Source organism: Pleurodeles waltl, chromosome 2_2, assembly GCF_031143425.1.
Source record: "Pleurodeles waltl isolate 20211129_DDA chromosome 2_2, aPleWal1.hap1.20221129, whole genome shotgun sequence".
NCBI classification, from domain to species: Eukaryota; Metazoa; Chordata; class Amphibia; order Caudata; family Salamandridae; genus Pleurodeles; species Pleurodeles waltl.
The window spans coordinates 848,344,706-848,488,884 of NC_090439.1; the positions used below are offsets into that span (position 1 = coordinate 848,344,706).

At 43.9% G+C, this 144,179-nt stretch overlaps 1 protein-coding gene across 4 annotated transcripts; it reads left to right on the forward strand.

The window, feature by feature from the left end:
- The first annotated feature begins 13,342 nt into the window (after nucleotides 1–13,342).
- PDP1 (pyruvate dehydrogenase phosphatase catalytic subunit 1) lies at nucleotides 13,343–72,466 on the forward strand. 4 transcript variants are annotated; one of them, XM_069220472.1, is made up of 2 exons: nucleotides 13,343–13,471; nucleotides 67,916–72,466. In XM_069220472.1, exon 2 carries the CDS (start codon nucleotides 67,960–67,962, stop codon nucleotides 69,565–69,567), a length of 1,608 nt encoding a protein of 535 aa, XP_069076573.1. In that variant the 5' UTR covers nucleotides 13,343–13,471; nucleotides 67,916–67,959; the 3' UTR covers nucleotides 69,568–72,466. The 4 variants fall into 4 exon arrangements, with proteins under 4 accessions (XP_069076573.1, XP_069076572.1, XP_069076574.1 ...); XM_069220471.1 differs by having other exon boundaries at nucleotides 13,380–14,363; XM_069220473.1 differs by lacking the exon at nucleotides 13,343–13,471 and adding an exon at nucleotides 13,478–13,763.
- The last annotated feature ends 71,713 nt before the right edge of the window (nucleotides 72,467–144,179 follow it).

Genomic DNA, 144,179 nt, shown 5'->3' on the forward strand with positions numbered 1-144,179 from the left:
TTGTTTAAGTCTTATTCAAGTTGCCAAATTATGACAATGTTATTGACTGTTTTGGTGTTGAGATTAACACACATGCTTTTAGAATTGTAACTAATAGGGAAAAAAAACTCATAAAATTCTACTAAACTGGTGTGCTTATTCATGACTGCCAGGTCATGGTGGTGTCTTGAGTTGATTAATGTCTTTGACTAAAGTGAAATGCATTGTGGTAATAAATATTGATAATATTACTGAGGTATTGTTTGACATATTGATTAGCTATCTCGGCCTAAGGTGTCTCTCAACTGGGTCAAAAGATTCATTGGCCTAAAACGAGTCCTGATGTGTAATAAATGATCATACAGGGACGCGTTAACAGTTTCTGGTAGCAGAGCGACGGTTTGGCCCTTTGGGGCCCTAGGACGGAGAATTACTGTTTAGATTGTTTTTCTGAGATAATGCAAATTGGAGATATGATGCGTTTCTAAATTCACCATGACTTTCTTGGGATCTTGGAGCCTGCCTAAGTGAGTTGGGAATGTTCTCGGCGTTTTAGCATGTGTGGTATAGATTTTGCGCTTGCTCAGCTTATGCATTTTGCAGGTGTTTTGTGAAGATTATGTGTGTTTAGCTCAGGTAATGTTTTAGTAGGAGTGGGCCTACTCCACAGTATGAGAGTAGGGAAGTCGGCGTACTTCATATGAGTGTGTCGCTTTGTGCTAAAAAATTATCCACGTGGTTGGTTGTTAATGTACGGACCCGTCCTGGTCTAAGACTCCGGAGTATATTGACAAGTGTAGGAGACACTTGGGTATATGTTGTAATTTGTGCGGTTTAATTAGGTCAATCGGGCGTGGTTGACAAATCGAGTTTGAGTCAATTGTGTGAATGAAACCTTCGATGGAGATTTGGCAAGTTCTAAAGTGCACTAGAATGAACCATTGACAAGTCGAGAGTAGGATTTGCGGGTCGAATTCTGCTTGTGTGTGCAGGAACTGAGAAGGAGAGAGTAGCGGCCGAGGCTTCAAGTGAAATCTCTGTAAAGTTCTGAAGCGATTGTATACCCTTCCTGTAGTAAACCGACAAATTTGAGTTGTTGTTGTTGTTAAAAGGTGCTCGCAATATATTGCCTTAGTTGGTGTGAATCCAGTGTAAGGAGGACAAGCCGCAAGACTTTGTCAGCTGCAGTGTGTGTGAGTGTGACCTCAGTGGTGCCGCGCTGGGATAGGTCAGTTGCCGAGAGGGGTCGCGCACGGATTGGCAGCTGTCCGTGAGAGGCAATAGGTTGAGAAAGGTGGGTGAAGAGTGTCCTGGGAATTAAAGTCACTTCCTGATTAAATACAGACTAAAGAAAAGACGCAAATATGAATTTTGTCAAAGCTTTTAGGAGCGCTCTGAAAGGAGATGCATGCATTATGGCGAGTGAAGGGGAGCCTACACCGCCTGAGGGTACTCCCGCCTATATAGTCATGGAGGAAAAGGGTGCGCGCCTTGCTTATGGATGAAACAGTGGCGCAAACTCACAGAGAAGGAGGGATGTTTAGCATTTCCAGAACACGGAACGTTCAATACGAGAATTTTGGAGAATTTGAGGTGGATGTTAAGTGTACAAAAGCCACCTCCAAGGCTAGCCCAGTACGAGGCATTAGCAGTCTGGGATTTGATGGCTATTAAACAAAGACAGCAGAAATTTGAAAGGAGAATGAAAAGGGCAGAAAAGATCTTAGCTGAGGCTAGTTGGGACAATGAGAGCAAAATGTGGAGACGGGGATAGTTGACGGACTCAAATTGTTTCCAGCAATAACACAGGGAGATGAGACACAGGGAAAGAAAGCCACTTGTAAGACAGATAAAGACTCTGATAAACCAAAAGAGACTAAGAGGTCTTGGATTGAGGAAGACGACTCCGATGACGAAGAGTTTCTTAATCAGTCGTTACATGATCGTCCGCCACCTTATGCAGTAGACGACAATGTCCCGAGCACCAGTGCGGGTCCTGGGAACCAGACGCAGCAGAAGGGAGTTGCCGATATAGTACAGACTAGTGATACGGGTTTGATACAGACTGGTGTCAGTGTACCCACTGCGCCAGACATGCAGATACAGTTGCAACCTCCAACGCAGATACAGAGAATCTATACAGACGTCCCAGTACTAGAGACTACTACGAATCTAACAGTGCCGCCTGATCCGATATATACAAAATCGAGGTTAGTGCAGATTGAGCCAACTCCGCAATTGCTGCCCCAGCTGCAGCAACAGCTGGTTCCAAGTTATAGCCCAGTAGCAGGATCATCATTAGTGCCTGCACCAGTTACAGCGAGTCAAGCTTTGGGAGCTCCTGCTCCGCGGGGGTTTGGGACCAGGTCAGACACCTGCTGCCATATCATTACCAATTACAGTTGGTCCACCAGTACCACTGTATGCGCAAGATAAGTCTGGCACATGCGATCAGGGAGTGAGGACCCCAGAAACAACAAGAGGAGGATTCACAGGAACCCCCCAGCCCATTTTACCAAGAGAACAAGCAGCAGAAGGACTCAGATCTTTGTTAGACCTCAGTCCGATTGGAGCTCCTCTAGAGGCAATGAGACAAGCAGGGTTAAGTGTGTTAGCCCCACAGACAATGAGTGCAGAGACATCACAGTCACCGTTGATGCAGTCAGGAAACATTTCGTTGCAATGTTTCTCTGTGCAACAATTGAATGAGTGGTTAGAAAAAAAGTATGCTTCACAAAAGACTGTAGTAACTGAGGAGAAGCCAGAAAGGTCAGAAAAAGATGGGTACCTGAACTTTGTGAGACTGGGTGTGGAAGCTGCTGAACTAGTGGAAGGGACAATAGGGGTAAACAGATTAGAATCATATACAGAAGCAGAATTGAGATACTTGTGCCCCAAAATCACTAAAGAAGTGGGCAAAGTACACCAGAGGTTGGCGAACCTGGCAGACAAATACAATATTGACATTGAGAATACTAAACATTTGAAAAGGAGTTACAGATTAGACTTCAACTCTAAAGACTTTGTCCACATGAAGTCGGCCGGAATAATAGCACATCTTAAAGAGATATTGCAAAGTGTGCAGATCTGGGGAGCCTTAGAAAAATGGGAGGGCAGATGGGCAAAGAAAAGAGATAAGGAGAAAGGTGACAGTCCGGATCAAGTCCGACTAAAGCTTCACCCGACACTGAGACAGTAAAGATGTTACTGATGAGAGAAACAGCTGGAGGGGTTCTAGTCCATGTACCATGGACTACGAGAGACATTCTGTCTTTCACAAATGATTATCCCAGGTTGAGGGAGAAACCAATAGAGTGGTATCAGCAGACAGACAGGTTTGTGAAACTTGCAAGGTGTCTCTGGGAGGACTTGAATAGCTTATTTGAGATCATTGTTCCACCTGACTTATGGCTCGAGTGCAAGAGAGGTGTGGATTGGCCGAAACAGGACCCGGAAAGGGATAAGGTGACTGGAGCACCATCTGAGGAGGTGATGAAGTACTATCATAAAGTGATTGAGTTTTTGAAGCAGAAAGTGTAGTGGTAAGTGACTGATTGGCAGAAAATCGAACGGACCTCACAGGAGGTTAAAGAGTCAATTCATGCTTACTATGAGGGGTTGTTGAAAGCATTCAAACATTATAGTGGTACTGAGACTATTGAGCCGAAAGACATGAACCATCTTGTGTTCAGATTTGTTGAAGGGCTGAGACCAGAAGTTAGCCAGATGATTAAGAATCATTTGGTTTGTTGGCAAGCGAAGCCGATTGATGAGGTGTTGTAGTATGCCAAGTACTGTAGTGACGAGATTGAGTTGAAACAGAGAAAGCTGAAGGAGAAAGTGATGGTGATGCAGATAAGGGCAGCGCAGGCAGGTATGCAAGGGAATGGAATCCAGCAAATGGTACAGCAACAATCGCAAGGGAATGGCGTGTTTCAGGCACAACCTAGAGGCCGAGGTCGAGGTTTTGTGAATCGCAGTCCAGATTTGAATACTGTTGTGGTTCAAAATGATGCGCAAGGGAAGAAAAAGATGTCACCATGTCACGCGTGCGGGGGCGTGGGGCATTGGAAGCGGGAATGCCCGAATGCGGTGCATGACGGTGTCGTTCAACAAAGCACTGATGTCGGTACATTTAAAAATGTGAGGGGTCCAAAATTGAGAGGTCACAATCAAAACTTCCAGAATAACATGGTTCAGATGCAGGGGCTACAGCCCATGCAGCAAATGCAAATGCAGCGTGTTCAACCATCACAAATGCAGCAGGTACAACAGCAGGTTCCCATGGTACCTAGACAGCAAATGCAATTACCATTAGCTCCAATGGGACAGCAACAGGTGATGCTTCCTCAGCAGGTCACAGGTCAAGTGATGAGCCAAAATAACACAGTACAGCAATTCCCATTGCGTGGTGAAGATGGAATGAATGATGAATGGTCGGATGACAGTTCAGACAGTGAAGAGTGCAGGCTTGCAGCGTCCCTGGAAGTAGATCAGAGGGGACCTTATGTCGAAGGAAAAGTGATGGGTCACAAGGTTTTATTCTTGGTCGACACGGGAGCTACATGCCCTACAGTTAGAAGTGCAGAGGTTCCGAAATTGCCACTTTCAGGGCATACCATAAGAGTGGTAGGAGTAGCAAACCAGTACTTGACAAATCCGATTACCGATCCGGTTCAGGTTGAGAGTGGCAACTTTCAGGGACTGCATAAGTTTGTAGTCTGCGATTCGAGTCCAGTATCCCTACTGGGAAGAGACATACTGTGCAAGACGAAATGTTCAATTACCTGTTCTAATGAAGGGATTGAGGTGCAGACAAACAGTGATGATGAGGGGGATGATGGGCAGTTTTCGGAACTATAGTCAGAGACAGCAAATGAAGATTACCCTTTGATAACCTTATTCCCAATGCTTACAGTGACTGACTTGCCACCTGAGTTACAAGGGACAGTGACAGAGAAGGTGTGGGATCTAACAGGAAAGGAAGTAGGACTGATAAAAGGAGTAGAACCGGTTAAAGTACAGGTGAAGCCGAATGCAGTGTTTCCCCAGGTGCCGCAATATCATATGGCACAAGATGTCCTTATTCAGGTGTCACAAATAATTGCAGATTTTGTAGAACAAGGAGTTCTGAAAGAGGTATTGAGCAGCCCATGTAATTCACCAATAATGGGTTTGAAAAAGCATTGTGGGAAGGTTCGAATTGTGCAAGACTTAAGGAAAATAAATGAGATTGTGGTAAAGTGTTGCCCCATAGTGCCGAACCCTGCAGTGATTATGTTTCAGGTTCCGTGTGATGCAGAATGGTTCACCGTTGTTGACTTGTCACAAGCATTCTTTTCTGTGCCTCTACATGAGGATAGCCAATTTTTATTCAGTTTCAAATTCCTGGACAAGGTGTACAGTTGGTGCAGAATTCCTCAAGGGTTTTCTGAGTCACTGTCCATCTTCAATCAGATATTGAAGAAGGACTTAGAGTCCTTAGTACTACCTTTCAGTTCAACTCTAGTACAGTACATTGACGACTTGCTGATTGCGTCCAGAACAAAAGATGACTGCAGGTATGACAATTGCCTTACGAACCATTTGGGGAAGAACGGACATAAAGTGTCTCCGAATAAGCTGCAGTACTGTCAGAAAGAGGTGAAATACTTAGGACACCTGATTGAGAGAGGGTCCAGGAGAATATCAAAAGAAAGGGTGACAGCCATACTGCAGATGAACCCCTGACAACAAAGAGAGATGTTAGAATGTTTTTGGGAACGGTAGGCTACTGTCGCCAATGGATTCCCAACTTTTCGATTATCTCTAAACCATTGATAAAGTTGACAGGCAAGGAAGCTAAGGATGAACCGTATACTATAACTCTGTCCAAGGAAGTGCTTGAGTCATTCATGGAATTGAGAGAGTGCATGTGCAGGGCGCTAGCTTTAGGTATGCCTGATTACACGAAGCCTTTGTCATGAACGTGATGCTTGTTCTTTGTCTGTCTTAACACAGGTCCATGGAGGTGCAAACCGCCCTGTAGCATATTTTTCAGCTACCTTGGACCCAGTCGCAGTAGCCCTACCTGGTTGTTTGCGCGCAGACGCAGCAGTTGGTCAGAGCCTCACGCAGTGTGAAGGCATAGTGATGGGACATCCCTTAACAGTAATGGTTCCACATTCAGCTGAAATTCTGTTGACTCGAACTAAAACTCAGCACATGACAAATGCCCGACTTACCCGATACGAGACAATTATTTTGGGGTCACCAAATGACTCCCTAAAAAGATGTACTGTATTGAACCCGGCAACTCTACTTCCTGTTGAAAATACTGAGATTACTAACGGAGAGGAAGTGGAGCATGATTGTCTTGAAGTAACAGAACTATGTACCAATCCCGACCTGACATTCAAGATACGCAGTTAAAGGAAAATGACTGCATTGTGTTTGTTGATGGATCCTGTTTGAGAGACTCAGTCAGAATACTGAGAGCTGGTTATGCTGTGTGTACAATCGCTGGTATTATTGAAGCTTCCTGGCTCGAGAGAGTGTATTCTGCCCAAGTGGCAGAATTAATTGCCCTTACTAAAGCATGCCACGCAGCTGAAAACCTGAAAGTCACTATCTATACTGACAGCAGATACGGATTTGGCACTGTACATGATTTTGGCCAATTGTGGTCACAGAGAGGTTTCATGACCTCTTCTGTTCCTCCAGTGAAAAATGGTGAACAGATTAAGGATTTGTTGCATGCAATTCAGTTACCTCTTGAAATTGCCGTGGTGAAATGCAATGCTCACGTTAAGTCACAAGACTTTGTGTCCATGGGAAACGGCTATGCAGATCAAGTCGCAAGATTTTGCGCATTGAACTGTATATTGTTCAAGGATCAGTGGGAATTGTTGCCACGAAATGAAAATGAGACATGCCTGAACTTTGCATTAAGAGTCGTTGATACATTAGATGAATTCAAATCACTGCAAGGTCGTGCTAGAAGGGAGGAAGAACTCTCCTGGCAAAGAATGTAATGTGGACAGAGAGCTGACGACTTGTGTGTCGCAGAGGAGGGGAAGCAGGTTTTGCCAAACAGCCTTTGGTCACAGTTTGCAAGGCTCTAGCATGGACAGGCACATCTTGGGAGAGACGCAATGATCAGATTATTCAAAATTGATTGGTTCAATCCGAAATTCAGACAAGCCACAGATGTTACCTGTCACAGGTGCATCATCTGTCAGCAGATGAATGCAGAGAAAGGAACTGTGGTCACATTGAGCCACATAGGGAGAGCTGGAGGTCCATTTAGCAAGATGCAGATGGATTTCATTGAAATGCCTGTATGTGGAGGCCTGAGGTATGTGTTGGTGATTGTGTGCGTTTTCAGTCACTGGATTGAAGCCTATCCTACACGTAGAAATGACAGTCTCACAGTTGCAAAGCTGTAGCTTAGGGAGCTAATACCCAGGTTCGGGTTTCCAGTCTCTTTAGAATCAGATAGGGGCAGACACTTCGACAATGAGGTGATAAAGCTTGTGTGTGCCGCATTAGACATTGAGCAGAAGCTGCATTGTAGCTATCGCCCCGAAGCATCAGGACTAGTGGAACAGATGAATGGTACCTTGAAGTTGAGAATGGCAAAAATGTGTGCAGCTACCAATATGAAATGGCCAGATGCATTACCCTTAGTGCTGATGTCGATGAGAAATACCCCTGATAAGAAGACAGGACTATCACCCCATGAGATCCTCATGGGCAGAGCTATGAGGTTGCCCGTAGTACCTGCAAATGTTCTTGTGAATATCACAGATGTTATGGTGTTGGATTACTGAAAAGGTTTGGCTGATGTGGTCCGCTCTTTTTCCCACCAGGTGGAGGCCAACACATTGCCACCGATCAGTGATCCAGGTCACAACCTGCAAACCGGTGACTGGGTGGTTGTCAAGAAGCATGTGAGGAAGTCGTGCTTGGAGCCGCGCTGGAAGGGGCCATATCAATGAATACTGACAACAACCACTGCTGTGAAATGTGCAGGCGTTCCAAACTGGATAAATGCCAGTCACACAAAGAAGGTAACATGTCCGACTGATGAGGAACTTGAAGTTTCCGACTCAGCAATCCCAGAGAAGGAAGTCTCAGGGCCGGTAAACAGCCAAGGGGGAACTGAGACTGCAGAAGAGCCCACTGAGGACGGCCTAGTCCATCAAACAGCAAACGAGTTCGAGAGAGGAGACGGTGAGCCTATCTCAGTAGAGGCAGCAGGAGAACTAAGATAAGGAGAGGTTCTCCCCGAAGTAGACGGATACGGGTTAGAGCTTGAACCTGTTACAGACCCAGAAGAAGAAGAAGGGGAAATAATAGAGGGAGGTCAAAGCACACCGGCATCCCCCGAGCCAGTTGCAGGTCTGTCAAGAGAAAACACCATAGCACAAGAGGAGGGTGCTGTTCAGCGTCCTGAAAGGCCAAGCAGGAAGAAGACGCATAAAGGTGATAATTGGCCAAAGAAACAAGCTGCAAGGGAAAAGATCGTCCCAGGTGAGACAATAGAGGAAGAAATTGATACAACCAGAAAGGAGGATCTAAGTGAAGGAGGGCTGCAGAGTGAACGCAGGCTGAAAAGAAAAAGAGTTGCAAATAGAAGGTACGCAGGTCCTGAATGGGCACATGCATCGACATCTGAATGGCAGCAAGAATTCTTAGCGTTTTGCTTTGATCGAGAAGTACCAGGCCAATACTATGATACCTGAAACCACCTTAAGCAAGAGACTGTGTTAAAATTTAAATCCAAATTGAAAGCTGAGAAAAGAGACTGATGAATTACCAGATGTGACACTGATAACCTGAACTGACTCTGAAACCTGAATATGACAAGCTGCTAACCTGATTTGACAAAAGGGTCCTGGGGTGAGCGAAACGCTGTAAATACATGCAGAAAAGAAAAAGAGACTTTGCATCAAGAGAAAAAAAAAAAAAAAAGCTTTTAATCGTCCTCAAGTTGATTGTTCTGAGTTATTCTGCTATCTGATCCTTTACAAACCACGGCTTATAAAAGAAGCAGTAGCAAGAAGGGTAAAGTGTGTGGTTGGTTAAGTGTTATATTAGGTATTGTATGTGCAAAAATAATTGTAGGTGTGATTGTGGGAATGCCCTGGTTGGATAAGAAAGCGACTAATAATGTTCAAAACCTGAAACTGCTACACTTACACTGTGGGAAAAGTTTGAGCAAGATACAAAACACTTGCATGAGGGAACTAATTCAAAAGGGGAACTCTCCACTAATGCCTTCTATCGCTTGCTGAATGAGTATGTTGATACAATGGATGCGAGAAACTGTTATGTGTGTACAAAGATTCCTTCATCAGTACAAGAGGGGGTCACATATCATAGTCTTCCATTAACTTACGGGATAAGCTTTAGTCTGCTACTAACAAGATTCTACGACCAGGAACATGTGCAATACTTTTATTCAAATTTAGATGTGGTGTTTTCTTTTGTGCCTGTGATTGAGTTTTTGAATAAGTTAGCTAAGGAGCATAGTATAAAATTAGTTAGACGTTTCTTTGAACCGACACTAACATTTGGGACAGCTTATACACACACCAAAACAATCTAACCTGCTTATTAACGCCTGTGGAGAAAATCTTCTTAGATCACACAGATGATAGATGCAAAGCATTGAAAGAAAGATTAGAAAAAGGATTAGAGAAGTGCACATATGCAAATGATTATGCTTCCAAAGCAATAAAGACGCAGGGCAAACTAGCAATAGATGCATTACACATAGGGAGGCTTTGTATATACAGGCCAAAATCTGATCATGACACTTTATTTGTGGGAACGAGTGATTGCAGGCATGTGTTTTTGTTTCAGAGTAAATGGACATTCATGTTAAATGGACAGGATCCAGCGATCCCTGGGATCTATTATATACGTGGACTTAATGCCTATTACCGTCTCCCTAAGGGATGGTATGGGACATGTTATTTGGGGATAGTTTTCCCAAAGATTTACCAGATTGATGACTTAAAGCAAATACCTAAAGCGTCTGAATTACAACATGCTAGACAAAAACGAGAGACAGCGGCTGCTGTCATGGGTGATATATTTGGAGCCATAATTCCTTCAGTAGGAGTTATTCTAAACTCCATAAAGATTCGAAAGTTGTCTACTATTGTGGAAAACATGCTGATAAACTTCACAGGGGCTATACTCCTGATGGATACTGAACTTGCTGCGGAAAGAGCTATGACTCTTCAAAATCAGCTTGCTTTAGACATTCTTTTAGCAAAGAGCGGAGGAGTCTGCAAGATGCTCAACGAGCGTCATTGTTGTCCATTTATACTGGATAATAGTAAAAAGATTAGAGGTATGCTTACTAACCTAACTAGAGATAGTACAGATTTGAAGGATTTGAAGGAACCTGGAGTGTAGGAGAAAGTGGGAAAAGGAATTGCCAGAGTAGGGAGCTGGTTTATCAATATTTGGAATGGGGTTCTTGCAAAAATACTAGGGGGTCTATTAATTGTTCTAAAGCCGGGTCTGGTGGCTTAGTGGACTAATGCGTCCACTATAGGGGCCTGTGTTTGACCTCATGGTCACAGGTTCAAATCCCGGCAGGTTCACTCAGCCTTTCATCCAAAATTCTGAGGTCGATAAAATGAGTACCATTGAGTTGGGTAACAATAAACATCTGTTATTCAGCGCCAAGATGCCTGCGGGTGAACGTGCGCTTTACAAATACACGTTATGTTATGTTATCTGTTTATTAGGTTTATGGGGAGAATGAAAAATTAATGACAAATTTAAAAGAAATTGGACAAAGAGAAACATGAGGAAAGTGAAAGGGAGAAAATGTTTAATGAAATATGGGAGAGCTCACACAAGGGACAAGATGTTGAAATGTGCATTATGCGCATGGTGAAAAATTAAAAATGAAAGGTTGAAAAAGGAAAGGTTTGTATGATGACAAACGCCATCAGAGGAGGCACTGAGAAAGCGTAGCTTATATAATCTATATTAACATGAAATGTTTATGAATTAATGTGTGATAATAACGCATAGGAACTGTAGTAATGAATCTTGCTTAATCGTGCACTTGAAATGTGACCACGGGGAGTGGCTGCCAATGAATACATGGACTAACAAAATGACAAATGTTTATGAATTATTATACTGAATAAGTTTTGCACTAATGATTATGTTATTACAGTAAAGCAAAATGAATCCTGTAGGCCTTAAGTTAGCATGAGCCGAAGCTTAGCTGCCTGGCTCTCATATTAAATGTATTTTTCCTATCTTGCAGCGTGCTGACTCGCAAAAGGACATGACCCCATGTTTTTCCTCAAACTAGAAGCTGAATGTAACCCCAGTAGATCCGTTCTCATGAAATCCACATTGCTTGTAGAAAATATTAGGCAAAATGCAACAGTGTAGATTAATGTAATGTACAAGGTCGTTTAAACCGGTGAAGACAATGGAGCTACTGACCAAAATATGTGCAAAGAATTACAGAAGGATGAAATCATACCTGACGTGCTACCTCTGAAGACGTCAATCATATGGACCAATAAAATGTCTGTAAACTAATATTGGGTGAAAGATTAATGACATAATCTGCTTTCTAACTGGGTGAAGATAGTGGGGTATATCCAACGACCAATAAAATTCTAGGGCAATGTACAACGAAAAAGGGATAAAAACCCATGACACAGGGAGCCATTTAGAATTAGGTAGGGAATGCTATTGATTTTATCCAGAAACGTTGTCACTCTGGTGACTTATTTTGGCTTTACTTAAACCACCCTCATCCTTAAGATTGCCCATTTTACACTTTGCCTCCTTATGAGGGAAGTGCCCCTTTTGCCCCGGAGCTGAGTTTTGACTGATGTCCTGAAGACGAAGACTGAACCTGAGTGCTGACCCAAACCTTGGAGGGTAACTATGACAATGCAATTGTGATTTGTCTGTTTGCTTTTCCTTTCTAGGTACCAACTGCTTACTTTTGACAGAGACCGTAGCTGGATGTTTGCCAAATTGGTGTTCTAAATTGTTTTGCATGAAGCCCAACATGCTAATGCTAATCAGAGGTTAGGAAAGGGGTTCACTACACCAACGCAAATAGACAAACGACTGAATCTATGTTTTGTTGAACTGACACATTGATGACACTCTGCTAAAATTGATTTATGTTGACCTTGTGTTATGTTCTAATAATTGCGTTCCTCGGGTTGTTGAAGTCTTATTCGAGTTGCTAAATTATGACAATGTTTTTGAGTGTTTTGGTGTTGAGATTAACACACATGCTTTTAGAATTGTACTAATAGGGAATAAAACTCATAAACTTCTACTAAACTGGTGTGGTTATTCATGATTGCCAGGTCATGGTGGTGTCTTGAGTTGATTAATGTCTTTGACTAAAGTGAAATGCATTGTGGTAATAAATATTGATAATATTATTGAGGTATTGTTTGACATATTGATTAGCTATCTCGTCCTAAGGTGTCTCTCAACTAGGTCAAAAGATTCATTGGCCTAAAACGAGTCCTGATGTATAATAAATAATCATACAGGGACGCGTTAACATATGTATAACTGTTTTTGTATTTTAAATAAAGAAGGGGGTGTTGTGGGCTTGTTGGTATGTTCCTGGGTTCTGTGCTTAAGAATCTTATATATGCGTTACACACTTTCAATTACGACAGCGTACTTACAGCACAGTTAACACTTAACCCCGTATAGCCTGTGACACACAGCTCAAATCTTGAGTTTTCTTTTACAAATACTTCTATTCGAACGTCGATTCACTCCAATCGCGAAACTGGAGCGGAACTACCCTCAGAAAGCATTAGATTATTAAACGAAAACCCGGTATGGTATGGTTGACATGGAGCCACCCTATAACCGTACCTTCTATGGGGAAGAATCTGTCACTGCTCCACGCTAATGGTTTTGGGTTTAGAAGCGAAGCACTATTTAACACGACATGCCCAAGCTTAGCAAAAACGTATGGGTACCAGGTAACAGTAACACCACCTTGTCACAATGCGAACAGTGAGTAAGGTCGGAAAGAGCGGGATTCCTTTGCTTTCCATTTGCTGTCGCTTCGGTCTTCCCTATCTGATAAAGCCGAAACACAAGACACCGCTATCCAGCTTCAGAAAACACCCTTCACAACAAGCAGCACTATCAGCTTCACCCAAACTGAAACATCAGTCCGCCACCAGCTCGTGAACAACTTCCGGGGCACTGGTGCAGTCTCTCCCGGGGCAAAGGGGCGTTTTCTTCCGCCTGGCTGAGCTGTCTTTTCCGGGCAGGGCCTTTCATTGTAACCAATCGCAGGATGCGTGGGGGCGGCACAGTCCCCGCCTTCGGTAGTGTTGCTGCTTTGCCTGCCAATCAGTGCTAACCAGCTTTCCCACTGCCACTCCCTGCCTTCAGTACGTGAAATCGTTTACAGGCGAAGGCCAGACAGAGGCAATCGGATTTTAACAGATTCTCCATCAGGAGGCGGGAGGTAAGCCCCGCGCTCGGGAACCTCCCGCCTAGTTTGGGAGGATTGTGGTGTGTGTTGGGGTCTGCAGCGGGAGCAGCTCTGCCCGGGGACATGACATCTCACGCTCGCCACATCACATTTTGCCATTACATCTCACCCATTCCTGTCTCCACGGGACAGACCTAGGGCAGGGGGGTGGCACCACCCAGCACCACTAATGCAGTCGAGTGTGTCATCTCATGTGTGTTGTCGTGCCCACACCGCTGATGCGAGAGAGATGGTTGGGTCCTGCCCTTAACACGGATCTGACTGAGTACGTATAGTGCATGAGTGTCTACCTTCTTAGTCCACCTTCCACTAAGTATCTTTAATGCACGAGGTGTCGGGCATGCTAAACTTTCCATTATCTGGCACCTGAAATGCAGGGGTCATTCATGTCCGTGCTTGCGGCTACCGGGTACCCTTAAGGCAGGTCATCGGTCCTATCATGCCTGTGGGCTTCTTTCATCTTCTTCCTGTCACTCTCAGGCATCGTTAATGCACTCGGGTGTCATCTCATGCCTTTGCTTATTAGGCCAGTGCTAGTTGTAAAAGTGGGGTGCGTGGGTTTGTCATCTCATGCCTGCCACCACCACTAATGCAAGGGGCGAGGCTCCCGCTCTCAATGGCCCGTGTGCGGTGATGACACCACGGTCAGCTCCCCACAGGTGTCTCCCCCGCACGTTCTGCAGCGCGGACTCTTTCCGAGTTGTGGCCGCCACAGACAGGGAGACATCGCAGAGTGGGAGGAGGGCGCGATCCGGAACCTGGGCCGCGACCCCGACCCTGAAGCTTCCAGCAGCCAGCCCCGGCGGAAGCAGAGCGGAGCCAAGAAGCCCGAGCCACGGAAACGGCCGTCCGCTGCCGCACAAAGGTACAGAAAGGCAAGGGGATGGTATATCAATCTGGGAAGCCCTGCAGGGTGCGGGATGTCACTGGGACTGTCCTCCGACTAGCATCCAAAAAAAAGCTCTTAGTGGGGAATTAACAGCAGGGAATTCAGAGACTGTGAGCATATATCGTTAAGAAAATTCTCGCAGCGAATTAATCGAAACCCTAACAATGCTATTCTCCATCAATATAAGAACGATGAAGACCATGATCCTTAATTTGTTTCTCATCAGGTGTTTTAGCACGTGGAAGCTTGCCTCGTGCCAGCCGTGCCACTAGTACAGTAATGCGCTGCCTGCACGTGCAGTGTGTGAACATAGATGGTGGGTGACAGTGTATTAAGTTGGCCACCTGGTCTGCTGTCAGTATTTGCATCTCTCACTTTTTTTACCCCTTTTGAGTAACATGACTTCTCTGCGCGGCAGAAGTGTTGGCATTTAGCGCTTAGATTGAAAGAAGCTTTAAAGCAGCGGCTCACAGCTCAGTATCTGTTCTCTTCCCTGTCCATCCGGGGTCTTCTCTACAAATTGGCGAGTCCATCCTGAACCTTTGTTCAGACCTTATCCTGCTGCCTTTTGACTCTGGCATACACCTAAGCACAGTCTTTTGATCTTTCACGCCAGTACGGTATGGAAAGCAGTAGGAGCGATTAGTCACGTTAAGAACTTTCTGATGGTTTATTTCCACAACTGCGGATAACCTTTTCAGAAAACAATTCTTCTCCATTCTACATAGCGAACGTTCCATATGTGTTGTGATTGGCTAATTAGAGATTTACCCATACAATGAGCACAATTTTAAAATAACTGTATCGGTTTGGGGTAATAACTAATAGCCTTAGATGCACTGAACTTCTTTTCTGCCTTTGGGCTGGAATGCCAAACTGAAACAAAATAAACACGAGTCATCTTTCTGCTTCTATGTTTTTAGTGCGGAACTGGGAATTCTGCCTAGAGCCCCGGGCGTTTATGATATAAGGTTTCATACTCCCGTGGCTGTAAACATTCCCCTTGCCATGAGATAAATTGCTGACACTCGGAATTAGGGTTTTAATCTCGGCGTTGGCACTTGGACAAAGATTGTGTGATTGTATGCGATTTGCTTGTTCTCCCCTTGTCTATGATTGTAAATAAGTGAAGTTTAATTAAATTGTAATTTGACATGTAATTATATAATCCAGACATTTCAACTGATCTTGTGTTGTCTTCTAACATCCTCTATGTACAGCACTCTGTTGTTCCCAGTGTTTTATCCTGTCCACTTTGTTCTCATCCAGGAACGCCAACTACACAACAAGCAAAACACCAACCAACAATATTGGGACATGCTGTTCTGTACATAAGGTCTAGCCTGCATCCTGCTGTGGGATGAACAACTAGAGTTGGCTATAAGTCATTGCCATGACATGGGCGCAGTTGAAAGCCATGTGCTTTTCATCTGGCCCTCTTTAATAGAAGTCTAAATTTCAGACCAATAGTTGGTAAATTTTCAGGAATTTTACTTCTTTAGTGTTAAAAATCCAAGTGTTGGAATGCCCTTTTTCTATTTTTGGAAAGTTCTAATTGGGGGGGGGGCAGGGACAAGGTTAACCAGACATATGAGCCTTGCTTCCCAGTTCGATAAATTACTGGTGCCATATCCAACAACTTGCGATCGAAAACGCTCGGGGTCATGGTGTTAAAGAGACTACTACATAAGTAACATATTTCAACTCCAGTGACAAAGCTCAGTCTTTCTGCAAACGTGTGTGTGAATACCAATCAATATGACTCAGGTGTTCGCAATTCAAAAAACAAGTTTATCTCTCTGGAATTGGAAAGTATAACACAATGAAAACTTTAACCTAAGAATGAATTTACTGGTAAGAAAATGTTTGTATCTCTTTAATTAAATGCATTGTACCAAACAATGTATATACATAATTTTGTTGTTACATTTTTAGAGAATAGGCTTTTCCAGTGAATAACTTATGATCTACCGGTAGCTCTATAGCTACCTTTGAGTAGTGCTCCTGTGTGTATTAGTCTACTAAATTTAAAACCTTTTGCTTGGCTGAATTAATATATTTATATAAAAATTGAAAAGTATGTATTCAAGCCGAAAAAGTGTTTCAAAACTCATTAGATGATGTTTGGAGAAGAAAGGTTTAGTTGCCCGAATACTAGTAAAGCTAAAGCTAAGTGATAAATCATGTGGCAGGGAGACTTATTACTAATATCTTGACCTTGGTGCTATGAGGACTGCATCTGTTGGTGTTATGTATTACTTGTGTAAAGGTATTCCAAATTGACAAATATGGTGCTGGCAACCCTGTCTGATGCACTGAGGTGATCACTACTGGTACTTTTGCATAGTGTAGCCACTAATATAATCTTGTCTGATGTGTTCACTATTAAAAGCCTTATAATATTAGTTGATAGGAATATTATTCATTAAGCATAAGTAGCTCTTGTTACAGAAAAGTACTAGACCCCTGATATAGTACTTTACACCGCATCGAGGCAGTAAAACACTCCAGTTTGCATTAGTAGTCTGACTTCCCTTTTAGAGCGAATGGTTGCCAGGATGTTAGATGTAGATTGTCTTGTATGAGAAATGTTGGGTGCTCTATCGCAGTACTTTGATTTGTATCTCAAGTAGCACAGTGGAGCAAACGTGCTTGGTAAGAGCTCGGGAATGATGAACTATATGGGTTCTGGGAATTCTACTAAATGGATTGCTGCTGGTCAGGGCCTTTAGTTTCACGTGCACCGCTACCTGCACGGCTTCCTGCACCAGCCCACTCACTCCTCATACACCGCGTCCCCAGCGGTTACTTCTCGTACACTGCGCCCTCTGCTAGTGAGCACCCGCACGTCTCACTCGCTCCCGTTTAAACAGCTGGGTGCAGCTGGAAGACCGAGGAACTCGTTCATGTGGACGCCTTTTCCTCACAGACTGGTTCGCACCGCTGCTCGAGGAGTTGAACGTCTTCCCGTGTGACAGAACAGCGCGCCTCTGCAGCAGAGCTGCCCGCCCCCTTGGAGCCGAGCCCTGGCCGGCTGCCAGGCCCTGTGCTGGCGTTGAGCAGTGAGGCATGTGGAGCGGATACTGTTCCAAGGGTGCAGGGTTGCGGCGCTATTAATTGCTTCTGCCCGCACAGCACTGCGTTACGGAGGGCATTGGAAAAGCCTCACAAGGTGCCCCTTTTAGGATCTGTGCTCAGTACTAGGCCGCCCCGTCTCCTCCCGGCCGAGCCAAGGGTACAATTTCCGCACATCTTTTTCCCTGTTACAATTGACATTTACTTTGAAGCTTCATATTACATAGTTCCCAGAACATTGCAAGACTCAACTGCTTGAGTTTAGTTTTAAATGTATTACTTTTACATTGGGACTGTACGTTTCATCCCCATACTTAGCACGGACGGTTTTCTCGACTCTGTGTGTGTGTGTGTGTGTGTGTGTGTATATGTATACTTATATACATATATACATCTCGTTGGCACTGGTTTCTGTAGCTTGTTTTTCGTTTTTCATTGGAGAACGTCTCAGAAATCGACGCCGTCTGTACTGAATGACCTTGTAGGCTTCTGTGGCGTGCCTTTCCAATGTCTCCGAGACCTGAAGAGACAGCCCCGGTTCGATTGATCACAGGCAGGACCGAGGGACACTAAATTGCAGTGATGTCCCCCAGTAGCTACTGAGTTTTGCATTTTGAAGGGATGGAATAGGAGAGAGTAGAAGTGTTTTATGTTATGGACGTATATCTATCCCTGCCCCTGGTTTTGCAAACCTGCTATTCTGCTACAGGGAGTGCAGAATTATTAGGCAAATGAGTATTTTGACCACATCATCCTCTTTATGCATGTTGTCTTACTCCAAGCTGTATAGGCTCGAAAGCCTACTACCAATTAAGCATATTAGGTGATGTGCATCTCTGTAATGAGAAGGGGTGTGGTCTAATGACATCAACACCCTATATCAGGTGTGCATAATTATTAGGCAACTTAACAAAAAACAAATATATACCCATTTCAATTATTTATTATTACCAGTGAAACCAATATAACATCTCAACATTCACAAATATACATTTCTGACATTCAAAAACAAAACAAAAACAAATCAGTGACCAATATAGCCACCTTTCTTTGCAAGGACACTCAAAAGCCTGCCATCCATGGATTCTGTCAGTGTTTTGATCTGTTCACCATCAACATTGCGTGCAGCAGCAACCACAGCCTCCCAGACACTGTTCAGAGAGGTGTACTGTTTTCCCTCCTTGTAAATCTCACATTTGATGATGGACCACAGGTTCTCAATGGGGTTCAGATCAGGTGAACAAGGAGGCCATGTCATTAGATTTCCTTCTTTTATACCCTTTCTTGCCAGCCACGCTGTGGAGTACTTGGACGCATGTGATGGAGCATTGTCCTGCATGAAAATCATGTTTTTCTTGAAGGATGCAGACTTCTTCCTGTACCACTGCTTGAAGAAGGTGTCTTCCAGGAACTGGCAGTAGGACTGGGAGTTGAGCTTGACTCCATCCTCAACCCAAAAAGGCCCCACAAGCTCATCTTTGATGATACCAGCCCAAACCAGTACTCCACCTCCACCTTGCTGGCGTCTGAGTCGGACTGGAGCTCTCTGCCCTTTACCAATCCAGCCACGGGCCCATCCATCTGGCCCATCAAGACTCACTCTCATTTCATCAGTCCATAAAACCTTAGAAAAATCAGTCTTGAGATATTTCTTGGCCCAGTCTTGACGTTTCAGCTTGTGTGTCTTGTTCAGTGGTGGTCGTCTTTCAGCCTTTCTTACCTTGGCCATGTCTCAGAGTATTGCACACCTTGTGCTTTTGGGCACTCCAGTGATGTTGCAGCTCTGAAATATGGCCAAACTGGTGGCAAGTGGCATCGTGGCAGCTGCACGCTTGACTTTTCTCAGTTCATGGGCAGTTATTTTGCGCCTTGGTTTTTCCACACGCTTCTTGCGACCCTGTTGACTATTTTGAATGAAACGCTTGATTGTTCGATGATCACGCTTCAGAAGCTTTGCAATTTTAAGAATGCTGCATCCCTCTGCAAGATATCTCACTATTTTTGACTTTTCTGAGCCTGTCAAGTCCTTCTTTTGACCCATTTTGCCAAAGGAAAGGAAGTTGCCTAATAATTATGCACACCTGATATAGGGTGTTGATGTCATTAGACCACACCCCTTCTCATTACAGAGATGCTCATCACCTAATATGCTTAATTGGTAGTAGGCTTTCGAGCCTATACAGCTTGGAGTAAGACAACATGCATAAAGAGGATGATGTGGTCAAAATACTCATTTGCCTAATAATTCTGCACTCCCTGTATGTCCCAAGTGGAATAAAATAATGGGGCAGGGAGGGTAGAAGAAACTTTGATTTTCAGTAGGCTTTGCTCCCCAGGTAAATGTCTCTAAAACGGAGTAGGGGATCCTCTGTGTAGAGAAGTTTTCTCCCGCCTAATGATTTAGTTCTGTCACACTAGTCACTGAGGGAGTTAGATGACACCCGCTTACAAACTTAAACTACTCAAGCAATTCCGTGCATAAGACATGAGCTACGACGATAAATCTTGCGTTGCAGCCCTGCCTACGTTTGGAATTGGGTTTCAGAATACAAAAAAGTGACAGTACTACACAAGTTTCCATCTTGACAGTTCGATCTAGACGGAATATCGGGCCTCATGTACTGTTATACCCTTTGCGAAAAGTGGTTGCAAATTCTTCCCTGATTTTTTGTGATTGGAATAGTAGTTCAATAGTACAAATAGCTATCACACTAAACAAATGCCATTTGGGCATGAATTTAATTCTTTAATGAATTAAACAGTCAAGTTTATTTTTTGTTACAAAATGTATTTTTTTTAAAGGAGAGAAATACAGAATCTACAGCTTCTTCTTGTTTAATATATAGAAAAGATGCAACATTGAAACATTATAAACAATATTAAACAAATATGTGTTCCCATAGGGTGAAGCAATAGAACTCCATTACAACTGGCTTCCAAAAACATAAAAACACATCTCGAAAAAATTAAAGAGCACAAGGCAGCGAGCCGTGAGGGCATGGGGGCTAGTCTGGAAAGGAAACAATGCACTCCTGATAATCCAAACTGAGGATCCACTACCTTCTTTTGGAACTTCCAGTGAATTGATGTTTTGGTCCCTCTTCAATAATTTCTAGGGTCCATCCTCAGAACTAGATGAAAGCCCTATGGGCATATGGTGTTTTAGGTTATCTGATATATTATCTTCAAACCTTTTCAAAGTTGCGATAACCTTCCCAAATGATCCAGTCAACTCATACAAAACCTCACTCTGTAGAAGCAGCCTACATCAACGTATTGGTCTTCAGGCTCTTTGATTCATCAGTCGGTAACTGGCGTGAATACTGGATCGCCCATTCTGCAGCATTAGGAACCAACTACATAACAGATTGAATCCTCGCCTGTTTAATGTTAAAACCGTTCTGAGGAAGACAGACTGAAGACCAATATGGTGATTGATGATTCTGCTGGTGACAATGGAAGCTTGGCTGATGGCAAGGATCCCTTTCAGTGTAAGATAGTTAAGGGTCCACATATGATCCTGAAGTGGCACAATTTTTGTAAGCTTTGTGGAGTTATTCATGGTTCGAACAGTGAACCCGAGTTGTCTTAGTTGATGTATCTGTTTAAAGGTTAAGGAGATAAGTGACTTGAGCTTCTTGTCCTCCTTGGTATCCTTCCAGGTCTTAGGCTTTAGAAGTGAAATGGTCTGCCTGGGGCTCACATAGATCTTGTGTACGCCTTATTTTTGTAGCTGGGTATCCAGGGTTTTTGGAATTAAGTGACTATCATGTGAAGTTCTCTCTTTGGGCTTCATAGATACAACAGACGTAGCAACAACATCCTTTTGCCTTTCCTTATTGCATCTTTATTGATTCTGTAGTGATATTGCAGTATCAGTTTGCCATGGGGGATGCTTTTCTCCCCCTGTCCTGTGCCTTTCGAAAGATCTTTTGTTTGATTTATGTTTAGATGATGTTGCTGAGGACTGGTGTTGGTCAGTGATGAAACTGTTATGCTGAGATTGTTGGATACAGAAAAGCTCCAAGTTGAGAGTAGAAGTTGACAGAGCCCATTTCTTTTCAATACTTTGGCAGTTGTGCCTGCAGACCTAGCTAAAGGGGAAGCTATATGGAGGTTGCACTGAATTATAGCAAGAAATTAGATTGCAATATGAATATTGCTAAAAGTGAGGAGGTACTGAGGGTCGCAAAATGCATCCAAGATGTGAGCGGCTGAAATGGGTGAACCCGAGACCATTTGATTCAGTGATTCCATGTTTAATAGCAACTATTTGTAAAAGTATGATTTTATTACATCAGATGGTTAGTTAGGTTGGTAGAGGAGTGGCAGTAGACACATTATTTGAGTCCATCAGGGTGATCGTTGAATTGCAGGATTAGAAGGGGACGGAGAGGAGGAAGGAAGAGATGGTAGTGAAAGTGCCTGAGAGAGACTGGAATTATGAATTGTCCGCAGAGAAAGGATGATTGGCCTCAGTACCAAGGAGGGATGTAGAAAAAGTAAGCGGGTAGAGGGATCTGATTGGAGGTGGAAGTTAGGGAGGGGCGCCGAAGTAGGAGAGAAAAAGTTTGCCATCCAAAGCCACACAGTAAGTGAGAATGCTGCACTTTTGAAGCATATTTTTGCCTGGATGTTCACATGGTTGCAGAGGTAAGGTTTCAAATGAAGAAGGTGAGTTGAATGTGGCGGTTTGGAGAGGATCGGGTCAGTACTGCTTATTTATTTATTTTGGGATGCAGTGATTAAATCAGGTGGGGAAAAAGGTTTGGTTCTCAGTGTTATCAGTGGTGGTTCAAACTTTGAATTGTGAAGTGGTTGTTCGATCAGGAGCATTTGAAGTTCAGCTACTTTAACCCGAGTTGTTTCTTCCCATCCCCATATTTCTCATTCACTTAAAAGTATACTATTTACTTATGCTGGCCGTAATAGTAAAGCCGCTCCCCCATCTAAAACATCAAGCTTTACACTATTGCTAATTTCGATTATTTGAGAGACTCGGGTTTTCTTTCTCTCTTCTCTCACCAGCGCCCCAATAGCAGTAATGGTAGACCACTGCAGCCACTGGGAGAGCTAATGTTTTTAGGTCTCATCTGCCTTTTATGGACTTCCCAAAACGTACAGTGGAGCTAAAGCCCACCCATTTTTCACCGTTGTTTGGGATTGTTGTCACTTCCTTTGCTTGCTTCTTACTGAATGACTTGCCTTGTCTAAAGTGTGTTTGTTCCTCCCCTGGATGATGCCTTCTTTACCATGTTTTTAATTTGTATTCTTCTACTGCTCACTTTAAGTGACTACTTTTTTTCTTTTCCTTTATGCACTCCTGGAGAGTGAATGTGTTTGCTAGCTCTCTCCTTGGTGTGTTGGTTTCTTCCCCTAAAAACCTTACCTCCACCACACAGTGTGTTTTTCTTTCTGGTGTCTTCCCCCAACACCCCACCCCCATGTGCTCTGTCTTGCTCTCCCTCGTGTGCTTTGTCCCTTGAGTGCTTCTCCTCTTGCACTCCGTTTTGCTCTCCCCCTTGTGACTTGCTTTTCTTTTCCTCCAACCCACCAGCTCTTCCATTGCTCCCCTACCCTTGTGGGCATTTGCATTTTTACATTTGTGGAGGACCCGGCAGCCTCCATATACATCCAGGTGCTGTGCTACAAAAAAACGCTTTCACACGCTTAACATTTCTTCTTTTTGTTTTCTTCTATTTACTTTGTCAAGTGATGTCCTTCATCTTAGATCGGTCAATTAAAAGAAAAGAAAATGGCACCTGGGTCATTCTGCAGGCATTCAAATGCATTGGGAATGACACAACAGATAACACTGGCCACGTCATCATGCCTTTGTTTTTCTTTTTAGGTCTTGCTTGAGGCAGTACAAGCGGCTGCAAAAATGTTGACAAGGCCAATACATCTCACATAGGCAAGATCTGTTGGCTTTGCCAATGCTTGCTTCTTTTTGTTGAAGCATGCCCTGGCGAGTGCATGTATTTAGAAGCTGGCGCCCTCAAATTCTTCTTTCTGTCACCTGCTGTCCGTGTTGTTGCTTGTCTCTCCTGTTATCCATGTTGTTGCTAGCCCCTCCTGCTGTCTGTTTTGTTTCTTGCCCCCTCTCACTGTCTGTGTTGTTGCTTGCCCCGGTGGAAGCAGAACCATGTACCCCAATACTTAGGACACCCCAAAATTCAGATCACCCCAAAATTTACCTCAGGCAGTTCTGCTCCAGGTTGATCTTGCGCAAAAAGTCACCCTCACAAACAACAGTTTAGCAGATTAGCAAAACAAATCATTGGGATCACTCAGTAATTGGTTTCTAGATCAGAGGAAAGTTAAAGGTTTTATTACAACAATCTCAAAATAAAGCAGTACAGAATAAATGCCATGATGGCTCAAATATAGAGTATTCAAAATCAGAAATAATAGTCCCAAGAGAGCATCAAAAATATAAAAAGAAACAGGCACCATGGAGGATTTTGGGTTTGCTTGTCCAAACGCTGACCCTCCTTCTGTTGGTGTTATACCCTCGCATGATCGGTTGCTGGCACAGGTTTCTTGTAGTTTGCAAAGTCAGGTCAAGACTATGTTTTGTAACAAATTATTCTATTTTAAATCAGATCTGGAGCGCCCATAACCAATTATTGTATCTACCCATTGGGACCTTGCATTTGCCTCATCCTGTTCTTGCTCCCGAAGAGTAGTAATGTAGCAATTGCAGCTCAAGTTTAAGGATTAAATGGAATATCTACCCAGAGGCCTTTTTAAAAGCGCTGATTAAGTCTTGCCATAGGGATGTTGAGGTTTGCCTCTGTGATTCTGTCAGTGGGACAGTGGTGGCCTCTTTTGGTAACATTTGTGGGTGGACAAACTCAAAGCTAACATGACAATGGGAAAGGTTGTCTTGTAGCTAGCCCAGTTGGTTTGATCAGGTATGTTCGAAGGCTCATCGTGTACTGCTACAGGCTTTTAACTGTAAACGTAGATTGTCCCTTAGAGTGGCCAGATGCAGGTGGATTTACAGAGCTATTAGAACCAGAGAAGATCTCCTGAGCAGCAGATCTGGGCAGAACTCTAAGATGCCTGTTCTTTCAAATATAGTGAGACATTTTGGGAAATAGTACATTTCCCAGTTTTTTTCTAGCAAGGACTCTCTAACCGTACACAACTTCATTGCCCCTTAGGCTCACTATAGAGACATCTATGGTTTTGCGAACCCCGAGGCCATGGTGGGGAGCATTCCTACATGTCTGGCCCTTCTAATCTCGTCTTTCAGCTTGGGGAAGTCAGGGAAGCGAACGACCAGCTGATTAATAATAAAGCTCCAGCACCTGAGATACTCCCTTTTGATTTATTTGAAACTGATTTGTGGGCACCCTTGCTTACCCAGCCTGGCATTCCCTATTTCTGGTCATACTCTGTGCTTACCCCTGCCTTTAAAAAGGGTGTTAAGACTGACCCACACTGTTAGAGCCATTAAGGTTGCTCAGAGGGTGATTTAATCACGTGTTCAATGGTGGGCAGACCAGAATAAGATATTATCTGACCTTCATTATGGGTTTAGGCAGGCAAAAGGCACCATAGACCAGCCCTCAATTTGTATTTAATTGGGAACAAATTCACGTTGCCAGGCACAGAAGTAATCACTTGGCATCCATGGACCTATTGTCGATCTTCAGTATTGTGAACAATAATAAACTATGGACTATGATGACCTCAGTGGTTATTGATGTGGATATTGTGTATTCCCTCTTTGAGCGGCATCGCAGTATGACCACTTCTATGAGGTATAGTGGGAAGGGAGAATGCACTGAGGAGTTTGCCACCAAGCGTGTAGTTAGGCAGGGATGCACCCTGGCTCCTTTTATTTTCCCTGTATGTTAACCATCTAAAGGGTAATTTGTTACGTGATGCTCGCAACATGCCACAAATGGGCAAGAGACCTATTCCAGTTCTGCTTTATGCAGACGATGCAGTTCTTTTGGCAAGGTGTGGATTGGGTCTCCTGCGTCTACTTGACTCGTGTGATTTTTACAGCTTCTCTCAATTCTATCTACTAATTTGGGAAAGTCCCATGTTATGATCATTGGTAATAGATTTACTAAAACCAGAAAACATGTTATCTTGGGGATGGAAATTTCAAGGATTTTTTTTTTCCTTTCCCGTTTCTCCACAAATGTTCCCCCATTGATTAACCCTACACAGCTTCACCTTAGGAAGATGGTGGTATCTCTCTTTGACTTTGCTGCCAGACTTACTTAGATTCAGACCGTACTTGAGGTACGAATGTGTTTCAGCAGTGCTGTTTGGTAGCGGCCTGTGGGGGTATGTTGATTATGTCTATACAGGTTTCAGATAATCTTTGTTTAAGGCTGTTACTTGCACTCCTCTGCTAGGTGTCATCTTTTATTTCCCATGAGCAGATAGGACAGAGATAAGTTTCTGACATAATTGCCCTCCGACCGTTATTGAAATAGCTCTCTGTCTGGATCAATCCGGGCTTGGACCTCACTAGGTCATTTCTGAGGGATTGCCTTTCACTGGAATATACTAATAGAATCCCGTAGTTGAGTGAGCTCAGACTTTGCGGCACTTGGTCGCTGGATTTGTTTACAGCTCCCAAATCAGTTTTTTTGCACTTAGAAAATTCCAATTGGTAGGCTTTCGAAATGCAAAATGGGTCTGTACTGGTGCATGACATTCTCAAAACGACCCTGTATATTAGAACATATCTGATTTTTTGTCAGTAATTTTTTTCGTCAATATCTTTTGATTGGGTTCAGGCCTGGTTTGTTACATCATTAGTTGGCTGTTCCCAGAGGATGGTCTTTGGTTATTGACCTTGCCCCCCCTGTAGTTGTGGTCTGTTCCCAACCTAAGATATCTTGCATTTTACTCTCCTTTCAACCTACACCCCATCTCAAGGATAGGAATTTTTACCCAGACGAGACCTGCCCTTCTTGCAAATACTTTCTTGTTCATTAATTACTGATTTTCTAAAGGGTACATTAAAGAAAAGCCCTGGATAGGATCTTTAACTGTTTTAAATTTGCCCCTTTTATTAGAGGACTGATGATGTTTGTTATCTCTGCTCTTATCTTTTGTATTATTGGTCTTGATAACTTTTTATCGAATATGAATTTCTATTTCTTATTGTGAAAGTGTTTTTTTTAATCTTGTACTATGGAACTTGCATTCCCGAAATAAACATATTACCAAATACATAGGTTTTCTCATTTGGAGCATCATGTGTATGAGACAGCCCTTTGGTTTTTGCAATAGCTGGTCTAACTTTTAAAATTTCTGCACTGTCCTCACTTTTTTTTTCACTGCATACAGTTGAGAAATATTCTCCATTCAATAAAATGTCCACTGCAACATCATCACTGGCTTCTGTTTCCACCTGGGCCTGATTCACTTTGTTCACCACATCCATGCCAGTGTGGTTGAGAGGGACAAAAATTGCCTTGTCGGAATCAACTGTCTGCAATTGGAGGAATGGGGAGGATTTGCATATTGCAATGAATGACATCTACACCATAAGGATTGATTGTAATAACACTATTGGCATTAGGCAGCGAGAACAGAATATTTTACAGCTACTTTTTAATTGTGGTGATTTCATTAGATAGACCCTCATCATTGTCCCAGGCCTGCCATGACAACAGGGTACTGTGTGGCTTTACAGGGATGTAGGTTGCAGGGCCGTCATAAGGAACTCGGGTACCCTGGGCATTATAAGTATTTGTGCATTGATCTAGGGATCAATATCTCCCTCCAAGCATTTAGTTAGTTTGACAGGTAATAGCTAGATTTATTCAATAATGTAATCAGCCTTTTAAATATGTAGCATGAGTCTTCAGCTATTCAGGAAGAATTTCTACTGATTTTTGGGCCCAATTGAATTAAGATATTGAGGTTTTTTTTTAATAGGCGGTCAGTTATTTTGCTCAGGATCCTAAGCTCCGCATCACTCTTTTCTGCCTGGGCAATGATGGACATAGATATGGAATTCTTAGCGTTCACAATGGTAAGCAGTGCTTCAAGCACTGGAAAGGCCAGGGTGCATCATCAAATGCCTCTATTCACATATTAATACTTTCAAGTTTAACCTCCCTTGCCTTATTGGCCTTGGCCCATGTGTGTTGACACTGCTAGTACCGTACTGTGGGGGCAAATCAGTGTCTTTAGCTCCCATGCTTTTCAGTTCTTAGAAGGCCTCTAGCATTCTGTCAGTAATTGCCATTTCTCTGATGATTTGAAGGGAGACGTGGGAGAGACTGTCAGAGAACTAACTGAGTTAATTACAGCCATCAATAGAAGCTGTAACCATCTACAGAAATTGAAGGATCTTTCAAAAACCTTGTAGGTGCTCTACTGGATAAACACCTGAACAGGCATAGATGCCGGAGTTTGGAGTCAAGAAACTGGAATAATTACCAGTGGGTCAGTGCCTGTTTTAATGAAGGAATCAAGAGTTCTCTGAAACACCCACCCTTGCCCTAGCACAAGACTTTGCTTTGGGTTATCGTGAATTGCAATGCTAACAAGTACATCTGATGCCTGGGTGGGAGCAAGGCTAGACGTAAGTACAGGTGATGCAAAAATTAATGAGGACCAGGGATGTGGAATTCCTATAGCCCGACGCCCGGGACATCTGGTTTGGGGTCAAGGGCAACAAGTTTTTATGTTTACTTTGTCCTTGGGACAAGTAGGCCCAACCCCCTGCAGCACAAACCCTTTGGCTGCCTGTTTACAGAGAGTGGAACTCTCTGCAGTTGAGGTAATGTGTTTCCAAAAGATAAAGCTGTTCGAACTTGTATTTATGGTTCATTATTTGAAAGCGTTCATTATTAGGGTGAGTGCTGTAAATAAATGTTTTAAGGTCACACTTCACTACTGACGTTGGTTCCAGTACAAAAAAAAAAAAAAACGTGTACACACATGTTTGAAAAGTTTAGACTAAGAGGCTAAGTATAATGCTCCCAGAATGCTGTCTGGTTATATGCAAATTGTCATTTAGTAAAATGTGCTGATGCATGCTAGTATTTCCCAAAAAATTTCTAATGGAAAATCAGTGTAACCATTTTCAACACGATTATGGGAAGCATGAAAAACAAACACTGACAAAGCCAACTGATCTGACATTTTTATAAGTCTTTTAGTTTCATCAATGTGTGTCTTGTTTTGACATGGCTTTTGTAATACTTTATTGTTGTGGGAGCTACCAGGCCCTCAACATTGTAACAAACACTGGCAAAACCCCCTAAAAGGTTTTTGAACTCTAAAAGCACACGTTGCCACCAGCGGCATAACAAAGGCCCGCAGCCAACCTCCAGGGGGCCCCTTCAGCACAGCACCTGCCCTGAGTGAGTCTGGAGAGGGGGCTCCTCCATGTTCTTTGCAAAGGGGCACCCTCCAGTTTCGTTACGTCACTGATTGCCACTGTAGTTCCCGACACTGAACAAAACTACTTTGTGTGGCAATATGCTCCTTGTGGAAGAGCAGAATGCGATCACTCACAGTAAAGCCAGCCGAAAGAGAGAGAAATAGAAGTTTAATAAAAACAAAATGTCTTCGTTAACACCAGACCTAATTAGGGACCAAGACCCACATGTAGGTAGCTTTTTGCATGTCGCAAACAGCGACTTTCGCTGTTTGCGACGTGCAAAAAGCACATTGCGATGCACAAGCCCAGTTTTGCGATTCAGTTACCTGGTTACCGAATCACAAAACGGGTTTGCGACTCGCAATTAGTAAGGGGTGTTCCCTTCCTAATTGCGACTCGCAGTGCAATGTAGGATTGTTTTGTGACCGCGAACGCGGGCGCAAACCAATCGCAGTTTGCACCCATTTCAAATGGGTGCAAACACTTTCGCAAAAGGGAAGGGATCCCCATGGGACCACTTCCCCATTGTGAATGTCACTGCAAACATTTTCTCGCTCTGAAAAAATGAAACGAAAACGTTTCATTTTTCGTTTTTGTTATGTATCTCGTTTTCCTTTAAAGAAAACGGGCTGCATTACAAAAAAAAAAAAAAACTGCTTTATTGAAAAGCAGTCACAGACATGGTGGTCTGCTGTCTCCAGCAGGCCACCACTCGCGAAGGGGTCGCAAATTGCGACCCACCTCATGATTATTCATGAGGTGGGCATTTGCGAAGCCCTTGCGAATCACAGATGGTGTCAAGAACACCATCCTACATTCGGATTTGCGACTCGCAATTTGCAGGTCACAAATCTGAACCTACCTACATGTGGCCCCAAATTCTTTAAGAAAGTCACAAAAGTGCACCCATGGTATATGTCGTACCCCTGTAAAATATTTGTGAACTGTATTTTAGCATGGGTAAATACGATGTGTAGATTTGCTCATGTGAAAATCTATTGAGCATTTGCAAGTTCATTTTCCCTCTAACCACTTTCTTCCCAACCCTGGAAGAAGTTCTAATTCTGCCATTGTCAGGAGTAAATGTCCAACCTTTCTTATTATGGGAAAATTTTAGAGAGAAGCTGGTAAAAATCTTTAAAACATGCAGGTTAGTAGGTTTGCAGACTCAAAGGCATTCCAGCCCTGGAACTATTGCTTACTGCTTCCTCCAGCCCCAGTATGCAGATCTGCAGAAAGGTGGCAAAATAAGGAAATTGCTACAGTAGGGATTGAAACTGCAAGTATTCAAGCCCTACTATGGTAGTAGCCCTGGCATAATCAGAGAGGCTATTAATTGCGGCCATAATTTGTCGCCACACTACATGGCACCAAAGGGACAAGTAGATCTTTTTACAGGACAAGTAGATTTGAGAAGCAACCTGTCCCCTGGACAAGTAGATATTTTAATAAATTCCACACCCCTGAGGACTCATCCTTGTTATTGTAGTTTTTGCTGTTTGCCAAGCTACTAGAGCTTGAAATAGTGATGCCAACATTAGTGGGAGTCGTGGTATATGCACAGAGGGGTTCTGCAGCATTTTTTATCAGGGATGAGCCTACATGTTAAAAGTGGACAAAAGCTGAGAGTAGATTGACAGACCTGAGCATCAGGGCTACTAGATTCTCTTTGTTCTTAGATTTTGTGTTCCTTCTGTATATTACCAACTGGTTTGGCGCCAGTCCGCACCTTCAATTAGAAATCAAATAGTTGCTGAATCACTATGGCAGAAGTCAGTGTGTCAGTAGAGAAACCTAGTAAAGACTATTGGTCCAGGAAATGGAACACAGTTGCAAATAATAAAAAAGAAACGTCTACTTGCCTCCTTCCCCAGACCTATCTGATACATTGGCATAGACCAGTACAAAGCTGCCGCTTCCACCCACAGTTATATAGAAAATATGATCCAGGTCCTTTACAGTAGTGCTTGATGTATTTACTAGGGCATTGTTAGCCTTACTCAGTGTTGCCATAGTTTACCAAATAGTGCCTCATGACAGCACCAGAAGATGCTGAAAGTGATTTGTCTGCTGCTGTTCAAAAGGGGACAGGCCCAAACAGTCACTGCCCTCATCCTGCCACGTCCGCCACTCCTCCTCCACCCCCATGGAAGGTCGAGCATAGTGGTAGGCGGGATAAAGGGCTGTGAGTGGGAGGGTCCTGTGAGCCTTGATGGATCAGACGCACACTAGCGGCAGCCAACTAATCGATAGTCAGCCAGTCTAGTGAATCATGGCAAGAACATACAAAAGGTAAACCGAGTTCCAAGATCCTAGTCCTCTGATTCCGGGTTCCTCTAAAATACTGGTGGCACCAGTTATCAGGCATTTATCCTGACCTTTGTGCTGTGGGCGGGCACGAGTGCTGCGGAAGCCGGTTGACAGAAAGGTCGGATGGCGTTCTGTGAGTGCCATTTTTGATCGTTAGTCCCTCTTCCATTCTGTTAGCAGTGATCAGAGATATCTTAGAATGTTGTTATGGTCGCCATCTTGGTGTTTGGTTTGCCTGTTTATGTAATAATGAAACTGATGTGATTTTTTTAGTTCGGGAAGCATTAAAAAATCAGACTAATTTGATATCTGGTGACTAGGATATCTGTAGATATTAAAATTATCTGACAGCTAAATAGCGGTCTGGATAAGATTAAAATTAAAAATAGGTGAGTATGAAGTGGAAAGGTATTTCCAAAATATTGGGATTACACTGACTAACACAGGATATTAAAAATATCCTCTCACTTTGAAGTCAGAGAAAGAAAAGTAAACAGGTGTCCTCATAAAACAGCATCTGACATTTTACCTCAGTCTTTGAATGCACAGCAAACGTGATGAGATAAGAACAAGATTTACAGGCTTGTTTTACAGAAACGGAGCTCCCAGTGACTGAAAACACAAGCGCGCGCCTCTGTAGTGCTTACAAAGAAAGAAAAAAGTAGTTCCTAAAACAGTTCCTAAAATAAGAGCAGTGGATGGATAGCAGCAATTGGTCCATGCTCTCTAGGAGGGCTAAACACTGGAAGAGGCAAGATGCATGCATGCCATGGACAAATGGGGATAAAGAATATGAGACCGATGATGAAGCCAGGAAATGGGAAGCCTAAGGGCAGACTGAAACCCACAAAGTATATACAATATGTCTCAAAGAGACAGCGCAAAAGCTGTCTAGCCGAGACCTAAACAGCAGACGCCACTTTCTATGTGTAATAGTCTGACTGCTGTACCAGTGAAATGGCATTTGTAGCTCTTTAATTCAAATTTATAACTTTGAAGTTCTATGCAATTTTTTTTTTACTTATAAAGTTTTGCCTTCTTTTTGTTTTTACTTTTTTATCTTTTGTATTGTTTCCTCTTTGCTTTTCATTTTCCTTCACTCTTTTGTTTTGCCTTTTACTTAACTTCTATTTCTTACATTGGAGAAACCTGTGCCCTCTTTCTTTCCTGCCCTTCCCTTGTTTTTGTATTTTTTTTTTTACCCTTCATTGCCTTTCTTATTTTCCCTTACAGGGGGAACCCCTCGCCCTCTTTTTTTACCTCTTCACCCTCACCTTCCCTTGTCTGTTTTTCTGTGCGGTGCAAAACTCCACTTTTCCTTATTTAGCTTTTTTAAGATTCGTTTTTTCAGACTGTTGAATATTGCAAAATTTTATTGGAACAGTATCACTTTAGGAATTTTGAATTTGAAAGAACTAATTAAATCGGTTTTCTGGTATTACTAGACTGGCAATATGCCTTATTGCAGTGGTGAAACTCCACTTCATTTGTCATATTTGCCAGTTGCAGTCAGTGGGCGATTTGGTATTTTAATGACACACAGTCAGTTGCTTTGGGGGCTGACATTTTGCCCTTCTCTGTATAGTTTTCATTAACTCTGTGAAATTGCTAAAGCCGTCTTCATCCAGTTAGACTTAAAAAAACTTTAAAAATGGAATGCAGAACTGCCAACTAGAAAAGGAGGTGGAGCCTTTAAGCGGCAGGGTCTGGAGTTAGGGACGGGTCTTTGACGAGACCATTACCACCTGGCCAACCATATAGGGGTGGGACTTACAGTCCTGGTCTGTCTTCACGAACATTCCTATAAAAACAAATAATAGTTTTTTAAGGCTCTCCTGAATGTTGTAAAACCTCTGATAGGTGTCTGGTTGCAGTCTGTAAACGCAAGCTAGAAACCCACTCTCTGCACGGGTTTTCATCTTACTTTGTGCGACTGGTTTATCTCAGCTGTTCACCTAGAGACCATATGAAAAGTCTATATTGTGTGAGCTGGCATGTTTGGGAATGATACAAGCCTGTTTTAAATACTATGAATCATGCAGACTCCACACTCCGAAATGTGTGAAGAGAGAAAATGCACCACAGTACACTGCACATCATAATTTTTATAGAGATAAATCTGATGACTTAGAATTATAGTTGTGCCGTCTGAATTTCTCATCACAGAAGCCTTTCATGTAGCAACATCAAATGTTCTGTTGATGATTGATGTTTAGCGCCTTTTGCCATAAAATTGTTCCCAATTAGTAGTCTACCTAAATCAAAGGAAGAGACAACTGATCTCTTGTCAAGTGTACCTCTAAGCTCCGGATTTAGATTTCAAGCCCAGTCCCCATATGGCCCGTACAACCACAAATGCAACCAAAACCAAGAGGATGACATGAACTGATTATCATCAGACACCCCTATCCTGCATCTTGATCAACACCAGATCTTTATGGAGGAATCAAATCCACATGCTAGACTTGGGGCCTGATTTAGATCTCGGCAGACTGGTTTCTCCGTCACAATGGATATTCCGTCCACCCGAATATAAATCCCATAAAATAGAATGGGATTTATATTTCAGCGCCTGAGTAACCAGTCCACCTAGATCTAAGTCAGGCCCTTAATTTTTGTTTACTCCAGATTGGGCCATCTGTTCATCTCAGAAACTTGGCTTGGTGATAACACTCCAGCTATACTATGTGAATCCCTCCCCAGTTGCTGCCTGTCACTCTATTGAGACTGACCAAGCACAAGATGTGAATGCAGAATAGCTTTGGGTCACATTAGTAGTTATCATGTAATTGATCACAAACGCCATAATGTGCATTCTTACTTGTCCACTGGTCACCACGCTTGACTTTCTCTGTCTCAGTCACCGACCACCTCCATACAGTGCACTCTTTGATGACACCCTCGTGGACACTGTGTTTGACCACTGTGCTGCATCTCAGTATCTGTTTGATGAAACTGATCTCAACTAGGATTAATCATCAACTTTGAGGCACTCAGTTACCACCAGCTGGTTGTAGTAGCAACATACGCTGCACGCCATAACCTTAATTCCTATTTGCATGAAGAGATCTATCAAACATAGGCATTCCATTACCTGGAGTGATCATTAACGTCAGTGTAAACTTCCTCACTACACCTCCCTCCTGATTCTAGTGATACCCAGCTCCATGTCCATTAGCAGACCATGGAAGAGCTTTAACAGCCTCCAGACAGAAGTCTAGGCCCCGTGGCCGCTTAACCCATTGATGTCTATCAACCAATTCCACCTCATCAAGACATTTGGCAAAGTGGCTTCCCTTTCTTAGACCCTCATCACATCAGCAACTATGCCAGAATGCCAGTATCTGTAGGTCAGTTTTCCAAATGTGAAATTGTGATTTATAACAGACACAGGAATAGATCGTTCTAACTTACAGACAGAATACAACTCATGCCTCCATTCATTTTCGCGCCATTCTTGAAAAAATTTAGAGGTCCCTCTCCCAGAGGCCCAACCATTGAACCTGTGTTTTTCATTGTATACTTGTCCCTATATCATGAACTTGTCTATGCTTTTAAGCTTACCTAGTAGACCTTTGCTGACGAGACACAGCTGCTTATTCTAAAACAAATAAAGCTGCTTAGTCTGGGCTCTCCAAATGCCTGAAGCAGTAGTCACACAAATGCTACATAATCACCTGAAATAAAATGTGCAAAAACTGTGCTTCTTATTTGTGTACAGTTGGAAACCTGTGGCCCTTACCATGGCTTGTTGCAAGGAGACTGGATTCCTAACAGCACATCGGTAAATAATGTGGATGTGCTTATGGACTGGAAACCTTCTCTCCAGAGTCTGGCCAATAATGTCACAGCCAGTGCTTTCAACACTGTAAAACATTATAATAAACCTTTCCTTACTGGATTACTTCCATGCGACCTAGGCCTCAACAGCACTAGTGCTGACACTTCTAAGAAAGTGGAATATATCTAATGTTTAATCGTCGAACATCAACAAATTCAGAATGCCTTATAGCTTCTCTATTTACCAATCTGGGTGCTGCCAAAATCGTAGCTACTCTGCCTGCTCCCTCAGGGGCCACTTCTGTGTATACAAGTGTCCATGCAAAAAGGTAAGTAAGCTGCATAGCTAGCTGCGCCAATTCTTACACAGCACAAAACACCACATGCTTATTAACTGATCTACTTCACTCCAGGATCTCACTCGCTGCCCCACAACTGCTCCATCCTGGTCTACCTAAAACCAACCATCTTTCAACCATGAACCTGAAGGGCTCCCAGGAAACTGATGCAAGTTCGGTGTGACCTTGTCTGGGCTACGAAGATTTATACAAATGATACGCAGAAAAGAGCTTGGAAAGCTCAATATAAAATGTTACCTGGCCTTTTTCCTGCCCACACGCTTTCTTTACCCACTTAATGCTTTGGACAGTTTCTGGTTCCTTACTCCAAACAGAGACATACTTTCTAGAATGCAAAAACCTCAACACAAGTTCGAAGATAAAGGCAGTCCTGCTGTGTGGGACGAGAGATATTGCAGCGATGGAGTCTCCTGTGATTGCATGACATTTCAGGACATCACTTGGCAGCAGAGGGGCCTGGATTTCACACTTGTGCGTTTACTATTACATTTTTAGTGATAACACTGAATATTAGAGAGATTTAATTGACTCCTGAATGGAACAGCTCTATCCAGATGTCTTACGAAGTAGATTTTGCTGCTTATTAACTGGGAAAGGCAACGCCCACAACAATATTTTATAACCTTTTTGCTTACCAGAGCAGAACGAATACTTTAGTAAACAAAGAAAGGAACACCAACACCGTTTGTTCACGTGGCGGCAGTGTTCATTTTAGAGTTTGAGAACCAATCAACCCTTTACATGGGGAATTTCAAGTGAGACAAATTGCATTTGGCATTTTAAGGCATCTGGAGCAAAATATCATTGCCAGTGGAGGAAGATAAAAAGGAACTCTTTGTTCCCAACAAGCTAGTTTTTTATGCATGTCTGTCTAGCTTGGCAAACTATGTAAGTTCGCTAAAATTGGCAGGATATGCAGTGTTTTTCAGTGCGGTAACAGACTTGCGACGAGAAGAGAATGATGCTTGTTTGTGATTATGCCCATTCACACTTGGCATGTTTAAGGCACTTGCCCTGGCCTGCTATAATTATTGCTAGTAGTTGCAAAAGACCTTCAACTTGATGCTCTTTGATAGTGGATATAAGCAAGTTCTAGGGGGTTTGATCAGTTTGAATGACTCCTTGTGATTATTGTTGCCTATATCTGCCTCAAGGGTAAGAAAACATTATGGCCAGGTACAAGTTGCTGTCCATGACGTTAGTGCCCTTTCGCTCTGATGGTGTTAGGGGCCGTGTGTGTCAACCGCTACGGGGTAGAAGGTGCTTAGGCAAGGTAGCTGTTTTATTTGGGGACTTGTTAGAAATTGGGTCTCTAGTTGGCAGTTGTTTGCAGTTTGTTCAAGTAGGGGCCACAATCCTAGTCAGGGAAGCAAGATATACACTAAAAGTTTACCTGTGCTCACCCTCTTGTAGCTTGACACAGAGCAGTCAGGTTAAACTAAAGAGGCAATGTGTAATGTGTAACACAGTGAAAACACCACAAAAGAACTCCACACCAGTTTAAAAAAAATAGCCAATATTTATCTGAGTCAAACAAGACTGAAATGACAAAAATCAAACACGTCAAGTTATGAATTTTCAAAGATTCAATCAAAATGCAGTGCTTACAAGACAGTAGTTCCAACCAGAACTATCTGGTCCCACTGGACCGGGGCAAATTCAAAAGTGCAGTCTGACCACGATGGAGCGCGGGCCAGGTACAGGAGTCATGCAGACCCACTGACAGTACCTCTATTGCGTCGATGCTCATTGACGATGTATTGATCCAGAGGAGGGGATCCGTCGTGCTTGCAGGCGATGTGTCATTTCCTGATCAGGCAATGTCATTGATGCATCGATGTCCAGAAGCAATGAGTACTGGCTCAGAAGCGTCAGTGCTGCGTTGGCCAAGCTGGTGCTGAGTTGTTAGTTGAGGTTGTTGTTTCGCGCAGTTGCCGAGCGGTGTCTGCGCCTTTGGTGCAGGCAGTGGAATTTCTGCAGTGGGATGTACCTGTTCAAAGTGACGTGCCGGTGTCATTGCCTCTTCCTGGTAGAATTTCCTCAGTCCAGAAGTGTGTTCCAAGTATATGGTGTCAGAGGTTCTGTACTTATACTCATATGTGCCTTTGAAGTGGGGGGAGACTTCGGAGAGTGGTTTTAAAGTGCCCCAGTTCCCTTTCAACCCAGTCCTGTTTGCGAGGAGGTCTGTGTGAGGTTATCCGTCCTTTGTGTTGTGTCAGACCACTACCCTTTGAAGTGTGAGTGAAAACCCCTCCACCCTTCCTGCCCAGGAAGACACATCAGTATGCAGATGGAATGCAGGGCAGTTGAGTGTCCTGTATTTATGGCTCTCTGGATGGAATGCACAAAGGTAGCTGTCACCTAATCTTACACAGACCAAACGCAGATTGGAGTCAGGCTAGGGCACAGGATGGTTAAAGAAAGAAAATGCCAACTTTCTAAAAGTGGCATTTTCAAACCTGCAATTAAAAAACCACCAAATTGTGAGTCCAGAGACTACAAACCCCATTTTTTCTATCTTTTCCCCAATTGTAAGTAACACTTAAAAGGTGTTTTAAAGCAATTTCCATACTGGTCTATGGGAGAGATAGTCTTTGCGGTAGTGAAAGGCGCATTAAAGACTTTTTCACTACCTGGACATGTGAAACTTTAAGGTACATGTCCAATATTTTAAATGCACTGTACCCTGCCCTTGCAGCTAACCAGGGCCTAGCTTAGGGGTGTCTTGCATCTAATAAACCGGAAGGCAAATGGCAGTTTAAACTGCACACAAAAGCTCTGCAATGGCAGGCCTGAGGCATATTTGAAAGGCTACCATAGGGGGTGGCACAACCAGTGAGACAGGCCCACTAGTAGCATTTGACTTACATACTCTGGGCACACACAGTGCACTTTACTAGGGACTTACTAGTAAATTAAATATGCTAATCATGGAGAAGCCAGTGTCACAATGTTTTAGTAACCGAGCACATACACTTTAGCAGTGGATAACAGCGGTAAAGTGTGCAGAACAGAAAAAAGTTCAGCACGCAGTTAAAACAGGAGGTCAGAAAGCAAATCGTGAAGGGAAACTACGCCAAAAGATGGCAGGTGTAACAACACTGTACTCTTCCTCCCCTCTCTTCATCCCCCTGCTCCACCCCCCTCAACCACCACCTCTCTCTGTGCACCCCTTTGCAGAAGAGTTAAGGCTCCAAATACTGTGCGGCTGCTGGTGAGGAATGGAGACAAAGGCATTAGGTTAATTGTACCACTTTCTAGAGGGTTGGCTACCTGGAGAATCCCCCCCACCAACCCTTCTACACCCCTCGCCCACCTTCCAGGCAATCTGAGATCCGAGCCGACATTGCACGACCACACCAGTAGACTGGTTAAAGGATACATTTCTTGGCTGAGTTTTCTGCATAGCTGAACACGTGGTATTAGGTTAAATTGTCAGGCTGGTGGAGACCAATCCAGTAGTTATTGTTGACAGTCATAAGCAAAACCTCTTGTTTAGGTCGAGCAAGGCGGTCTGCTTAGCTCATCTGGATCAACAAGCACGACTACTCATGAAGGCATTTCTCCTCTGTCTATCTCTCCATAGGTATTGTATGTCTCTCCATGTATTTCCACAGGAGCAGAGTCCGGCCTCGCATCACTTTCTAAATGTGTGTAGAAGGAGCTGAGCTGGGGTAGCAGCTTGATTGGGCAGTGCTAGACAAAAAAACTCACTCTTACGTGGTGAAAAATATCATTAACCTTTCGCACATTCATGTTACTGTTTAGTAATTTTATAATGTTGAGAGATGTCTATATTTGTCACCAAGAGAGCCTTTATCTTATTTGATTCTTAAAATTAACTGTTAGTTACTTGATACTAAAAGGAAGTGACGTATTTTACCCACTGGTAGAAACCACCTTACGGTTTGTCTTTGTTGAATTTAGTGCTTATGTTGTGAAACAGATTTGGCACACCGTTGTTCTTTGTCTTTCAACATATCATATCACATGTGTATTAATAAGATTTATTTACAGTATGTGCAAGCAGTGAATGGTTTTATAACACTCGGAGCCGACGTGAAGTAAGACTTGATATCATGTTGAGTAAGGTGTGCACCGACCAGGGCTACAACGAAATGTGTTCTACCTCGGGCAAGAGCACGATTTTCAACCGACTGATTGGCGACATTTATTTAATTCACCTTTTTGAGAGGAACTAGCAGTTTTATACCTTTTTATTCTCTAAATGCTCTTAGGCCATACTTTCTAAGCCCTGCATAACACCTCTCTGGCACCGTAGGGTCAACGTGTCAGTAACCTTAGTGAGACAAAGAATCCCGTTATTTAAAGTACCCACCTCTTAGTCTGAGCTGTTCTCTCAAAAACAATTTCTGGCTTTGTTTTCAACTTTACTTGGACACAGTAGTCAATAGTTTACAATGCTTTTGGTTTGCAGACTACAAGGGGTGAAACGTTATCACCCTGCGGTCACTATCGAACTCAAGCATGCAGCAAGGCCCGTGCCTAACTGGTTGGTACTGCTTCCAACATTCCAGCAGTCAAACCTCCCTCGTGACACAGTCTCCATGGAAACCGCATACCAGGCAAGCCTGATGTTATAGCAATACCGGGGTTTGGTTGCACTTGCAAAGGCATCTGTGGCTGATTCGAAACTATTAAGTGCTATTTTAATCTGTACCTGCTGTCGTTCAGCGAATGTTTCACATTCGGTTGTTAAGAGAGAATACTCTGTGGCAAGGTCTGCTCCAAATGCATATTTGAAACAGTTGATAATTGTGTTGGGAGCTGATGATAAGCAAAATATTCTTGTCTTATCTGAAACAAGGTCACTCGCATGCTCTGCGACGACATCTCTGAATTATTGTTGCGATGTCCTACAGGAGATGTACCCTTGTTTGGTCTTTAGACTATAATAAGGCAAGGATTAATTCACTTTTATGTAAAGTGTTATAGTGCGAGAATATGGAATCACAGAGAGTTTACCACATCAAGACGTTGCACTGGCACAGTTTACAGGAGAGGGATTGTGTTCTGCAGAAATACGTGGGGCCGTCCATTATTTAACAACTAAATGAATCATGGTAAAATCACTGGTAAAATCACCGGTCAGAACCGAGCTAAGGGCCGTATGTACAAACACATTTTCCCATTGACACAGAATGGGGAAAACCCTTTGCTACATCTGGCCCTAGATTCGGAATTCATGATTTGCACACTGTTCTGAAAGCTCTGCTTGACAGACCTTTTCATGTTTCATATTGCAGCCATCTTATTGAATATGTTTTGAGGCGCTTTAAAACTACCTAGTTCAGCTTTATTACAACACTAGCTGAGTACTTACATTTTCAGCCATCTGTCTTTAGGTCCCACCTGCCATACAACGTTTAGCTGTTCGGAGCCCAAAGTCTCTTTTGGGCCATGCCAGAAACTTACATTGGGCCAAGAACCCGCCCACTGATTACTATTGGTAGGCTATACTGTCACTCGTATTTGCCTATTTCTTATTCCAGGGCTTGACTTTTTAGGTTGAAGCTCGCCAGGCAGTGCAGCTGTCTAGTTTGCTAAAGACATCTTGGGGACATTCTGAAAGCTTCCCTGGGAATGCATTCCACCCATTGCTTACCATTGGCTTCATAACTCGCATTTTCTGGCAATCTGTTTGCTGGTTTTATTTGTTTTGGGCTTTTCACACCAACTCCCCTTATATTCTTCCACAGGTGCTACATTCTGTAAACAGGCCTGTAAATCTTGTTCTGATCACATTTAGTATGCTTTCGAAGACAGAGGTCAAATGTCAGGCTCTGTCTTCTGAGGAAACTTGTTGTTTACTTTCCTTTCTCTGACTTCAAAGTGAGAGAATTTATGGGACAATCTTGCTGAATACTGGGGTATAGAATAGCGTTTTTTTCTAGCACACTAGAGCAGTAAATGAACTGTGCAAGAATTTCAGAATTGGAAACACTTTGTTAATTTTGGAGTGTGTTGGAAACAGATGCTTTATTATGATCACTACAAATCATTACACTAGGTCAGTCGTTCCCAACATTTTGACTTCTGTGGAACCCCACATTATCATTATTGGAACCCAGGGACCCCCCACTAAGTCAGTCCTGAAAGCTGGGGACCTAATCTGTTAATCTTATTTAAATTTCTAAGCAGCCTCTGGCCCCCTGAGGAGTCTTCGTGGACCCCCAGGGGGTCCCCGAACCACAGGTTGGGACCACTGCACTAGGTGATGCCATTTCCACACAATATCATTTGTGGGCTGTATGGTTTCTTTAGTAAAACTGTAGGTCTCTGCAAATGTAATGGTAATCTCCATTGAAAATGTGTTTTCTGTAATGGCAATATGCTTCCACATCATTCTCCACTGTTCTCTGCACCCACTTCATATTATCGCACTCTACTCTGCACCACTCTGCTTTACATCACTCCATGCCACTGCACTCTGCCCCACTACCCTCTACTCCACACTGCACCACTCCCCTGTATGCCACTGCATTCTGCGCCTCTTCACTTTATGCCTCTCTACACTGTACCTCTACTCTGTGCCAATGCATTCTATGCCACTGTTCTCTATACCACTGCACACTTCAGCACTGCACCCTACACCACTTCAGTCTAAGCCACTCCAATCTACTCTGCACAACTCCACTTTATGACACTCTATGCCAATTTACACCACTGCATTCTATGCCAATACACTTTACACCACTACACTTTATTTTTTAACACTGAACTCTACACCCCTACACTCTGTGGCAATACACTATACACCACTTTACTCTGCACCACTTTACGCCATTACCCTCTATGCCACTGCACTCTACCGTGCACCACTCCATGCCACTTCACTCTACTCTGAAACAATATACTCCACACTATTGCACTCTATTCCATACTGCGCCACTGCACTCTATTCCACTGTACTCTAAACTACTGCACTTTCCCCCACAGCACTCTGCATCACTCCACTCTACACCAGGCCACTCTGCCAATGCACTCTCTGCCACTCTACTGTATGCCACCGCACTCAACGTCATTGCACTCTGCGCCGTTGCACTCTACTATGCACCACTATGCCACTACATTCTACGATGCTGCACTGTACGCAGCTGGCTCATATATCGCTGCTCTCTACGCCACTGCACTCTACATCACTATACTCTGCAACACTGTGCATCAATGCACTCTACTGTACTCTACTCTACATTACCCTGCTACGTGCCACTGCACTCTGTGCCACTGCATTCTACCCTGCACCACTGTACATAATGCCACTGCAGTCTACAACACTCTACTCTGCAATACTGCATTCTTTGCCACTGCTCTCTACACCACTCTACTGTGCATCGCTCCACTCAATGCCACTGCACTCTACGCCAATACACTCTCTGCCAATACACTTTACTCTGTGCGCCTGCATTTTATGCAAATCCACTGTACACCATTCTAGACCACTGCACTCTACACTTTACTCCATGTCATTACACTCCATGCCACTGCACTCTACCCTACACCACTTCCTTCTACTCTAAAACAATCTACTCTGTGCTACTGGACTCTAAACCACTGCACTCTATGCCAGTGCGCTCTACACAACTCCACTCTGTCACTGCACTCTACTCTGCACCGTTGTACTCTTCTCCACTGCGCCACTCTACGTCACTCTGACACTGTTCTGCAACACTGCACTCTTCACCACTGAACTCTCTTCCACTCTACTCTGCATCACTGCACTCTATGCTACTGCATTCTGCATCCCATCCACTCTGCGCCACACCACTCTACACCACTGCAATCTCTGCCACTCTGTTCTGCACCACTCTGCACTGCCCCATCCTGCACCACTCCATTTTGCACCACTGCATTCTACTGTGCACCACACTAATCTATGCCACTGCATTCTACAGCACTGAATTATGTGCCGCTGCACTCTATGCCACTGCACTGTCACTGTACTCTGCAACACTATACCAATGTACTCTATACCAGTCTACTCTAGTCTGCACCATTCCACATGGCAGCACTCCAGTCTGCAGCACTCTACGCCACTACATCCTACTCCACTGCACTCAGACACTCTACAACACTCTATTCTGAAACACTGCACTCTACGCCACTGAACTCTACGCCGCTCCACACTGCACTCTGTGTCCATGCACGCTTCAACACTGCACTCTGCTCCAATCTACTCTGCGTCACTCCACTCTACACCACTGCACTCTGCAGCACTCCACTCTATGCCACTGCATTATAGAGCACTATATTCTACTCTGCACCACTGACCTCTGTTACGCAACACTAATCGATTCAACCACATTCTACAATGGTTCATTGTACGCCACTCATTCTATGCCACTGCACTCTACGCCACTGCACTCAATGCTAATATACTCTGCAAAACTCTACACCAGTGCACTCTATACAAGTCCCCTCTATGCTGCTCCACTGTATGTGACTCCACTGTATGGTACTCCAGTACACTACACTGTCTGCCAGTCCACTCTGCAACACTTTATTCAACTCTTTTCCATTCCACTCTGCAACACTCCACACCACTCTCTTCTACACCACTAACTTTTATCCGTGCTGAATAGCAGCCATGCTGGTGTACAACATGGCTAAAACATATTAGCATTGCCAATGCATAGGCAAGACCTATTGGTTTTGCCAGTGCTTCTTCCTGTTGTCTTTTTATGTGACATGTAGCCTTCCACTGCTCACATTTAGGGAACTACTTTTTTATGTTTTTCTTTAAGCACTCTAGGGCTTATGTGTTCTGCACGCTGCCTCTAGTTTTCGCTTGTTCAAATCAGTTGCCATTGGCATCTGTTTTTAGTTAATGTATGCCAAGATGATACAGTTTAAAGATGTGAACATCTAGTGTCTTGATTTTGCCATAAAACTGCTGGTATATGACAAGAAGGTAACGACTGTGACTGAAAATTGCAACGCACTGCTTGTGCACATAGAGTACATGGACCTGTCATGGCTTTGGGTTTTTTTGTTTTATTTTTAAAATAACATTTTCGTAAAAAGTACACAAGTTTAGTAATTTTGCAAACATGTGTGTTCCAACATAATATCACATCATTAACTTTTTAATAGAGGAAGCATTTTATATGTGCATAAAAGTCACACTCTGTTTCCATGATTGAAAAAGAACCTACATGAAAAACACGCTGGTGGTTATCAGATGACATATTTCTTTGCAACAAATAGTAAATTGATATACGACACTAGGACAAAAAATTGAGGCAGTGAAGGAGAAGAACTAACAAGACCATTAGGGGTGATTTTAGCAATCTATTTAAGGCCTTACATAATAGTTGATATAAAGTCTGTTTATTGGTCAGTCAAGAAGAGGGCCAAAAAAAATGCGGCAACGTAAAGTCTAGAATAATCTAATTCTTTTTCTTTCTTAGTTCAGTTAATACAAAATTGAACAATGCGATGAGGCAATTGAATTCTACCGAAATCAGGACAGGGGAAAAGGGTCAGTTTCCAAAGTGTTTGTAATTGGAGGAAGAAAATAGCTGCAGCATCTGATTTATGGCATATTATACACACTTTGGAAATGTACATCTCTACCAATGATGGTTCTAGGCCTAAAGCCCTCTGCAGCATAAATAGGCCCAGCCCCTGTTCCTCTTACATAAAATTGCCAGTGTCATAACGTCCAGCAGCAACACATCCACTGACACCACTTCTAGTGATGTTGCAGAGTCCAGAGATTGTTGGCAAGCCATCTGTGGTCCCAGAAAACTATCTCCTCCCTCGAATTCCTGGTTCAACAACCACCGGCGTGCTGGTGAAGCACCATCACTATTCTCACCTACTGAGGTCGACTAATCTTTGGACTTGGCAAAGAGTGTGGTAGTCAGAATCATTCAATCACTAAACAATGACATCATAACCATAAATGATTTAACTCCAAATCAAACTCCAGACTGAATAAAGTTTCAGAGCTTTATTACAATCCCAAAATCAATGTCACATAAACGGTGCGCAGAACTAAGTTATGAACATACATCAAACCCAGAAGCTGACCAAAACGTTTGAAAAGATTCACCCTACTTAAACATCAATACTGTTAGACACTCCAAAAGAATGGTATATGTTATCAACAACACAATATGAACATTATTACCAGATTTGAAAGCAGAAGATGGTGACTTCAGTAAATCATCAAATTAGGGTTTCAACAATCCGTTTCAGAGCTGGGCCATTCCTAACACTAACCAAAATTGGGATTTGCATGTGTGGGAACAGGCTATCACATGCGGACAAAAGCAAAAATAAAAGAAAGACAAAAATAATTTGGAAAACATCTAACTAGAGCAACTATACAAATATGCTGGTGTAAGTGACTAAGCTAAAAAAGGAAACAAAAAAACACATTTTAGGTACACCTCTCCTCATGCGACAGCATACCACATTAGTTCATCAAGACAGAGCGGTCATCATCTACTGGCGTTGGTTGACAGCAGCATCATGATGGTGCAAAACACGGGCTGCTAATAGGACAGATCAGCAGTTCAGAATTAGTTGGCCTTATTAGTACTGAACCACAAAGCAGAATAGGGCAGTTAAGGCTATGATGAGAGAACTCATCAGGAACCATGGAGAAGAGAATGCAATAGCAGACTTAAGCAACTTAAGACAAGAATAGATTGAATATGATGAGATTCTAAGAAGATCTGGTGATGGACTGACTTCAGTTCCAAAGTTCTTTGCTAATTAAAATATGCACGATTGATTCATTGGTTCTTCAGGTGGCACACTGTTCATCAGTTTCAGAATCCAAACTTTGCAGATGGCACCACCAAATTCTAATACTTTTATGAATCTTCTCAGCAAAAGTGCGTTATTTGTTTCATGAAATTATACAGTTCTGCTGAACTATTACATTTTCTAATAATTTGCTACTTACAGTTCCTTTCATGTGATCCACAATAAAGTAAGCTAATATTCTTTCGCATTAACACTGTGAGTTCCTGCTCCATTCAGCAGCTAGAACAAATAGTGTTACATTATTGCATCTGAAACATATCTCTTGACTACAATACAATAGGACATTCCACATTACATTAGCTGCCTTGGGAAAAAATTCAGGTCATAGGGAACAGAATAAACCAGTAAATTTCCATTACTGCAGCAAAGTGAGACTTCAGGCCCAGTCAAGTTAAAGGTATATTTGCATTTTCTACGCTCCTAATTCATTACAAAGTCCATTTATTTCAGTGTAAATGTGTTTGATTCATATTCATTTAATACTCATAATACATTTTATTTCTACTATTTTTACTTGAAAATAATACTTTCAGGTTAATACTTAATAATTCACTCATCTATAAATGCACAATAATTTCATGTTAAATGTGTGTTAAAATACGATTGGTAGGCTCAAATGTCCACCACATTTTAAACTTACACATTTTCATTTCTATGTTATTTTCTCTGTTAAGCTTTATAAAACTGCAGATGTATTAGCTGCCATATGCTACTTCTATGCCATTAACTTATTAATAAAAACTTGATCTCCCTCAAGATCATGACTTTAAGCTCAATAATTTATGGTGTGATTTACATATTGGAACACAGTCCTCAAATATCTATGTGGCTGCTATAACAAAAAGCTTGAACTTTTTTAATGCATCCAAATTCCAAGATTTGATTGATGTTTTTTTGCCACTTGCATCAATGAATGTGTCGCTATATATCCATTATGCCTTTCATATATTGACATTTTTTTCTAAACTGCTGTACAGACTTTCATGTTGCAAACATCGCAGCTGTAGAATACAGAAAAGTAGTCCAGATGCTTATGTAGATGGAACCTAATGGTCCTGTACCAGATGGTTTCATGTCATGGAGGCATGTGCTAACTTCAAGGTGGCAACATGGCTCCAAGAGCCAAAGGCTTATCATTGACATCTCTGTGAACTGTGGGACTTAATCTCAAGCCACCTCTCGCCAGGGCTTCAAGTGGGCCAGGTCCTGCCAGTGCTGAGCATTGCCATTTTTAAAAATGGGGCATCGTAAAGGATCCCTATAGGCCTCTGATGTTATGCCCTGGTCTGACAATACCATTGGTGAACATTTCTAGACACCTTGGCTTATGCTACAGGAGCCACAGGTACCACCTCTGCTAGTCCCACCTCTGTCTGTGAAATGTAACCCAAAGACAAAGGCCTGGGATGTTATTTTGAAGCCATCCTGGCCCACCAAGCCTCCCTTCTCTGTTGGATTACAGCAATGTGGCTAGAGTACTTTCGAAGCTTCCTGCTGCTTCCCAGCTTGATGTCCTGTGGAGGGGATCCGACCTTTCCTGCTACAGATATGACCTTTCCTGCTGGATGTGGGGATTGTTGGCAAAATGTAATCATCCCTGAACAGAAACTACTGATGAATAAGGGGAGTGATGGGTGGCACTTGGAGGGGACTGCTCTAGTTTTGAATAATAATTTCAAGACTGTGCATTTCCCCTTGTCACACCTTTTCCTCCTCCTCGCCCCCTGATATTGTGTAGTCTCTTTTTGAGCTGCAGAGAGCCCTGCTGAGGTGAATATCAAACGAGCGCCAAACTTACATTAAATAAAACAAGTTAGGAAATGCATGACCCGGGATTCGTTAAGTTTCACTTATGTTATGTATTAACTTATGTGGTATGGAGGAGAGACGAGTCTGCGGGCATTCATTTTCAACGTGTCCTATTCATTGGCATTGCCATTGCTCAAAGGAGGGCAGGTGAGCTTGGAAATGGAAGCTTGGGAAGGTTGGGTGAAATTTCTTTTTTTGATTCTCTGGCATATGGTTACTATCACTAATTTTGGGAGGCAGCGGATGGAAGACAGATTGTGACATTCATTTATTATTACTTGGGCTTACTGGGTCAATATTTTGAATTTATACCCAGTCTGATTTTCTCATGGGGAGAGATACCACATCTGTGGCATAATGCACATCTTGGAAAATAAACCATGCTGCAAAGAGGTTTTACGTCGCGTGATACTACTGTCAATACCGACTCTTTCACTTTGCTTTTTCAAACTTCGTTTTCCTTTCCCTATTTGAAGTTCAGATATAAATAAATCTGTCTCGCAACAGTAAAATCGGTGGATGTGCCAGTCCCATCGGTACATATTATAGAGATACCGTGCTCAGCATATTCTCACTGACTTTTAATTTCACACTTCGCCCTTAGAAACAGCAGCCCCTCCCGGTGCTGTCCGCTAATGCTTTGAACATCTGAAGATGTGATCCTTCTGAGCCTCCGTACTGCGCCTGCATCAGAAACCCAGGCTGAGCTATTTATATCGCGTGGGATTGTATGAACTGCACCGCTTTGCAGTCTGCTCACGGCGAGCCTGCCTGTGTGCAAGGCCAGATTGATTTTGATAAGTCTTGGAACTATATTTCTGTCTCCGAAGGTCGAGATAAATAAAGTTTTGCTGACGCTCGCTTAAGCCTCGTGTAGATGCCTGACATACCGAAATGCGCATTATGCGGTGCACCTAGCCTCCCGCTCTGGAGTATGCCTTATGAATGCATAATGAACTAGCTCTGTGCAGTCTACAGAAAACCAGCCTGTCACATCAGCTGCTTTCTAATTGCAAAGTACAACGCGTTCCCTCACTCCATGCGCAGAAGAGCATTTCAGGCTAAATACATGTGGGAATGTGCGCCATTATTAGCATCTAACCTGAATTGCGACACATAGGGCCGATTCACAAACATTTCAAAGAAACTCTGACATTTAGGAATGAAAGATTTCCTTTTACCAGGTCACAGGGCCAGTGTTTTTTTTTTTTTTTTTTTTTTTGGTAAATCACATTTTCATGTGCAATCCACTTTCTCGTCACTTACCCCTGAAGTATGTCTTCCTGGCTGGCAATATGCAGATGTAAATGCTGTGACATTGTCTTTAGAACATAAGTCATTAATGTTTTTTTTATGCACAGGCATATCTTGCTTTTTCCTTTCGTGAAGCACCTTTCCCTGTGCCTTTCGAAAATGGGTTGGTCTTTAGGAAAACTTTTCAGCCTGTTTACACATTTACAATTTTTTGGGAAGTAAGTTTGCTTATGGAAATTGGGTGAAAACTATGGGCAAAGTCTGTGAATAACTGTAAAGTTATGATGTGGGAGTTGCTTACCTTCCTGAAGGTCCATCAACTTAGAAGTGCAGATTTTCCATGGTACCTTGTGTCATCGAGAGATGGAAATCTTGCATATCCTGATTTTATGACCTGGAATCTGGGATTTAAGTCTACCCTGTACTGCACTTACGTTGCATTTAAGTCTAGAATGTATTAAGTTTAAGAATGAGGACAGAGAAGTGCATCTGATAATGAGTTTGAAAAATGTTTTTTTCTATGTTCACTTGTAAATGTCATTGTGTAAACAGTTGGCAATTGATTGAGTATTGTACAAATGTGCCACACAATTCAACATTGCTGGTCATTTTTGAGGCATATATGATAAGCATGTTTTAATGCATCTTTATTATTTGTATTAATTTGAAATTGCTGATTCTACCACTGCTTGATACAAAATACCTTCATCTGTGATGTACTTAGCAAAGAAGAGCACCATTTTTTCATTCGAATGTACTTGTTCTAATCAGACATGCTGGATCCTTTAGAGGCATTTTGTGTCCCATTAACCCCAGGCATCACGGCCAGTATTGGCATTCATACGTTCTGACAATCACGATACGATTTAAATATTAATGTTAAAAAAAATAGAGAAGGCATATCTTTGATAATTAAGCTGCATTTAGACTACCTTTGTGCCCTAATGTCTCAAATTTGACTGCTAGGTGATACTGATAATGGTGCGTCTAATCTGATTGGTTCCACAGAACTTTCTTGTGTGTGTGTGTTTAGACATTTGTATGTTGTTAAATCAGTGAAGAGCGCAGTGGTTGAGCCCACTGCACCCAAGGATTCACAAGCCAAGTACTTTTTGATTTTTGCTATAACTGTGTCTGCTAAGTCCATCTGAAAAGAATTCAGTTGAAGGTAGAGAGTACCACAGAGTTATTGATGCTAAGCACGGACAAGACTAAAGGTCCCTAGTACCCTTCAACCATGTACTAGTTATGTTGCAACGTTACCAGTCTTTGGCAGAAGGACTATTCCCACAGCACATGATTATTACATAGGTAGGAATCAAACTGATCTAAAATGAAGTCGTTCCAGAAATTAAACCAGAGGCAAGTTATATTATCCTTTATTTTTGAAAGAGTCCATCCATTTTTGTGTCTGCATTTTGAAAGCTGACCTGCAAGTAGTCCTATTTCTTACAGTAGACATTGAGTTCACCTTGATTGTGCATCCTCTTTTAGGCATTAGTTTGAGATTCTTAGTCATGTCTCGGCTTAGCTCAGTGGAGTACTCTTATCTCACTGAATGCTATTGTCTGTTTGTGTAGATCCTTTCATCTCCCTTTGCATGCTTGCTTTGAATTCCATGAGGTACTAAATTACATCTAATAGCCCTCTCTGTCTTCTTTGGCTGACTCTGTTCCATGTGTGTTGCTCATTTCCTCTGCTGTTTCTTCTCCCTGTTCCCTCCCACATCTTACTTCTTGCACAGTGCGCCTCTCCTCTCTGTCAGCTTCTTGTATCTCCCTCTTCTGTGTGATCCTACAACACCCCTCCCCCCCCCCCCCCACTCGCTCTTGACTTCATAAAAAATCCACTGGGACTGTTTTTTTTGTTTCGTTTCATAGAAATGAAAGGCAGACTACATTAAAGCTACATAGCCTCAAACACCATTGTCTTGTTTCTGTGTTAGAAGAAGGTCTTGTAGCAAGGTAGTCTTTATTTTAATCCTCTATCTGTATCAGATAAACAAAGACACTGTGGCGGAGCTCCTTTGTGATACAGTATTGACCTGAAGTAGGAACAAAAGCACAACTTTATTGAAGGCAAGGGCGCCTTTCTTTTTTGTATGGTATTAATGCACTTGAGATGCAGATTTTAGCACAATAAACCCAGAGCTGTTGGCTTTATCAATGCTTGTTTGTTTTAATTGTGGTGCTCAGGTGCAACAATGAGAACGTATTTACAACGTTCAATAAACTATAAAACTTGTGCCCAGATCAAGAACTTGGAAAAAGGCGTCATGTGTTATTGCTTTGTAAGGGCTTCTGTTGCTGTGCATGATGACTGCGCATACGGTTGCACTGGTCCTGTCTAATGCAACTCAGTGCGCATAGGGTTGCACTGGTCCTGTCTAATGCAGCTCAGTGCGGCATTGGTACAAGGTTTGCTTGGTCCCAGCGATAGTTCAAGCACGTCTCGTGTTGTGGTTCTTTTTCAACGTCATTAATATTTCTGCGATGTTTCCTGCTACTTCTGCTCTTATACTAGTGTGCACAGTTTATACAGCTTCTATCCACCTTTCATGCGATTCTAAGAAGTATTTCTTTAATTCTTCACAGCTCACCCTCAGGGCAAGATTATACCTGATTGCACATGGCAATAATCTTAGTTAATCTCTTTCAAGAGATCCCAGACACCTGATTTTCAAAAAGTGTTTGTATTCACGGGCTCACTGCTGGAAGTCGAAAGAGGCAGTTCGAGAGAATATTATAATTTTTTTGAATTTAGGTCCACATAACAGAAATATAAGTTGTTTTATACTTTATAGTCATTATTTAAAAATAGCAAAAGACTGCTCTGTGTGATCTCCAACCCTTTTATAGTGATTCTGCATGTGAGTGTTGAGCGCTATTCTTGGGGCCCTTGCGTCCCAGAGCAGCATTTGCGTCGGGCGTTGGCTGTTTTAAACAGGCATTTGCAATGCAACGGGTCTCGCATTTGCTCAAGTTAGCACTATTAGCGTTGTTAACTCCTAGTCAGACTTTTCTGCATAATTTGAAAGGAAAAAAAAACTACTGTGATCGCGCTATGTAAAACTCAGCGTGATCGTGCGGAAACTGAAAACCAAAAATTCAGAGCGCGATCGGAGTATTTAAAACCCAACGTGATCGCGCTGTGTGAAAAATAAAAAGCTAAAGTAGTGCAGAAATCAGGCTGAAAACATGGAGTCTCCTATGTTTTCAGTAGTTGGCCGGTGCGCTCCAGGAGGGTTAAACACCGGAAAAGCCATGATGTATGCATGCCTTTCACTAATGAAATCAAGCAGATTTTTACAAGGTAAGCCCACGAACCAATGAAAGTGACAGGCGTGACATGGGCGTGGTTAAAAGCCTAAAGAGAGATTACAACAGAGACAGAGAGCTTGTACGTGCGACCCTAAAAACACTTTTCAGTTATGTCATACCAGTGTTTTGCAGCTTGTAGTGGAATTTTGGCAGCATAATCATTTTTATATTGTGCTACTGTCACCATAATGGACTACAGGAGTTTCCTTTATTGTTCAACATATTTTTTGTATTCATTAAGGATTCGTCCCTGATTTCGGTGCATAAATTCTTTAGGGTTTGTTTTAATATATATACTTGGTATTTAAAATCCTCACCTGGCCATTCTAGGGGGCGGTCCCCATGCTGCAGGAGGGCACCATCTTGTTTGCGAATAGGCCACAGATTTGTGCCAGTTAATAATATGCCCACATATACAGTACATAAATATCAGGGATTTCCTGCATCCTAGGAAGCAAGCATTTGGGATCTGTCAAATATAGCAACAAGTCGTCTGCATACAGAGAAATGACATCTCAAACTTGAATATTTGACTGAGCCTTCGTTCTCTCTGTTTTTATTGCTGCCACTGGTGTTAATTCATCAGTCATTTTTTTGGCACACCCTGTATCACTAGAGCGGCGGTTGGTAACCTTTTCACTTCTGTGGACCCCCATTCAACCACTATTGAAAACCAGCAACGCCAGCCTAATCAATTTCAATGATTTGAACCTCCAAAAAGTACACAAACCGACAGAAGCAAGCATACATTAAACAACTACAGAAAATATGATTTTTTATTGGAAGGTTGGGGCGTTTCAAAACTTGGTTTTATTTCTAAAAGACTAAGGGGGTTATTCTAACTTTGGAGGAGGTGTTAATCCGTCCCAAAAGTGACGGAAAAGTGACAGATTTACCACCAGCCGTATTACGAGTCCATTATATCCTATGGAACTCGTAATACGGCTGGTGGTATATCCGTCACTTTACCGTCACTTTTGGGACGGATTAACACTCCTCCAAAGTTAGAATAACCCCCTAAGTGGTATGCTAGACTCTAACATAACTTTTCATTTTTTGCTTCTAATGCACCCTATTTTTATCCACACATACTAGTGTTTCAGTTGTGGCCACCAGCTGCCCCTGGTACTTTTTGATGTACTTACGCTGTTACCACAAATCCAGCTAAAGATGTCAACTTTCAAATCTTTTATCAGCAATAGAGCATGTTGAAATTTTCAATTTTACGTTTTATAATGTGTGTATACCTGCTAATCGACCGCAAGTTAAGAACCGCCGCAATAGGGCATTGCACTCTCACGCCACACTTCATTTTAACTCTCTTGTCTCTTTGCTAAAGTTGCCAGTGATTATATATCATTTACTAAATTCACTACTATTCAAGGACCTTATTATCCTAAACCTTTGTGGGTACTTTTGGCGTCTTGTTATGAAATTATTTATACTCCAATCTTGATTCGTTTCTTATCGCCTTCTATGGTTTGGACAATGATTTGCTAGCCAATATTCAATAGTATTATTGTTAACATAAGTTATTAGGAACCCCCTTTTCTTTGATCTTGGGAAAAATAACAAAGCATTTAGCTAGAGGAGCAGCGCAAAAGTTGATGTAATTTGACAATAAAAACAGAAAAACAGTTTTAACACTGACGAGCTACACTGGGTCGTAGTGGTATAGTTGTGTGTGTCTGTGCATGTGTGCTTATGTCAGCGCTTGAAACTGCTGCTGCCTGTATTGCAACTTACCTTAGGAACGTGGACAGCTGCTGTATATGCTGCACTTGTTATTTGTGAGAGAAGCTTGCTATCCAGTAGCAAGACTGATATAGTATTGTAGCCTTCACTCTGCACTGGTAATACCCCTAGAGAGGCTAGAGTTTTCCAGCAGGTCCTGGCATAATTGATGCCAAGAAAGATGATCATGTCTTGGGTAAGATGCCTAGGAATCGTAGAGCGTGATGGAACCTCATGGAGTAGAACTTTTCTCAGTGGCAGTACAGCAAAAAGTTACTGAATTGAGGTAACGTGATAACGCAAAAGGAGGCTTAACCTCTAGGGGAGAGCAGATTAAAAGATTTTCAAATCAACAAAATGATAGGAAGAGTCCAGCACACAACTGAAGAAACCAGCACAAGAGGACTGGCAGGTGCAAATTAAAGAAGGGGAAACCCAGAACCAGTACTGGACTGAAAGAGAGCACTGGAAAGGACTGGCAATGCTGTGCAGGATCCATAACACAAGAAGATGCTGACTAGTCGGGAGATACTGTTGTGAGGCATATTTCCTTAGGAATAACTCCCTTTTAAAGGTCCTTCAACATTGGGCATGTGTGGAATGTAGAGGAAATAGACTATAATCACTTGGGACGTGCTCTGCTCCATAACCTCAAAGTGCCCTCATTCCTAGAAGAAAATACTTCATTAATAGTTCCTTCCCAAGTTGTGTACTGTCACTGTCATTACAAGGGAGATACATTTATTAGCTGTGGGATTGTTCTACTGTGTAGATGGCAACCACAAGCACCACTGACTTCAAGGGACAGGCTCTGTCCATGTCAGTCCTTTTATTGTAAATTCTGTGATGAAAAATTCTTCCATGCAGTTTGTGTGATTTGATGTATAATCCAAGCAACAGTTTAGTATTCTAATAAAAAGTAGGCACATGGAGTATAGGAAATATGCAGCAATGGTAATTTTACGCATGCAAGGCTCAGGTTGTTTAGTTGCAGCTACTTAGGAGTCCAGCTTTTTGGGTGCAGTACTTTGTAACCTGGTGCGAGTATTATGTATGGAATACAAGTTGACTGCACGTTCTCTAAAGCACCGTGTTGGCTGCCTGGAGTATTTGAACATCAAAAGTCTAGACTAAATGTGCTGAGTTAGTTACAACAGTCTTGAGAGATGACCTGCGAAGAGTCCTCATCTGCTGCTGGAGTTATTAACTTTTTAAAATATTTGTGTGGCATTTTCAAATCCATGATACGGTTTGATTAATAAGCACCTTTAGCAGCTACGGTTGATTTTTTTTATATATATTCCATAGTGGCTTTTACAGGCTTGTGTGTCAGATTCTGGTTTTTATTTGTGTAATTTCCTCTCAAAATGACCAACAATCTGTTTTAATTTAGCAATCTATTGGGAAATGATTTGTCTCCTTTTCTGATTCATACGTTATTTACCCGTAGGGACGCCACTGTATGTAAAGTGTCTAAACATTTTGTATTACATTGATCTAGTATTACTGTGGCTGTAGATGTCATATCAGTTTGCTTAGCTGAGGAGAAATTAGGATCCCAGGCATTATCTCTATGACCTGAAATCCAGGATCTGTAAAGCGTGGCCTCCACCCCAACATCTTTTTTTTTTTTTATTAAATATTTTTGGCTACCTTTTTCTAATTTATGTGGTGTTTAACTGGATTTTGTGTGGCAGTACCGTATCAAACTTCTTTATCATGCAGAATCGGTCCAGGACAGTGACTCTATGGACTGGTTCACTGAAGTCAAACTAATATCCTACAGTAAAGCTAAAAGGTGCCCTGATGCATGACTGGCGCAGTTTAGTTCACGGCCTTAAACCAGGAGATCTCATTCAATTTAAAAATTCCATGGTTAAAAAGCTGCTTTCATCTAATCAGACATGGATATCATGAAGGATCAGATCTGTTTACCAACTGATAGTAATAATTTTGAAAATCAATTAGAAAAGATGCACAGTAGTAAGGTGACATATATATCACATCTACTGTATTAGAAAAATCTATACTAGTACTGCATTTATCAGTTGTTCGAATTATAAGGGGGGGGGGCAACTGATTCCATGGTTAAAGGTTTAAAGCGGAAGCATTTTAGCCTTTGTGTGCATTTCTTAATTATACATTAAAAATGTAAAAAGAAATTGCAGTGCTTAGTTATTCTATATTAAAATAAAACTCTCTTAAACCATGGGTTTTGTTCTCGCATTTAGACCTGTCTTGCAGTAATTTCTGCATGTTAAATCCGGCTCATACACTGGTGCAAACGAAACAAATAAATGATAAAGAGTAAATATGTAAACTGACCGATAATCATGCCACTTACAGCTACCAATCAATGACACTTTTCTTCTGCAATCAACAGCTGCCTTACGTCTGCGCTCCAGGCAGTAGTTTACAGCAGATGTTTCTGTATTCAAGGTGTCTTGTGACTCCCGTTTTTTGAGGCTTCACTTTAGCTCTGTGGAGCTAATGACCTGATGCTGACCAGAAAGCAGCCAGTAGCTGCGCGAGAGAAGGCTCGGGAAATAGAATCAATGCCAGGCTTTGGAGATTGAAAACGGAGTCAAGATGAGCGATTCACCCCTGCACACAGTAAAGAAATGGGACCCCTTCACTTCACCAGGGACCTCTGCCCAGGTTATCATTAAACAAGGGTGCAGCATGCATTCCTGTACTTCAGTGCCCATGCAATGAACCCAGCCTGGCAACTTTAGAAACTTTAGATGACTGTGTTAAGAGAAACATCATTTTCAGAAGACATTCTCGAGACTTGAATATTCTTGGAAGAAATTAGCAGATTCTGTTAAAATGAAAACTGCTGTCGTGGATAGTAGAAGTGGAGTACTTAAGAATTAGGCTTAGCGCTGCCGTTTTGCACATTTTTTTATTTCTAATGGAGCAAATCTCAATACTGGGTATTTTTATGCCATGTCTCTACATAATCACATTTGCCGTAACCAGAAAGCTCAGTAATGCCAGTTGCTGTGTGGTCTCTCGTTTGTAAAATAATGCACGCGAGTTACGCCGTGCAGTGCTGCAGACAAATGGGGACTGAGAGCTGCCTGCTGTATTGATGAACTTCTTGGAGGCCTCTTGGTGGCTTCTTTTCTGGGCTTGCAAATTCACCATCCCCGGAATAAATACACACTCATGGGGACATCAAACGAGTATGTGTAAATGCACACAGAACACATATGCACAGGCAGCTCGATGACAGTCGTGCACTCGCACTGCTGTCTCACACAACCATGTGTTTGTGTGTGTAAACACACACAAACATGCACACATCTGCAGCCTCACAAACGTGGCTAAAAAAAATACAAGTTTGCCACGCCATATGTGAGTCTTGTCAGCACAACTTAGTCTCCTACATGTTTCTGTACATGAACAAGATTGTGAGATGGGAAGCCAGTCAAGCTGAGGTAGGAGGGGGAAAAAGGTAGGCATTAAGGAGCAAGCATCTTTGTGCACTCAGACACCTGTTTGCATTGACAACTGCTGTAACTCCTTTTTAGGTCTGGCCTGCAGGCACTGCGCATGCGCTGTCACTTGCCAACAGTCTATTGTGTATATTGAAAAAAAGACTAAATAGGAGCTTTTAGACTGCCCATTACTTACCATTTGTTGGCATCATTATCACTCTTCTTTGCTGCCTTGTAATTCAGCAGCTTGTCCTCAAGCTGTGATTGAGGTACTATTTCTTTTTTTTTATTTTTTTTATTTTTTTTACATTTTATATAGTGAAACTCTGACCTGTAGTGTTCGAATGTGAGTATTTCAAACCAAAACATTGAAAAGCCAAATAGTCGGTATTATACAGCTGCCATCTTTGAGTGTATCATAGCACTTTTTAAATTTTTAGCCATGCTACACAGCAGCTGGGCTGCTGTACAACATGGCTAAGGGAAACCTTGACAAAGCCAATATAGCTATGGTAGACGAGACCTGCTGGCTTTGCCAATGCTTGTTTAATGATGACAGCTGGCAAACTTTATTCTTCTCTGGGTGAGACTGAGGGCGGAAGACCTGACACACAGCAGCATTGGAAGGTACTAAACAGCAAGAGATGTTGGACAGTCAATAGCTTTCACACCACTTTCTGCCATCTTAAATGACTTCCTCCAATGGGAGACTCATGGGGGGAGGAGTGACGTCCTAAAACATAATGGCTCGAACAACGAGTAGTGCCGTGATGCGCTGTGATATCACTGCTTGCTTAAAAGCAAGGAGTACCTTAATTTATTTTTAAAGGCACATTCTCAAGTCAAAACGTGCCTGTAATAAAAGAATGTGCACCGTGTGATAGGGAGATGAGTGTCTCCCAAATTACTATATATTTGTAATACACTTTAGAGCCTGAGAATTATTTGTATTGCGTTTTGACCATTGAAAAGTGTTAGCAAATTTAAATGCACTAATCGTGTGTGCATGCACTTGTTTTCGTGATCTGAACTACCTTTATGTCCTATAAACATGAGATCTAGAACCCTGTGCCCGCCGCAGCATGCCACTTGACAAGTACATGGGCGCATCAATCTGTGTTTTCTGTTAGAGGTTCCAAATGCAACACACAATGAGCAAATACACCTAAAACAAATCAGACCTGTTGGCTTTACCAGTGCTTGTTCGCACTGATTTCAGTCGAGTAGCAGATAAAGTGATGTAATACTTCCCTTTACATCACTTTTCTCTGCAATCTTTCCCTCTGCACTAGTCAGTTACGCCCTTTTCTCAACACATTTTTTTCAAATCTGCAGGTCTCGCACTTTGTTCCTTTCCCTGCTTCACTGTCTTTTCCTCTCTCTGCTTCTGCTTGTACTTTCTCTTGTCTCCTTCTGCTTGTACTTTCTCTTGTCTCCTTCCTCGCGCAGTCACCAATTACGCACACAAATGCATAGGCCGCCCCCGCAGGGGGCATTGAGGGCCGGCGCCTTAACGGTCGCCTTGGCCTGGAAGGGACCGGTTAAACCGGTTTGGGGGGGCGCGTACCAAATAGGTGCCAACGCACACCCCTTCCCCCCAGGAAGGTCTCAGGGGGGTTTGGCCATCCTGTGGCCACCAATTGGGGGGGTTTGCTAGTTACAAACCCCCCAATAGAATCCAAGTAGAGGGGGGGGACAGGGGACAGGTAAAGGGATTTAAGCAGCGCTGCCGGCTTGAAGGTCTAATCAAGACCAGGACAACGCACCCCGGCAGCGCCTGCAGAAGAGAAGCAACGAAGAAGAAGAAGCTACGGACAGAGACCAGCGACTACGGAGACCAGCGTCTACCCACCACTTGCACCAATGCGTGACCAAGAGACCTAACCTCCCCCCCCACCCCCCCCAACGAGGCGGGCCCCACTGCACTGCCCGGGCACATCGAAGCAGGCTAGCCTTACCTCGAGAAACAGCGAAGACCGGGTGGCCTCTCTCTGCCAACGACGCATCTCAACGGGTGCCAGCCAGCACGAGCGTCAGGTCCGTGGGACAGCTGCGGCGGCGAACCGCAAACACTCCGCCCGGCACCAGAAACCGGATCACAGCTGCTGCGGGGGACCACCTGCCAGGCGACGCGACCCCGCAGTACAACAAGGCATACGAGCAGCAGCTACTCTCTGGCACGCTGGTAAGGGTGATCACTGCTCGTTGGGGGACCGCCAGGCAGGCGACGTGACCCCGCAGTGAGCCAGCGGCCCATCGAGTGCCGCACTGCCGCGGCGGGGGACCAACAAGAAAGTAACGTGACCCTGCATCGAAGGAGCCCAGATCCGGGCACTTCAGCCACTTCGGGGGACCGCCGAACAGGCGACGCGACCCCGCGGTGAGCCCAAGCATCGGCGGGAAAATCCAGCGCCGAAGCGCTGCCGCTACGGGGGACCGCCTCTCAGGCGACGCGACCCTGCGTCAAGCACCACGTGGGCAGGACCTTTGCACTTGAGCGAGCGCAAAACAAAGACTTAACAAACAAACACCCGGACTGCGGGGGACCGCTTTTACAAGCGACGCGACCCCGCAGGCACCCCAGGGAGACCGCGCCTCCACTCACGCCTCCGCGCCAACCAACGCGCCGCTCCAAATGTTCTTTCCTCTAAAAGGAAAGTAACATCATCCGAGACGACGGGCGAGCACTACGAGCAGGAGAAACAAAGAGACGGATTACCAGGTACATTTGGAGCAGAGTTGGCCCGCGAACCCTGCCTCAGGCAAAGCATAGCTTGACACTATTAGGGCAGGCGCTGAAGGACCCCACTTCGACCAGGCAAAGCATAGCCGGGACAAGACTAGCAGGATATCAAACACCTGCATTTAAAAGAACCCTCCTCACCCACAACAGGCACCCCCACCAGCAACATCCCAAAGGGGTACTGAAGTCATGGAGGAAGATCAAGTTGTCGAACAGCAGGATGATTTGGAGAGAATGATCGCTCACATGAGGGCAGAGGCGCTAAAACGCGGCAAGGATTGGCTGCGGGCTAAGATAGAGGACAAGGGGGGAGAAGCACAGGAACGCGGGGCTGAACAACCAGCCCCCCAGAACGAGTCAAACACCACAGCGGCAACAGAGGACACTTCTCCCACAAGGCAAAAGGCGGTCAAAAGACAGAGGGCAGAGAAGAAACCAACAGGGAAACCGTCCCGGAGAGCCAAAGCCATGGCGCAGGACACCGACGACGGCGCACCGGCGACGCCAGAGACCAGCAGACCACAAATACTAGCTGAGGGTGAGCATATAAGCACAATAATTAAAGAATGCTTTAAATCGCTTGCGCCGCTACTGCTGAGAGGCCAGGGGGCTGGGCCAGTACCAGTGGGGAGCACTAATTCCAACAAACAACCAGTCCAAGCAGCAGGGCACAGAGACCGCCTTTCCCCAGGGGACCCATTACCTGCGTGGGGCGCGACCCCCAAGCCAACCGACACAGGCATAGGCACAGGGAACCCCCCCGAGTCTTACACTCGACCGTCCCTAGGCTCTCCCTCCATGACCACCAGGGCCGCAGGCCTAGCAACAAACATCCCATTAACAGTAAAAGAACGAATTTGGAGAAAGGAGTTTATAGACATTTTCACACTCTTAGAAATCCAATTGGAGGGCCTGGACCTCACCGTGTGTGATAGAAAAGAGGAAGATAGAAGGGAGAGGAAGAGCGCGAGGAAAGAGAGGAACTTTGAAAATTGGTTAGATGCATTTAGGATCCTGGCCTGCGTTATAGTGGAAAGATTTCCCCACTGCGCCGCCGACCTCTGGCTGTACGAGGCCAAAATACACGAAGCGCACCGCCAGTTCCCAGGGGATGCGTGGTTAGAATACGACAAAAGTTTTAGGCTAAAAATGCAAGGTCATCCAGAGATGGAATGGAACCAGGAGGATGTGTCTAGTTACATTCATAAAATGATGGTAGCAAAAGAATTTGGCGCTTGGGCTTGAAAGGGGGAGCAGTCCTTTCGGACAGCCCATCATAAGGGGAGGCAAGAAAAATACAAAACACCATTCAGACACAAACCCTGGCACAGTAGCAAAGCACAAGGGGACAATGGGTCCCAGGCTATATGCTGGAAGTTTGAGTCGGACGAATGCACCTGGGGACAGAAGTGTAAATTCAGACACTCTTGCTCAGCGTGCGGGGGAGACCACCCAGCATCAACATGTAGAAAGCACAGGCATAAGTCGGAGAGAAAGGACAAAAAGAAAAAACAATAATAGAAAAAACAATAATTCCTCCCCGGCTAGACCCTCCAACACCAACCAATTGAATTTGACGCTGGCCAGGTCCCCCATCAACACAAAAAGGTTGAGAAAATTAGCAAACGAATACCAGAACAAACAAGACGCGTCCACGTTAATAAAGGGTTTTGAGGAGGGATTCATCATCCCTTTAAAAAGGCGGGTAACAGGTGGAACCCACAAGAACTTAAAATCAGCAATGCAACAGCCAGGGGTAGTCCAGCAAAAAATTGAGAAAGAACTGAAGCTGGGCCGTATTGAGGGCCCCCTCTTACCTCCACTGCCAGCAGACCTAATCATCTCCCCATTGGGAGTGGTACCCAAGAAGGAACCAGGGCAATTTAGACTTATACACCACCTATCATACCCTGAGGGTACATCGGTAAATGACAGCATCCCAGAGGAGGCGTGCGCGGTAGGGTACGCCACACTGGATGATGCAATAGACATGATCAAAACAGCAGGTAGAAAGGCGCTGCTAGCAAAGGCAGACATAGAGTCAGCATTCCGCCTACTGCCGGTCCACCCGGACAGTCACCATCTGTTGGGTTTCCAACACAATGGGCAGGTGTTCATAGACAAGGCCATGCCAATGGGTTGCGCCATAGCCTGCGCCTACTTCGAGCAGTTCAGCACATTTCTGGAATGGGCGCTACATAAACAACATCCGGGAGGGGGGAAGATGCATTACCTGGACGATTTTCTATTCATAGGGGGGCCCGACGATGACACCTGCGCCAGCCTACTAGCCGCGTTTAAAACTTTGACAAGCGAGTTGGGAGTTCCCCTTGCGCACGAGAAAACAGTGGGCCCGCCACTTCCCTGATATTCCTAGGCATAGAGCTAGATTCAGTGACCGGTACCTCCAGGTTACCCGCCGATAAAGTAGCAGACCTGAGAACAGACATTGAGTACCTGTTAGGTAAACAAAAGGCAACCCTGGGGGAAATACAGAGCATGGTGGGAAAACTCAATTTTGCCACCAGGGTAATACCAGCAGGCAAAGTATTTGCCAGACGGCTAAGCAGGCTAACAGCAGGATTACGGGAAAAACATCACCACGTAAGACTATGCGGGGGGGTAAAAAGAGACCTCGCCATGTGGCATACTTTTCTAAAAGATTTTAACGGCCGAATCATTTGGAGGGAGGGCTGGCTATCCGCCAGCGAGATCGCACTCTACACAGACGCCGCAGGAAGATGCGGTTTTGGGGCCATCTTAAGCCGGGAATGGTGCGCAGGCAAATGGCCACCAAAGTGGCATGAGTCAGGGATCACCAAAAACATTACATTTCTAGAGCTATTCCCCATCGTGGTGGCTCTGTCGATCTGGACGGCACAGTTGAAGGATCTAAAAATAACATTATGGTCTGACAATCTAGGGGTAGTCATGGCCATCAACAGAGGGTCCGCATCATGCCCCAACACTTTGAGGCTTTTAAGGCGCCTGGTCCTCATACAGCTAAAAAGCAATCTGGACATCAGGGCCAGACATGTACAGGGCACAAAGAACTCACAGGCGGACGCCCTTTCTCGTTTCCAGATGGAGAGATTCAGGAGGCTCGCACCAGAGGCAAGCAGCAAGATGACCCCTTTCCCCCCAGAGCTGTGGGACCTGGCAGACCAGACCTGTCCTTTCTAATACAGAACGCATTTACAACCGAAACACAACGCAGATATGCCAAGCACGCCAAAACACTCATGGACATTGGGGGGCTCGAGTCTCTTAGCGATCCAGCTGCAACCCGAGCAGCAGCAGAACAATTCCTTCTATGGGCATTCAAGCAGGGAAAATGAAAGTCCTGGGCTCATGCACACTTGGCAGCAGTGGCACATTATTCAAAACTCCAAACAGGCGCAGACCCCACGGCCTCCCACTACATCAAGACAGCGATGAAAGGGTGGAGACGCATCGAGGGCCCCAAAAAAGATACCAGACACCCCATAGATTTTAGCAAACTGACACAGGTAATAGACACGCTGAAAAAGATCACGGTTGATCAGTACGAGCTAGTACTGTTCCGCGCAGCATTCATCACAGCTTTCTTTGGGGCGTTCAGAGTGAGTGAAATAGTTGCGGCAGCTAAGAACGCAGGGGCAGGGTTTGCCTTCAAATGGAGGACTGCCGGCTAGAGCCTGACCAAGTGTGCCTCACACTAAGGCGATCCAAAACGGACCAGCAGGGCAAGGGCACAGACATTATTCTAAAATGCATTAAGCAAACGAGGTACTGCCCAGTGTGCAGCATAAGGGAGTTCGTAGAAGTACGCCCTGCGGGGCCCGGTCCCCTTTTCAAACATACCAATGGGGACCATCTGAGCAAATACCAATTCACAGCAGTTATGCGAAAAGCCATAGGCAAGGGGGGTTTGCGCCCAGCAGATTTCAGTGCCCACTCTTTTCGCATCGGGCAGCCACCACAGCCGCCGGTTTGGGGCTAGAAGCAGACTCAGTCAAAGCAGTTGGCAGATGGCGTTCCAAAGCATATAAAGGATACATTCGCCCAAATTTACTATAATGAGATTTTATCATTTCTGCGGCAGGTGCGCCTAACAAGCTCGTATGGATCATAGGCCACTCATTCATAACCAGGCTAGAAACCTGGTGGAAGCAGAACCAGATACCCACCACAAGAGACAGAACAGCAGTTGGCATCAGATGGTGGGGAGTCCCTGGGATGAAATGGGATCAACTCCAGGTGACAATGCAAAGCATAGCCAAAAACGCCCATAGCCAACCAGATGCCATCATCATACACCTGGGCGGGAACGACTTAACAACAGTAGGGCGAAAAACACTCCTGAACTACATCAGGGAAGGGCTCTGGAGTTCCACCAGGCTGTTCGACAAATCCACCATTATATGGTCCGAAATAATCCCCAGAATCACATGGCACGGGGCAACTTCAGACAGAGCAATAGACAATTCCAGGAGGAAGCTGAACATTGCCGTTGCCAAATACTGCAAATTCAATGGGCTGGAAAGCATCCGCCACGGGCTGATTCACCCCAGGCGACCAGAGCTGTACGCGCCAGACGGCGTTCATTTGTCAAATGAGGGGATGGGCATTTTTTGGTCCAACCTAGCAGCAACAATAGATTATTAAAAAAAAAATTAAAAAAAAGCAGCAGGGGAGCAGCCAGGAGACGTAAGCCTCTCTGTCTGCGTGGCGGAAGGTAACAAGGTTTTACCAAAAAGCGATTGGAAGACGCACCCAGTAAGGGGGTGTGCGAACAAAACCACGCACCTGGGGATGCCTTAACGGCAGGGTGTAAAGTGGCCAAGCAAGGGGAGTAAGCAGAACACGGCACTCGCAGCCCAGACCCGCCACGTCGGATGGCAGGGCATAAGGTACGCCAGGTAGCGAGTTGGGCCTAATACAAAGAACTGGAAGCTACCCCCTGAAACGACGCAAACATGGTAAAACTAACTATAATGGAGTGAGCCCCTCCAAAATCAAAGGTGGGACTGCCAATATGCGAAGGCCGAAAGGAGGCAAGAAAAATGGAGGCCAGGACTTGAAGGCCCTCCAATTAATCACTGTAATATTTGGAAAAGATAATGTGATGTATCAAATAAGTAAGATGAATGTATTTTGCCTCAGGCCCGTATATCTCACAGCGCAGGGCAGGCACGATTGCCCACAATAATAAAGCGGCCAGTTATTATCCACTCTAGAAAATGTGTATACGTCTAATTCATGCATGAGGTTGGCTATAATGCAAACGCTTATTGAGAGTGGTAAATTGTCAGTCAGGACCGGCTCTGCAGTGTGACAAGTGCGGGAGTTAACACGGCCACTCCTTTTCACTTTCCTGTGCTCCCGACCGCATTTCGTCAGTCGCTTCCGCCCTTTCCCATAGATTCACGAATACAAACGGCAGATGCGTGACCGTTGCTCGGCGCGCTCCCCAGAAACCCCGGCATCGATGGAGCATGTGGCCTGAGACCCTGATGACCTGGTGACATGAATGCGAGAAGCTCGCGCTGCCCTGGGCCTCGCCCCAAGAGCTAGCACGCATCCACCCTCGCAACTCGCCAGAAACGCAGAGGCCACCCCGTTGCGGGGTGCGCTGTACAAACAGAACTGCGGGAACTCATCTGGGAAAAAATATCCTACGAAATACAGACTAATATACCGTTCAATGTGAAGTAAAGCTTGAGCATTGTAATCGGTACTGCCTCGCTGACTTGAGGTTCCTTTAAGCGTTCTTATATTAATTGATGGAAAGTAGTCGGTGTTTTTTTTGCTTGTAAATTTAAGGCTGTGTATATTGGGTCCGGTAGGGAACCGTTTCAATGTCTGTCTTTTTTTTTTTTTTTTATTACAGCAAGACGCTCTCCCATTGAAAGCCCCGGAATTGATAGCATTAACGTTTGTTATCAGGTGTCCAAGTCACATTTCTTCACCGTACTCACGGCCGCTTAATGTGGCCCGAGAGTGGCCAATTTTACACAAAATTAAATTGAAATGGTACTCAGCTGTTAGTACCTCAGTGCAGAAGCTCACACTGCAGTATGTTCATAATGATTGTTTCGTCGTCATTACATAACGGCGTCCGCTTTACACTTAGTTTTACAGTGGCCGCGTGCCATCGCACCCATTTTTGCTTTTGATTGAGTTTCCAAAATGGCACGGAAGGAAAATGTGGAAGTACCCGATAGTTTTGCCAATGAATGTGGGTCTTTGTTTGGTTAGGCTTTTAGTTGGAAGCATAGGACGTTTAAGTAAGTGCACACTTGGCGGATACCAGGACGAAAGTGACTGCAATGGTCACAGGAACTTTTGCAGCGTGGAGATGTAGAAGTAATGTATACAACAGAACAAACAAAATAACATACACAAAGCGCTTAATGCCTACATTTTAGGAGAGGAAAGTGAGAGTTAAAATAAATAAATAAAAATAAGCGGGACAATGTTTTCCTCCCATTGACGTCTGTTGAGGCCTGAATTAGGTCTGTTGCCACGTCTGGGGCCTGCAAGTGTGTTGCTGCAGGATCAGATATCAGAAATGCAAATATATGTGTTTTTTTCCTTACATGTCAGGGGCGTGGAGAAAGGCAGAGAAATATGTTGTTCACTGGCCTGTAGGTGCACATTAGTTACTGGCAGTGCATACTCCGAGTCACACGAGACTACCGGCAGAAGACTGCTGAGGAATCGCATTTCAGTGATGCTGCACAAAAAACAGAATAGCACAAAAACACACCAGAACATGTCACCGCCGAAAGATGCCAAGCAACAAGTATGTGCAAGCGTTCGTTCCACACATTACAACCTCCCACTTCTGTTTTGATAGTATGGTGCTAAAAGGTATTTACTATCAACTTGCGACAGTGCTTGCTCCAAAGACATGAAATGGCACCAGTCACATTTGTGTGATCCGTCATGAAAGCTGTCCAGACTTGCTTTGCTTGCCATCTGAGCAACCCAGTCCTGCTCGGAGCCATCCTAGGCAATTAGCATGCGAGATGTACTTTTTATAAACCTGTCATGTAAGACTTACTAAAATAGCTTTCCAATTAGAATGTTTCCCTGTGAGAAACTATGATTTTCCTGCTGGCAAACCTAAAGTCTTTCTGCACCTGATTAACATTGCATGAGGTAATATTTACACTTGTGTGTTTAATACATTTGTATTGACATTTTAAACTTATGATAAGAATACAACTTTGCAATGGAACACAGAACAATACACATTTATGGACAATATAACAAATGGAACATAAGAAATATTACAATAATCATAGAACAAAGCACACTAAAATAAGGAAGGGACTAAACGGGAATAAACCTGCATTTAAATCGATTATCAAGATAGGATTGAGAGTACTGTGTTTACATTATTGTTTTATTCATGATTCACAGATGTTCTAAGAAGGTGTGGATGAAGTTTGGGCTCTTCATTGTACAATTGTGTTGTTTTTAATTGTTGCCTGACCTAACGTTTCCTCTTTATTTCCCACCTTTTTTTTTTTTTAACAGAGATTCCTGTGCGAAGTGCCACTCCGACCATACTCACTGATGCCATGTCAGCACCCGCTCATCTGTTGTTCCCCTTAATGCGCAATTGTGAACTTGGCAGGATCTGTAGCGCTGCCTGTTACTGTCACCGCAGGCATCTTTGCTGCTTATCAACCCATTCAACTCCAAACCCACTGAGGTATGTACCGCAAAAAAAGAACCTCACAACAGTCTGCCGGCCAAAAGAGAGCTTGAAGCAGCTGGTCCAGATCAGAAGATATGTTACTACGCCGCAGAGATTTTATCTTACTCCCCCGCAAGTCAACAGCATCCTGAAAGCCAATGAGTACAGTTTTAAGGTTCCAGAGTTTGATGGCAAAAATGTGAGTTCAATCCTTGGCTTTGACAGCAACCAGCTACCAGCTAATGCCCCAATAGAAGACCGGAGGAGTGCAGCAACATGTTTGCAGACTAGAGGGATGCTTCTAGGGGTATTTGATGGCCATGCTGGCTGTGCTTGTGCTCAGGCTGTCAGCGAGAGACTTTTTTACTACATTGCGGTTTCTTTGTTACCTCCTGACACTTTAATTGAGATAGAAAATGCAGTGGAAAGTGGACGGGCTCTCTTGCCCATCCTGCAGTGGCACAAGCACCCCAATGATTATTTTAGTAAGGAAGCTTCCAAATTGTATTTCAACAGTTTAAGAACTTACTGGCAGGAGCTTATTGACCTGAACAGTGGTGAAACAACAGACGTAAAAGAGGCCTTGATTAATGCTTTCAAAAGGCTTGACAGCGATCTCTCTTTGGAAGCTCAAGTAGGTGATCCCAATTCTTTTCTAAACTATTGGGTCTTGCGGGTGGCATTTTCTGGAGCCACTGCCTGTGTTGCTCATGTGGACGGTGTTGATTTGCATGTTGCCAACACCGGTGACAGTAGGGCGTTGCTTGGTGTGCAGGAAGAGGATGGTTCTTGGTCGGCTGTGACACTGTCTAATGACCATAACGCACAGAATGAATCGGAACTTAAGCGACTAAAATCGGAGCACCCGAAGTCTGAGGAAAAAAGCGTTGTAAAGCAAGAACGGTTGCTTGGATTGCTGATGCCTTTCAGAGCTTTTGGAGATGTGAAGTTCAAATGGAGCATTGAGCTTCAGAAGAGAGTGGTAGAGTCTGGTCCAGATCAGTTGAATGACAATGAGTACACTAAATTTGTTCCCCCAAACTATCACAGCCCTCCATACCTCACTGCTGAACCAGAGGTCATCTATCACAAACTACGACCCAAGGATAAGTTCCTAGTTTTGGCTACAGATGGATTGTGGGAGACCATGCACAGGCAGGATGTAGTGAAAATTGTAGGCGAGTACTTAACTGGTGTCCACCATCAACAGCCTATCGCTGTTGGTGGTTACAAAGTAACGCTGGCACAGATGCATGGTCTTTTAATGGAAAGACGAGCCAGGATCTCCTCTGTGTTTGAGGACCAGAATGCTGCTACTCATCTCATACGACATGCCGTGGGTAATAATGAATTTGGAGTAGTTGACCATGAACGTCTGTCCAAAATGCTTAGTCTTCCAGAAGAACTTGCTAGAATGTACAGAGATGACATTTCTATAATTGTGGTTCAGTTTAATTCTCATGTAATTGGAGCTTACAACCAGGATTAGTGTATTCAGCCGGCATATACTAGTTACCAAAGTTACATGCAACACATTGGCAAGGATAGGGCAAACAAGGCAACTCAAGACGTTAATAAACCGAAAGGCCCATAAAGTACTATTGATAGGGTTCTGTGAGGTTTTCAGCCTGAAAATTCAACAAACAGTATACTCCTAATTTCAGAATCAAGTTTGCAGAACAAAGGCATTCCCTTGAATTTTTATTTCTGTGGTTTCGTGGGGGGTGGCGAGCATTAAATTTGACCTCTCCGACAAATACTGCATTCCTAATTTCAAAATCAAGAACCTAGAACAAAGGTAATGGAATACCTACAAAATACTAATATTCCACCCATTATAAATTACTCAAATCAAGGAAGCCCCGCTCACTGTCAATTCGAGACATACAGTAATGGAGGCATTTCCCCCTGAGATGAGTAGAGTGAGAAAACAACTTTGACATTTTGAGCTGCTGGTCTTGAATAGGTTGTGGTTAATTTTTGCGCAGATGGAAATACCATGGTTTAATCTTGACGCCTTTCAGGGGTATATGATCTGTGGTAAGTGACAGCAAGGGAGGTGATATTATCACAATCACTTTCTTTAATAGACTTGTCGGGCCTAAGACTTTTTCTGATACACCTAATGGTCCTCTGAAGAATTGTAAGCCATAAGGAGATCAAAGAATTAAACATGTGTTGAAATGGTGAGTTTATTCTTAACTTGCAGGCAACTTGGCATTTTTCAAGTAAATCTATCATGTATAAAAAGTTTGTTTTGATGTAGTTCACGATATGTTTACAATCATATAGTCACTACTGTTCACGTAAGACTGAACACAAAGTGAACTGTATGAATCCTGTTTTATTTCTGTGGAGAAATCTGTTAAGTACCTGTCATGAAAGGTTCAATTTGTCATTCTTTTATGTGGAAATGTTGACAATCGTGTATGCTCCCCTAACCAAAATATCCCTCTTACTTTGCAATCTAAATACATTTTCTTGAAGTTTACGTTGCCTTGCCAAGTGCACCAAGAGATCAGTTGTTTTGTATCTGCTGTAAGCGCAGAGACGTGTGGCGGACATTTGAGGAGCTACAGCTTCCTGTACATACTCAGAAAACCAATCTGTTGGTTAGCACAGCTGCCCTAAATAAGTGTGTGGTTGCTGTGCATGTCTTGCCTACAAATTCTAACACTTCAGTGTATATACCGGTGCTGTCCAGACTGCAGCTCTCATTAACTGAAGATTCACCAACAACTTCTCTAGTCTAGCCTTGTTCACCTGTTGGCCACCTGATAATGCCTCAACTGCAGTATTAACCCAGTCTCATCTCTACTAAACAGTCAGGTTCAGTTAGCGAGAGCAGATCACAAAGTGTACCTACTTTTCTCTCTACTTTTTATGGAGCATTTTCTTGTACCAAAAGCATATGTCAAGGACACCATTCTGGAAATCTGAACGTAAGAGTAGCCATCGTACTGCAGGTAGCAGACTGGTGGCCGATGGCTGGGGTAGAACAGCACTGATTGATAATTTACACTCTGTATGTTGTCAAGATTGTGTTCCCCTCTTCAGGAAATTGATCATTTGGCATTGAATCATTAACATCAAGTCTACAAACCGTAACTCCGTGCATGTTTTAATGTCGCTCATAATTTTCTTGTCCATGAGATATTTTGTTCTGAAAGTGGTACACTGTCTCTCCTTGTTCTCCTGAAGACTTCCAGCTCCTTTGCGAGATGATCACAGACCAGTGCAAATGGATCGCAAGATTGAGTAATATAGCATGCTAAGTGGTTGCGATAAACTGGCGTAGCAAGTGCAATAAAATGTCATTTTATTATGATATCTCTTAAATAAACGCACACCAGCGTTCACTGTTGATTGCTGGTTTCCTTTGTAAGTCAGTGAATTTTTCTTTTTGAATTGCAGCCCTTGATGGGTTGCAGCTCAGGAAAGACTTTTTTCTTCCTCCGTATGCTGCATGTCATGAAGAAAGGCGTGTATCGCACACTCTTTCACCGGATTGCTGCTTTACCTACCTAGTAATGGACACAGTCTTCCATGGGAATGATCTTCTCCAACAAGTATGTTCAGTAACCCAGAACTTACATCGGTTTCTTTGTGTCTCTCACACTCATCTGCTTGCAAATACTCAACAAGTTCCCAATATATTACTTATATACGTGTTGCCATGAACTGATGATATAGAGCTACATCATAAGTGTACGCAACTGCAATTCTGTTAAATATTGGCTTATGTCTTTTTTTGGAAGCATCATCTGCAACTTGGCCAAAACAAACCACACGTTCTTGCTTTTCGTCCTTTTTTGCCTGAAATATGTTTAATGTGCGGCTTTGCAGCAAGTGAACATGCGCATGTTTACTGAACAGATGCGGTAAACATTTGGCTGAATAGTCCTCATTGCCTTTGTGTGTTCATCGCAGCGCTCAGTGGTTGATGCCTTTAGCATAGCACATTGTATAGGTCAAGAGAATTCCGTTAATCTTTTTTTGTTACATTTTCGCTATCAAAGTATTCAAGAGGTGTTTGCTGTTACAGTGTCTGAAATCATTTGTTTCTACTGTTAAAGGTTAACCATTAATTCAGGTATTTATACTTAGATGTAGGGGTATGATTTGTACACAACCATTGTGGGTGGGGCTAACATTAGGTGAGCTGCACACTAGTACCGTAAACTAGATAGCGCTTGGGAAAAGGGTGGTTTCTTATAAAGGCTGCACAAATTCAAAAAACTATTTATATTGTTTTGAAAATGTTGCGATGCCGTCTAAGGTATGGCCTGAAAACTACAGCAGCATTATCTGTATGTACTTGCTAAAATATATACATATGTTAAAAAGATATCTTTTTATCATACTTTAAATAAAAGATTTTAAGTGCATTGCTGTCAGTCTTTACTTGCTGTATTCATACATTGCATTTGCACATTGTGCAATTGTGTCCTACTCTGATGTCTGGAGTTTCTTCTAGTACCAGATATAACTTAGCACGATGATCCTTGTTTACATCTCAGATTTTCCTTGCATTATGAAAATGTAATTAACTAGCATATCAATCTTAATGCTAGTTGTAATACATTGGTTTAAACCCTTCGAAAGCAACAAGCACAGTCCTTGTCTGGGTGACCCACAAAAGTCACTAAATTACCCTTTGTGTAACCCTTTCGGAGCCTGGCACAAAAGCAGTCGGGCTTAGCCTAGATGCTATGTGTGAAGTTTTTATGCAGCTCACAAACAGCAATAAAGTGAAACCAAAAGTCAGAAGCCAATGTAAAACAATATATTATAATTTAGTAAACAATTTGAGACCAAAACAGTCGAACTGGAGATATTGAAAAGTAAACTGTTAGGTAAAAGTAGTGCCGAAAGCACCAGCTAAAGGGTATCTTGTCTTGCTGGACTGGGACAACGTCATAAGTTCAGGCTGACAACAAGAAACCACTGGCTGGGCACAGGACCAAGATTGGCCCACTGAAGATTGTACCTTGTGTCCTTGGTTTGCATTCTGAGTTGCATTGCTTTGCGAGGCTTTGCATCATCCTATATTGGCTCAGAAGAAGCTGTGCAGTGAGGCTTTTTTGGGGGCATCGTGACGCTCTGTGTCCTGATTAGCTGTGCGGCGAGCTTTTGCATTGCTCTGCGTCTGTTCCGATGAGGCTGTCATCTGTGCGGCCAGGCTCTGCAGGGCTTTGCATCACTTGGCGTCTGTCCCACCAAAGCTTTAAGCTGCTTGACGAGGCTTTGTGGGGATTGTGTCACTTGGCGTATGTTCCAATGAAACTTGCAGCTGTATGGCGAGGCTTTGTGGTGCTTTGCATTGCTTGCGGCTGATTTGATGGAACCTTAAGTTAGTCCAGGAGGAGTTCTCTCTGATGCCAGCCAAGGGCCCAGGACCTGGGGAGGCATAATTTGGGGATCACTCACTCCAGCAGAGGCCATCAGGGATCAGACAGGTCTAGTGCAGCCGGCCAGGTCCTGGGAGGCCTCTGTAGTTCAGAATGGGAGGTCAGTCAGACCCTTGAAGTCGCTAATATCGCCTGGGATGAAGGGAACAGGTCCAGTCTTCCTTCTCAGACAGCAGGGCAGGCCTCAAGCAGCAAGGCAGTCCTCTGGCACCATGGCAGTCCTTCTGTAGCATTCACAGGTCCTGGAGTGTACTGAACAGTTGTTCTTACGGGCCAATATGTATACCTCATCCAGCTTTGAAGTGGGATAAACTTCTAGTCTTCCTCCCACATTTGGTTCTCAAATTTCTTTTATTGTCATGCCCTGGCTTCGAGGGGTCTGCTGTGACAGTAGACTAGTGTGAAGTCCTTTGTGAGTGTGCTGAGGCACCCTCTTTGAAATGCAAGTGTGGTAGGTGACAGCTCCGCCCCGTCCCATCAGATCAGGATGGCCCATCTTTACAATACTCAGTCCCCCTTCGTAACACTGTCTGGGAGTAGTACACAAAGGCCAGCTACACCTAGCCATGTGACCCAGGACATGTGATGCCACAAAATGGTTAGGACCAGCAGTGCCAACTTTCTGAAAGTGGAATTTTCAGAATTTGATTTAACATCCAACTTTATCATTACAGAGGGTGTTAAATTACAATTCATTTCAGACCAAACTTGACATCCCTAACTGCTCCCAATCAAAACTTATCACTTATCAAATGTTATAAGGTAACCTAATGCTATCCTACGGGGAGAGGTAGGCCTGGCAGTAGTGAAAAACGAATTTAAGAGTTTTTCACTATAAGAACATGTAAAGCTTGAAAGTACTTGTCCAATCTTTTAAATATACTTCACCCTGTCCTATGGACTGTTTAGGGCCTACCCTAGGGGTGGCTTATATGTATTAAAAAGAGATTTTTTTTCTGGCAAAATGTATATTTGTGTGGTTGAAATGGCAGTTTAAAACTGCACATGGGCTGCTGTGGCTGGCCTGAGACATGCTTTAAAAGCCTACTTTAGTAGGCAGCACAATTAATGCTGCAGGTCCACTAGTAGCCTTTGACACCCAGGTCCTGAGTACATGTAGCAGTTCTTTACTGGGAACTTACAAGTTAACTGAATGTGCCAATTGGGTGTAAGCCAGTTTTGCCATGTTTAAAGGAGAAAGACCAAAGCTCTTAAGCACTGGTTAGCAGTGGTAAAGTGCACAGAGTCCTAAAGCCGATAAAAATATGTTGAAAAAACAGGTTGGGTGAAGGCAAAAAGTTTGGGGTGACCTTACAGAGAGGGCCAAGTCCAACACTAGTATATTAAGCTCATAATGTCAGCATATTGTTTCATTTTGGCCTCAAAAAGAATATCCATTATTCAAGGTGCTGTAGAAAAATTATTGATTTAATACCAAAGCAAAATTAGACAGTGCAACAAAAGTGTGTGAAGTATGACCCTAAATCAACAAAAATCTGTTGTTTATGTGACTCAAACATACAACTTATATGCATTCAGAAAAAATATCTATAGATGACAAATGTAGGTAATACACATTATCAACACCCTGCTATTGCCCTAGAAGTATATTGTATTGTATTGTATTGTATTGTTTTATTTTCCTAGAAGTTATTTTTAACAATTTTTGTTGGGTCTATTGTCTGTCTGTTTATAACTGTTTGGGAAAAAGATTATAAACAGGTTCTCAGAATCTGCCAAGAAAGTACATTAACTTTTGTTCTATTCACATTTATTTTCCAGAAAGGCACACATACTGTCTTGCTCGTAAGACATTATGCCAAATTAAGGAAGAACTGTCCAGCACAATTTATTCTTACGTGGAGTTCTTGCGAACCGGAATTGTAGAAAAAATGGCATATCACTTCCTATAAAGGGCTGTTTGAAATTCATTTTTTTTTTTTTTTTACCAACGACCGTAATGGAGAAAATAGAGGACGATTCAGCAATGAATGTGGTAGCCCCACCAATAACGTAGTGAAACTCATGTCTCTGGTTGACACCTCAGACTAGAGAATGGTCTGTGGTATAGTCCACAAAAATACAGCTGTCAGACCACCATATGTGACTTCCTTGACCGATTATTTCTACCTGCCAGTACAACACTGGAGTTTTATAAAAACAACAAAGGTCTTGGATGGAGAGTCAGGCCACCACTCTCCGGCCATAGTATTCATTGGGATAACATCATCCAGGGATCTGCGGTGTGAACACAAAGGTGCTAACTAAGGTGGAGTGTGATTGGGGTTGGGATGGGTCGCTAGATGTGCCCCTTCCTATTGTGACAGCTGCAGGTGTGGATCTGGACCTTGTGCTGCTTATGGACAGTACCCCCATGATCTGATGGTGGCTACCAGAGATATAACCAGGGGCATAGAGGGGTACTTGTTGAGCACCACTAGGATAGTTGGAAAAGCAAGAAGAGGTTGGCTGTGAGAAGCCCGAGGTGTGGGCGTACTTAACTGCTGGAGGCCAGTATCCACTATAAAAGGCTGCTCTGCTGAAAGCAAAAGGAGGTGTAACAGAAAACTTGGTAGAATTTTGAAAGCTGCTGCAGTGTTGAGGGGTGAAAAGCTTTATGGAATCTTGAAAGAAAAGGAAGTGCACTAGAGTCTTTACTTTGGCTCTTGCTTTGGTCTGGGTAGTGATCAGGGAGGTGGGATTAAAGTAGATAATGGAGAAGGATAATGTAATCACATTAAGTTAGATGAGATTATGAGGGCACTAGGGATGCAGAACGCGAGTAAGGCATCTAGGTCTAATGGGTCACCTGCTTAAGAGTTCATTGTCTGCATTGTTTTTTTTTATTTTTGTTTTTTTTATGGACATTGTTTTATTGCATTTAAGTGCCAACAAGTACAATACTAATAATTGAACAATAACAAAACAGCCATCCTCCACCACGTGTTATAAGCTATTAATATTTTACCGCATATCAGCATCCGTTACTTCATGGATCTATGACAATTATATCCCTTCCACTTCTTCTCCTATCACTATAATGAGCAATTCATTAGCGTTTGTAGTTTCTCATTCTGTTAATTCTGAGGATACATTCAGTGATCCCTCCTTCTTTCTCCCGGACCTGGTCAGGATGGTCTCCTACATGTGTAAATCTGCGACTCTTATTGTGCGTCGTCTACACTGAAGAAGTTGTATCTCCACTTCCACCGTCCACTCACTTTACATCATGCACCCAGCCTTCCACACTGGGCCCTGTCTGCCCCATCCGTGTGATTGCAACCCTTTGCTGCGCTAATAACAGGGTTAGGTGCACACATTTCCATTCCATCTTCCTGCCAATGTGTTACTTAATATCACCCAACAGGCAAGTTACTGGATTTCGTTCTATAGTCCCCCCCCACCACAATCGCTGAGGTGGGCCGTGGTAGGCTAAGTGCAGGAAAGTAGCATTTTGCTCCTGGCAGCGATGGCATCCTCATGTCCTATTTGGGTCTATCCTATGGAGCAGTGCAGGTGTGACATATGTGCAATGTTTGTAATTAAAATGTATCAATTTGAATCGGGCATTGCAGAATCCAAAGCATACCAGTGTGCTGATCCTGTTCCACTATGCATCCTCCATCTGTACCCCCAGGTATTGCTCCCATGTTGCCTTTGCTGGGAAGGGGTTTCCAGGTTCATCAACAAGCATGGTCTTGTATAATTGCGAAACTTATGTTTCTACAGTCCCCTATTTCCAATAGTGCCTGAAATAGTAAGGAGGAAGGTGGAGCTTCCAGGTATGTGGGCCACACCTTACGCCCTATATTTACCATGCTGGCGTACAGTAGAAACTGTCCTTGTCCTACATCAAAGTCTTCTTGGGCCGCCTCAAATGATATAAATCTCTCATTAGGGTAAAGGTTGCCTAGTGTCTCACAGCCCCATCCCGCCAAGCACTGACATCCACTGAGCCAGCAAGGTTGCGAAATACTGGGAGGTCCCAAAATTAACATCTCATACAAAAGAAGCCCTTCCCAATATTACCTTCAACGCACGTTCCCGTAGTGATGCTGTGTGCCTAATAAGGAAAGGGACCGAGGCTTCATCCCTCTCACCAGTATGTAGTCATTGAGGTAATGTAATGCTGGGTCTCATCTACCATTAACTCCTTTCCCTAGTTGTCCCCTTCTGAGAGCCAGTTCGGATGCTAAATAATACATTTCCATGTTCGGGACCACCAAACCTCCCTCCACTGTGGGCAAGTATAAAAACGCACGGGCCGCTCTACAGCGGCCTCCTGCCCAGATCAGTGCCATCAGTATGGAATTCAAGCATCGAAAAACTACTTTCGGTAGAATTTCAAATGAATGCTGTAGGTTGTATAGGAATCGTGGCAGAAACTAAAGAAATGGACCTGTACTACCCACTGATATTACACGTTAGAATACATTTCATCACTCTAAAGTATGCTCTGGTGTGCTACAGATGGACGTGTTCTGCCCAAAACACGAAACTACAGTGTAAGGAGACAAGACCACAATCGTGATGAGGCACCTCTGCACAGTGTCAAAATATTTAACAATTTAACACAATCAACCAAAGGTCCACAATATATCGATAATTTAATGAAAAGATGTAAACACTCTGTCATTGAAAATTGTTTATAAAATGTAATTGTCATATTGTAAAATGCAAATCAATCTGCTGAACATTCAAGACGATAGTGGTCAAGCTTCTTTCTTTCTATTACAATGTTTAGTGTTAAAAGAAAACCCAGTGCATTTCGGGACCCACCCGTCCCTTTTTCAGGGGTGAAACTGTACTCTTTTTTTTTTTTTTTTTTCATATGAAAAACAAACGAACATAGACAGGAAAACAAGGAGAGAAAACAGACACAAAATGGAAAAACATCAATATTAAGAGCCAAATCAAAATCTCGTCAAAACATCAAAAGTATACAGCCTTTGTGGTCAAAGCTGATGTGAAATACGTGATATTTAATCTGTCCATTTCTCCACTAATACTTTATTGTGCTGGGAATTAAACAACATAGGCTTAATGGCCAAACGCAAACTGGTTTATTGCACAATGATATTGAATTAATGTAGATGCATGTAGCCTTTGATTAATTTCTTTCCGCAGTAGATATTCCAGTTGTTTTAATTGCTAAGAGATCGACCTTGTGCCTCTGCGTTTTTTAGTTTCTCTAATAAGAGAACAGATTTCTGCAGCTTGTTCCAGTGTGTAAGCCTTTGTGTCTGCCCTGGTGGCAGAACGCCATCTTTGCCACTGCCACTTGCCCCATAAGGGAGAGCAGTAGTGTGGTCTAGAATTATACTGAACTAATCAGATTCTCTGTTATTCTGTCTATGTTGCATTTCTTCCTTTTCTCTTTCTTGGGTGCAATCGTAACCGCCCCCCAAATAACGGAAATGCTTGGCTTCCCACTTCAACGGTAAAGGTGGTAAGCCCGAGGACTTCACCCTCACCAGGAGTCCCAAAGGGAATACCAACGATTTGCACTGATTGATACGCAGACTTGTAAGCTCTTCAAAGGCGTCAAGATACAGTAAGAGTAAAGGTAGCGTCTCCCCTCAGTGTTGTGATATAGAAGAATGTGTCGGTGCAAAGAGCGACAGTAGGTGGTTCACCCCTCCCACTTGAATACCTCACATTGCCATGTCTTGTCTAATCTATATCCAGTGGTTCCAGAGCCATTGCAAAAAGAAGAGGTGAAAACAGGCCCCCCGACAGGTGCCTCTACCCACCATAAATGTCCCCGCCATAGACGTCCGAGTCCAACCCTGACAGTGGGGGCCGTGTATAGCAGTTGCACCCAGGAACGGAACCTCGGGCCAAACCCCATCACCTCTAACATAGACATTACATATTGCCAGTCCACTACATCAAAAGCTTTGGCAGTGTCAACAGAGACCATTGCCATCTCTTCTCTTGTGACCTCGACCTTGCGCATTAGGCATCTGAGGTTCATAGTTGTATTCCTTCCAGGTATAAATCCACACTGGTCCGAGTGGATCAGATGGGAGATCACCAGTCCGAGTCGAAGTGCCAATAGCTTACATAGAATCTTCATATCAGTATATATCAATGTAAGCGGACCGGTCCCATGCTTCTGCTCCCGACCATGGTGATGCAACCCTCACGCATACTCCAGCACCTCATGCGTTTTCCCGCACCCCTGCATGCACCTCGAGCTGTCGGTATGCTATCTAATCTGCTTGCAGTGCCATGTGAGGGTAAGTAGCAAGTGAGTTCCCAACGGTGTGGATGGGTTTGCCTCCAGACATCCACAAGCCCCAGTTGTGTGAACCTCCATCAGTTTTACAGTCATTTTTGGGTTAGTACATTGTCAGGGGGGATGGCACTCATGCGTGCTGTCCACAATACTGTTAAAGTCCTCTACCCAGAGCATTTCCGTGCAAGCTGCTGGCGATATCATATCCTGCAGCTCAGTTTAAACGGAATCATCATCCACATTTGGTCCTTATGAATTGACAATTACTACATCCGCTCCATTTAGTCTGGCCTGCACCAGAATATAGTGTCCCTCTACATCTGCCTCCATAATTCTGTGCAAACGGGACCCGGGAAAGACCCAAACCAGTACCCCATTGGAGAAGGATGAGTAGGTGGCGAAGTATGTCTGTTCCCACCATTTTTTTTGCAAATGTTTTTGCTTCCATTTCAGTAAGATGGCTCTCCTGCAAACATGCAATGCTGACCCTGTGACAGTTGAGGAGTGATAGCACTTTATAACGCTTCTTATATGAGCCCAGCCCTCTCGCGTTCCAGGAGAGAAGTTTGTACTTGTAACTGTCATTAAACTAGATCATCAGTTCACAAATATGCTTAGACTCCCAAATGGTAAGATGGCAACAACCCAAAAGTATTAAACAACCAGCAGTTTTAACACATCCCTCTCCCCTCCCCACCCAGCACAAGTGATGTTAACTGAACGCCATGTACCTGCCTAGTAAAATCGATTAAAGTGGTCATACGTCATCACTATTTCACTCTGCATGACCTCCACAACAGTTCCCAAATCACGTCTAATAACAGTCCCTACTTCCCTCCTTCAAAGTCCACCTGTACAAAAAAACACGCCATAGGTCTGTTGCAGACTTCAGATGCACAACTGCTTAACCACACTCCACCCCGTCGTATATTAAGGCAATGCTATTGCTTCGCAGTTTAGGGCACAGGATCGCATCGTGACAACTCAAGCAGGCAAATACATTTGTTCATTCTCCCCTTAACACATCAGATCCTCTCACTGATCTCTCTTTACTGCTGTTTATCAGTGTTCAAGTTCTAGAGCGGTATTGAGTCAAGTTTCTGCCCCCCCTCTGGCGGTGGCCGCAATTTCCATCTGCTTGTGTTGTCGGGCTGTCAGTCCGCTAGTAATGTTTTCAGTGTTTATAGCAGTTGGTCTGCATTCAGGCGCCAGAATCAGGAACACCCTCACCAGTGTTTGGTGTGGCGTCTGAGACCTCCTCCTCTTCAGGGAACAGCGCCTCCCTTGCATCATGCCCTGGTGGTTTGTCAGAGTTTATCTCCGCCAATGTCCCCTTTGAGCAGATTACTACTGGGCCAGAGCCGGCTGTCCCCTCTTAAGACGTTTTTCCAGGTCGATGTCTGTGTCTCTTACTGTTCCCAGAGTAGGGGTCCTGCTCATCGTGTGATCATCCCCTAGGAGTGCTTGCCATATCGAGCCAGGACAATACCTCCTCTGGGCTCTCAAAGAAATGGGACTTTCCTGCTTTAATGACTATTATCTATGCGGGGAGAGAAGCATGTATGAAAGTCCCATAATCTGGAGATGTTTCTTCACTTCTATGAATGTTTAGCAGTCTTCCTGGACTTTAAGGGTATAATCAGGATATATGGCATTATTGTGGCCCTCAAATTGTGGTGTCTGTGCCTCTCGCAGCTCTGAGTATGTTATCTCTATGGATCAGGAGCCAAGCTATGAGCAACCTTAGGGGGAGCGCCTGGCGAAGGCAGTGGCGCCAACGCCCCCTGTGCTCATTTAATTTAAAAAAAAAAAACGTTCTACAGGTTAGAAGGTTTCGGTGTCTTCCAAAGGCCAGCAGATATGTTGTTTCTTCTAGACCTTCCCTCCGCTTCTTCAGCTCGTCTTCAAGGTTAGTGGTGACCTTGGCCATGTGCGACACCCGCTGATTGAGCTGTTGAACCTCTGCCTGAAGAGTAGCAATGTTCATTTCTGCTGTCCCCATCTTATCTTGCCTGTCAAAGGAAGCCTGCATGATGACATCCTGGATTTGGTGAATTTCAGGCACTGGACTTTATCGTTTGTGGAAATCGGGGTGGAACCTTTTAGTTCTTTGACCAATCTGAATGGCTGCTGTTTGATCCAAATATGAGGATCGAGGAAGTGTTGCTGACCTTAGAACTGCAGTATGTGATTCATAGAGTGAATGCCGAGGCAAGTCTACCTGCTGTTTAAACCCACAAGCAAGTGATGAAGTAAAAAACCCCTGCAACAATTGTTACCCCTTATCTGCTATTTTCCATAAGTTTGTGCAAAGCAGATTTACCTCCACTGTCACTCCAGCTATCTGTCTCTCTAACGCCACCCTTGACCCCTGGATAGCCTCCCGGAGGGGCAATATGCATAGGTTCCTCCTGTCGATCTGGCAACTGTTCCATCACCTCCAGGCTCTGTCTAGTGAGACGATGTTTAGCTTGTCGAGGAGTAGTATATTGGTTTATGGCATTACCCTGGGGCTCCTTCTGTTGTCATTCTCGTCCCACAGCAGCGCCCTAAGTTTCAGTGCCTTGCACCGCAATGAAGCAGCAGTGCCATGAAGCAAATGGGATGCCCAGTGTGCACTGCTCAGCTGCGGCGTCGGATCCGGGCAGCTAGTACTTAATGGCTTCTGAGATCTTATTTCTCAGCCAAAGTGATCAGGCATTGCCACAGCCCCAGTGTAGCTACCTAGAGATTATCCCAGCACTGAAATGATAGCATGCAACATGGAGAGCAAATTATGGGGCCAAGAAGGGAGAAGCCTCCTGTGCAACCTCTTTTCGCCCCACGAGTAGGCAAAGAAAAATATTACAAAGCCTATTTTAGGCAGGTGCCTGATGGATTCCATGTTGATTATATGTTCATTCTCCTGCAGGACCACCTAGGTGGTAAACTTTAATACTGGCCAGAGGACCATAGTCTAGTCTGTATCTAACAGTTTCGTTTCCTGCTGCTGGGTTGCTGGTCTTTCAGCAAATGTCCATGGACTGGACAGTCGTGTTCAACTAGGGCAAGGTGTCAGCCAGGCTTTTTTACCAATAAAGGACAATTCTCTTCCACTCAATCCAAATCCACACCAGTATAATGCTTCTGCATAAGGTCCAGATGTATCTTAAGGCTAGTCTTGTCACAAGACATGGCCTGAATGGAAGGTTGGAAATATCCTAAAGCTGGTAGGCATTACATAGGGGTAGTTGATGGAATGCCTGTCAATGTGAGTGTTCCTAGTGGGGGTAGGCACGGTGCATCTATGGAGGAGACAAGGAGTATACCACATCAATTCTAAACTGCCTATGTTGGTCTTGTTGCAGTCAACCTGTGCTAAAAAAAACCAAAAAAACCTGAAGAACTGATGCAGGGCAGAAAAGAGGTGCTCCTCAAACAATGAAAGTGGCACTGGAGTCAGGCAGGAGGCAGACATCTTCTGCTACGCAGGGAAACTGTAACAGCTGCAATACTTGAGCCCTTATCTGTACAATCGTTCACGGGTGGTAAGAGTAAAGAGGCCCTCTGGCCATAAACAATTTTGATGCATACAGACTGTTCCCCCCAACACATTCATCTTTTTTCAGTAATCCATCCCTTTAAGCCTCATCAATGCCATCATGACCTCCACCCTGCTCGGCATGAGTTTAGCTGACACTATCTAGGAAACATTGGAGTACCACCAGAGGTCACTGTGGTGACTACCACCTACTGGGGCTGAGTTAGGAGTTAGCTCTGTATGGTCAGTACAGGCCCTGGCCTGTCTCCATGTCCACTGCTCTTTCAGTGACTGCTGTGGTGTCACTTGCAAAAATCGTCCAGCCAATACAAACACAGCCAGGGTGACACAGGCCATGTTGAAAGTCTTTCAAGGATTCTGAGGAAATGGGCAGACTTGAATAAGGACAGAAAGTTGGTCAGCAAGAATAGATCGTCCACTAAGCTGATGGGTCTAGTTTCAAAAGTAAATTTCGAGAACACTATCCAGCTCTGCAGGTTGAGATGGTAGGACAGGCTCACATGGTATTCCATGATACCATCATGGACTTGCAGCTCATTAGCAACTGCATCGTCAGTATCAGTTCACTCAAAGTGACAAACATTATTCTTGGTGATGGCCGTCAGCTTCCACTTATGCCATTATGCATCAAATTGTCAGTGGATGCCGAGGTTTTTGCCTTTCCAATGGATTTCTCACCTATGTAAGTTAGTGGTAGTGAAACTACTATTACATAACATATTTCAGTGGGGCAGCGGTGCAGCCTTTTTGAATCAGTCCCGAAAATTTCAACTTCAGTGGTTGAAGTGGGTAAAAAGTATGAGAATTGTGATCCTGAAAGCAATGGGGAGGTGGTGGCAGTCAGTGTAGGGGCAGGGTCAAACAAGTGGCTAAAAAGAACAAAATATTCTAATTACTTTGTTGACTTTTCACCTTCAGATAACTGCAGTATAAAATAAACACACTTTAAAGGAAGAAAAAAAAACTAGTTAAACTAGTGGGAAATGTTCTCTTTCACATTTTGAAGCCACAATTGGATAATGCAATTACTGTAAATGTCTACCGTGGTCATCATGACATTGGCAGTCAGCTGATCGCCACGCCGGTAATGGCGGTAGTACCGCTGCCAGGCTGGCGGTAATGACCACCAAATAATGACCATGGCAGTGATCCCTGTACACCCCAACCGCCAGTGTGGTATGACCACTAAACAGGGCGGTAGACTCCTTCAGGCAGGATGAAGATAAGGATCCGCTCACCATATTATGACATAGTAGACCGCCAGGATTACCAGGGCAGTAGCCACGCCATCAAAGCCTGGCGGAAACACATCATATAAAAGGAGTCACTCCCCTCCAGGGAAAGAGAGGACTCAGCGGCCGCCATGGAACCGGAACTGGAAGTCTTCCCTATGCTGTACCACGCGATGGCTGTCCAGGAGCACCAACGCCGACAAAGATGACGACAGTGAGTACAGCCGCCTAGCACACAAGGGAGGGAGGGGAGAGTGACATACACATGCACAGCACACACACACCGCACACTCAGAACAATTTGCATAGTAAATCGACAGCAACAGAACTCAGGAGCAAAGAAAGCTAGGACACATACCTCTAGTCCAACCACTGTAATCATGTTGGATGACGAGCTCAAATTCATATAATAAATATATACATATTTACTGGCAGGGCCATTGGCCAGTCCAGAGTCTGCAAATGGCCACAGGGCAACGTCCAAGGCCCAACTTGACTCCTAACAACATTGGCACTCCACTGGGCAGGGGCACCATGTAGGAAATAGGCAGGCACCTTGGGGGAGTGGTTGGGAGGGGTTCTTTTTGGGAGGGGGTCCTTGGGCTTGGGTTTGGAAGGGGGCGGGTCTTTACCCTTCCGTTTAGGCGGGGGAGGAGTGGGCTTGGGGTGGGGGGGGCGGAGTGCCACTCTTAGGCCCCTTAGTGGCAGCTGAAGTCTTAGGGGGAGGAACAGGGTTCGTTTTGGAGCTGGAGTTGGCTGTGTGTGTGTGCTTGTGGAGTGAAATGTGTTGCGTGTGTTTGTGCGAGTCCTGTCTGTTTTGGGTGCATGCTTGTCAGAATGTGTGCATGGAATGGGTTGGGTGGAGAAGAGACAGGGACTGGGAAGAGGTAGCTGGGGGACGGAAAAAACAGGGACACCTGCTGCCGCAGAGAATAGGCCAGAGCCTGAAACGATCTCTGTAGGGCCGCCAAGCCAGCGTGAATGCCCTCCAGGAAGGCATTGCATTGCTGCATCTGGGATGCCATCCCCTGGATGGCATTCACTATGGTTGACTGCCCTACAGAGATGGATCTCGGGCGGTCAAGAGCCTCCTCACTGAGGGCAGCAGGGCTGACTGGCGCAGGGCCTGAGGTGCCTGGGGCAAAGGAGACGCCCACCCTCCTGGGTGAGCGGGCACGGGCAACTGGGTGTGGGGCTACTGGGAGGATGGTGGCGGAAGATGATGTAGCTGGGGTCGTCCCAGAGAGGTCCGCCCCCACCAGGGAGCTTCCATCGGAGGAGGAATCAGACTTAGTTGTCTCAGCTCCAGTCTCCCCCGTGGTGCTCCCCTCGTCCTCCAATCCACTGGTCCCCTCTTCATCGGTGGACTCTTCCTCCTCTGTCCCGTGGGCTGCAGCTCCCTCACTCGCCAATGCCCCTCCTCCTTCACCAGATGACGCTAATGCACACATGGACAGGATGACAGAAGGAGAGGGGGGAGGAGAAAGGGAGCACAGGGTCAATCACAGCACCAACTGCACAGATGGCATACACATCACAATCACTCCCTGGGACTAAGATTGGACAGTATGGACCACAGTGACAAACCATTGCCCAGGCACTACAGCAGGTAGGAGCCCAAACATTCCCATCTGCGCACCTACTGGGAACAACTAAACCCTGTTAGCCATGGCAAGGTAGCTACCTAGCAATACCAGAAATGCATACCACCCTACATAGCTAAGCAGGACTATGCAGGAATGTCCAAACCGGCATATTGGGGCATCCACTGACTAGAACCGTGCACCCATACCCCCTTGTGGCTGCTGTGCTGCCCTCAAGCGCCCGTCCAACTCTGGATTGGCCACCCCAAATATGCGGGCCATTGGGGGGGGGGTCAAGCTCCGATGGGCACCCCTCCCTTGTTGGGAGGCTGTCCCCAGCTGGGCCTCTGCAGTCTTCCTGGTCCCGCGTCTTAAGTCCTCCCACCATTTCCTACTGTGGGTGCTCCGCCGGCTATGGACCCACAGGCTCCACACATCCTTGGCGATGGCACGCCACAACCCCTTCTTCTGATGGGCGCTGGCCTGCCGAGGAAAGACGGACAGAAGGTCACCATGAACCATACAATCCATGCCTGTCACACAAATGGCTTATATACTGCATTTGCCCCTCATTAAGAACACACATGACCCGTACCTCTGCATTCACATTGCCTGAAGCATACCCCCCAAATGACACACTGCCAGCACACACATACATCTACATGCAGCCATGTAGTGTCCAAAGTACCCATGATGTACTCACCTATTGGTCTGTAGTCCCATACAACTGCCCATACAGGGGTAGGACGCCATCCACGAGCCTCTCCAACTCCTCCGACGTGAAGGCTGGGGCCCTTTCCCCTGTTGCACGGGCCATGGCAGGTTCCAGACACAGGTCACAGCAGCACTCGCAGTGGAGATGCATCACCAAGGAAAGCCAGGAATCAAGGGAAGTGGTAGAAAGAAAATGGTGGTCACGGCCGCAGCGGTGAACACAGTCACCGCCCCGTTGATTCTCATTGGTTCCCGCACTCCATAGAGCCCCATGTTAGCCACTGAGGAATTGCACAACGGTGCAAACCACCTGGCGCCATGATGCCTAACGCCTGCGGAGTGAGGTCACTTCCACCTGTCCCTGCATACAGGACAGGCAGTTGCCATTTCCTACTGCTAGTACTCCTGTATTGCATTAACATGTGCGTCATTTGTCTCGCCTGTACACACCTAGACAATTCTAGTGTCCTACATACATACATGCTCTGATTACTCTGATGTTGTCTGTCCATAGGTCCTGTCATCACACCCATTTTACTTTTGGCTCACTTAGGTATCAACTACTGTGGAGGACTAGGAGAAGGCGGCATGCACCCATGTACAGATCCTCTGTGGACTTGGCTTCACTGGAGTACCGGAACATCATACTCACCTATTGTCTGGACAGGGCCACAATCCCAGAGCTGTGTGCACAATTGGAGCTTGATCTGCTACCTGCTATCCATTGCACCACAGTAATCCCCCCTCTTGTGCAGGTACTGTCAGTGCTCCATTTCCTGGCAACTGGTTCTTTCCAGGTGACTGTGGGCTTGGCTGCAGGAATGTCACAGCCAATGTTCTTGATTGTGCTTGCAAGGGTTTTGGCTGCCTAGCTCAAACACATGTGCAGCTACAGCACATTCTCCCAGGTTGATGATTTGCCCACTGTGAAGGCTGTATTCTATGCAATGGGATGCATACCACATGTGATCAGGGCCATTGACGGGACCCATATTGCCTTAGTCCCTCCCAGGGCGAATGAACAGGTGTACAGGAATAGGAAGAGTTTCCACTATCTCAGTGTCCAGATGATGTTCCTTGGGGACCAGTACGTCTCCCACATCACTGCCAAGTATCCTGGATCTGTGCACGTTGCCTTTGTCTTGAGGAATAGAGCGTCCCACAGGTGATGGCACGACTGCAGAGTATGGCTCATAGGTGAGCTTGAGTCCCCACCCAATGTATGTCAGCGTATGCCTACTGGAGTCATACCCCATGCCATTGTGCATGGCTAATGTGTGTCCCTTACTTCTTCCAGGTGACTCCAGCTACCCAAACTTGTCCTGGTTGTTGACCCCTGTCAGGAATCCGAGAACAGGGGCTGAGAATCGGTACAGTGATGCTCCTGGGTGTACCAGGAGGGTTGTGGAATGCACCTTCGGTCTCCTGAAAGCCAGGTTCAGGTGCCTCCATTTGACAGGTGGATCCCTATGCTACTCCCCTGAGAAGGTCTGCCAGATTGTGGTCGTATGCTGCACAATTTGGCCCTCAGACGCCATGTGTCTTGTCTGCAGGAGGGTGGGGGTCACAATGCACCCGTGGCAGCAGTGGACACTGAGGACAGTAAGGAGGAGGACGAGGAGAAGGATGTGGACAACAGGACACATATCATTAAGCAGTACTTCCAATGAAACACAGGTAAGACTGTTGATCTATATATGTCTCCATATCAGTAGTGTGCTGTGTGGCTGTAGTATTATGCCAGTCACTACCTTTGCATCCCAATTGACTGTCACCTATGCCTTCCCTTATCGCAGATGATGGTGTGGTTACAACAGTGTACTGATGTGATGACTACAGACTGATGAGACACATTTGTTGGATAGATAAACACATTACAAGACATTTGCACAGGATCATGCAGTTCAGTACAGTCCACTACATTGCAAATTTCTTTCAGGCAAAGCACTAATACTCAAGGTGTGTTCAAGGGTGTTTATTTGATTAACAAAAATAACAATGAATAGGGCAATAGAGTGGGGTGATGGTTGGAATAGTCAAGTGTAGTGGCCCAGTCTATTTGTAGCACAGGTCCAGTGGTCAAGGGGCCATAGGAAGAGGAGCAATGGTAGTCCAAAGTGAACAAGGTGACTCAGTGGAACACAAGGATGACATTCTGGAGGGACTCATTTCCTGGCGATGGTCTTGGTCTTGGCAACTGTCTCTGTTGTTTTTCTGGGTCGCAGGGAACGTTTGCGAGGTGGTTCACCTTCTACAGGGGGAGGGGTGCTGGTGGCCTGTGGGCCCTGTGGCAGGGCCTCCTGTCCACTAGCTGCAGCAGATGTAGAGGGCTGGTCAGTACACAGGCTAGTGGTCAGGCCGGCAGGTGTGCTGTGTACTCCTGCATGATGTTTACCATATCACTCAGCACCCCTGCAATGGAGGCCATGGTGGTATTCAAGGCCTGCAATTGTTGCATGACCTCTGGTGGTGTTCCCCATGCAGCCACTGGTTCTCCTGCATGATGTTTAACACCTGACCAATCCTGTCCTGGAATTGTTGGTATGCCCCAGGACATTAGTGAGTGCCTCCTGGGCAGTCGGTTCCCTGGGCCTGTCCTCCCCCTGGATCACAGCTGTCCTCTGACTGTCGCTGGTCCCCTGTGCTTGTGTTCCTTGAACGGTATGCTCACTCCCACTTACACCAGGAACCTCATTGTCTTGCCTGTGTGGTGTTTGGGGGTGCCGCTGTGGTGTTTGAGTCTGGTGGGGGGGACCTGTGGTGGACTGGTTGTGGGATGTGGTAGCCGACTGACCAGTGGTCCAAGATGGGCCAGCGAGTTCTTCCAGATCGAGACTTCCAGAGTTGCTGTCATCACTGAGGGCATCTTCTGGTGGGGGACCGGGTTACTGTGGCACCTCCTCGCCGCTGACATTGGCTGTGGCAACTGTGGGGATGTAAGTGATTTGTTAGGGTAATTGTCTGTGACATATTCCGCATTCCCACCTTTCCCAATGTTATTGTTATTGTCCTCCCACCTTTGTTAGTGTATGGTGATAAATTTGTTGGGTTGGTAGTTCTCCATGCTGTCCATGCATTGTGGTGGGTGTGCATGCAGAGCTGGGTGGGATGGGCTTGCAGTGGGAATTACATGCAGGGGTAGGTATTTAGGTGTAGTAATTGGGGTAGTGCACTGTGTGGGATGGAATGGGGTGAAGGGAGTCAGGGTGAGGGAGGGTTGACATGCAGGTATAGGGTGGTGGTAGGTTGTTAATGGTGACTCACCAGTGTCCAGTCCTCCAGCTACTCCAGTGAGTCCCTCAGGATGCAGTATTGCCAAGGTTTGCACCTCCAATGCTGTCAGCTGTTGGCCATAGGTCCATCTATATCGCAATTGAGATCCGCTGTACCTGTGCTCCAAACAGCTGTGGCTCTACCATGACTATTTCCTCCACCATGACCCTCAACTCCTCATCAGGGGTCCCTTTGTGGAGACATGGGTGTTGTGTGGTGTGTGTGTTGTGTAGAGGGTGTTGTGTGATATGGTGGTGTGTGTGGTGTGTGACGGATGAATATGTAGTTGTGGTATTTCTGTGCAGTTGTCTCTTGAATTGGCCTGGCTAGGTGTGGCGGGCTTCTCGTGTTTACAAAGGTTTGTGGGTGATGTGGGTGTGTGTTTTATAGTGCTGTTGGGGGGTTTGCGGGGTGTGTGTATTTGTGTCAGGTGTGGGTTTTTTGTTCTGGCCAATGTTGTCTTATTTTGGATGGCCATTTCTGCTTTGGCGGTGTGCACCACCAATGGTTTACTGCTGTTGAATGTCCGCTGTGGTGATTCGTAGGTCATTATTTGGAGGGCGTTGTTTTGGTGGTGTAACGGTATGGGTGCTAGTTCCGACAGTTTTTTGCCTTCGTTGGGTCTGGCAGATTTTTGGTTGTGGCTGGTTTCTGTCGGTTTTGTGTTTGTGTCATAATCTGGCAGATGGATGTTCGCCTACGCGGTGGTATGTAAGTGGTAGTCACCGTGGCGGTATTCGGAATTTACAGCCAGTGTCATAATGAGGGCCTATGTGTCTAACCAGTCACAGAATAGAATCCAGGATGATACAGTGGGAAATAGTGACTGGTGAATTTCTAGTGCTACAAGGTCTCAGCCTGCAGTGCTCAAGTTTTGAAAAAAAATAAGAGCCGGGGCTGAAAGTTTTGTTCGCAGGCAGATGGTTGCCACTATAGAAAGTCATGATGCAGAGTAACAAGGCTGCACAGTCTTGATTCCACCCCATGGCTCTCCAATCCACCATCAGACCCCTCCTGCCTCCTTACGTAACTTTGCAGGTTCTTTTTCTACCCTTGCTCTCTCCTGTTGTCACGGTTTTCCATCTCTATCGCTCTTTCTTTCCACCTTTTGCTTTACTCTCTTTCTCTGGATCAGTCTTTTGAGAAAAATGAGTGCTGGTCCCCAAACAATAATGCTAGGGCCCAACCTGCAAACACCAGCTCAAATGATGCACTGCTAACCTATGTCAGAAAGCACTGTGAATATGTATGTCCTCACGTTTAAATGTTTATATATATATTATGTATACTGTAAGACAGGCTGAAATAAAATGGGCAAAAGAGTTTTTTGTCAAAAGTTCATGCAAGGCAGGGCATCAAGTAAAGTTACTGAGCTGTGTTGTGTGACCGAGAATGTGCTGAAAAACATCATATCTACTAAGACATGGGGCTCTTTAGTACACTTTTGGCACTGGTGCACTTGCGTCTGCCGTTCGCCAATGCAGGCACCTTTGCACTAGAGTTCAAGGGTGTCTGTGTTAAGGGCAGGATTGTTTTTGTGCAGGAAACCTTAGTAAATCTAGAATTAAGTGAAATCAATGGGTGGATTCAAGGGAACGCCAATGCTCCACCCATGGAACGCCTACAACTAAGACATGTAACTCAAAGCAGCATAAACTGATGTGTTGCTTTACATTTCATTACAAAGCCATGCAAATCAGGCCTTGCAAGAATTTGTAAATTCCAAATAAGCCTTTGCATCTCCTTGCACAAGGGTGAGGCAAGGGTGATGAAAAGGATTAGTAAATCTGGGCCTTTGTGTTCATGAACCTGGGCCTTAGTGTTTATGAATCTGGGCGTTCGTGTTTATGATAAAACAAGTGCTTTCAAAATATATATTTTAGTAATTCACTTTCAGACTGTACCTAGTGCAAACATTTTTTTATATGTCTATGGACCTTCTCCAGAACTCAACTACTAACACCATTACAGCTCAAAACTAATAGATCTTTGTCACCAGGAAGCCTCAAATGAATCCATTAATTAAAGCCTTTCCTGGCTCCCAAGCAGCCTTCACATTTGCTTATTAACCAATTGCACACACTGCATTTTTTTCAGGCTTGTTCCTTCATTGACTCTACTCCGCTTCACAGTCCAGAAGACCCTCTCTTTTCTTTCAGCCGTAGGAACAGCAAGGTCGGCATTAACCATCCTAGGATGGTGGTTTGTCAACATAAAGTATAGGGACTGCTTTTGTAGAATGAAAAAAGTATGGACATGTCATTCTCCCACCCCAGTCTCCTGAACCTTGCACAACAACAAGCACTGAGAACATCCCAGACTGCACAGCTCCGAACTTATCAAGTGAACGAGGTACACCACCTGTTGCAACCTCTCTACCATCAGCCTTTTTTAACCTGAATATATCTTCTGTGGTACTCCAGATCTCTTCATCACGGTACCACTGACTCAGCTTTACCCTGTTCAACATGGTGGAACTCACAATACAGAACCTCTTCCTTTGCTGCATTCTTAAAGTATAAAACTTGGATACTTCTCAGTGCAGATGATTATATAACCTACCCCACCAACTTCCTTTGACGGTCTATCCGGTCTGTGGAATCAAAGGCAACTTGCAAGTGAATGAAGACAACAATAGGCCCTCCGTTCTTAACTCGAGTGCATACATAAACCAAATCCATGATAAAACTAAATTTCCCTTGTTAACGCTGAATCTTACTAATGAATATTTGTGTATTCTGAGTGTTGAATTTGCATAGAAAATGAAATAACTTAGAGGAAAATAATGCACACATTTGAAGTTGCGCCCACCTGAGTGGCCGCAAATTTTCACAAAGTGTACTTATTAATAGCTTATTAATATGAAATGTTGAGTTTATGTTTGATTAATGTAGTAGTATATCATATAAAGGGTTCTGTATTATGTATTAGCGTTATTATTCGTAGGCCTTAACTTAGCGAGGTCTCAGACCTAGTTGCACGGCCTCATGTCAAGCTACATTTCTTAGGCGACTTATAAAATGGCTGCTTAGAGAATTAAAATTGTGATTTTCCACTGTACTGACCAAGTGCTCGTAGCTGAAATTCTTTCCCATGAGAACTGCCTGCTAGAATATGTTGTACCAGCTAGGGATACAATGTATAATGTAGTATGTGTGAGAATGACCTTCCAAGGAGAAGACAAAGGATGCACTAACTGGAGTATAAGCTACAACAATATTGATACATGACAAGCCAAACAATGAGTACAGGAAAAATTGAGCCAATCATCGACATGTAAACAGTATACTAGTAAAATTAATAGATTTGTGGTTTTATTTTCATTGGACTAAATGTAAATAAGCGATTCTTTGACCAATAAGGACGTGGGATGTAGTTTTAGGAAAACTAACTTAGGTTTTCCCCTCTCGGTGCAGTCTGGCTATCGGCCCCATTCTTTCTTACCGAGAGGAGATTCTCCATTCTACCCATTCTTATTGAGTGTTTATTTATTATTCTTTCCGAACTGCATGAAGAGACTTTACTTTTTTTGAACTTTAATGCTGAATCCTGATGCCTTGCTGACCGAACTGATGTCCAATTGACAAAGACTGTCACAGCTTTATGAACTATACTGAGGCAAGGTGTAAGACGATGTTACTGATTGCTATGTCCATTTGCTTTTGTCCCTAGATACCAACTGCTGATTTTGATAGAGCCATATACTTTTTCAAATTTGTGTTGACTAAATTGTTTTGCATGAAGTCCAAACATGCTATTCTAATCAGAAGGTTAGTTAGGGAACTCACTGATGATGCTTGCTACATGTAATAACAGTTGATGTATTTTCTTTACTGAATCTAAACGTATGTCATTTCATGTGTGCAGTTATTTTTGCTGTAACCCTAGAATATATAGTGTCTCATGCTTTGATTAGATTGCAATTATTTAGGCGTTTTGGGCAGCCAGTATTGTTTTTGTATGTTTATCATTTGATTTTGAGACTAAGGTATGTAACATTAACAAAGTTAATGTAGGGAAATAAACATTCTCACTTTTACATAAAGGTGTGGCTATTCATGGCCGCGTGGTCATGGCATGTGGAAATTCCTGATTCCTATTGATTACCTGATGGGACCTACTCGAATAGCAGTACAAAGGTCCATCGGCCTATACGTGTCACCTTTTAAGTTCACTTAATAAGGTCTGACGCGCTAACAGAGATTGTAGCAGAGATTGATGGTTTGTCTCCTTAAGAGCCCATCATAAAAGCCCGGTACATGGTTTGTCTCCTTAAGAGCCCATCATAAAAGTCCGGTACATGGTTTGTCTCCTTAAAAGCTCATCGTAAAGTTCAGCTATAGGTAGAAGAGTATTTGGTCCCAGAGATAGTAAGCGAGGAATAACAGGTGTTCCTAGAGATGGTAATGGGGTAAGGGTTAATATCCTACAAAGAGAAAAGTAATTCGCAGATTTTGTACAATTGTGAAACTTTGGATTTTTCAGATTCGATGATACAAAGTGGAAGGAAAATGTGTCTCTAAGTACTTAAGATGACTTTCCTAGAACCTTGGAGCTTGCCAATAATTGTTTGAGGATGTTCTCAACGTTCTAGTGACAGTGTGAATGAAGTAGGTTTAGCGCTTGCACACCTTATGCAAATCTCAGGTGAATTGTGATGTTTGTGAGGGTTTAGGGAGTTTGCGTACTCCAAATGAAGTTGTAGAAGGAGTGTGCATACTCCAAAGTGGAGAGTAGGGAAGTCATCGAACTTCACGTGTGTGGTGCTTTGTGCTTAAAGAATTGTCCACTTGGTTGTTGGTATAGGACCTTGCGTGGTCTAAGACCCAGGAGTATATTGAAAAGTGTACAAGACACTTCGTTTTTGTTGTAATTTGTCTCGTTTAGTTGGTCGATCAGGTGTGGTCGACAAGTCAGAGCGTGAGTCAAAGTGAGTGAAATAATTTTTCGACTGAGATCTCGCGAATCCTGTGTGGACCAGGACTGACCCACTGATAAGTTGAGAATAAAATTTGTAGGTTGAATTATGCTTGCGAATCAGGGAAACTGAGAAAGAAGGAGTAGCTGCTAGAGCGAAATGCCATCAGTGAAAAATCCATAAGGTTTCTGAAGCAATTGTGTTACTGTACCTGTAGTAAACGGACAAATTGGGTTTTGATTTTGTTTAGTGCTCGCAATAGTTTTGCATTAGTATAGTGTGAACCTGAGTTTAGGAGGACAAGCCGCAAGACTTTGTCAGCCGCAGTACATGTGAGTGTTACATCATTGGAGCCACGCTGGGATAGGTTAGTTAGTGAGCAGGGTCGCCACGGACTGGCAGACGACCGTGAAGTGCAATTGGTTGAGAAGCTTGGTGAAGAGGATTCTGGGATTAAAGGTCACTTCCTGAATTGATTTAGAAAAACATAAAGGTCGCAAAAATGAAATTTTCCATAGCTTTAAAGAGCGCTTTGAGGGGAGATACATACATTACAACAAATGTAGGGGATATTGCACTGCCAGAAGGTACACCAGCTTACATTCTAATAGAGGAAAAGGGTGCTGTCCCATGCCTTTGGCAGAAACAACAGTGCAAAGTGACAGAGAAAGATGGAAGTTTAGCGTTTCCTGCCCACAGAACATTTAATATGAGGAGCTTAGAGAATCTGAGGAGGGTGCTGTATGATCAAAAACCCCCTCCGAGACCAGCACAGTTCGAGGCATTAGCAATCTGGGAATTAGTAGCCAGATAGCAACAAAAATTTGGAAGGAGGATAAGAAAGGCAGAAAAGACATTAGCGGAGGCTAGATGGGACAGCAATCAGAAATTCCGGAGATCCGAGACTTTACAGGGGATTAAGTTGTTTCCGGCGATTACCCAAGACAGCGAGAGAGAAGGAAGGAAAGCCACTAGGAAGACAAACAGAAATCCTTCCGAGAGTAGGGAGCAGAGATCAAACGAGTCTAGAGATCCCTCATATTTGATGAAGAGTCAGATGATGCTGAGTTTATTTAGCAGTTATTGAGAAATCGGCCCCCTCTATATGCAGCACAAGAGAGTAGTCCGAGCACTATTGTAAATCCTTCAGCTCAGACACAGGTTAACATAACGACGAGTCCAGTGCAGGTAATCCTAGCATGACAAAGAGCCCAATGCAGAGCAGTCTTAATGCACCTATTATACCGGTAGCATAAACCCAGGTGCCACAGTCGAATGTCCAGAGGATTTACCTATTGTGGAAACTGCCACAAACCTATAGTCTCGACAGGACAGGTTTTCCCGAAACCGATGTTGGTTCAGGCAGAACCAACTCCACTTTTATTGACCCAAGTGCATTCACACGTAATGCCAAAATACACTCGGATATAAGGGACACAGTCAGATAGGCCTGCACTGATGAATCAGAATACAGGAATTATGCACCCACAGAACTTAAAGGTCAGACAAAGCCCAGATGCTGTATCTGTACCTGTCTGCATTGGTCCAATTGTACCTTTATTTGCACAAGAAAATAACAGTGCAAGTGGACAGGGAGTCCTGAGTCAGAATTCAATGAGGGGAGGACTCAATGAGAATACTCGAGTAGCCTCTCCTATGGGACAGACCTTTGACAGATCGAGATAATTGCTAGACCTTAGCCCATTTGGAGTTCCTCCGGATACTGTAATAGGGTCAAACGTTAGCCAGAGCCTGAAATTACTGACACCGCAGTCTCCTAATGTAGTCGTTCAACCGTTCCTAGGGGAGAGGAGTACTTGAACTACACGAGATTAGGGATGGAAGTGGGTGAGCTCATTGATGGAATGATGGGGGTGAACAGACTTGACTCTTATACTGACGCCGAACTGAGATATCTATGCCCGAAAATAACGAGGGAAGTGAGAAATGTGCATCAAAAGTTAGCAGACCCGGCAGAAAAATATGGCATAGAGATAGAGATAACTTGAAAAGGAGTTACAGGTTAGATTTTGAACCATAAGATTTTGAACACATGAGATCTGAAGGCACACCTTAGGGAGTTACTTCAAAGTGTCCATACATAGGGAGCATTAGACAAGTGGGAAGGCAGATGGGTAAAGAAAAGAGATAAAAGTAAAAGAGATTCTGCGGATCTTACTGCAAATGTGCAGCAAAGCAAGGATCCAGTGAAAATTTTACCAATGCAAGAGATTCCAGAAGGGAATTTTGTTCATGTCCCTTGGAACAGAAGTGATATTCTGTCCTTTACAAATGACTACCCCAGATTGAAAGAGAAACCAGTAGAATGGTACTAGCAGACAGGCAGGTTTGTGAAACTTGACAAATGCCTGTGGGAGGACTTGAACACTCTGTTTGAGATAGTAGTCCCAACTGGTTTGTGGATGGAATGCAAGAGGAGTATAGGTTGGCCTAAAAAACAACCAGAGAAAGATCCGGCTACAGGTGCGCGGCCTCCCGAGGTAATGAAATATTACAAATTGATTGAATTCTTGAAGACAAGAACTTCACCGAAAAACATTGACTGGCAGAGAACAGACAGGACAGCTCAGGAAAGAGTCTATACATGCATATTATGAGAGATTGTTGCATGCATTTTATCATTACAGTGGTACAGAGACAATTGAGCCGAAAGACATGATTCATTTTGTGTTCAGTTTGTGGAAGGATTGAGACCTGAAATTGGCCAGATGATTAAGAGTCATTTGATTTTCTTGCAAGCAAAGCTGATTGATGAGGTGTTGCAGTGTGCAAAGTATTGTAGTGACGAAATTGAGTTGAATCAGAGAAAGTTAAAAGAGAAGGTGATGGTGATGCAGATGAAAGTGGCACTAACAGGGATGCAGGGAAATTTTCCACAGCAGCAGCAGAAGGTAAATATGGTGTTTCAAAATCAGATGAGAGTTAGAGGTCGCGTAGGAATTGGTAATCGAAACCGTAGTCCAGATTTGAGTACTGCAGTGGTTCATAATGATGTGCAGGGAATGAAGAGATTGTTGCCTTGTCACGCTCGTGGAGCAATCGGACATTGGAAGCAGGAGTATCCGATGATGGTACAGGAATGCGTTGTTCAGCAAACAAGCAACATCATTTCGTTTCAAAACATGAGAGGACTGAGAATGAGATGTCATAATCCAAATTTCCATAGGAATGTGAATCAAATGCAAAATTTCCAACCCATGCAGCAGGTGCAAATGCCACGTGTACAGATGACACAGTTGCAGCCAATGCCACAGCAGGTTCAAATGGTACCTAGATAGCAAATTCAAATAACTCAAGCCCCAATGGAAACGCAGCAGGTGATACTTCTTCAACAGGTCAGAAGTTTAACCAGAGTAATAACACAGTCCACCAATTCCAATTCCCGTTACACAGTGAGAATGGAATAAACGATGATTGGATGAGCGAGAGTTCGGAAGAAGAGGAATGTGTGCTTGCAGCTTCTTTACAAGTAGATCAGAAAGGCCCATGTGTGAAGGGAAAGGTAATGGGTCACAAGGTTTCATTCTTGGTTGACAAGGGAGCTACACGCTCTATGGTGAGAACTGCAGAAGTTCCAAACCTGTCCCTTTCAAGTAAGACAGGCCATATTGTAGAAGTAACGAATCAGTATTTGACTAATCCAATCACAGAACCAGTCCAGGTTAAAATTGGCAATTTTAAAGGATTACATAAATTTGTAGTATTTGATTCAAGTCCAGTATTCCTATTGGGAAGAGACTTGCTGTGTAAAACCAGGTGCCCGATTACTTGTTCAAATGATGGAATCGAGACACAGACAAATATTGATGATGAGGATGACCTAGCCCCAGAGACAGAGTGTGAGACAATAAATGAGGAGTATCCCCTGATTCATTTCTTTCCGGTATTCACAGTAAAAGAGGATCCTCCTGACTAGCAAGGAACAGTTAAGGAGAGAGTGTGGGATTTGACAGGGAAAGAGATTGGCCTGGCAAAGGGAGTTGAGCCAGTAAAAGTTCCTGTAAAGTCCAATGCAGTTTTTCCTCAGATTCCCCAGTATCACATGCCACAGGACATTCTTGTCCTGTGACATGTCCAGTATCACATGCCACAGGACATCCTTATGAAGGTTGCTCACATAATTGCAGAGATTGTAAACTAATGGGTCTTGAAAGAAGTGTTGAGCAGCCCATGTAATTCACTGATAATAGGATTGAAAAAGCCCTGTGGGAAAGTGTGTGTTGTCCTGGACCTGAGAAAAATAAATTACATTGTGATCAAATGTTGCCTGTGGTGCCAAATCCAGATGTGATTTTGTTTCAAATTCCATGTGATGCTGAATGGTTCACCACCATAGACTTGTCACAAGCCTTCTTTTCTGTACCTTTTCATGCGGATAGTCAATTTCTCTTTTGTTTAAAATTTTTGGACCGAGTTTACTGTTGGTGTAGAATTCCTTTAGGGTTTTCAGAGACACTTTCCATATTCAATCAGATCTTGAAAAAAAAATCTGGACTCATTGGAATTGCCTTTCCAATCGACATTGGTAAAGTACATTGATGATTTGCTGATTGCAACCAAAATGAAGGAAGAGTGCAAGTATGACACGATTGCCTTGCTGAACCATTTGGGAAAGAATGGTCATAAAGTGTCCCCACTTAAATTGCAATACGGTCAGAAAGAGTTGAAATACTTGGGTCACCAGATTGAGAAGGGAACAAGAAAAATATCCAGAGAAAGGGTCACAGCCATATTACAGATGAATCCCCCAGCCACACAGAGAGATGTCAGGATGTTTTTAGGGATGGTAGGCTACTGTCGCCAATGGATTCCAAACTTTTCAGTCATTTCCAAGCCATTGCAGAAGCTGACCCACAAAGAAGTCACTGATCCCCTAGTGTTCGATCAGGCTTGTATAAAAATGTTTTCTGAACTGAGAGAGTCTGTGTAAAGCTAAGGCTTTAGGAATGCCTGACTACACTAGGACCTTCACGTTGTTTTGCCACAAGCGTGATGTCTGTCTTGATGCAGGTCCATGTAGGTGTAAACTGCCCAGTAGCATATTTTTCACCTACTTTGGACCCAGTTGCAGCAGCTTTACCGGGCTGTTTGCGTGCAGTTGCAGCAGTTGGACAGAGCCTCGCAAAGTGTGTAGGCATTGTGGTGGGACATCCCCTTACTATTATGGTCACTCACTCCTTTGTAGTCTTACTTACAAGAACCAAATCCCAGTACTTGACAGGTGCCAGGTTGACTCGCTACGAGGCAAGCATCGTGGGGTCACCTACTGTGTCATTGAAAAGATGCACAGTGCTTAACCCGGCAACTTTACTTCCGAATGAAAATGCTGAAATTGAAAAATTGGAATACATTGAGCATGATCGTCTTGAAGTGACTGATCTGTGTACAAAACCAAGACCTAATATTGGAGACACCCGATTGGAAGAAAACGACCAAATTATCTTTGTTGATGGTTCCTGTCTAAGGGACAATACGGGAATACTGAGAGCCGGATATGCTGTGTGCATGATTTCTGGTATGCTCGAAGCATCCTGGCTTTGAGGAGTATATTCTGCACAAGTAGCAGAACTGGTGGTGGGCGTGGTTAACCGCCCAAGATGGCTGTCGTTGAACTGCAGAGCTCCCATTCCGGGCCCGCTAAAAGTAATGAATTCGGCAAGAGAGGGGACGGCACGGAAGCGTTATCACGCGCTTCCCCTCTCTACTCTTCACACCGACGCTACCAAACGTACGGTGCTTTACAGAAATAAGACTGGGCCCTTAGGGACCCCATGATATCACCATCTGGTGTACGGACACACCATATGACCTGTCTTCATATATATGACAAGCCATAAAGTATAATAAAAGTAATGCAAGCCATACTATATGGCAAGAACTGATCCTATATAGTGGATTCGAAAATGTACTGTTGGGGCACAAGAAGCCCTACTGAAACTAGTCTTTTTCCATACTTGAACCTATGAGCCTTGAAAAAGTCCGCAAGGACGAAACACGTGTTGGCTGTTTTCTGATCTTGGATTAAAAGTACCTTTTGAAACTCTACTTGGATTACATATTTATTATACAGACTTTGAGTGCCCTGGTCCTCTTTTTTTTTTTTTTTCATCTAAGTTAACTTGGATGGGAGGCCCGTGGTCCTGGGTAGTGTAAATGCCCCAAAAAGTGGTCAAGATGCTTTCCTAGAATGCCTATCGGTGGTGCTTAGCCCCAGGATAATAAGCGGGGACTTCAATGCAATGCTGGAGACAGCCCTTGACTGATCAACCCCCCCACTGTCGGGCACTAATGCGCAGGGGCATGCTGAGGCACTGCGGAATTGGCTATGCGGTTGTGCACTCACAGATACATGGGAAGCAAAGAATGTATGGCTGAGAGCCACATAAAGTACACATGAGACTTGATCGTTTTTTATGCACCACTACCCTGCAAACGAAGATGACTCACGCTACATATTTAGGGAAGATGCTTTCGGATCACAACCCATTGGAGCTGACTATGAATTGGGGGAGGCGGACTACACCAATCCTGACATGGTGATTACAAGCCTCATTGTTAGAAGATGTGGTGTTGAGAGAGGAGATAGCACAGGTAATACCTGACTACTTTACCGACAACACCGATTCGACAACCTCCCCATTAATGGAATGGCAGGTGTCAGAGTCACCAGATCCTTGGGGTCTGTGCACGTTCCCAACACTTCCACCACAAGACAGCTCCAATACTCTGATTAGATTTGTCACAGAGTCTAAGAGAGTCCAAGTGGGGAAAAGGGGATTAGGAAGGGAACAGGTGGGAAGGAGACCTGTAGGAAGTAAAAGGTTAAAACACACAACATAAAAATTACATCTCATGAAATCAGTACTATGCTATGACTCTAAGCATCATCATTCTGAAAACATGAACAACCTAAGAATAGTCTTAAAATGACTAGGCTTTTAGATGACTGAATACCTGTGAGGGAAGCAAGAGAGGTTAGATAAAACTTTCAGATTCAAGTACTTTCTTTAGCATGAGATTCAGGAAAACAATCTGAGTAATTTCTGAACCAACATATGAATCTTAATTTAAGAATACATATCAGGAACACACGGCATTACATCTAGAACTCTAGTCTTTTTGTGTTCTTTCAAAACATTGGAAAGTGAATTGCGCACATTGCAAGTTTTTATATAAGTATTAAACATCATAGGAGGATTGTGCACCATGAATAACACAACGTAGATTCAGGGAATAAATCACGCGACTTGTCAACTCGAATACTACCAAGTAAATGCCTTAGAACGGTAGCGCACAGTCAATAACATTAATTAAACACGAGGAAAGAATTGCGCGTCTTGTCGATTCGAGTGCCACCATATAACTGTCAAAAAATAGTAGGGCACAATGAATAACATGAAATAAAAACACGAGGAAGGAATCGCGCGTCTTGCCGATTCGAATGCCACCATGTAACTGCCAAGGAATGGTAGGGCACAATGAATATCATGAATTACGCACAAGGAAAGAATTGCGCGTCTTGCCAATTTGAACGCCACCATGAAACTGCCAAATAAATGGTAGTGTACAATGAATATCATGAATTACGCACAAGCAAAGAATTGCGCGTTTTGCCGATTCGAATGCCACCATGAAATTGCCAAGGAAATGGTAGCGTACAATGAACATCAAGAGTTAAAATCACTAGGAAACGAATCGCGCGCCTTGGCAATTTGAAGACCACCATGTAACTGTCACAGAATGGTAGCGTACAATGAATATCATGAATTACACACAAAGAAAGAATCGCGCGTCTTGCCGATTCGAAAGCCAGCACGCAAATGGCATGAAAAATCCAAACACACATTCACACGCGCAAGAGCAAATTGTTTAGCATGAAAGATTAGGCCCAAGAATACGAGCGTCTTCGATTATGTGGTTGGGGGCCCAGCCCAACCTCCGTCTTACCGCCCTGACTAAGGATCACCACTGTAGTAAGAAGGGCAGAGGCCTGGAAGGTCAAGGTAGGCCACCGGAACAGGAGCTCAGGAAGTTGCTGCTGCTCTGCACCGGGACCTCTGAATAGTGAGCACGTGGAGCTGGGCTGGCTCCCTTTTATAGAGTCTTGGCCCAGCCCACAACCACACCCAGGCATGCTGCAGGGAAAGCTTCTAGAAGGTCCTGGAAAGGGACCACACTCTGAAAGCCTGCAGCAATGCATTGCAAATGAACAGCACCTTAAAAATAAGTCTTCAGGATTGAACTCTGCAATGCAAAAGGTTAAACAACAACATATCAGCACAATGCATAAATTACACTATCTTGAGAGTGCTGGGTTTTTGCATTCTAGTCGCCCGTAGAGCACGCACTGCCCTGGTGTTGACAGTACTCCCCTCTCCCAGACGTGCTCTAGGGCCTGGTTTGTCTGGATTGAGACAATGAAAGCGTCTCACAAGTACTGAAGCATGAACATCAGATGCTAAAAACCCATGAGTTACTTTCAGGGCCATAACCTTTCCATGAGATTAAGTACCATAGGTTACGCCCTCTCAGTTTAGAATCCAACACTTTCTTGACTTCGTATTCTTCTTCCCCCTGTACTAGAACAGGAGCTGGATGAGGACGGACCTTTTGGACTGCCTTTTTCAAGAGGGAAGTGTGGAACACTGGATGAATCCGTAATGACCTTGGCAACTGCAGTTTATAGGTCATAGGATTGATTTGTTGAAGGACAGTGTAAGGACCTATGAATTTGGGGTTGAACATGTGCTTCTTCTTGAAGTCTATTGGGGTCATTTTGACCTCAACGGTCTTTTGGAAAGACCGCCGAGGGACCGCCGCGCGGAAGACCGCCAGTGGTGGCGGTTTTCCGCTCGGCCTATTATGACCGTTGGCAGCTCTCCGTCCTTTTTTGGATGGAGAGCCGCCAACAGCCATACTGGTGGGAGGCGGGGAAGTGGAGGTTGCTCCACCTCCACCCCACCCCAACCCAACAGAACACCGCCCTGCGAATCACGTCCTGTGATTCGCTGTGGCGGTGTTCTGTTGGCGGTGTGGTGTTGGCGGAGCTGCCCCCATGGCTCCCGTCCCCTCCCGGAGGATCATCGGACCAGGTAAGTTGATCGTTCGTGAGGGGAGGGGGGTGGGGCGTGGGGGGGGTGTTGGGTGTTGTGTGCGTTCATTGGGGCGTGCGTGTGTGTATGTAGAGGGGGTGTGTGAGTGCGTGTATGCTTGCGGGGTGTTGTGTGTATGGGAATGAGTGCGTGTATGTCTGTGGCTATGTCAGTATGATGTGTGTGTGAATGTTGGTGTGCGTGTCTGCCTGTGTGTGTGTATGTAGGCATGTATGTTGGTGTGTGTCAGTGTGTAGGTGGTACCTGCGTGCATGTCGTGTGTGTGTGAGTTTCTGTGATGTTGGGGATCGGGGTGGGGAGTGGGGCCCTACCACCTTTGGGGAGTGGCAGGGGTGGTGGGGCGTGTAGGGGAGGGAGTCGGGGAGGGGGAGACCCCTATTAGTGGCAGGGAAGGAATTCCCTGGCACTGATAATGCTTACCTCCATGGATTTCATGGCTGTTCAAACTGCAGGAAATCCGTGGCGGTAAGCCGGGTCAAAATACCGCCGGCGGTATAGTGACGGCCGCCGGCCTGGAGACCCAGGTCTCCAGCCCGGTGGGCGGAACGGAGAAGCGGCGGATGACCATGGCGGTAACCGCCATGGTCATAATTCCATGAGGGGAGATTGCCAGCCTGTTGGCGGTCTTACCGCCGGTTTTCTGCCTTCCACCAGGGTCGTAATGACCCCCAAAATGTTTTGTGGAAAGCCACACTTTGTCACCTGGTTGATACTGCGGTCCCTCACAATGTCTTTTGTCATAATGCTTTTTGTATTTTTGTTTGGCTTTTTCTAAATGCTGTTGAATCAGTTTCTGGGTTTGATGCAAATGTTGAACGGTTTCTGACACAGCTGGAGCAAGAACTTTCTTGAGGGATTGTGATGGGCAAGGTGTCAGGATGATAGCCAAACAAACCAAAAAAGGGTGTAACGCCAGTAGAGGTGTGGAATGAGTTATTGTAGGCTAACTCAGCTAACCAGAGCATTGATGTCCAAGAATGAAGTGCCTTTTCAGCGTAAGCATGAAGGTATTGCTTCAAAGTCTGATTTAGTCTCTCCGTTTCACCATCTGTTTGAGGATGGTGGCTATTGGATAATGTAGATGTCACTTGGAGTGTTTTACACAATGTCTTGCAGAAATTGGAGGCAAATTGCGGCCCCCGATCGAAGAGGATCACTTTTGGCAGTCCATGATAACGAACCACTCTATTCAGTAGGATAGTTGCCAGTTCACTAGAGGTGGGCAATTTCTTACAGGCAATGAAATGTCCATATTTCGTGAGACTATCTACTACCACCAGAATTACTGAATGCTGTTGAACCACTGGCAGACCGGTATAAAGTCTAAGGAAGTGTGCTCCCACGGACGACTTGTGGTTGGGAGTGGATGTAGCAACCCTTTTGGTTTTGAATGACTTGTTTTATTACCAGCACAGACTTCGCAGTTGTTTACCATTGTTTTTACATCTTTTGTTAAGGTAGGCCACCAAAAATAGCGTTGGATTAATTCAAGAGTTTTAGGAGTACCTGGGTGACCTGCCGTAGGAATAACATGCAACCAATGAAACACTATCTTGCGAAGTTTGGTAGTGGGCGTCATGAAAGGGTAGTCCTTGCTTGATTGACCTTTTGGGATCTGCTTGGGACCACGTCTGCCATTTTTCAACAGTGAATGAATTGCGGATGTCTTCAAAGAAATCTTCAGTTTTTATGATACATAGGATCTTGTCAGGAGCAATGATAGCTCTGGAGGTTTGAACTGCCGGCAACGTGGTAGACTCTTGGTGGGGCAAGGCGTCAGCTTTGCGATTATCTTCACCAGGAAGGAAGGTTACCACAAAATCAAATTCGGCAAAAAACAGCATCCAGCGTAATTGCTGAGGAGTCAAAAGTCTGGCGGAACTCATAAATTGAAGATTGCGATGATCAGTATATACTGTGACAGTATATTTGGCAAACAACAAATGATGTCTCCATTCTTTAAAGGCGTCACGAATCGCCAGAAGCTCTTTTTCAGCAATGACATAGTTCTGTTCAGCTTCGTTCAACTTCCGAGACATGTAAGCTACAGGATGAAGTTGACCAGTGTCTTTGTTTCGTTGTGACAAGGCTGCTCCTATCGCCACATTTGAAGCATCAGCTTCCACTATGAAAGGTCGATCCGCATCTGGATGAGTCAAGACTGGGGCAGTGGAGAAAGCTTCTTTCAAAGTTGAAAAGGCTTGATCGGCTTCTGGGGACCATACAAATTTTTCTTTCTTTCTTAATAGCTTAGTAATTGGAGCCACTGTCTGGGAGAAATGATTTATGAACCTCCAGTAAAAATTTGCAAACCCCAGGAAACATTGTACATCACGAACAGTCTTTGGGGTGGGCCAATCAGATACGGCTTTTACTTTCTTTTCTGCCATCACCATACCTTGAGGGGTAAGGATAACCCCTAAAAACTCAACTGTGGTAACATGAAACTCACACTTGGTTAGTTTGCAATATAAATGGTGCTTACAAAGGGCTGCCAGAATTTTCTTGACATGTTGGACATGTTCATTTTCATTGTCTGAGTAGATCAAAATGTCATCAATATAGACTATGGCAAATATATTGAGGTGCTCTCTAAGAACGTCATTCAAGAAAAATTGAAATGCTGCTGGAGCATTGCACAGACCAAAAGGCATGACGGTATATTCAAAAAGGCCATATCTTGTTTTGAACGCTGTTTTCCATTCGTCACCCTCTCTCATTCTGACCAAATGATAAGCACCTCGAAGGTCAAGCTTCGTGTAGATTTTTGCTTTCTTTACTTGTTCCAGTAAGACCGGAATTAGGGGCAAAGGATATTTGTTCTTGATGGTGATTTTGTTCAAACCCCTATAGTCGATACACGTTTGAAGTTCTCCATTCGCCTTTGGAACAAAAAAACAAGGAGAAGCTGCGGGAGACTTAGAGGGGCGAATGAAACCATTCTCTAAGAATTGATCCAAGTATTTTCGTAAATGTTTATTTTCATGTTCTGTCAGGGCATGTAGTGTAGCCATTTCTAATATAGCCTTTGCGCGTTTGCTTAAAGCATTAGGCCTCTGTGCACTTTGCCCTAGATGCATTTTATTCAGCCTCGCACTGTTATTTTTTAATAACCAGTTTCACGGTCTTGTTTTATTTTCTTCTATCACACTGTTTAGCTTACTTCAGCACTGGAATTCTCAAACAATACATTCTTGCTCGCTCTGCGCTTCAGTCAAGGATACAGTCTGGTACATTGTCGATAGACGTGGTAGGAGTTTAGTCTTTAGGGTTCGTAGAAAGTACACATTCTTACGTAGGGACGTTTCTTAGAACACCGGCGTGTTAGTTATAAAAACACTTCCCAGTCCTGGTATATGTAAGAGGGGGATTCCGACCAGGGAACCACAACTAGACGCTGACTGCCCTGTTGCAGATGCTGATCCAGATCACAGGCCTTTGCTCAGGTATGAGGGTTGATGTCCTCCCGGGGAATCTGAAAGGCAAGCTTAGAGTTTAACATGCTGTGCTCAAAATAGAACTTAGAAGAGAGAACGTAATCTGGTAACACTATGATAGCATTATTTCTATGTTTCACTCTCCTCGTTACTATTTCAATCCTACTGTGTTGTATGGTTCTGGTTATTGCGGCTCACGCCTTGTTATCTAAAATGCAGTTGTTTTATTAAATCAATCTGTAAAATTTAAACTGCCTCTGTCATTTGTATATGAGACCACACTTGGTATGAGAGAACTGGTTGGGATCTGAGTGACCACGACTTCCCTGAGAAGCTCTAAGATGTCATGCGCTCGGCTGCCCAATCATCCCTTCCCTTTGGGAGAGATGAGGCACTACTAGTTAGCCGGAGCAAAACCGGATTGAGGGTGACAAGGGTCCTTCTCCGTGGGTTAGACTTAGTCCCCCACACTGAGAACGACCCTGCTACCCTAAAATCCAGTAGTCTCATTAGGATAATGAGAGCCTACGCGACATGGCGCCGCCAACGTTTGGTCTGGCTCTAATTTTCGGGTCCACCAGTCTCTCTCGGTCTCACATATTATAATGATTCATCAGTTCCTTTAACGGAGACGTCCGTGGTGCTGAGGACTTCCACCACCGCAATATAGGTAATCCTAGATATCGCGGATGGTTGTTCAAGCTTGAACCTTAAAAGGAAAGACCCCGTTTTTGGTGTGCCTTCTCTGAACCGTCGCTGTTTTTATAATGGCAAATCCCCAGGTAATACAAATAGCTCTTAATATGAGGCAACCCCTCACAGTGCATTTGCTTGCACATGGTCTTACGAACCAGGGGGGTCCAGTCACGTTTGTGGTGGCCACCCATGCAGCCTATAGAACAGAACTTTTTTACTCTTGGGTCACATTTCCAGCAGTCGATGGGAATACAAATACATTTCACACATATGCGATCGCGAACGCACCTGGCCAGTACAAGGCGTACGCATATTTAGAGATACCTCTATCTTATCAAGAACATAATAATTGGCTTGATGGCGCCCTACCCCATACAATATGACTAGTAAGGTTAGGTCCACTGAGTAATGATGGTCCGACCTGGCCTTTATTGGCCACATGTACACCACATCCCGCGGTTCCAAATATGCCAGGGGCTGAAGTTTGTCGTTTATATACAGACTTAACGCCTACATATAGACGCTTAGTACAATTTGTGATGCAGACACTAAACACAAACCCAGCGCGTGCTGCTCCAGCTCAACAACATGCAGTAGCTCCAGGTATAAATCCGGCGACTGTACACTCTATCATGGGTAAGGTTCCAGCAAAACGGGAGGAGACTCCATTTTGGCTGGCGCAAAAAATTAATACGCTGGAGGCGGTATTTCCCCATACGGGACCTCAGGATAAACATAGGATATTAACAATGTGTTTACCGTTTGGAATGGTTCCCACAGTGGAACATTGTAATACATGGGGCACGGTGTTTGCCGCGCTCTACACAACAGCACACGGTACACCAACATTGGCAAACCTACCGGAAGTGCTTAAACAGATTCAGGATGAATATGGGGCTGCCCCGGCCTTAGATTTGGGAATGCAACTGATGGGCAATTTTGCCACGGGTTCCTCAATAATACTAAGTAATCTAAAAGGGGAGGCAGTGGCACTAGCGGTGCGTATGCGTCTTCGTGACGTCCCACAACTAGATCAGGAGCGGGAACTGCCTAAAATAATAGCTGAAACATATTCCAGTATCAGTCGAGATAGCCTAGGGGCTAGACCACAGAAACCACAGTTTCAAGGGAAAATTAGTAAATATAATACTAAACAGCAACCTGAGAGTAATAAAAAGCGCTGGGAGAAAAAACAACAGACACCCAAAAAAGAAAGGGGAGAATCTCCGCGACCGGAGATCCCGCAGACTAGGTATAATCTCAGAAATAGGGATAACTTGAAAACGCCTGATAGATATCAATACACTGATACATGCCAATCTCGTTCCTTTCAGGACTCATCGGAAAAGAGAAATGAGAGAGGTGGGTGGTCAGAGCGGAGAACAGAGTACGTGAAACCAAGACAGGAATCACAACATTCTTCAGAGGTTTCTGTCAAGAAGGAAGAGAAACCGATACAACAAAAACAACAGTTTCAAAAGAAAAATTGGCGGCAGTCTCAGTTAGACATGCCACACAGGAAGAGAGTTCTCTTGAAGAACAAGACATGGGCACTAGCACTGTTAGATAGCGCAGCAGAGGTCACAATAGTTCGCCGGAATCTTCTAGAGCATCTGGAGGTGAAAGCAACTGATGACTTCATACAAGTTGAAACAGCAGATATGCATGTCTCTGATCCCAATAGGGTATATACAGTGACTTTACAATTGGAAGGAGACATTGAACGCACTATAAACGCAATCTTTTGGGATCGTGTAGTCAAGATATATGACATTTTGCTGGCTGAACAAGATTGGCCGCCTGACTTTGTTTGCACCTGCCCAGTTGGGGAGGAGGTTATTAAACCTTTGTTCTCACCACTTGTTCTGGGGAACTCGCAGAGTCATATAGCATCAAATGGGCTCTAGCACAAGCACCTGCCTTATATAGAAATCACGTAGGGTGGGATAGGGATTCTCCATACCATGTAATTCCGATTAAATGCGAACCTCAGCCACAACCGCAATATCCAATAAAACATGAAGCAAGGGCACCTGTGAGAGAAATACTTACACAATTAGAGTACCAGGGAGTAATTGAACCCTGTGTCTCACCGATGAAGAATCCCTTATTCTCTGTAGCTAAACCGGACCATTCATATAGAATAGTCTTAGACTACAGACATTTGAACGGACATACACGTACACATGCTATACAAAATTCACATAGCGCGGCACTAATGAACAACATTGTGCGGAAAAAGTACAAAACAACTTTAGATATCTCGAATGGTTTCTTCTGCCAGAATATAGCACCCGAAAGTAGGGATCTTACAAGTTTTAGTGCGTTAGGCTCTGAGAAAAAAATCTGTTGTTTGCCTCAGGGGTATAAGAAGAGCCCAGGACTGTTTTCAGCTCGTGTGACTGAAATATTGCACGAGTTGGACCCTGAAGCATTGTCATATGTAGATGATATATATCTCACAGATGACGAGTTACTACATCATTTAAGACGAGTAGCCCGCATTGTTGTATGGTTTGCCAAAATTGCCTACAAATTTAACTTCAAAAAGTCAAAAATTGCCTTCCTCAGCGTCATATTCCTGAGATATGAGCTGTCAAACGAAGGTAAGAGCCTAGCGCCACAATTTTTAGAAAAATTTGCAGAATTGCAACCTCCTAATACGATTAAGAAACTCCAATCATTGTTGGGATTTCTAAATTTTGGCAGAACGTGCATTCCTGATTATCCTACACGCATAAAACCATTATATGAATTATTACGTCCTGATTTTTCAAGAACATTTTGGACGATTGAGCATACACATACTCTTCGAGAGTTGCAAACAGATCTTCTAGCTGCAAAACATCTACATACACGGGACAATAAGACACATTTGGTCATCAGGGTTATAGCTGGGGCCATTGGGTTTACATATGTCACCTTTAGTGAAGGTGAGACAGTCCCGATAGGATACAAGTCTCACTTGTATTCGACTGCTGAACAACGATTCGCACCAACAGAGAAAATTCTCACTGCTGTACAGATGGCTGTTATTAAAGAACGACCTCTTGCCCAGGGCAAACGCACAATAGTCGTTTCCCCCATTCCGGCCCTAGAGGCTGTTACGAAAGCGAGTGTTCCTAACGCGAAAGCACTACACCCGCGGTGGATACAATGGGCTACGTCTTTAACAGCCACTGATGTAGATTACATTTTTGACCCAAAGCTACAGACACAGGAATTTCTACAATATGAAATTGAATATCCAGTTCCCGCTGACACGTTGCCTATTGATCACTATCAAGTAGTCATGTACACCGATGGCTCTGCGCAACCGGCGGTGGGGACAAAACACCAATATTCTGCTGCATGTGCAGTAGTGAGCGGCCACATGGAGGGGGAGAAATTCTGCCCCAACATACTTATACACAAACATTAGGGGACTGTACGGCACAGTTGGCTGAGCTGAAAGCTCTATTGATGGCACTAGAACATAAGGATCCGACACAGTTTACATTAATTGTTTGTGATTCATATTACTGTGTCCAGTCTTTTAATGAATACCTACATTACTGGCGACTGAATGGGTTCAGAGATTTAAAGGGCAACACCATAAAACACAGACTACTGTGGGGGAAGGTAGCAGACCTGAAGGAGACGCTACCTAAAGTCCATGTTGTACATACTCTTGGACACCAGCGCGTTGGAATACACGTTGCTGGGAATACTTTGGCTGATGAAGCCGCAAAGTCAGCAGTGGCAGTTGCCGCTGTGGCCGCAGTTACTCGTTCGAGTTCCAAACCAGACACAGAGATTCTGGCTGCCATAAAAGCTACGGTTGATGGCACGCCTTATCCTAAGGGATTTCAAAATAAATATTAATACTTAATGGGAAGTATGCTGAATGCTGTGGTTACAATACCAGGAGTAGGCATACGCGAGATCTCCAATAAAATTGCAAGACCTCAATTGATTAATGCAGCACATGAGGGGGTGGCATCTGCACATGCTGGCGTGGCCACCACAATTTCACTATTACAGGCCCGTTACTGGTGGCCTGGTCTCTATAAGGAGACAAAGCAGTATGTCCTTTGTTGTGACATCTGTCAACAAATTAAAGATTCAACGGCTAAGTGCCCGCCGCAGACGCCCCTCTTAATATCAAACAGACCATTACAATGTGTGTACTTGGATCATTGTGGTCCACTGACACCAGACAGTGCATACAAATATATCTTGGTGGCTGTAGATTCTTGCTCCAGATTTGTGTGGGTATGGCCACAACGCTCGGCTGACGCTCGAACTGTAATTAAAGATTTGCGTGTCTTTGTCGGTACATATGCAGTTGCGGCGTTCCATTCGGACCAGGGCCCTGCTTTTGCCTCAAGGGCATTCAGGGACACCATGGCTTCGTTGGGGGTCCAGCTCCAGCTCCAGTTCTCGTCTCCATTTCATCCCGAGGAAACTTCTGTTGTGGAGCGTTTAAATCGCGATTTAAAGCAATCCTTAACGGCTAGAGTCTTAGGTACGGGTTGTAGTTGGCTAACCCACCTGTATGGAGTACAGAGAGCACTTAATAATTTGCCTAGAAGGTCCCTGGGGGGGTCGTACTTCATATGAGTGCCTGTTCGGAACACAAATGTTTGTTCCGGATCTAGATGGTTCTGGTGTGGAGGCGGTGGAAACGCCTTTTGACATAAATGATCGTGTCACTGTTTTGCAGGAATTCCAACAGTTCTGTGAAGATAACTCTTCTAAAAGTGCTGCCTCCACAGGAATTAAGGATGTGCCAGTAACGCCTACTGGTTGGATTCCCAGAGTTGGGGATCTTGTGCGTGAAAAGGTCTCAGTAAAAAAGAATTTGGCCCTTCTTATCGAGCACCATTCTCTGTGTTGGGAATACACGGAACAAGAACTGTTATTTTACCACTGTTGCCAGATGCCAAATAAAATCGCTTTGTCTCCATTGACAATGTCAAGTTACAACATGTGGCCGATTCTGCACAGCAGACCAAGAGGAACGTCCAGTAGTTCCCGAATCCCTCTCACTACTGGGGAAGATGTTCCACTCCAGGTGATTTCCACCAACACTGTTGCCTCTCTGAGCTTGGGGAGGGTGGAAGATGATCTTGCGATAGTTCCACTGACGACGACGAATAATTTGGAAGCATTTGATTGAGTCACTATGACTGCTGATGTTGCGGGCGGTGTTATCTACAGTGTACCACCGCGAGAAACACCTACTCCTCCATTGAATACGGCGGCACCTTTTGCAAGAACTGCCTCTGGGTACTTTGCCAACAACGACGATGGACTGTCGGACTCTTTTGCCTCTTCAACACCTTACCCAGGTCCACGTAATCTGATTTATTGGCTTAAAGATACGTATTTTGTTTTTCCTTGGAACTATCTGTGGCTCTTAATGACTATGATAGCATTTTTTCTGTGGATAGGGTTGGTTGTTACCTTTTTTCTGTTAATACATGGTCATTTCTTCCTGAGAGGTCAGCGGTTGAACAGGTGGAGGAGGTGTTGAAGCCACATTTTTCATCATATAAGGTTCGAAGAGACTTGTCCTTTGTGAACATTTCTGCAGTGCCAATTCCGGATGGGATTGTGTGGGATAAAGTAATGTTTGATATATACGGTCCCACTGAGATAATTCAAATACCGTACGCTCTGAAGTTATCCATGAATGATATTGTAATACCAGGCATTGTATCTGATGATTGGAACGTGAAGACAGTTGATTCCATGATGACTGAGTTACAATATTATACTGTCTATGAGAATGAAGATGTTTACCAGTTTAAAGACAATTATGGTGATATGTTTTGTTATAATTATTATGGGCATCACTTTATACATAAAGCCAGTAGTCCAAAGACAATATTTGACTACACGCAATGGGAGCATTGCCCGACTTCCCCGCAAGGGAGTTCTTAAACATATTCTGACAAATTTGCGTATTTTTCTGGGCATCATCAAATGAATGCTAAGTCATATTATTTTAAGTTAACTCCGTATAAAGAAAAGCAAATGTTGTTGACTAATACGAAATTCATATACTCAGATTCTTTTGTTTCCCGACTATCAATTGAGGGCTATGAATATTGGTCCAAAAATGTTGATTTGAAAAGTGTTTGGGGACCAAAACATTGGCAGACACAGGGTAGAGAAACATTGTTTAGAGCATGTCTCATTCCTGTCCAAATGATTTTTTTAAATGAAACTGTGCAACAGACTAGCTGTTTGGGCTTAGCAACGATTAGAGAATTGAATATGCCTGGCATACCTGTCCCTACCAAAATGAAGGCTTGGCAGAAATATATCAATGCCACTTTTATTGAACTTACAGAGTGGGTCCAGAATGGTACGTTTAACACTTCATTGTCACGTCCGGGCGGGTGGTTATTGTGGCCTATAGACACCAACGGGTGTCATCATCGTTTTGTCACCTCCTCGGGGGGGGGTTTCAGTACAAGTAGGGCAGACCCTCGCTACATATCACCTGAACATGCTGAAATTATTAATACATATAGCGTGGGAAAATTATGTCAACAATGGTTAAAATCATCCACGCTAGATGCAGTTAAGACACATCTCATGCTCTTGTCTAATAACACTGACTTGCAAGATTTTTTGTCAGGCCCGAAGACACCACGTAGGAAACGTTTTTTGTATGAAGTATACAATGAAATATGGAAACTTTCCCTAGAAGAGGCTGCGGTCCGATTAAGGCAGATAGATCAGGAAAATTTGAAAAAGGCATTAGCTGTTGTAGATAATGGAATTTACACCCTGTCCGACCGAATATATACCACTGACAACATTGTATCTTCTGCCATAGACATTATACGATCTGACATGCCTTCATTATACCATGACAAAGTCAAACAAGGTCCATTATGCAGTTGGGTTGGACACTTCAGACACTGAAGGTGGGTCGCGTTCCGTGGCAGCACATCAGAGCCAGGGAGATATTTTTTTCCTTTGACACGTCAACAACAACTGATGGCTAAGAAGGAGGCGACTTATGTCATGTTAAACATTGAAAAGTTGGAAAGATTGCCTTTTACCGTGGCCGAGATTCCCTCAGCTGAGTGGTTGATACACAGGGTTATTAATCTGCCTATTTCTACACTACAATTCACTTCTTGTTTAAAACATGTTCCAGTAGGCAGATATGAAAAGCTGGGAGACAGTTATATACATGAGGTGTGGGAACTTCCCTTCTTGTACAAATGTCTTAATGGCATGAGAGAGGTTTTTCTTAGTGGTAGTGAATGCGGGACTTCAGTCAGCCATTCGATGATTTGTAAGCAGCTGTCCTTGCATGGGGCATGTAATACCTCGGTTGCGAATTTAGCTTGCTATCTGAAGGGAGTTCGGGTCCCCTTGATTAAACACACATTCCAGGTGCTTTCAAACGGTAGCTACATCCTCCTCAATAGTGAAGACTGTTGTGGCATGCAGGCCAGAAAGGTTTACGTTGTTTCGGTCACCAAGGTCGTTACTTGCTGCAGGAATGTGTTATTTCCCCCCACTAAATTAAGGGAGGTAGCAGATATCTGGCCTCACATTGCTACTTCCAAGGTGAATTTCGACAAGTTAAGCAGACTAAAGGCTCTATTGTTTCAAAAGCATGTGGCCCTTACATCTGCGCGCGAGACCTACGCACTTCAGGTGGCAAGGTCCCTGTTAAATACCAACTTTCCGAGCCACTCTGGTGAACTCGTGGGACGTATATTTAATGCGTCCAGCACAGCTGGACTAGCAATTGTTTTTAAAGCTGTGGGTATTGGTTTTGTTCACACCTTCTCTTCCATATTCGGTTTGATACCTTCGGCTATTCATTCAATTTTCGTAAGCATTTTTGGGGGATTTCCGATCACTTTGGCTTTATTAGCCGGCGTTTTGCTGTTGCTGTTGTTTTTCCGCAATGTCTGTCCCGCCGCAACAAGAACGAATGTGGGCGCTCCCATCAGCGCAGCTGTGTCATGAATGCATGATGCAGCACTTCGGAGCAACACTCCTGTGACATTTGGAGTGTGACTGGTCTCTGTCATTCAGACTGGTTTTAGGTTGTGTGCAGCCCGTATTTTGGTGCCGTTGGTGCTCTTTTGAACATGCACTAGACGTCTGTCTCTCACAGCAACGCCCCCCAGTGGTTGATGCTGATCTGTTGATGTTACCGATGAGGGCTCATTCCCAGACATGCGCGCTGCGGCTGCGTTTGCTTCGTGAGGCTGATTACGAAATACCCTTCCTGGAGGAAGTTGATATTAACTTGTACATAAGCCCTGCACGGGATACCGCCTTGGTTGATTCTGAGGCTTTGGAACACACCTGCTCCTTAATAGTCTTTGGCGTGGATTTTCCGGTCTTGTCATCTGCCGAAATGGAGAACCTCCTGCTTTCCATGACCACCGTTTGAATTGGATTTGGTCTAAATTGACACTGTTATATGAATTTGGCTCTTAGCCGCATGCTTATTTTTAAATTTAGGATTATTGTGATTTGGTGTCCTCTTGACTTGTTGAAATTATATAGGGTTTTAGTTATTTTGGTTTTAACATAGGGCATTTTTTAGGCTTAGATTTAAACCACTTTCTACCGACAAGGGGAGGGTGTAGTGTAGCCATTTCTAATATAACCTTTGCACGTTTGCTTAAAGCATTAGGGGCCAGATGTAGTAAAGAAGCATTTTGCGAGTTGCAAATAGCGAGTCTTAGCGACTCGCTATTTGCAACTCGCAAAATGTAATGCAGAACGGTGTCTCAGACACCGTCTGCGAGTCGGTATGGGGTCGCAATGACCCACCTCATTAATATTAATGAGGTGGGTCGCAAATTGCGGCCCCATACCGACTATGGGCACTCGCAAACATGGAGGCCTGCTGTAGTCAGCAGACCTCCGTGTTCGTGACTGCTTTAAATAAAGCAGTTTTTTTTTTTTTAAGTGTAGCCCGTTTTCCTTAAAGGAAAACGAGCTGCACTTAAAAAAAAACCGAAACCTTTAGTTTCGGTATTTTTTCAGGGCAGGGAGTGGTCCCTTGGACCACTCCCTGCCCTGAAAAAATGTTTTTGGGTCCATTCACAAACTGGAAGGGGTCCCATGGGGACCCCTTCCAATTTACGAGTGGGTTACCATCCACTTGAAGTGGATGGTAACTGTAACACCATTTGCGACCGCATATGCGGTCGCAAATGGTATTGCATACCACTAGGAATCGCAAATAGGAAGGGAACACCCCTTCCTATTTGCGATTCTGAAATGCATTTTGCGAGTCGGTCCGACTCGCAGAATGCATTTCTGCATAGGAAAATGCGATTTGCAACTCGCAAACAGCAGTTTTTGCCGTTTGCGAGTTGCAAATCCTTTCCTACATCTGGCCCCAGGCCTCTGTGCACTTTGCCCTAGATGCATTTTATTCAGCCTCGCACTGTTATTTTTTAATAACCAGTTTCACGGTCTTGTTTTATTTTCTTCTATCACACTGTTTAGCTTACTTCAGCACCGGAGTTCTCAAACAATACATTCTTGCTCGCTCTGTGCTTCAGTCAAGGATACAGTCTGATACATTGCCGATAGACGTGGTAGGAGTTTAGTCTTTAGGGTTCGTAGAGAGTACACATTCTTACGTAGGGACGTTTCTTAGAACACCGGCATGATAGTTATAAAAACACTTCCTAGTCCTGGTACACGTAAGAGGGAGATTCCGACCAGGGAACCACAACTAGACGCTGACTGCCCTGTTGCAGATGCTGATCCAGATCACAGGCCTTTGCTCAGGTATGAGGGTTGATGTCCTCCCGGGGAATCTGAAAGGCAAGCTTAGAGCTTAACATTCTGTGCTCAAAATAGAACTTAGAAGAGAGAACGTAATCTGGTAACACTATGATAGCAATATTTCTATGTTTCACTCTCCTCGTTACTATTTAAATCCTACTGTGTTGTATGGTTCTGGTTATTGCGGCTCACGCCTTGTTATCTAAAATGCAGTCGTTTTATTAAATCAATCTGTAAAACTTAAACTGCCTCTGTCATTTGTATATGAGACCACACTTGGTATGAGAGAACTGGTTGGGATCTGAGTGACCACGACTTCCCTGAGAAGCTCTAAGATGTCATGCGCTCGGCTGCCCAATCATCCCTTCCCTTTGGGAGAGATGAGGCACTACTAGTTAGCCGGAGCAAAACCGGATTGAGGGTGACAAGGGTCCTTCTCCATGGGTTAGATTTAGTCCCCCACACTGAGAACGACCCTGCTACCCTAAAATCCAGTAGTCTCATTAGGATAATGAGAGCCTACGCGACAGGCATACACACGACAGTTGGGAAGTATCGCACCTGGGACTAGATCAATTTGACAGTCATAAACTCTATGAGGAGGTAAGTTCTCTGCTTCTTTCTCATCAAATACATCTTCATAAGATGAATACTGTTTGGGCAACTGAACTTCTTTCTCTGCGGCAGTAGCTATGTAAGAGTTGGGAACTTCCGATTCTTGAGTCCTTTGGAGACATCGTTCTTTACATAGTGCAGATGAGAACACAGCCTTTTGTTCTGCCCAATTAATCTCTGGATTGTGATGAGTTAACCATGGCAAGCCAAGGATAATCCCATACTGGGGAGCATAGATCACAAGGATAAGTTTCTCTTTATGTTTCTTTCTTTGATTTTTATCTTCACAAATCACCGACAAGGGGACAGTCTGAATAGTTACCGGACCTCCAGTCAAGAGTTTTTCATCGACTGCCTGGATGATTTCTGGGGTCTTCTTTTCAATACATGGGATTCCCCATGTACAAACCAATTGGGCGTCAACAAAGTTCCCAGTAGCCCCAGAATCGACTGGAGATTTCTTGAAATAGGTCTTTTTCTTATCCTGAAGTCTTATCCCCAGTTTTAGATGTCTAGATTGTGAAGGGTCCACGGTGACACCCAAGAGCAACCCTTCTCTGCAACTTGGGTGCTTTAGATTTTCCGACTCGACTGATGCATTGGCTGCAACCTTCTGAACTGGGCCTCGCTTGCTCTTTGTTTTGATTGAACAATCTTTGACGAAATGACCTTTCTGCCCACAATAGAGACATTGTCCATTTTTTTTGCGTAGGTCCTTTTCATCTTTGGTCAAAGGTCTCCTGATGGTTCCAATCTCCATCGGTTCAGGCGTTCTTTCTTTCGGATTTTTTGAGTCTCTGTTATCGTGAACACACCAGGACTATTTTTCTGTCTTTCTACGCGTTCCTTTAAGTTCAGCTAAACGATGATCAAGCCTCAAGACAAGGTTTTATTAATTCTTGACAGTCCGCAGGTTGCGGGTCGATTTGCACTAAGATATCTTTTAGCTCCTCTTTGAGTCCCCTGTAAAACAAGGCTGCTTGTTTTTCTTCAGGCCAGGATGTCTCAGCGACCAGCCGATTGAAGTTGGCTAAATATGACACTAAGTCCTGATTCCCTTGTCGTAAGTCTAATAATTCACGATCTGCTAACTGTGTTACAGTTCTACGATCGAAAACTCTCTCAAATTCACGAACAAAATTTCTCCAGTTGTACAACAGGGGACTATTTTTATGCACAAGAGGAATAGCCCAGGTAGCTGCATCTCCAGACAAATATGACAACAAGAAAGCTACTTTGGACTGGGCATCGGGGAAAGTATGTGGTCTGCAGGTGAAGTGTAGTTCCACTTGAACCAGGAAAGATTGCGCCTTCAAGGGTCACCTGAGAAACATTCTGGGGGAGTTAAAGGAACGGCTGAAGGAACATTGAGGGAAATGTTTGTTGTATTTCCTCCAGAAGTCTGAGAAGAAGTACCTGGCCAAGACACACCTGTGGGACTTTGTTCCTTCTTCTCTACCTTATCGTGTAACTGAATCACTCTCTTAGCTAGGCTAGTTGCCAAATCTTTTGATGATACCACCTCTGCCTGGAGCTGAGTGATAGCCTTGACTAGCTCGTCTAGTGTGTCCATGCTGAGTGCATACACAAACCAGGAGGATAATAATTAGTGGGCTCGCTATTCTGTCAGAGTCACCAGATCCTCGGGGTCTGAGCACGTTCCCAACACTTCCACCACAAGACAGCTCCAATACTCTGATTAGATTTGTCACAGAGTCTAAGAGAGTCCAAGTGGGGAAAAGGGGATTAGGAAGGGAACAGTTGGGAAGGAGACCTGTAGGAAGCAAAAGGTTAAAACACACAACATAAAAATTACATCTCATGAAATCAGTACTATGCTATGACTCTAAGCATCATCATTCTGAAAACATGAACAACCTAAGAATAGTCTTAAAATGACTAGGCTTTTAGATGACTGAATACCTATGGGGGAAGCAAGGGATGTTAGATAAAAGTTTCAGATTCAAGTACTTTCTTTAGCATGAGATTCAGGAAAACAATCTGAGTAATTTCTGAACCAACATATGAATCTTAATTTAAGAATACATATATGGAACACACGGCATTACATCCAGAACTCTGGTCTTTTTGTGTTCTCTCAAAGCATTGGAAAGTGAATTGCGCAAATTGCAAGTTTTTATATGAGTATTAAACATCATAGAAGGATTGTGCACCATGAATAACACAACATAGATTCAGGGAATAAATCACGTGACTTGTCAAATCGAGTACTACCAAGTAAATGCCTTAGAATGGTAGCGCACAGTAAATAACATTAATTAAACACGAGGAAAGAATTGTGCGTCTTGTCGATTCGAATGCCACCATATAACTGTCAAAAAATGGTAGCGCACAATGAATAACATGAAATAAAAACACGAGGAAGGAATTGCGCCTCTTGCTGATTCGAATGCCACCATGTAACTGCCAAGGAATGGTAGGGCACAATGAATATCAAAGGTTAAGTCACTAGAAAACGAATTGTGCGTCTTGCCGATTTGAACGCCACCATGAAACTGCCAAGGAAATGGTAGCGCACAATGAATATCATGAATTACGCACAAGGAAAGAATCGCGCGTCTTGCCGATTCGAACGCCACCATGAAACTGCCAAAGAAATGGTAGCGTACAATGAATAACATGAATTACGCACAAGGAAAGAATTTCGCGTTTTGCCGATTCAAATGCCACCATGAAATTGCCAAGGAAATGGTAGCCTACGATGAACATCAAGAGTTAAAATCACTAGGAAATGAATCGCGCGTCTTGCTGATTCGAAGACCACCATGTAACTGTCACGGAATGGTAGCGTACAATGAATATCATGAATTACACGCAAGGAAAGAATTGCGCGTCTTGCCGAGTCGAAAGCCACCATGAAACTGTCAAGGAAATGGTAGCGTACAATGAACATTAAGGGTTAAATCACTAGGAAACGAATTGCGCGTCTTGCCGATTCGAAGGCCACCATGTAACTGTCAAAGAATGGTAGCGCACAATGAATATCATTAATTTAACACAATGAAAGAATCGCGCGTCTTGCCGATTCGAAAGCCAGCACGCAAATGCCGTGAAAAATCCAAACACACATTCACACGCGCAAGAGCAAATTGTTTAGCATGAAAGATTAGGCCCAAGAATACGAGTGTCCTCGATTACAGGGTAGGGGGCCCAGCCCAACCTCCGTTTTACCGCCCTGACTAAGGATCACCACTGTAGTAAGAAGGGCAGAGGCTTGGAAGGTCAAGGTAGGCCACCGGAACAGGAGCTCAGGAAGTTGCTGCTACTCTGCACCAGGACCTCTAAATAGTGAGCACGTGGAGCTGGGCTGGCTCCCTTTTTATAGAATCTTGGCCCAGCCCACAACCACACCCAGACATGCTGCAGGGACATCTTCTAGAAGCACCTGAAAAGGGACCACACCCTGACACACTCTGAAAGCCTGCAGCAATAAATTGCAAATGAACAGTATTTATAAGCACCTTAAAAATAAGTCTTCAGGATTGAACTCTGCAATGCAAAAGGTTAAACAACAACATATCAGCACAATGCATAAATTTACACTGTCTTGAGAGTGCTGGGTTTTTGCATACTAGTCGCCCGTAGAGCGCGCACTGCCCTGGTGTTGACAGGGAGGCTTTTAAGGTGGTGAACAGAGGAGCGATGTTGGGGGTGGTGGCAGGGGTATGGACGGTCATACTGAGGGAGATAACATGGGTGGAGGACAGTCTGCGCCCCCTAGAAAAGAAAGCAGTGGCACAGACCCAATCAGCTTAGCGGCTACAGGAAGCAAGAGCTAAACATACAGAGCTGCTTGAACGCCTAAAAAAGGTAGATTACGCCAAATATAGGGAACGCATACACAATGAAGGAGATAAGGCAGGTGCGCTTTTGGCACGCCTTATAAAAGATGAGCCATCCCCCAGCCCCATTTTACATATTAATACACCACAACAAACTAGTGTAAACACTCAGCTAGAAATTAACGAGGCATTCTGTGATCACTATAGAACTCTGTATTCCACCCCACCGGTATTAGATAGGTTGCACCTTGAATCTTTCCTCTCTGACATTATATTACCGACACTTGCTGATGAAGCCAAACATATACTGGGTGCACAGATATCACAAGGGGAGATACGGGAGGTCATAAAGGATATCGCGCATAATAAATCACCAGGATCAGATGGTCTCCCATCTGAATTCTATTCCCTGTACAGTTCAAAACTAGCCCCCCAACTGGAGAGATTATACCAGGCCTCTCTATCCAATGGCTACCTCCCGGATACAACTAAGCAAGCCATAGTGACCTCACTAGTAAAACCCGGAAAGTCTCCAATGGATATGTCGTCTTATAGGCCTCTATCCTTAGTGAACACAGAATATAAAATATTAGCTAAATTGCTGGCGCAGAGACTCCTTCCCTTTATAGGAAACCTAATACACACCGACCAGAGTGGATTTGTACCGTCTCGTAGCACCTCGCTGAATATATGCCGATTATATCATGTAATAGACTCCGTCAGAGAGAACTATCCCCAAGCGGGGTGTCTTTCATTAGATTTCCACCAGGCATTTGATTCTTTAAACTGGGAGTATATGTTCGAAGTACAGGAAAGATTTGGAATTCCTTGTGAGTACGTCCGGTGGGTTCACTTGCTCTATGCGGGTTCTACTGCCAGGGCATGACAGGGCAGAATATATCACACTCCTACCATATTTACAGGGGAACCAGACAGGGCTGTCCATTGTCTTCCCTGCTGTTTGTCCTGGTGGTGGAGCCTTTGGCACACTGATTACGGCGAGACGCAGAATCGTGGGGAATTGAGATAGGGATTACAAGGCACTCGATATCATTATACGCTGACGATATTATTTTGTGTGTGAAAAACCTTGCCCACAACCCGAGTTCTGTGGCACAAATATTTGAAGATTTTGCACCACTGTCAGGACTAGAAATTTGGATGTGGGGACCGCAGTGGGGTTCGGTGATAAGTGATTGCGGGTAGCTGCAGACACCTTTCGTTATCTAGGTATACAGGTTTATTGGACCCCGCTGGACTTACTGGAGGGCAACTTGTGGAGAGTGATGACCTCACTCAAACCACAGATTCAGTTTTGGGTTACACTGCCACCATCTATAGCAGGGCGCTTAGCGCTGGACAAGATGGTGATGCTGCCCTGTATCCTGTATTTTTTGTGAATATACCGGTAAGGGTGCCGGGCGCCTACTTCAGGGCACTACATTCTATGTTGCTTGAACTTATCTGGGGAAGAGGAAGGTGCCGGATTGGATTGACGAAGTTGCAAATGCCGGCGGACCACGGGGGCATTAGTGCGCCCGACTTTAAAGCCTACTGTGTGGCGAGCCAGCTTCAATGACTTGCATACTGGCTGGCTGGGCGGAATCTGCAGGCAATTGAATTTACCCAGACAATGATTGATAGAGGTTGCCTGCATTCCTTGATTATGTAAACAAAAGAATGGTCTAAAGGTAGGGATCGATTAAATCAATATTTTTGAAAAACAGTGCTCAATACTATCTTTATGGATTAATTACTTTCCAAAATTTATTGCAACTAATTATGTGCAAGGCAGAAGATAACTCATTGGTGAATTATACAAAATTCAAACATATTTACAAAACAAGACATTATACACATAAAATTAAATTCACATTTTCTTCTTGGTTCAGCTGAGGCCAACATCTAGCTTCTCAAAGTCTTGAAACTGACCATACCATCAGTAGAGGGTTGTGCCCAACAACCTTTCTTTATAAAATACTGGTGGTCACAATTTCAAAATTATGATTGTAATCCACTCTGTTGCGATGATTGGTGGTTCACGTACAAGCAACTGTCAAATACCTATATATTTTCTAAGGTATTTTGCAGTGCATATTAAGTGATTTTTTTGTAAAGCTGACTCCAATTAGAGAACACAATCTCGCCGGCATATATGTCAAAGCGTTTCGGCCTCTTCAATCAGGGCCTCATCAGGACTATCAAAGGGCAACGTCGCCTCTGTGTCTAACCGCGTCTCAGCCGAGGCATGCATTCCTTGATTAGTCCTGGGTCCCGTCCCACTGAGAGGATGCCACTTCTATTACATGTGGCCCTACAATACTGGAAACTTTCGCTCAGATATACAGCCGGAATGATCCCCCATGCTCCTGACATCCCACTGGTAGGGTTGCCCGTGCCGACTGGACCACTGACCCAAAACAGGATACAAAAATGGGCACAGGAGGGAGTGGGCACAATCGGGATGCTGTTCAGAGACTGTCACCTACTTATACATATGGATTTTGTCCATGAACATAATCTATCAAACTCATTATTTTTACTATATGCAAATATAATACACTTCGTGAATCAACACTGGGCTCCAGATGGCATAGAACCCCCCCACACATGAGTTTGTTCATACCATATACACGGTGGGACATGGGACACATCTAATTAAATGGCTCTACCGCCGACTTAGACGACATCTGCTGCAGCCCCTGACGGCTCTTAAATCTAAATGGGAAGTGGATATAGGCAAAGAATTACCAGATGAAGACTGGTCTTCAATACTAGAATACCCTAGTCGGATTTCACGAAACACGAGATTCAAATTTATACAATATACTATACTGCATAGGGCGTATCTCACACCGCATAGGCTGCATAATCTTTACCCTACACTATCATCCGAATGCCCTAGATGTAGAATGGCAGAGGCAGCCATATTACACATGCTCTGGAGCTGCCCTACTATTGCTGGGTACTGGGAAGGGGTTGGTGCCATCTTGAAGAAGGTAATAGGAAGAGGTATTTGGGAGATGGCGGAGGCGTGTTTGCTTGGGCTGTTTCCCCATATGAGGAAGGGGAGGGTGACATCACGGTTTGCAGATCTGGCACTTTTACTGGCAAAACATTTGTTGACTAGGCGGTGGAAGGCCGCATTGGCCCCCTCAATGACACAATGGAGTATCGAGGTGTTGGAGTGGGGTAGAGGCGAGAGTGCTGCCATCAGAAGAGGAGAGAGTAGAGAAGTGAAAAGACACCCTATGGCTTCAGACTGGGATGAAGTATTGGATGCTTTTAAAACAGCATATGAGGTGGAGAAGACCCAGGGGTGACTAAAGACCCAGCACTATTAGGTGATTTTGTTTTCAAGCTAACAACCACTGATCGAAATGTGTTAATAATGGAAATGTGACCTTGCGGTTGCACCTTTGGGCTCATATGCTGGATAAGAACCCTCCCCCGCATCGGTCCTAAGCAATGACCATATGATCCACGTTACATGGCTGACTCCGGACATGCCCCTACTATGCTTCTCTGATGAGAATAGGATGTCAAGTTGAAAAGTTGTAAAGGAGGGAGGGGAGAATGTTAATTGTTATATGTTAAGGAATGGTAATTAGAGCACAGCTTTCACCCGGGGAACTCCACGAAAACAGGTATATCCTATTTCTACTAATACTGACCAAGAATGGACATGAATATGAAATCTGGATACAGGATTACATGACTGAGTAAAATAATGTAAGGATGTTTCGCTGAAATGATCGTAATGTATATTATATATTGTGATGATCACTGTATTGAAATATGCCACAAGCAATTTTATTGACCTCTGGAGAAAACAATAAAAATGTGTTTAAAAAAAAAAAGTTGCGAAACTGGTAGCCCTTATTAGAGCGTGCCATGTGTCTGCTAAGCTTAAAGTTACCATCTATATGGATAGCCAGTATGGATTTGGAATAGTCTATGACTTTGGCCAGTTGTGGTCACAGAGAGGTTTCATGACCTCTTCTGGTTCACCAGGAAGAAATGGTGAGAGAATGCAAGAGTTGTTGCAAGCCATCCAAATGCCCGAAAAGATTGCTGTGGTGAAATGTGGTGCACATCTGAAATCGCAAGATTTTGTGTCAATGGGAAATGGATATGTGGATCAAATCGCAAGGTTTGCGCATTGAACTATATATCATTCAAAGATAAGTGGGAATTATTACCTGAAGAAGATGAAACATGTTGTCAGAGTCACCAGATCCTCCGGATCTGTGGACGTTCCCACCAAGTCCATCACAAGACAGCTCCAATACTCTGATTAGAATATCACAGAGTCCAAGAGAGTCCAAGTGGGGAAAAGGGGATTAGGTAGGGAAAAGCCGGGAAGGAGACCTGTAGGAAGCAAAAGGTTAAAGCACACAATATCAAGATTATACCATATTAATCATTACTAGGCTATGACTCTAAGCATTGTCATATTGGAAACATGGCTAACTTAACCATGAACGTAAATAACTAGGCCTCAAGATGTCTGGATACCTCAAGAAAGATTAGTACCATTTTCTAATGAACCACTCAATGAAATGTTACACATGGATTAGAAACATCAGAACCTTCTAGCATTACACTTTCAAATTCAAGAATAGTCTTTGCATGAGGACCAGGAAATAATCTGAAAGGTTTCTATAACATTATATGAATTGTACTAGATAGACTTATTATGCACATACAATATAACATCTAGAATTCTAACACTTCAGTTTTCTCAAAATGCAGGAACATGAATTGCGCACATTGCAGATTTCCACAAAGGTTTATAAATGCCATGAAATGATTGTGCACAATGAATAACATGAGTTAGGCACGATAAATGAATCGCCCGTCTTGCCGATTCGAAGGCCACCAAGTAAATGCCATGAAGTGGTGACACACAATGAATATCATTAATTAAAACGCAAGCGATGAATCGCGCGTCTTGCCGATTCGAAGGCCACCAAGTGAATACCAAGCAATGGTAGCACACATTGAATATCATGAATTTAACACAAGGGATGAATCGCGCGTCTTGCCGATTCACAGGCCACCATGTGAATGCCACGAAATGGTTGCGCACAATGAATATCAAGATTTGTACTCGAGTAAAGAATTGCGCGGCTTGCTGATTCAAATGTAACTGTGTAAATGCCATTAAATGGTTGCGCACAATGAATATCAAGATTTGTATACGAAGAAAGAATTGTGTGTCTAGCCGATTCAAATGCCAGCATGTAAATGTCATTAAACATCAAGCGCACTTTCACACGCACAAGAGCAAAATAGATTTATCATGCTAATTTGGCCCAAGAACTCAAAATCCTTCGAGAACGGGATCAGGGGCCCAGCCCGACCTCCGTCTTACCGCCCTGATCAAGAATCACCCAGCAAAGTGAAAGGGCGAGGCCTGGAAGATCAAAGTAGGCCTCCGGAACAGGAGCTCAGGAAGTTGCTGCTACTCTGCACCGGGACCTCTGAATAGTGAGCACATGAAGCTGAGATGGCTCCCTTATATAGAGTCTTGGCCCAGCCCACAAACCACACCCAGGCATGCTGCAGGGAAAGCTTCTAGAAGGCCCTGGAAAGGGGACCACACTCTGAAAGCCTGCAGCAGTACATTGCAAATGAACAGTATTTATATGCACCTTGAATATACGTCTTCAGGATTAAACTCTGCAATGCAAAAGGTTAAACAACAGCATATCAGCACAATGCATAAATTACATTATCTTGAGAGTGCTGGATTTTTGCATTCTAGTCGGCCGTAGAGCGCGCACTGCCCTGATGTTGACAGTACTCCCAGACGTGCTCTAGGGCCTGGTTTGTCTGGATTGAGACGATGAAAACGCCTCACAAGTACTGGAGCATGAATATCAGATGCGGAAACCCATGAGTTACTTTCAGGGCCATAACATTTCCATGAGATTAAGTACCAAGATTATGCCCTCTCAGTTTAGAATCCAACACCTTCTTGACTTTGTACTCTACTTCCCCTTGTACTAGAACTGGAGCTGGATGAGGGCGGACCTTCTGAACTGCCTTTTTTAAGAGGGAAGTGTGGAACACTGGATGAATCCGTAATGATCTTGGCAATTGCAGTTTATAGGTCACAGGATTGATTTGCTGAAGAACAGTGTAAGGACCTATGAATTTAGGGTTGAACATGTGCTTCTTCTTGAAATCTATATGTTTTGTAGAAAGCCATTCTTTATCACCTGGTTGATACTGCGGTCCCTCACAATGTTTCTTGTCATAATGCTTTTTGTATTTTTGTTTGGCCTTTTCTAAATGCTGTTGAATCAATTTCTGGGTTTGATGAAGATGTTGAATGGCTTCTGACACAGCTGGTGTAAGAGAACGTTCTTGAGGAATTGTGATGGCCAAGGTGTCTGGATGATAACCAAACAAGCCAAAAAAGGGTGTAACGTCAGTAGAAGTGTGGAATGAGTTATTGTAGGCTAACTCAGCTAACCAGAGCATTGAAGTCCAAGAATGAAGTGCCTTTTCTGCGTAAGCACGCAAGTATTACTTCAAGGTCTGATTTAGTCTCTCTCCATTTGACCATCTGTTTGAGGATGGTGGCTTGTAGATAGTGTGGATGTCACTTGAAGTGTTTTGCACCATGTCTTCCAGTAATTGGAGGCAAATTGCGACCCTCGATCGGAGAGGATCACTTTCGGCAGTCTATGATAATGAACCACTCTATTCAGTAAAATAGTTGCCAGTTCACTGGAGGTGGGCAATTTCTTACAGGCAATGAAATGTCCATATTTTGTAAGACTATCTACTGCCACCAGGATTACTGAATATTGTTGAATCACTGGTAGACCTGTAATAAAGTCTAAAGAAATGTGCTCCCAAGGACGACTTGGAGTTGGGAGTGGATGCAACAACCCTTTCGTTTTTGACTGACTTGTTTTAATGCGGGCACAGACTTCGCAGTTGTTCACCATTGTTTTAACATCTTTTGTCAGGGTAGGCCACCAAAAATAGTGTTGGATTAATTCAAGAGTTTTAGGAGTACCTGGATGACCTGCCGTAGGTATAACATGTAACCAATGAAATACTATCTTGTGAAGTTTGGTAGTGGGCACGAACAAACGAGCGTCATGAAAAGGTAATCCTTGCTTGATTGACCTTTTGGGATCTGCTTGGCCCATGTCTGCCATTTCTCAACAGTGAAAGAATTACGGATGTCTTCAAAGAAATCTTCAGTTTTTATGATACAATGGACTTTGTCTGGAGCAATGATAGCTCTATAGGTTTGAACTGCAGGCAATGTGGTAGACTCTTGGCGGGACAAGGCGCCTGCTTTGCGATTGTCTTTACCAGGACGGAAAGTTACCACAAAATCAAATTCGGCAAAAAACAGCATCCAGCGTAATTGTCGAGGAGTCAAAAGTCTGGCTGAACTCATAAACTGGAGATTGCGATGATCAGTATATACTGGGACAGTGTATTTGGCACCCAGCAAATGATGTCTCCATTCTTTAAATGCATCACAAATCACCAGAAGCTCTTTTTCAGCCTTGACAGTTCTGTTCAGCTTTGTTCAAATTCCGAGACATGTAAGCTACGGGATGAAGTTGGCCAGTGTCTTTGTTTCGTTGTGACAAGACTGCACCTATTGCCACATCAGAAGCATCAGCTTCCACTATTAAGGGATGGTTCACATCAGGATGAGTCAAGACTGGGGCAGTGGAGAAAGCTTCCTTCAAAGTTGAAAAGGCTTGGTCAGCTTCTGGGGACCATACACATTTTTCTTTCTTTCTTAATAGCTTAGTGATTGGAGCCCCTGTCTGGGAGAAATGATTTATGGACATCCGGTAAAAATTTGCAAACCCCAGGAAACACTGTACATCACGAACCGTCTTTGGGGTGGGCCAATCAGATACGGCCTTTACTTTCTTTTCTGGCATCACCATACCTTGAGGGGTAAGGATAACCCCTAAAAACTCAACTGTGGTAACATGAAACTCACACTTGGTTAGTTTGCAATATAAATGGTGCTTTCGAAGGGCTGCATGAATTTTCTTGACATGTTGTACATGTTAATTTTCATTGTCTGAGTAGATCAAAATGTCATTGATGTAGACTATGGCAAATATGTCGACGTACTCTCTAAGAACGTCATTCAAGAAAAATTTAAATGCTGCTGGAGCATTACACAGACCAAAAGGCATGACGGTGTATTCAAAGAGGCCATATCTTGTCTTGAACGCTGTTTTCCATTCATCGCCCTCTCTCATTCTGACCAAATGATAAGCACCTCGAAGATCAAGCTTCGTGTAGATTTTTGCTTTCTTTACTTGTTCCAGCAAGACCGGAATTAGGGGCAAAGGATATTTATTCTTGATGGTGACTTTGTTCAAGCCCCTATAGTCAATACAAGCTCGAAGTTCTCCATTCGCCTTCGAAACAAAAAACAAAGGAGAAGCAGCAGGAGACTTAGAAGGGAGAATGAAACCATTCTCCAAGAATTGCTCTAGATACTTTCGTAAATGTTGATTTTCATGTTCTGACAGGGCGTATGCACGACAGTTGGGGAGTATCGTACCTGGAACTAGATCAATTTGACAGTCATAAGATCTATGAGGAGGTAAGTTTTCTGCTTCTTTCTCATTGAATACATCTTCATAGGATGAATACTGCTTGGGCAATTTAACTTCTTTCTCCGCGGCAGTGGCTATGTAAGAGTTGCAAACTTTTGGTACATGAGACTTTTGGAGGCATTGTTCTTTACATAGCCCTGATGAGAACACGACCTTTCGTTCTGCCCAATTAATCTCAGGATTGTGATGAGTTAACCCGGGAAAGCAAAGGATAATTCAATACTGGGTAGCATGGATCACGTCAAGGATGAGTTTCTCTTTATATTTCTTTCCTCAGTTCTTATCCTCACAGATTACTGACAAGGGAACAGTCTGAAGAATTACTGCCTCTCCAGTCAAGAGTTTTCCATCTAATCTACTGCCTGGATGATTTCTGGGGTATTTTTCTGAATACATGGGATCCCCCATGCACCAACCAATTGGGCGTCAACAAAGTTACCGGTAGCCCCAGAATCTACTAGGTCCTTCTAGAAATAGGTATTTTTCTTTACTTCAACTTTTATGCCCAGCTTTAGATGTCTAGATTGTGAAGGGTCCACGGTGACACCCAAGAGCAACCCTTCTTTACATCTTGGGTGTTTTAGGTTTCCGACTCGACTTGTGCATTGGCTGCAACTTTCTGGAAAGGACCTCGTTTGCTCTTTGGTTTGATTGGACATTCTTTGGCAAAATGACCCTTGCACCCACATTAAAGACATTGCCCATTCTTTCTACGTAGGTCCTTTTCGTCTTTGGTCAATGGTCTCCTGATTGTTCCAATTTCCATAGGTTCTGGCGTCCTTTCTTTCTGAGTTCTTGAGACTCTATTATCGTGAAAACGCCAGGAATATTTTTCAGTCTTTTTGTGTGTTCCCCTTCGTTCTGTTAAACAATGATCTAGTCTCAAAACGAGGTTTATCAGGTCTTGACAGTCTGTAGGTGCGGATCTATTTGGGCTGTAATACCTTTTAGCTCCTCTTTGAGTCCCTTGTAGAACAAGGCTGCTTGCTTTTCTTTAGGCCAGGATGTCTCGGCTACCAGCCGGTCAAAGTTGGCTAAATATGATACTAAATCTTGATTACCTTGTCGTAAGTCTAATAAGTCATGATCTGCCGACAATGTTACAGTTCTACGATCAAATGCTCGCTCAAATTCACGAACAAAGTTTCTCCAGGTGTAAAGCAGGGGACTGTCTTTACACACAAGAGGTATAGCCCAAGTAGCTGCATCTCCAGTCAGATATGAGAACAAGAAAGCTACTTTGGACTGGGCATCAGGGAAAGTATGTGGTCGGCAGGTGAAATGCAATTCCACTTGAACCAGGAAAGATTGCGCTTTCAAGGGATCGCCTGAGAAACGTTCTGTAGGAGCTAAAGGAATGGCCGAAGGAACATTGAGGGAAATGTTTGTGGGATTACCTCCAGAGGTCTGAGAGGAAGGACCTGGCCAAGACACACCTGTAGAATTTGTTCCTTCTTCTCTACCTTATCCTGTAACTGTCTCACTCTCTCAGCTAGACTAGCTGCTAAATCTTTTGACGACACCACTTCTGCCTGGAGCTGCGTGAAAGCCTTACCTAGCTCATCCAGTGTGGCCCTGCTGAGAATTTACACAAACCAGTAGGATTATTAATTTGTGGGCTCACTATTCTGTCAGAGTCACCAGATCCTCGGGGTCTGTGCACGTTCCCAACAAGTCCACCGCAAGACAGCTCCAATACTCTGATTAGAATATCACAGAGTCTAAGACAGTCCAAGTGGGGAAAAGGGGATTAGATAGGGAATAGCTGGGAAAGAGACCTGTAGGAAGCAAAAGGTTAAAATAAAACACACAATATCAGGATTATACCATATTAATAATTACTAGGCTATGACTCTAAGCATTGTCATATTGGAAACATGGATAACTTAAGCATGAACTTAAATAACTAGGCCTCAAGATGTCTGGATACTGTGAGGGAATCAAGAAAGATTAGTACCATTTTCTAATGAACCACTCAATGAAATGTTACACATGGATTAGAAACATCAGAACCTTCTAGCGTTACACTTTCAAATTCAAGAATAGTCTTTGCATGAGGACCAGGAAATAATCTGAAAGGTTTCTATAACATTATATGAATTGTACTAGATAGACTTATTATGCGCATACAATATAACATCTAGAATTCTAACACTTTAGGTTTATAAATGCCATGAAATGATTGTGTACAATGAATACCATGAGTTAGGCACGAGAAATGAATCGCACGTCTTGCCGATTCGAAGGTCACCAAGTAAATGCCATGAAGTGGTAACACACAATGAATATCATGAATGAAAACGCAAGAGATGAATCGCGCGTCTTGCCGATTCGAAGGCCACCAAGTGAATACCAAGCAATGGTAGCACACATTGAATATCATGAATTTAACACAAGGAATGAATCACGTGTCTTGCCGATTCATAGGCCACCATGTGAATGGCAAGAAATGGTAGCGCACACTGAATATCATGAATTAAGCAGAGGAAATGAATTGCACGTCTTGCCGATTCGAATACCACCATGTGAATACCATCAAATGGTAAAGCACAAGGAATATCATGAATTAGACACAAGAAATGAATCGTGCTTCTTGCTGATTCGAAGGCCACCATGTGAATGCCAAGAAATGGTAGCTCGCACTGAATATCATGAACTAAACACAAGAAATGAATCGTGCGTCTTGCCGATTCGAAAGCCACCATGTGAATGCCAAGAAATGGTAGCGTACAATGAATAACATGAATTAAGCACAGGAAATGAATCGCACGTCTTGCCGATTCGAATACCACCATATGAATGCCAAGAACTGGTAGCGTACAATGAATAACATGAATTAAGCACAGGAAATGAATCGCACGTCTTGCAGATTCAAATGCAACCTTGTAAATGCCATAAAATGGTTGCGCACAATGAATATCAAGATTTGTACTTGAGTAAAGAATTGTGCGTCTTGACGATTCGCATTCAACCTTGTAAATGGCATTAAATGGTTGCGCACAATAGATATCAAGATTTGTATACGAAGAAAGAATTGCGCGTCTAGCCGATTCAAATGCCAGCATGTAAATGTCTTTAAACATCAAGCGCACTTTCACACGCACAAGAGCAAAATAGATTTATCATGCTAATTAGAGAAATCCTTCGAGAACGGGATCGGGGGCCCAGCCCGACCTCCGTCTTACCGCCCTAATCAAGAATCACCCAGCAAAGTGAAAGGGCGAGGCCTGGTAGATCAAAGTAGGCATCCGGAACAGGAGCTCAGGAAGTTGCTGCTACTCTGCACCGGGACCTCTGAATAGTGAGCACTTGGAGCTGGGCTGGCTCCCTTATATAGAGTCTTGGCCCAGCCCACAAACCACACCCAGGCATGCTGCAGGGAAAGATTCTAGAAGGCCCTGGAAGGGGGACCACACCCTGACACACTCTGAAAGCCTGCAGCAGTACACTGCAAATGAACAGTATTTATATGCACCTTGAACATAAGTCTTCAGGATCCTTCACCAGTATTGCGTGAGTGTCTAAAATCATCAAGTGACATTACCAAACTGTTTCCTTTTTTCCTAATGACACCCTGTCATTAAGAGTACATTTCTCAACCTTAGTTTCCGTTTCTCATCGCCACATATCTAGTGGGAGTCTTTATCCCTATTTCTAATTCTCAATTTCTACTTCGTTTCACGTGCACATCAAACTTTTGGTGATATTTATAATAATAACAAGTTTATCACTTGTGGTAGACTGTAATCACAGTATTTTCTCTGTGGCTCCGTTTGGTAATGTCACTTGATGATTTTAGACACCCACGCGATACTGGTGAAGGACTTGGCCACGATTTTAGTGCCAGGTATTAATTTTCCATAATCATGTATAAATACAGATTATGACCAAGCTCATTATTATATTTCTTACAGCCCTGAGGAAGTCAATGAGATTAATTTCTCGGAGACGAAACATGTGTTGGCTGTTGGATGTTGTTGTGATGACCACATATGGAATCCTTCTGATGTGATGAACATGTATGAAAACCTCGCACAAGAATAAAGACACTGAACTTTAACTGTGTTTGGATTATATATTGATTCTCCGAAGACCAAGAACCTAACTGTACAGACTCTTATCTTATTTCATACGAGTGCCCTGGCCTTTTGAATGGATTTTATTGAGATGCCTGTATGTGGAGGATTGAGATATGTGTTGGTGATTGTCTGCATCTTTAGTCATTGGATTGAAGCTTACCCTACACGAAGAAATGACAGCCTCACAGTAGCGAAACTACTGTTTGCGGTACTGATATCACGTTTTGGGTCCGATCTCTTTAGAATCAGATAGGGGAAGTCACTTCAACAATGAAGTAGTCAAATTACTATGTGCAGCCTTACACATTGAGCATAAGTTGCATTGCAGTTACTGCCCTAAAGCATTAGGACTACTGGAACAGATGAATGGTACCTTGAAATCAAGAATGGCAAAAATGTGTATGTCCACAAATTTGAAATGGTCTGATGCACTGCCGTTAGTTCTGATGATAGGGAGAAACACACCAGACGGGAAGACATGATTGTTGCTACACGAGATCCTCATGGGTAGAGCAATGCAGTTATCAGCTGTGCCTACGAATGCTGTTGTGAACATAAAAGATTATATGGTGTTGGACTACTGCAAAGGTCTGGCTGATGTGGTCTGCTCTTTCTCTCAGCAGGTGGAAGCCACCACACGGCAACTGTCCCAAGATCAAGGACACAACCTGAGAGTTGATAACTGGGTTGTGGGCCAAAAATACATGATAAAGACGTGTTTGGAACCTCGGTGGAAAGGCCCTTTCCAGGTAGTTTTGATCACTACCACAGCTGTGAAGTGCGCTGGAGTTCTGAATTGGATCCACACAAGCCATACAAGAAAAGTGGCATGTCCTCTGGACAATGCAGAGGAGTTGTTGAGAGTACCAGCAACGGCCAGAGAAGCCTCAGAGCCGGAAAGAGAAGAAAGAGGAACTGGGACCAGATCTGAGCACGTTGAGAACGGTTCAGTCATTCCTGTGAGAAACGAAAGAGAAAAACTCCAGGAGAGTGACAGTGAGCCAATCTCAACTGAGACAGCAGGAGAGTCTAGTCCGAGGAGGACTCTCCCAGAAGTAGATGATTTTGAGAGACAAACAGAGTAAAAGCCAGATCGCGAAGGGAAAGGAGTTGAGGCAGATCAAAGCCAATGTGGTCTGACTCCTCATGAACAAGTTGCAGGTCCGACAAGAGAAAGTCCTGTAGAGTAAGAAGAATTCTCAAGTTCAACACTGAAAAGAGCGTTAACCAAGGGTCCACTGAAAGGAGATAAGTGGCTGGTGTCACAAGCAAAGAGAAAGGAAGCAGTTGTTGTGACAACAATTGAGGAAGAAGTAGACACAACACTTTTTGTTTTGATCGAGACATTCCAGGTCACTATTTTGGTACTTGAAGGACATAAATTAACTTAACTGACAAAATTATAAGCTGAGAAAGGTACAAAGAAAAAGAGACTGTTGAAAGTAACTGGTAAAGACTTTTGAAAATCTGATTTGACAAGAAAACCAGACTTGACAAGCTGCTAAACCGATTTTTGACTAAGGATCCTGGAAATGAGACTGAAAGCTGTAAATAATTGCTGGAAGAAGATTGAAGTTTTTTTTTTGCTGCATAGTTACTGTTTTTCTCTTTTACTTTCTGATTCTTCACAGATCATAAGTAATGTTAGCCAGCAGGGTAGGAAGAATAGGTGCTGTAAATACGTGAGTATTAGTCTGGCAATTGTGTGCGTGGTATTGTGCTTGACATTGATTGTGGGAATGACTGTTGTTGACCAGAGTGAAGCCAACCATACTTCAGCTTTAGAGTCAACTACTGCATTAACTGCAATAGAGAAGTTTAGGTTAGATGAGAATTATTTACACGTAAACAACACCCAAGGGGAACTTTCTTCTGATGTCTTCTATCGCTTGTTGAGTGAGTATGTTGAGACGATGGATGCAAGGAATTGTTATGTGTGTACGCGAGTTCCTTCATCAGTCGAAGAATGAGTTAACTATCATAGTTTGCCCCTCACTTATGGTATAAGTTGTAGACTGTTACTAACACGATTCTATAACCGGGAGTACATTCAGTATTTCTATTCTAATCATGATGTTGTGTTTTCGTTTGTCCCCATATTTAGATATCTGAGTAGAGTAGCTAAGGACAATCACATAGTACTAGTGAGAGATTTCTTTGAGCCTACATTAACTTTTGGCACAGCATATGCGCATAAGAATAATCTGACACGCCTGGTTACACCATTAGAAAAGAGCTTCTTAGATCAGACAGCTGACAGGAGAAAGGCATTGAAGGAGAAGTTAGAAAAGGGTTTCGAGAAGAGGACTTTTAGAAATGATTATGCTTTTAGTGAAATAAAAACACAAAGGAAATTAGCTTTAAATACGCAACACTTAAAAAAACTTTGTGTGTATAGACCTAAATCTAGTACTGACACTTTATTTCTGGGAACAAGTGAATGTAGACGTGTTTTTGTTTCAGAGTAAATGAACATTTATGTTAAATGGACAGGGTCCACCGATTCCTGGTATATATTACATTTGTGGGCCAAATGCCTATTACTGTCTTCCAAGAGGATGGTATGGCACATGTTATTTGGCGATAGCTTTCCCAAAGATATTCCAACTCGATGACTTGAAAATATTACCGAAATTGACTGAGTTACATCACATTAAGCAAACGAGAGAGTCTCCTTCTGGTATAATGGGAGATATATGTGGAGCAATAATTTCTTCAGTAGGAGTTTTTCTGAATTCTATAAAGATTTGAAGGTTGTCTACTGGATAACATGTTGACAAATTTTTCAGGAGCCATGATTCTAATAGATACAGAATTGGCTGCGGAACGATCTATGACTCTTCAGAACTGCCCTGCATTAGACATTCTTTTAGCAAAAGTTTGGAAAATGCTTAATTTGAGGCATTGCTGTTGGTATACTCCTGACAATAGCAAATAAATTAGAAGCTTACTTACTAATCAAACTAGGGAAAGTGCTGATTTGAAAGAGTTGAAAGAACCAGGTTTTTGGGAGAAAGTTGGCAAAGGTTTTGTTTCTGTGTGAAATTGGCTCAGCAACATTGGGAAAGGGATATTATTGAAAATAATACAATGGAAATTGATTATTGTGATTTGCCTAATTGGAGCATGGGGAATATTTAAATTGTGTAGGATGAGTAAACTGAAGAAAATGAAAAATGATCAGAGGAGGGAAGAAATAAAAAGGAAAAATGTGTTTAGGGAAAATTCAAAGAGGGAACGAAGATTAAAGGGGATAGATATGACAGAATTTTAGCTGAAGCAGAAAATTTAGGGGGAAGATTTAAGTGTGATGACACATTTAGTCATCAGAGGAGGAATTGTTAACGCTGAATCTTACTAATGAATCTTCGTGTATTCTGAGTGTTGCATAGAAAAATAATGCACGCATTTGAAGTTGTGCCCACCTGAGTGGCCGTCAGTGTTCAGAAAGTGTACTTATTAATAGCTTATTAATATAAAATGTTGGTCTTATGTTTGATTAATGTAGTAGTATAGCATATAAGGGATTATGTATTAACGTTATTAATCATAGGCCTTAACTTAGTGAGTTCTCAGGCCTAGTTGCACGGCCTCATGTCAAGCTACATTTCTTAGGCAACTTATAAAATGTCTGCTTAGAGAATTAAAATTGTGATTTTCCACTGTACTGACCAAGTGCTCATAGCTGAAATTCTTTCCAATGAGAACTGCCTGCTAGAACATGTTGTACTAGCTAGGGATACAATGTATAATGTAGTATGCGTAAGAATGACCTTCCCAGGAGAAGACAATGGATGCACTGATTGGAGTATAAGCCGCAACAATATTGATACCTGACAAGCCAAACAATGGGAACAGGAGAAGAGGAGCCAATCATCGACCTTTCAACCATATTCTAGTAAAATTAATAGATTTGGGTTTTTATTTTCATTGGACTGAATGCCAACATGCTATTCTTTGACCAATAAGGACGTGGTAAGTAGTTTTAGGAAATCTAACTTAGCCAAACTGCACCAAGAGGAGAAAAGCTATTAGCCCCATTCTTTTGAACTGAGAGGAGATGCACCATTCTCCCCATCTTCTTGAGTGTTTAGTTATTATTCTTTTCCAAACTGCATGAAGAGACTTTACTTTTTCTGAACTTTAATGCTGAATCCTGATGCCTTGCTGACCGAACTGATGTCCAATTGACGAAAACTGTCACAGCTTGCTGAACCATACTGAGGCAAGGTATAAGACGATGTTACTGATTGCTATGTCTATTTGCTTTTGTCCCTAGGTACCAACTGCTGATTTTGATAGAGCCATAGTTAGAAGCTTCTCCAAATTTGTGTTGACTAAATTGTTTTGCATGAAGTCCAAACATGCTATTCTAATCAGAAGGTTAGTTAGGGAACTCACTGATGATGGACGCTACATGTAATAACAGTTGATGTATTTTCTTTGCTAAATCTAAATGTATGTCATTTCGTTTGCTCAGTTATTCTTGCTATTAATTTGTACTTTAACCCTAGAATGTACAGTGGCTCATGCTTTGATTAGATTGCGATTCTTTAGGCGTTTTTTAGGGCAGCCAGTATTGTTTCTGTATGTTTATCAATTGATTTTGAGACTAAGTTACATAACATTAGCAATGTTAATATAGGGAAATAAACATTCTAACTTTTACTAAAAGGTGTGGTTATTCATGGGCGCGAGGTCATGACATGTGGAAATTACTGATTTCTATTGATTATTGGTGTCATTGATTGTTATTACTATTGATTTATGTTGGTACGGGGTTACCTAATGGGAACTACTCAAATCAAAGTCCGAAGGTCCATCAGCCTATACACATCCTCTTGTAAGTTCACTTAACCGCTTCTGTGCCGCGGACGTAATGGTGACGTCCTGCGGCACAGTGCTCGTGTGCCCAGGACGTAACCATTACGTCCTGGGCACAGAGCCCAGAGGGAGCGCTAGCGCTCCCTCTCGTTCTTCCCTCCCACACCCCAAATGCAGGGATGGAAGGGGAAGCCCTTCCCCTTCCACCCCCGACAGCCTCCCTGGCCCCCCCACCCCACTGTGACGTCAGCACGCGACTGCGCGCTGACCTCACCGAGGCCTCCTCCCATCGCGCTGGAAGCTCAGCTTCCAGCGCGATCGGAAGAGAAATGCTCAGCATTTCTCTTCCGATCATGTGGAGGAGGCCTGAGAGGCTTCAAAGGGAAGGAAATTAATTTCTTTCCCTTTGAAGTCTCTCTGAGCATTTTAGCAGCCGGATTGCGAAGCGATCCGGCTTCTAAAATGCCCACTACACCAGGGATTTATTTTTTATAAGAAAATGTCATAAGGGGAGCGACCCCTTGGGCAAGGGTCGCTCTCCAGGGGGGCATTTTTTTAAGGCCTTTTCTGCCCACCCCGGGGCAGAAACCTCTAGGCGTCAGGGATCATTTAGTTTTTTTGTTTTGTTTTTGTTTTGTTTTGTTTTTTAGAGGTGGGGAGCGACCCCTTAGGCTGGGGTCGCTCCCCTAAGAGGCAAATTATATTTGGCCAGATTGGCCTATTTTTATGAGGCCAATCTGCCCACAAGGGGGACAGAAACCACTCGACACCAGGGAGTTTTTTTTTTACGGGAATTTCACGCAATGGGAGCGACCCCTTAGGCAAGGGTCGCTCCCCTAAGGGGAAAATTTATTTTAGGCCATTTCTGCCCCCATGGGGGGCAGATCAGCCTATTTTAATTAGGCCGATCTGCCCCCCCCAGGGGGGCAGAAACCACTAGGCACCGGGGATTTTTGTTGTTGTTGTTTTACAGATGGGGAGCGACCCCTTAGGCAAGGGTCACTCCCCTAAAGGGGCAAATTGTATTTAGGCCATTTCTGCCCCATCGGCCGATTTTTGCTACGCCAATCTGAAACCGCAGAAACCACTAAGCACCGGGGATTTTTATTTTTGCACCAATTTCACACAAGGGGAGCGACCCTTTAGGCAAGGGTCGCTCCCCTGGGGGGGGGGGGAATTTATTTTAGGCCATTTTTCCTCCTCTTGGGGGCAGATCAGCCTATTTCTATTAGGCCGATCTGCCCCCATGGTGGGCAGAAACCACTTAGGCACCAGGGATTGGTGTGTGTGTATGTGTGTGTTTTGTTTGGGGGCAGCCCCTTGGGCAAGGGTCACTCCCCATGGGGGCACATTACTGTTGGCCATATCTGCCCCCTTTTGGGGCAGGTTAGCTTATTTTTGGAAGGCCCATCTGCCCCCAAGGGGGGCAGAAAGCCCACCAGAGACCAGGGAAGATTTTTTTTCAAAATAAGAGGGTGGGGTATGGCCATAACCCCACCCCAAATAAATGGGGACAAAGTTGTTCTGCCCACCAGTGGGCAGATGAGGGAATTACCCCCGATCCACACCCGGGGGGGGGGGTCAGAAAGTCTACTAGATGCCAGGGAATTAAAAAATATATATATATAGTGGGGTGGTGGCTACCAACCAGTATGGGCCTGGCTCTGCCCCCACCCCAACTGAAGGGGGTAGCAGTCTTTCAGCTCCCCCCCGCACACTAAAACATCTTATCCCACGGCAAGCAAGAGGACATTTGATTATTTTGGGTTTTCGTTTTACATTTGGGCCATGAGAGCTTTGCTAACTCTCAAAATCGTCCCACTTGGAATGGTGAGGGCTGCTTTTTATGGACTTTGGGACACTGCCATGTAGAAAACTCCACAAGACCTAGAGACATCTGAAAACTAAACATCTCGGTGATTCCAGGGTGGTGTGCTTCACAGGCACCCCGCACCATTTTCTTACCCACAATGCCCTGCAAACCTCCAATTTTGCTGGAAATCACACATTTTTGTGATGGAACCTTCCAGAATCTGCAGGAATCCACAAAATTCCTACCACCCAGCATTGTCTCATCTATACTGATAAAAATTCTGCTGCACTTGTCAGCCTTAAAATGTTTTTTTTTTCTCAAACTGCCCTTTTGGACCCGCTTTGGTCCCCCCTCAATTTCGACATGTTTTTGTCTCTTCCCTGTCACAAGCACTTGGCCCATCTGCACAAGTGAGTTACTATTTTTATCGGGAGACTTGGGGGAACTCTGGGTGGAAGGAAATTTGTTGCTCCTCTCAGATTCCAGATCTTTCTGTCGCCGAAATGTGAGGAAACAGTGCTTTTTTGGCCAAATTGTGAGGTTTTCAAAGGATTCTGGGTAACAGAACCTGGTCAGAGCCCCACAAGTCACCCCATCTTGGATTCCCCTAGGTGTCTAGTTTAAAAAATCGCCCAGGTTTGCTAGGTTTCCCCAGGTGCCGGCTGAGCTAGAGGCCAAAATCCACAGCTAGGCACTTTGTAAAAAACAGCTCTGTTTTCTTTCTGAAAATGTGATGTGTCAACGTTGTGTTTTGGGGCATTTCCTGTTGCGGGCGCTAGGCCTACCCACACAAGTGAGGTACAATTTTTAGCGGGAGACTTCGGGGAACGCTGGGTGGAAGGAAATTTGTGGCTCCTCTCAGATTCCAGAACTTTCTGTCACCGAAATGTGAGGAAAAAGTGTTTTTTGGCCAAATTATGAGGTTTGCAAAGGATTCTGGGTAACAGAACCTGGTCAGAGCCTCACAAGTCACCCCATCTTGGATTTTCCTAGGTGTCTAGTTTTAAAAAATGTGCAGGTTTGCTAGGTTTCCCCAGGTGCCGGCTGAGCTAGAGGCCAAAATCCACAGCTAGGCACTTTGTGAAAAACAGCACTGTTTTCTTTCTGAAAATGTGATGTGTCCATTTTTTGTTTCCTGTTGCAGGTGCTAGGCCTACCCACGCAAGTGAGGTAGCATTTTTATCGGGAGACTTGGGGGAACACAGAATAGCAAAACTAGTGTTATTGCCCATTGTCTTTCTCTACATTTTTTCCTTCCAAATCTAAGACAGTGTGGAAAAAAGACGTCTATTTGAGAAATGCCCTGTAATTCACATGCTAGTATGGGGACCCCAGAATTCAGAGATGTGCAAATAACCACTGCTTCTCAACACCTTATCTTGTGGCCATTTTGGAAATACAAAGTTTTTCTTGAAACCTATTTTTCACTTTTTATATTTCAGCAGATTAATGCTGTATACCTGGTATAGAATGAAAACCGATTGCAAGGTGCAGCTCATTTATTGGCTCAGGGTACCTAGGGTTCTTGATGAACCTACAAGCCCTATATATCCCCGCAACCAGAAGAGTCCAGCTGACGTAACGGTATATTGCTTTAAAACATCTGACATTGCAGGGAAAAGTTACAGAGTAAAATGTGGAGAAAAATGGCTGTTTTTTCACCTCAATTTCAGTATTTGTTTTATTTCATCTGTTATTTTATGTAGGAAACCCTTGTAGGGTCTACACAAATTACCCCTTGCTGAACTCAGAATGTTGTCTACTTTTCAGAAATGTTTAGCTTTCTGGGATCCAGCATTGGTTTCACACCCATTTCGGTCACTAACTGGAAAGCACAGAAAATAGTAAAAATGGGGTATGTCCCAGTAAAATGCCAAAATTGTGTTGAAAAATAGGGGTTTGTGATTCAAGTCTGCCTGTTCCTGAAAGCTGGGAATATGGTGATTTTAGCACCACAAACCCTTTGTTGATGCCTTTCTCAGGGAAAAAACCACAAGCCTTCTTCTGCAGCCCTTTTTTTCAATTTTTTTTTAAAAAAACAACATTTTCGCAGTATTGTGGCTAATTCCTTGGTCTCCTTCAGGGGAACCCACAAAGTCTGGGTACCTCTAGAATCCCTAGGATGTTGGAAAAAAAGGACGCAAATTTGGCATGGGTAGCTTATGTGGAGAAAAAGTTATGAGGGCCTAAGCGCGAACTGCCCCAAATAGCCAAAAAAAGGCTCCGCACAGGAGGGGAAAAGGCCTGGCAGCGAAGGGGTTAATAAGGTCTGACACGCTAACACCCTTACTTGTTCACTGATGTCAAATACAGGACTGAACTGCCACAAGGGAGACGGTGCAGTGCCTCACAGTCAGCTGGAGCCCTTAATTTGTAAAAAGGGACCACT

Coding starts and splice junctions, on each gene's coding strand:
- PDP1 (XM_069220471.1), top strand. CDS start 14,069: ATGCCTGCCACCACCACTAATGCAAGGGGCGAGGCTCCCGCTCTCAAT. Junction 14,364..67,915: donor CCGTCCGCTGCCGCACAAAG/GTACAGAAAGGC, acceptor TTTTTTTAACAG/AGATTCCTGTGCGAAGTGCC.